We start from the raw sequence: 144,179 nt of genomic DNA, 5'->3' as shown, positions 1-144,179 counted from the left end.
CTAACACAGCAAAACTCCTCCATAAGGGGCCTACCTACCAGGACCACTTTAAGACTTAAGGGGACCTTGGGGCACCTAATGGGGTGGAGGGGAAGAATCTATACCTGTCTTTGGAGTGTGTGTGTGTGTGTGGGGGGGGGTTAGAATTGGATCCAAAATGAAAGTACGCCAATCTGGGTCAGTGGAAAATGGACCTCACAGTTACATAACTTTATTAAACGTGTGGAGATGTTGTACCCTGAGCAAAAGGGGCAATGCAGCCAGCATGTGGCTTTCCTGGCAATGCCCACAAATGACACCAGGAAGGACTCCACCAGCTTTACTCACCCTTTACTGATATTTGCGCAGAAGCCCCAGCTGTCCACTGACCTCAGCTTCGGGGTAGGGGGCAGGGTGAAGAAGGAAACAGGTTTAACAGATATGCGATTGAGCCAAAGGATAAGGTGGCCCAGAATAACCTAGCAAGACAAATAAAGCACTTGATATACAGGTGCGGTGCCAGGAGTCAAGGACCGGAGATTGGGTCCAGTTGCGGAAACTGGGCATCCTGAGTCTGTCTAAGATAGCGAGGCGTTGGAAGGGCACACAGTATGTGGTAGGGAACAACAAGAATGACTGCCAACATATAAAGTCCAGCCTGGGGGAAGCCAGGAATGGGGGGAAGCAGCTGTCAAGGTGATATACTGTAACTATCACCTGCCCATTAGGCAGCTAGAAGGGAAAGGTCAGGTGAATGCGCTATGAGGCCACAATTATTGGCTCACAAGAAATAAGTTATGTTAAGAAATATGAATCTTTCTAACAAACCCCATTGGAGGAGAGGGAGTTGAAAAGAAAATTAATCCTTGTAGAATCTACAGTCTAAAGTGAAAGGCTGGGGCGCCTGGGTGGCTCAGTCGGTGAAGTGTCTGGTTCCTGATTTTGGCTCAGGTCATGATCTCAGGGTCCTGAGATCGAGCCCCTTGTCAGGCTCCGCGCGCAGCAGAGAGTCTGCTGGAGATTCCTTTTCTCCTTCTCCTTTTGCCCCTCCCCTCCCTCTCTCATTGTCTCTCTCTCTCCCCAAAATAAATGAATAAATATTAAAAAACAAAATAAAGTGGAAGGCTTCCCCCACACACATCAGAGTTCATTCAACCCCATCACTCACAGGATCAAAAGACAATAAATTGACATATTGTTTGGAGGGGCAAATTGCAGAGTAATACATTGGTTATAATATCATTTAAATATTTTATCTACCATGGGGAAAACAGATACATGCCCACATACACACTTGTAAGAATGTAGAGAAAGATGTGAAATGATACACACCAAGCTGTTAGCACTGGTTACTTTAAGGGGTGTGATTAGTAATGGGGGTGGACAAAGAAGTCAGTATTTTTCTTCATATACTTTTATGCCACTTCACTTGTTGAACTAGCATGTGAACATTTTTAAAAAATGAAATCTGATAGAAAGACTTGAGCTCACCCTTCCCCTCTGCCGATGCAGCAGACATTGGGCAGGGGGAGGAAAGTCATTGACATTCAGCAAAAACTGGAGGCAACAAAAGACATGGAACATGATCACTTCTGTAGGGAGGGGAGGGACATGTTCTCAGAAAAGGAGAAGCAGGGACATGGGGGAAGAAAAGGGGAAAGGGGAGAGGACTTGAGAAAGGGATAAAGAAGGGGGCAAATCAGAGAAGGACAGTCATTGTCAAAAGACCTGGGGAGGTTCTACATGCGATGCCCCCAAGGACCAAAGCAGTAAGGGCTTGTGCCTTTTTACGTGAATGAGGCAACTAGGCCAAGGGCACAATGCATACCCTTACCCTCAACTTGATGTGGCTTTGGATCAGTCACCTGAACTCTGAGAACTGCTTAAACCTTCTTTAGGGTCCAAGGTATATGGTAAACTTTAGAGAAAGGCAAATGTGGCAGCAGAACAGGGAACCAAAAAGGGAAATATCCCTCCATGTATATGAACAGCACCCTCTTGTGGACTATGGGGTAGCAAGGAATGCCTACCTGCAAACTACTGTGGGCGACAGGGCTTCAAGGATTAACCACCTGTGGATGGCGATCCAGCCGGAGAGACAGTAAGGTCCGATTCCCCTATTCCCCTCCCCCCCATCACTGGTAGCTAGAGACTCACTCTGAGGGTCAGACAATAGAAGGGACCATCACCCCCATGCAGCTGCATCTGCATGCATGCTAGACCCCTAAGTGCCCTCTGCATCATCAAAGAAAAAGATCATCTGTTTTGGTACAGTTCTGATGATTTTTTAAATTTAATTTTTGAAAATTATTGATGTGATGTATCAGCTCAGTCATTCTCCCTGAGTACAGGGTGTTCAGAATTATCTGAGGGTGGGAGGAGTGCTTTTTAAAACCAGATATCTTGGTCCCCAACCGTTGAGAATCCCTGCCTTTGGGAGCCGTTGCTATGAGCAAAAGTGTGTCATAGCACTCAGATGTGCTGGGACAGAAATGAACAAACAAAAAGGCAAGAACCACTCTTTCAGCCCAGTAATTCTCAAAGTATGGTTCCCATGCCAGCAGCATCAGCACCACCTGGAAACTGGGTAAAATGCATATTATTTTCACCCTACCCCAGACCTTACTGAATCAGAAACTCTGGGTTGAGACCCAGCAAACCCTCCAGGGGATTCTGATGAAAGCTCGAGTTTGAGAATCGTTGCTCTAGCCAAATCCCAAGCCTTAAAAAGTTATCAACTTCTTGGCAGACCATCCACCTCCACACACCCCTGTAATAATTGAGCACATTAGCCCACCTCCTTTTGCTTTAATACCTTATCCTTGAGTTTCTGCAGTTCCTCCTATCTTTTGTTGCTCCTTTGATGTCTCTTTTTCCTCTTCCCTTTCCCAAAATGCGAATGTATGCCCAATGCTCAGCCATCTACCCCTACATTCCTTCTTCTCCATTCTTCTCCCTTCACCCATCATCCAATGATCATTTCTATGTTGATGTAGCTTGACCTCTAAGCCCTCCACGACCAAATACCTACAAACTAACATCAAACAGTGTTTCCTACCAAGTGAGTATCTAGTCATTGTTTCAAATTCAACATCGCCAACCTTCCCCATTCTCCACTGTAGCCTCTCCAAACTAAAAAAGCTCATGTTTGCCTTTGATAGCTCCTTCTCCCTTCTCATCCAATCTATCCAAACATCCTACTGAATGTTTCTTCACAATGTCTTCTGGATATGTCACTCTCTATTCCTTGGCACCACCCAAGTCTAAATTCTCACCAGCTCCCATGTGAACCTCCTAAATGATCTTTGAGATCGTTCCCTGTCTCTGCTCCTTCAAACCCTTCCAAAACATCAGACATCTTGTTCACAATAACACTGTTAGCAGCGTATTAACTCCCTGCTTAAAAGTCTACTGATAACTTCTTATTCACTGCTTCAAATCTAAATTGCTTAGCCTGGTTTTTGAGACCAAGCAGAGTCTGGCCTTTTTCTTCCCACCCACCCATCCCTCATCCAGTGAGCATGCCCCTGTTGTAGGTGCCATATTGTAGCAGGTGCCTAAATGTTAGCCATGAGTATGGCAAGCAATCTCCCTAGATTATTCCCCATTTCTCTTAATCAGCTGCTTTGTATCTCCCTGGATCTCCAATCCCTGACTCTTGATCTCAATATCTTTTTTTAGCCCCTTAGTTCATCCTCTACCTCCCACTCCTTCTCCATCAGAGGAACTTTTTGGACATTGCCTCTACATTAAACCTGCCATTCCAGTAAACCTGGCTACTCACTGATAGCACCCCATACACATACACGCACTTCTCTCATCCTCATGGTGAGCTCTTCGCTCTTTCTGCTCCTCTCATATCCTATCTGTCTTTATTTTTTAAAGATTTTATTTATTCTTTGAGAGAGAAAGAGAATACGAGAGGGAGTGGGGAGGAGGGGCAGAGGGCAAAGGAGAAGCATGCTCCCCGCTGAGCGGGGATCCCAACGAGGGGTTCAATCCCAGGACCCTGGGATCAGGACCTGAGCCGAAGGCAGCTGCTTAACCAACTGAGCCACCCAGGCGTCCCTCCTATCTGTCTTTAGAGACCCATCGTGCACAGCCTGTCTGAATTCCCCGCACTCATAGGGTAGACTGGCTCAGATACTAGCTAGCAGATCAGAGTCTGAGGTTGGGTTCCAAGGGCCACAAAGGCAGGTACACTTTTCCAGGCTGCCCAAATCAGGAAGTGAAGGAGAGTAGCAGGTCCAGTCCAAGCCCAAGTCTTGAAAGGGAAAAAAAGATCAAGAACTAGTGAGAAAAGATGCAAACATTCAGTTCCAAGGACAAGAGTAGGGTTATAAATAAGATGTTGATTTTTTTATGTTTTATTTTTTTTATTTTATTATGTTATGTTAATCACCATACATTACATCATTAGTTTTTGATGTAGTGTTCCATGATTCATTGTTTGTGTATAACACCCAGTGCTCCATTCAATACGTGCCCTCCTTAATACCCATCACCAGGCTAACCCATCCCCCCACCTGCTCCCCTCTAGAACCCTCAGTTTGTTTCTCAGAGTCCATAGTCTCTCATGGTTCGTCTCCCCCACCGATTCCCCCCCTTCATTTCTCCCTTCCTACTATCTTCTTCTTCTTCTTTTTTTTTTTTTTTTTAACATATAATGTATTATTTGTTTCAGGGGTACAGGTCTGTGATTCAACAGTCTTACACAATTCACAGCGCTCACCATAGGACGTACCCCCCCCAATGTCTATCACCCAGCCACCTCATCCCTCCCACCCCCTACCACTCCAACAACCCTCAGTTTGTTTCCTGAGATTAAGATTCCTCATATCAGTGAGATCATATGATATATGTCTTTCTCTGATTGACTTATTTCACTCAGCATAATACCCTCCAGCTCCATCCACGTCATTGCAAATGGGAAGATTTCATTCCTTTTGATGGCTGCATAATATTCCATTGTATATATATACTACATCTTCTTTATCCATTCTCTGTCGATGGACATCTTGGCTCTTTCCATAGTTTGGCTATTGTGGACATTGTTACATTAATAAAAGAAAGAAGAAGAACCATATTATCCTCTCAATAGATGCAGAAAAAGCATTTGACAAAGTACAGCATCCTTTCTTGATCAAAACTCTTCAGAGTATAGGGATAGAGGGTACATACCTCAATATCATAAAAGCCATCTATGAAAAACCCACAGCAAATATCATTCTCAATGGGGAAAAACTGAGAGCTTTCCCCCTAAGGTCAGGAACACGGCAGGGATGTCCATTATCTCCACTGCTATTCAACATAGTATTAGAAGTCCTAGCCACTGCAATCAGACAACAAAAAGAAATAAAAGGCATCCGAATCGTTAAAGTAGAAGTCAAACTCTCACTCTTTGCAGATGATATGATACTTTATGTGGAAAACCCAAAAGACTCCACCCCAAAACTGCAAGAACTCATACAGGAATTCAGTAAAGTGGCAGGATATAAAATCAAAGCACAGAAATCAGTGGCATTCCTATACACCAACAACAAGACAGAAGAAAGAGAAATTAAGGAGTTAATCCCATTTACAATTGCACCCAAAACCATAAGATACCTAGGAAAAAATCTAACCAAAGAGGCAAAGGATCTGTACTCAGAAAACCATAAAATACTCATGAAAGAAATTGAGGAAGACACAAAGAAATGGAAAAACGTTCCCTGATCATGGATTGGAAGAACAAATATTGTGAAGATGTCAATGCTACCTAGAGCGATCTACACATTTAATGCAATCCCTATCAAAATACCATCAACCTTTTTCAAAGAAATGGAACAAATAATCCTAAAATTTGTATGGAACCAGAAAAGACCCCGAATAGCCAGAGGAATGTTGAAAAAGAAAAGCAAAGCTGGTGGCATCACAATTCCGGACTTCAAGCTCTATTACAAAGCTGTCATCATCAAGACGATATGGTGCTGGCACAAAAACAGACACATAGATCAATGGAACAGAATAGAGAGCCCAGAAATGGACCTTCAACTCTATGGTCAACTAATCTTCGACAAAGCAGGAAAGAATGTCCAATGGCAAGAAGACAATCTCTTCAACAAATGGTGTTGGGAAAATTGGACAGCCACATGCAGAAGAATGAAACTGGACCATTTTCTTACACCACACACAAAAATAGACTCAAAATGGTTGAAAAACCTAAATGTGAGACAGGAGTCCATCAAAATCCTAAAGGAGAACACAGGCAGCAACCTCTTTGACCTCAGCCGTAGCAACGTCTTCCTAGAAACATCACCAAAGGTAAGGGAAGCAAAGGCAAAAATGAACTATTGGGACCTCATCAAGATAAAAAGCTTTTGCACAGCAAAAGAAACAGTCAACAAAACCAAAAGACAACCGACGGAATGGGAGAAGATATTTGCAAATGACATATCAGATAAAGGGCTAGTATCCAAAATCTATAAAGAACTTATCAAACTCAACACCCAAAGAACAAATGATCCAATCAAGAAATGGGTAGAAGACATGAACAGACATTTTTCCAAAGAAAACATCCAAATGGCCAACAGACACATGAAAAAGTGCTCAACATCGCTCGGCATCAAGATGTTGATTTTTTAATTGGGTTGTTACATGTTGGAAGTAATCACAGGTCAGAAAAAAATGAAGGAATATCCTGGAGCAGGCAGAGCATTGGAATATCTGCTGGGAACAATGGTGATCATTCATGGCTCACTTTACAGGACGGCAGAAGCATGCGGGTGACAATATTGATTTAAAGGTTCAAGGTTGAAACAGATATCAGTTCCACCTCCTTCTTGACTTCCAGATTATGGCATAGAACTTCTTTTTTCCTGCTCACAATGCATTCTCCCTCTGTATGTTCTTTTGTACCTACAATTTGTGTTTAATAATCATTACCTTTTTCAATTCTGTTCCTCTCTCTAAATATCACTCCATTTTTTTTCAGTCTTCATAACTTAGTGGGAGTGTATTACAAATTTAATGATAAATACAATTCACATATATTCGATTTAATTAGAAGACATAAGAGTTACTGGAGCTCAAAATAAAATGATTGCCAAATTCAAAACTTCAGTAGAGACATGGTCACTGCTGAAAACAAAATTAGTTTTCCAGGGGATGAACTAGAGAAATAACCCACAATATTAGAGCAAAAGCACAGGGAAATTGAAATTATGACTGAAAAGATAAGAGATAAAGATCTAACCTGGCAACCTGACATACAAATAAAATAAGAGTTCAGAAAGGAGAAAAAATGAACAGGTGTAAGCCTGACAATTAGGGAAATGATTGAAGAAAATTTCCCTGCATTTATAAATTCCAGAGATAAAGGAAAAAAATCATACAAACCTTCAGACAAAAAAGAGAGTTTTTTTTTTCATTTGATTTTGCATTTTATTTTGTGTTTACTAAGGAAAGAAGCAGACCAGAATCAGCGTTCCCATCTTCCTCAGTAAGAGGAGGAAAATGATGGAATAATACCTATATACAACTGACAGAACTATCATTCAAAAAATTGATTCTTTTAAAGATTTATTTATTCATTTGAGAGAGAAAGAGAGAGAGAGCCGGTGGGGGGTGTGCAGAGGGAGACAGAAACTCAAGCAGGCTCCACACTGAGCCCACACCAAGAGTCCAATGCTTAACAGGCTGCACCACCCAGGCGCCCCTCATTCAATAATTTTATATTCATCCAAGATATCATTAGTCTGCCTGGACAAAAGACATTTTCAGACACTCACGGACTCAAAAAATTATGGAAGAAACAACTCTAATCAAATTAAAATGAAATCAAAACAAAGATTTCAAGATACATAAAGATCTAGGGCCCAAGAAACAGTGGTTATAATATTTACAGCTAAATCTAAAAAGATGATAATAATGTGACAGTTGACCATATAGTGTGTGTTAGGAGTACAAACAAAAGATAGATGACAGATAGATGGTAGATAGATAGATAGATAGATAGATAGATAGATAGATAGATAAACTCAAAGGGAAATCTTCTTATCTGAACTAGAGTAATTACTGTGTAATTGGTCTCTCCCCCTTCTGTTGAGTCCTCTCTAATCAATTCACCTTGCAATAGCCATTGATCTTTGTAAAATGTGTGGCAGAATGAAGAAACATGCTCATATTTAATGTTGACATATCTAAGAGAAACATAACCTAAATATGATTGTTAAAAATAGTAATGTAACCACTAGCAAAAATAGAGCTATATTTATAAAACTTCTAAATTCCTCGGGGAGAGGAAGAGGGCAAATAAAAAAATGTTTTACAGCTTGATACATCTAGTAAAAGTAAGGAAACAAGTAAAAGAGAAACAAGTATGACGAACAAAACATGAGGGAAGTAACAAGATCAAATACATTTGTTATCAAAGTAAGTGAGGATGGGTTGAATTATGCTTTCCTCCAAATAAAGAAATAAATAAAAAGGACTCTTTCAGTTTGGGTTTTAGAAAAAAAACAACTATATGGTATTTCTAATGAATACTCTTGAAAAAAATAAAGATTGACAATAAAGCTACAGAAAGACTGTCTCAGACAAGTGCAGGCAATAAAACAATATTAAAGTGAAATTCAAGGCCAAGAGAATTAAACAGAACAAGGATAAGTTCTTGTAATGGTAAAAGGCACATTCGCAGAGAATTTATAAGTCATAAATCATATGCAGTAAACAATACAGCAGTGAATACATAAGGAAAAAACTAAAAACACAAACACAAGGATAACTTAATAAAAAACTATAATTTTAATGGGAGAAGTTATTTATCTCTAAATATTTAACAAATAAAACACAAAAATTAACCAAGGATATAAAGAATCTAAATAATGTAATTGACAAGTTCAATTTAATATAAAATTGACCTTTAACAGAGAATACACATTCCTAACATATATCCATATACCATTTCTAAAAATCAGTCATGCACTTGGTCACAAAGAAAGTCCAATAAATTCCAAAAGGGAAAACTTTATAGGCCACATTTTCTAGCCTATAAAACAAAATAAAACACAAAATTAACAAAAAAGATAACTCCCCAAAATTTAATATTTGGAAAGGAAGAAAGACTCTTCTGAACAGTTACTAGATCAAACAGGAGATCAACACTGAAGTTACAAATTATCTGGAAATTAATCAAAGAAGAACATTTCATAAAAGAAAATCTATAAGATGTAGCGAGAGAAACTGTAAGCAAAATGTATGGCCTCAAAGAGTTTTATTGTTAAAGGAAGAGTGAAGAGGCACCTGGGTGGCGTCTGACCCTTGGTTTCGGCTCAGGTCATGATCTCATGGGTTGTGGGATGGAGCCCCACGTCAGGCTCCACACTCAGCCAGGAGTCTGTCTGAAGATTCTCTCTCTCCTTCTCCCTTTGCTCCTCCCCCACCCCTGCTCCTGTGCTCTCTCTCTAAAAAAAAAAAATAGAGAAAAAACATGAACTTAAAGTAGAGAGAATTAATAATGATAGAAGCCAAAATTAAAGAAATAGAAACTACCACCACCAAAGAACGCCCTCCTCTGCACCCCCTCACAAACACAGACACTGAATGGATAAATAAGACCAAAATCAACAGATTTATAAAATAAACCGCTTCCTTCAGCAGCCTATTGTTTTTAAAAAAGATTAAAATGTATACTATCAGGAATGAAAACTGAGGTATAACTACCACTTAAGTAAAACACTGAAGTAACTATAAGACAAAATTATAAGCAACGTTGTCAACAATGTTGAAAATGTAAAGAAAACGAACACATTTCTAGCGGGACATAGAATATCATAGTGAACACAAGTCGTGGTAGGAAACATGAACAGACCAGTAACCACAGGAAAAAAAAAACATAGGAAATTGCTGAGTTTATTTATCCTTCAAAAAAAAAAACACAAAACAGAAGAATTTGTGTCACTCAAACTGTCCTAGACTTCTATAAAGCAACCCGAATATATTCTACACATAAGCTTTTACAAATGTGATGAAAGAATGCAACAAAGAAAAAAAACTATAGACCGCTTTTACTTATGAATATAGATGCAAAAATGTTTTCATAAAATATCAGCAAATAGCTTCCAGCATAGTATTAAAAACATAATTCTGATGAAGCAGGGTATATTCGCGGAATGCAAACACGGTTAAATTAAGCCATCTATCCACATAATTCATTGCATCCACAAATTAAAGGAGATGAATGTTATCTAACTATCAAACGGGAACTAAGAAGTATGTGATACAACCCTGCGGGCATGGATAATAATAAAACCTTTGAAAAAGAAACTTAGAAACAAACCACCTCGATCTGACAGACTGTTTAGCAAAATCCAATGCATACTATGAGGAATACTGTTAAGCGAAGTACATCAGGTCTATGATGCTCCAGCCGCCTCCCGTCTCTCCCAGGGCTGAAACAAAAGAGTGAAGATAAATGAGAAATGTTGTGTCTGTTGTGGTCCTTGTGTGGAACTCCCCCTGCGTGGGGCTGTCCCTGAGTTGCCTCAGGCCTGCAAGGCTAGAACTCCGTATAAGATAAAGCAGACGTTGTTTTTCACGGAGAAAGAATGTCCTTTTGGCTAGATAACTGGGAACAAATTGTTAGACCATTACCTTGTTGCCACACATACCATAAATTCCAGATGGATTAAAGATTTACATTTTCATACGGAAAAAAAAAAAAAACCTTAGAAAACAAAGAAAACGAATTATTTCTAGAACCAGAGTGGGAGAGGCCTTTGTCAGCAAGCTAAGAAACTCAGAAGCCATAAAATGACAAATCATAATTTGAAACTTAACAAGGCTGACATAAAGGACAAGGCAATTTAAAACTTTCTGTGGAGCAAAAGACTCCGTAAAGATCCCACTGAGAGAAAATAGTTACAATTAAGTAAAACCCATGAGTAGCCCCATACTGGAGAGAATTCATAAAATTTTCTATGAAAAAGACACCAACCCAAAGACTATGGCAAAAGTCGCGATGAGGCAAATCATAGAAGAGTGAAAATACAGATAATAAGCATCTGAGACATTTCCATCCTCATAGGTTGTCAAGGATATATAAAATATTCGAAGTGATGGGACAGGACCTTTTTTTTTTACCCTTCAGACTGGCACCATTTAACATATATTGATAATATTCAGTCCTGGCAAGAATCTGGGGAAACAGCAGTTCTTTTACACCCACCTCTAAGTAGAAGACTGAGTGGCTACAACCATTTTGGAAGGTCGTCTGGTAGTAACTACCAAAAATATAAGTACAAACCTTTGATCTGGCAAGTTCTCTTCTAGAAATGTATCCTAAGATGTTATTTTTACTAGTGAGCAGAGACTTCTGCCAGGGGATGTTCACTACTGTTGGCAGTGGCGAAATAAATAGAGGAAAACAATCTAAAGGTCCATCAGAAGGGTAAAAGTTGAGTAAGTTACGGGACGGCCAAGGCTGGAATACTGAGATTCTGGAATAAAGCATAAATTATAGCTCTGGATCTGTTGGCCAGGGAAGTTGTTCATGATGTACTGTGTTTTTTTACGAGGTAGATTACTGTGCATAGTATGATGGTATTTTTATTCTAAATTAGGTGGGGGAGGGGGCCATATACCATATGCATATATACCTGTATTGGGTAGAACTCAGGGAGGATCCGTCCACACTCATTACAGATACTAGTCCCAAATCTTCCTCTGAATTCTACTCAATGCAGTTCATGAAATGTGTTTGCATAACAAGCTATAATGGAATATTTATACAGCAAATATGTGCCTTTGTGTCTCAAACCAAAATGCTTCACGTCTGTCACAAGATTGCGATACCGTGGCTATCCTGATATATTTATGAAAGGGATATGTGGCAAGCCAGAAGTTTGCAAATAACCAAGAACAATCTGCAGTTTAGGTGACGTCCTCAAATCTGAAGAAAGCCCGCATCAAAACTTAGACTAAGGGGTGCCTGGGTGGCTGAGTCGTTGAGTGTCTGCCTTCGGCTCAGGTCATGATCCCAGGGTCCTGGGATTGAGCCCTGCTTCGGGCTCCCTGCTCCGTGGGAAGCCTGCTTCTCCCTCTCCCACTCCCCCTGCTCGTGTTCCCTCTCTCGCTGTCTCTCTCTGCCAAATAAAATCTTTAAAAAAAAAAAAAACTTTAAATTTGTGTGTGTGTGAGAGAGAGAGAGAGCACACATGTTAGTATACTCATGGAGAAAAGTGTGAATGGACAACAAACTATTAACACTGGTTGTACTCCAAAAATTACACAGGAAGGAGAAGCTTTTTTCCAAATAGATCTTTGAATTGATTGATAAGAAGCATGTGATCTAAAAAAAAAAAAGCACAGAGCAAAAAGCAATTGAGGAAGGTGAAAAAGGAAGAGAAAGCAGGACAGAAGCCAGCCAGAAAGAAAGAAGGGTTGGGACGAAAGAAAGGGAAGGGAAGGGAAAAGAAAAGGGGAAAGGGGAAAGGGAAAGGAAGGGAAAGGGAAGGGGGAAAGGGAAGGGGGAAGGGAAGGGGGAAGGGAAGGGAAGGGAAGGGAAGGGAAGGGAAGGGAAGGGAAGGGAAGAGAAGAGAAGAGAAGAGAAGAGAAGAGAAGAGAAGAGAAGAGAAGAGAAGAGAAGGCAAGCACTGTGTGGGAGAGGAAAGGAGAGGAGAGGAGGGAAGGGAAGGGAAGGGAAGAGAAGAGAAGAGAAGAGAAGAGAAGAGAAAGAAGAGAAGAGAAGAGAAGAGAAGAGAAGAGAAGAGAAGAGAAGAGAATGGAAGAGAAGAGAAGAGAAGAGAAAGAAGGCAAGCACTGCGTGGGAGGGGAGAGAAGAGAAGAGAAGGGAAGAAGAGAGGAGAGGAGAAAGAAGAGAAGAGAAGAGAAAGAAGAGAAGAGGAGAGGAGAGGAGAGGAGGAGAAGGCAAGCACTGCGTGGGAGAGGGGAGGGGAGGGGAGAGGAGAGAAGAGGAGAGAAGAGAAGAGAAGAGAAGAGAAGAGAAGAGAAGAGAAGAGAAGAGAAGAGAAGAAGAGAAGAGAAGAGAAGAGAGAAGAGAAGAGAAGGGAAGGGAAGAGAAGAGAGGAGAAGGCAAGCACTGCGTGGGAGAGGAGGATGCGGCTGCGCGGCGCGGAGAGCGGCCGCTGGAGCTCAGCGCAGCCGGGGAGCTGCTAATCCCTGCGCCTGCGGCCAGCTGCCTGCCGCGGCCTCGAGTGACGGGGGCTCAGCTAACGTGGGAAGAAACAGGAGCTCGCGGAGAAATTTTCAGAAGCCATACCTAAGGCGAGGAGAGCAAGCCTCTGAATACATGCAGATGGGAGCAGGGGCTGCAGAAAGCAAAGCAAACAAGGCAGGCGGGGGGATGCCGCCGGTGCAGGAGCCGGCTTGCCGGGAGACACCCCGGCGGAGGCTCGGTCTGCACCCCATCCTGCTTCTGCCTAGGCAAGGGCCCCCCACCCCCTGAGCCATTAAGCTCAGACGCAGCAAGTACCTCTTGTCACAAGAGGGTGAGAATCTGGAGAAGGAGGTGAGGAAGCGTGGTGGATCACAGAGAACAGGACGCGAGCGGGACCCGATAAGCCGGCGCGTCCCATTCCGGCGCCCGCTGCGCCCCGCCCTTTTTTAAATTGAATTACAATTGACACACACTATTATGTTAGTTTCAGGAGCACAACGTAGCGATCCGATATTTTTATATATTTCCAAATGATCACCAAGACCATCGTCACTATACAAAGTTATTGCAATTATCTTCCCTATATTCTCTATGCTTAACAGTAAAGCCCTGTGGCTTATTTTATAACTGGGAGTTTGTGCCTCTTAATCCCCTTCGTCTATTTCACCCATCCGCCGCCCCCACCGCCCTGTCCTCTGGCAACCACCAGCTTGTGGTCTGCGTCTATGCCTTTGAAGGGGAGTCGGTGGAAGGCTCCTCTCACCACACCCTGTGGATGGACAGGCCAGGGGGCTAGAGACCCGAGGACTACTCCCGGGGAGGGCTGGAGGCCCGACTCTGGGAAGGAAAAGCGTGCAGCTGGAGACATCAGCTAGGAACTGAGCCCCCTTATCCAGGCCACCCTGCCCATCCAGGTCGAGGCGTTTGGCCCAAGGGAAGAAGTTGAGCAGGCAGGCCCCGCATTCTGATCCCAACCCTGCCACTTGCTAATTGTGACCTTGGGCAAGCTACTTGACCACTCTGGGGTTCAGTGTCTTATTATTTGTAAACCGGGGACAAGATTATTACCCCTTCCCCAGGGTACTGAAGAAGCAGAGAAAGAAAGAGAAAAAAGAGAGACTTAAGATGATGGTGTATACGAAGTGTATAGGGCCTGGGAAAATTTAAGTTCTCAATACATCTTAGTTATTATTAGAACATTAATTAATGTGTCAGTTGTGTGCAGAGCCTTAGACCAGGTGCTGAGCCTTAACAGCCGCAGAGGCTCCTAGATTCCATCTCCTTCCACCATCTCCAACCCGCCCCCCCCCCATCTCGCCTTCCTGCCCCCACCAGTGCCGGAACTAAAATTCTATCTTGCCTTGGAGTGTCTCCAGCTGTTTGCTCATTTTCCACCAGCCTGCTGTGGGCACCCCACACACATTCCCGTGGGGCACACCTTCACTTGGGAGAGTGAAACACGCACCCCTGACCCACCCAAGCCCCCCATCTTCCAAGTCACTTGGCAGATCAGAGGGAAGTGGAGGGGTTTTAGAGGGGGGGAGTCTTAAGTCGCAGACAGATACCCAGAGAGAAACGAGAAAGGACACCGAGCCCTGCTTGCGAGGCCTTTCGGGGTGCTGGAGGCAGCCCGCAAATAGCAAATGTTTAAGGTTGTGTTGTTGTTGTTGTTGTTGTTGTTTCATCCAGCATCTGCAGTTGCTGGGTGTAACCCTAGCCTCCTTCCTCTGTGAAATGTGTGAATGTGCTATCCTCAAGCATTCCACATATTGATTCTCTCACATTTCACTGACTTGATCCCTCTCTGCCCCCATTAACCCCGCATAATGGGCACTTGCTCTTTCAAATCCAGGTCGACCCCCCACGGATGGCCAAGTGTTATAATGGTTAACCAGCCAGCCCGCGCACTCTCTGTCTCTGCTCAGAACGTACTATTCTGGAGACGAAAATGTGGGGCGTAAGGAGGAAGCCAAGGATTATTTCTTTGAACCTTCGCGTGTTTTGCCAGAGTCTAAATATGATGCTGCAGAATATGTCCAAATGTTCCTAAAATAGACCCAGCATTCCCAGAACTGGTTTCACTAGCCAGCTTGAAGTCACTCTCTGCCCAGAAGGTGGTGAGGAATTCTCACTTGATGGGGTGCTGAATAGTCAATCCTTCAAGATTAGGAAAGCTTCTTGATTTAGGCGACATTTGTTATGGAAAGATCTTGGCCCCCTTTGGGGAATCTCTCCCCTCACATGTCCTCCGCCGCTTCTCAGGCAGGTTACGGACGGGCCCACCCATGGTCAGCCTGGACCACTCTGTGCAACCATAGCTCTCCACATTCTCATTTTCTTTTCTCCAAGTTGCTCAAAGTGCTTCTTTTTAATAACTTACCATCAGCCACCTCTCTCCTCCTCATCAGCACCCACCACTCTGCCTTGAAATCTGTATCGTTAAGTACAACTACGAAAGTTAAGCACGATTATTATTATTTTTTTAAAGATTTTATTTATTTGACAGAGAGAGACACAGCGAGAGAGGGAACACAAGCAAGGGGAGTGGGAGAGGGAGAAGCAGGCTTCCCACTGAGCAGGGAGCCCGATGAGGGGCTCAATCCCAGGACCCTGGGATCATGACCTGAGCTGAAGGCAGACACTTAATGACTGAGCCACCCAGGCGCCCCAAACACGATTATTATAAATATGGAAAAGTTACAGGACCACAGTCTAACCATGAGAAACACACCAGTCACACCTAAATTGAAGGACATTGTATAAAATACCTGACGGGTACTCCTCAAAACTGTCAAAGCCATCAAAAACCGGGAAAACGTGAGAAACTATCACAGCCCGGAGGAGCCAAAAGAGATATGATAACTAAGTATAATGCGGTTTCCTGGATGACATCTTGGAACAGAAAAACTAGTGGAAGAACTAGTGAAATCTGAATACAATGTGGACCCCAGTTAATAATAACGTGTCAATGTCGATTCATTAGTTGGGACAAATATACCATCGTGATATAGGAAGTTATCAGCAGGGGAAACTAGGTGTGCAGGTACACAAAAACCCTGTACTATCTTTGCAATTTTTCTGGAAATTTTAAAATATTCTAAAAGTCAAAGTTTATTTATATATTTTCAAAGCGACAAAAGGGGGGTGGGATGGTGATTGACTGGAATAGGCATAAGGGAACTTTCTAGGGTGATGATAACGTTCAGTGTCTCGCTAGACACTCGGGTGACACAGGTGTATCCATTTGTCATAACCTGTTGAATCGTGCACTTAAGATTTGTGCAATTCATTGCGTATACATTTTATCACAGAAAGGAAAAAACACTGTAAAGAAATATTGAAATCTGGTAAATAATATGCATACTGAAGTGTTTTGGGAAGAGTACAAATGTCAAACTTTCTTTGAAGTTAAAGTTAATATAAAATCCTTTTTTTTAGAGAGAGAGAGTGCATGTGCACGTGCGTGCGAGAGCAGGGAGGTGGGGGGAGGGGCAGAGGGAGAGAGAGAATCCCTAGCAGACTCCACACCCAGCACGGGGCCCAACGTGGGGCTCAATCCTAGGACCCCCAGATCATGACCTGAGCCGAAATCAAGAGTCAGACGCTTAACCGACAGAACCACCCAGGCGCCCTTCCATCATATGTTTATATAATAATTAATTTTCTTTTGAAGGACATTTGAGTTGTGCACAGGGTTTTGGTGACTTGCTTTTTGACGCGGTGGCTATTGTTACGCATATATCCGTGCACCTGTATGAGTACACCTGTCGCATCATTTGCTAGAAATGGAATTCCTTGGTTAAAAATATTGTGCCAGTTTGCACTCCCACCAACAGTGTATGAGAATGTGTGCGTCCCCACACCTTGACCGACACTCATTATCACTTAATTGTTTTAATTGTCATAAATCTGAGAGGTGAAAAAAATACGCAATTATTGTTTGTTTCCATTTGAATTTCTGTATTAGCGAGGCTGAACATCTTTTCTGTGTTTATGGCTCTTTGCAGTTCCGTTCATTGCTTACTCATTCTTCTTGCCCATTTTTTCTACTTTTTTTTTTTTTTTGATCCGCGAGTGCTCTTTGTAATACGTCTTGCAAATGTTTTCTCTTAATTTTAGCTCTCCCACAAGGTAGCTTTCAAAGCGTTTACGGTGGAAGTGTTTTCCATTTTCTTGGGTTTTGCCATTTTCCTGCTCTGTGTGTGGCTTTTGTCGCATTCCCCATGGTCTTTCTTTCACCTCACAGCCCTTTGAGGTAGATCAGACGGGAGATGTAAAAAGGGCACATTGATGGTCTCACGGTCACACAGATAATGACGAAACACTGGATTTGAACCCGGGTCTCCTCAGTCCTAGCCCAGGGCCTTTTCCATTACCGAGAAAGGGCAGGACTAGTTATTTCCACTTAAGAGAAGGGAGAACTTCTTTCTCCATGCCTGTTGCCAAGCCCTGCTGGAGACATGCACAGCTCGGCAGGTGGTTCCATACTCCACAGTCATGACTACCGATCTCAACTGCGCCTTACTGCTGCCCCATGATCCTTTTGGTTTCCTAATTAGTCCGTTCAAACCTCCCCCACAACAACAATTTCAGACATTCTTCACTTTTATCAAACCTCTGGTCGCCATCCCTCGCCTTCCCACTCTCTCATTTCACAGACAGAACAGAAATTATCAGGTGGGAATGCTCAACTTCCTGCCCCGCCCCTCCCAAATCCCCTAACTAGGTGGGTCCCCATCTAGTGCTCCCTCTCTCCTCCTGTCCCCAAGGGAAGGGAAGGGGGTCCCAACCTTTGCCGTTCATGCCCGGACCTGGCTCCAGCTGTTATCCCCTTCACTCTCCTGCATCTTCACCTGCTCCCTGTCTATGGACTCGAGCCTCTCCCTTCTTAAGAAATAGAAGCAAACACAAACGCCTGTCTCAGACTCCAGGTCCTCCTCCAAGTTGCTTCTTCGAATTATGCAGCTGTAAAAGCAAAGACTCTGCCTTAGAGTGGAAATGTCTGAGATGCCTGTATACGGTGCCAAGCTGCTAATAACCTGCCCTGAAGGTAAGAGGAAAAAAAGATTGCTTGCAGTAGAGGAGATAAGGCTGTTTGCGGGGGGCGGGGGGGGGCAAATGGGGTTTTAGCTGAGCAGAGAAGAGACCGACTTGGGAGACTGGCCCGGCTCCTGGTCCCCTTCTGGCCCACTGGGCTGGGTTGAAGCCCCTCTGGTGGAAAAAAGCAGACAGAAAGCCACAGACGTTGTAAGCTACTTGATGAGCGCTGAGGTTCAGGGGCTGATGGATCAATTTGCTGGTGACTTTATGAGAGTCGAGGCATAAGCGGGCCTAGCTTTGGGCCCCAACTAAACCCAGCGTGGAAGAGAATGAAAGGATGGTTTGTCCAGCCTCGGCCCATAGCTCCACTCTCCAGTGGCTCTCAGACGAACACAGGTCCCTAGGACATCAGCATGGTCCCGATGGCCACCCTCAGCAGCAATAGCACAAGTGGACAATGGGATCTGGAGTAGAAAGGAGAGAGCAGAGCAGTGAGTAGAGCTGGCAGAGTGGTTTACAGGGGCATGGAAGGCATCACTTTGGGGGATTCTCAGAAACAAGTGGGGGCTCTCGGAGGGGGGCCAAATTCCTACCTGGAGCCGCTAAGGGATGGGGACGTGTACAAACCTTGTGCATAACTCTAAGTGTGACCCAGAGTCACAGGCTGAAGGGGCCGGGAGGCCTTTGGGTCACAGGACCATGCCCAATCGCTCAGAGAGGCGCCAAAGGCAGAACTCACATTCCGTTCAGAGACTGGGGCTCTACCTCTCTGAAACATCTTTCTTCTCTCCCAAAGGAGGACCAGTGCATATGGAAGACAGGGCTCCAGCAGCCAGCAGAGGGGCCTTTCTGCTCCCTGAAGGAGTGAACATGATGAGAAATAGGCTCTGTCAGTGTATTTGCATTGGGTCTGGGTTTGGAGGAGAAATGCTGCTTTTCTATAGATGGATAAGAGCGGGCTTGTTTCACCGAAGCCAGGGGTCCCTTCTGATCAGCTGATAGGGCTCAGTGCCAGGCTTCCCTGAATCTCCTACAGAAAACACTTGCCGCCTCCCCCCCCCGCCGCCATCTCCCCTTCCAGGCATTTTGCTCAGATTCCAGTTCTCTGCTGAAACCAGTCTCCCACTTTGGAAAGCTCTAGTCAGTGTCACCGGATGTGCACAGGCAGCAACTTCAGCCACGGGAGAAAGGCTTTCCAACTGGCAATGAGTTCCGACACTGACCTAGATGAGAGAGCAGGAAAGGTTGTAACCGTGGGTGGTCACTCCAACGACTCAAGGGAATGGAGCAGAAGAACAAACACAAGGGAGATAAAAAAAAAAATGGGGGTTGGGTAGAGAGGGAAATGCAGAGGAGAAGTGTAACATCCCCTTTACATGTCGGTTGCTTTTTTGGAGAAACTCCTAGAAGCCTACATGTTGCTCAGACAGCACATGTTCTCAGTGGCTCTGTAAGGTGGGCACAGAAGTTACGTGCGAGCCCCAGCAGCTGGGCTTCATGAATGCCACTGTATGCCTTGAGTGCTGGCAGAATTTTCCCTGGGGAAGGCCTGTCTCTGATGGACTCCTGTTGATCCTCATCTAGGAGATCTCCGATAAGCACGATGGACTCCTGTTGATCCTCATCTAGGAGATCTCCGATAAGCACGATGGACTCCTGTTGATCCTCATCTAGGAGATCTCCGATAAGCACGATGGACTCCGGTTGATCCTCATCTAGGAGATCTCCGATAAGCACGATGGACTCCTGTTGATCCTCATCTAGGAGATCTCCGATAAGCACAAGTCTGTCTTTGGGTCACGAGGCATCAAAGTTTGAGGAGAGGAAGATGGCAGGAGAGAAAGTTTTTTACATGAAAGCAACCTTCAAGGAATGACGTGAAGTCAATGCAGATTTCAGATTTTTTTTTTTCTACAGCTCTTAGAGATAACAACCCGAACAACAGATGCTTCTGACCTCTGGGTTCTTGCAAGATCCTTAAACACACTCAGAATACTGAAAGAAAAAAAATCAGTAACATTGAGGATTTGGGCATTGCATGCATTGCATCGTATTCTCACTTTTAAGAAGACATAATATTTGTGTGGAGTTTATGGAAGCTTGAAAGAGAGAGGGAGGGAGGGAGAGAGAGAGAATTCCCCATCTTGCAAGTGGGCAAATCTCCCTAAACACCTAATGCCAAGATGCTTTCAGCTTTATTTGCTCCGTTAGGTGCTTAGAAAAACCAGGCCAGAGAATGGTCTGTGATAAGTCATTCCCCCTTCAAAGTTCTGGCTCTCTACCTAGTCACTCACAGAGTGAACACAAGCTATACCCATTTCACTGTATGGGAGGTAATGGGTTGAAGAGTCATCTAGCTTAAGCTGTTGCGATTTGAGTTTAACCCCCACGACTTGACTCCGGTCTGAGGTGACTCCCAAAAGGGTCTTCCTACTGACAGCAGTTGGCAATTCTTGTCTGGTCATCACTGATCTCAAAGACCCTGAAGAGGCTGGCTTCCAGAATTTCCTGGATACTCAAAATCGCTGAACTAGAATCATTGGCATTTATTGAGCAACTAATAACAAGAGCTCATCAATGAACATTGTACATGCATCTTCTCACTTGCTAACCTGGTTATAACAGGTAGGCCCTATTATTGCCATGAGCAAACTGAGGCTCCCAGAAGCTAAATCACTTACCCAAGGTCACTCAGCACGTAAGTGGCAGGACAGGAGTCTGATCTGTCTGTATGATCCAAGGGGCTGCGCTGACTCCTTCCAAAACTTTATCAATTATCTTTCCCCTTCAATTCGTTTCCAAGACTCTCAGGAACAGCCCACACTAGCTGCCTTCCGTTCCTACCACCAAATCACTCCCTAACCCTTTCCTATTCCCCACTAACCAGCCATCTGGAAGGTGACCAGTGACAATCACCAGCAAATCCAGTGGCCTCTTCTCAACCCTTCAGTTATAACACATTTGCAGTATCTGGCACTCCATCCTTCTTGAAACTCTCCTCTCCTCTGGCCTCTGCAATTTCCCCGTTTTCCTGGTTCCTCCTGATCTCTTCTCCTCTGTCTTATCCAGTGGACTCCTCTTATGCCCTTCCCCTCCCCCATAGATGTAGATTTTCCTTAAGACTCTGTCCTGGGCCTTGCCCCTACCCTCCTGGATTCAAGTATTATCCCTCTGCCGATGAAATGGCCTCTGGGAGGGGCAGCACAGCATAATGGCGATGAGCACTGACCTTAAAGTTGGTCTGCCTGAGTTCTAATCTCCTCTCTGTCACATGCTAGTAACTTTGGCGAGTTACACTGTACCTCTGTTTGCTCATCTGTAACATGAGGACTCCTGGGGATCATGTACATAGTGCACTAGTCCGGTGTCTGACAAGCAGTGAGCCTCATGCAAATGTTTGCTGTTACGTTGTCCACCCCCCCGCCCCGGCCCTAACTTCCACCTGCACGTCAGATCCACTCCAACTGGTTGCATCATATTTCTGCCCTGAAGGTCACTAAGAAACTCACCATGTCCATAATTGCCTTCATGTCTCCTTCATTTCTACCCATGCAAGATCCCACTTGTTATTTACTCATCTCTGTTGGAGATCGCCACTACCCCGATCAGTATCAGTATGCCATCCAAACCCTCCCTTTCACTCACCATGGATACCCCATTGGTTACACAGCAACCCCCATCCTACCTTTTCAGATTCTATAATCTGGGCTATGTAAATGTTCTGAAATGGATCGTGGTTGAGCAGCATGTGAATAGAGTAAATGCCATTGAACCGCACACTTTATTTTATTTATTTATTTATTTATTTATTTATTTATTTATTTAGAGCACAAGCACGCACTGGGGGGAGGGGCAGAGGGAGAAGGAGAGAGAGAGAGAGAGAATCCCAAGCAGGCTCCATGCTCAGCTCAGAGCCCGGCTGGGGCTTGATCCCATGACCCTGAGATCATGACCTGAGCTGAAATCAAGAGTCGGATGCTTAACCGACTGAGCCACACAGGCGCCGCTGAATGGCGCACTTTAAAACAGTTGAAATGGTAGATTTTATTTTATGTGTATTTTACCACAATAATAATAATAAAAACTATCTGTGTCTCTCCACTTCCATAGCTTACCACCATAGTCCGGGCCACTGGAATACCATCAGAGACTCCTAAGTGATCTTTGATGTTTCCACTTTTGCATACCCCCAAAGGCACTGATCCAGTAGGTCTGAGGGTGGGACCTAGGGACATACTCTACTAACAAGCACCCCACAGAGTGCTTACTTAAAGTTTAGGGATCCCCGCCCACAGAATGAAGTTCAAACTCCTTAGTCTGGCAAGACCCTTCATGTCTTTTCCTAGTGTGCCTCTCTTCCCCTTTACTTCACTTTTTCTTATAGTTGCTTTATATTGTGGTCAAGGGTGTGAATAGGCCATGGACTAAGGAGTAAGATTAAGAGAACCCTCTGAACCTCAAGGAAAAAGAAAGCAAGAGGGAGAGCAAGAGGGAGAGGGGGAAGAAAGAAGGCAAGAAAGAGTTCTGAATTTAGATCTTAGTTCAAGTCCTAGCTCCCCCACTTACTAGCTATATGACCCAAAGGAAGGTAGTTAACTTGTCTGATCACCAATCTCCTTCTCTGTTTTTCTTTTTTGTTGTTTTTTTTTAATAGTACTATGCTACAATCTGGCTGTGAGGATTGGATTAGGTAACATATGCCAAGTGCTTAGTGTTTGCAATACTTTTGTAAAAAAGAATTAATGGGTTTTTAAGCTTAGGGGAAAAAATGGTACATGTTAAAGACATAGTTTTTCAATAAATATTAGAGTTGTTTTCTTAGTGCTTAGCCCAGTGTGTGGTCCATATCGAGAGCTAAACACATTTTCTTTGGCTGTTGTTATTATTAAGATCATTATAATTGGGGCTAGGATCAAGCACACCAGCAGAAAGCTTAACCTTGGCAAGGTGAAGGAGCACGTCTTCCTGAGCGTCGGAAGAGTTTGAGATGGCTGTGTGCAGATGGGTCGGATGGAAGCTGAAGAAGCTTCTGTCATTTGGCCTCAATCTTTTCAGTAATGAAGGAGGTGAAGTCATCTCCTGAGAATGAGGGGGAGGGATAGGGCTGGGGGCTTGAGGAGAGGGCAGGAAGTTTGGAGCAGCTGCTGTAGGGAATGTGATAGGGAGTCAGCAAGCAAGGAATGAATGGATTGTTGAACAGCCAGAGGGGCCAGCTTAGGGTAGAGAGCATGCATTGGCAGTGAACCCAATGAGTAGGGTTTCTCCAAAAGCCAACCGTGGAAACAGTCACCTTCAAGGGGTCACCCAGGGCTGCAGATTGGAAAGGCAGGAATAGGACAAAAGTTCAGGAGGTGAAGGATTCTTGGGTGGGCGCAGGCATAGTGGAAATGCCCACGGACCTGAGCTAAAAAGGAAGGCTCACTTACTCATTCAAAAGATATTTAACTACCACATACTGTATAAATATTAAGCAAGTGCCTGGCATGGGAGATGCTGTAAAGGGCCAGACCCACAAAATCCCTGCATTCAATATATATCCACACAAAGACTTGCCCACAAATGTTCATAGAAGCTTAGTTCATCATTGCAAAAAAACTGGAAACAACCCAATATCCTTCAGCAGGTGAATAGATAAGAAAATTTTGATACATCCCACAATTACTGAGTAATAAGAAGAAACAAACTATTAATACATGCAACAACATGAGTGTCAAAATCAGTATGCTTAGTAAAGGAAGTGCATACTGCATGATTACATTTATATAAAATTCTAGAAAATGCAAATTAAGCAATAGTGACAAAAAGCAAATCACTGGTTGTCTGGACCAGCAGGAAGAAGGCACAAAGGATCAAGGGAAAATTTTTGGTGGTGATGGAAATATCCTGTTCATTAACTTGATTTTGGTGATGATTTCACAGGTGTATACATATGTCAAAATCAATCACATTATATATTTTAAACATTTTTTTTTGGAGAGAGCGTACATGAGGAGGGAAGGGGGTCAGAGGGAGAGGGAGAGAGAGAATACCAAGCAGGCTCCACGCCCAGTGCAGAGCCCGATGCAGGGCTTGATCTCACGACCCCAAAATCATAACCTGAGCCAAAATCAAAAGTCAGATGCTCAACCGACTGAGGCACCCAGGCGCCCCTCACATTGTATATTTTAAATGTGTGCACTTTTTAACATTCATTATTCTCCTCCAAAATTATCAAAATACATTTAAAATTTTTTAATTGGCCTGAAGAAAATTCCTGCCTTCATGGAACTTACAGCCTAAATGGGAGAGACTGGTAATAAACCAGTAAGTAAACAAACATGGTACAGTGCTTCATACTGTGAAATTAAAATAAACAAGGTAATGGGATAGAGAATAGGGTGGGAGCTGGGAGAAAGGAGCAACTGTAGATAGGATGGTCAAGGAGGGCCTCTGGGGAAGTGGCATTTAAGCTGAGACTTGAATGATGAGAAGGAAAACAGCCATGAGAAGATATAGAGGAAGAATACTCCAGGCAGAGAAACAGCACATGCAAAGGCTCTGAGGCAGGAGTGAGCTTGATGTGTTCAAGGAACAGCAAAAAGATTAGCATAACTTGAGTTTAGTGAGCAAGAGGGAAGGGTATCCAGGAGATGAGGTTTAGAGAGGTCTTGTTGACCATGGGGAGGAGTTGGGATTGTATTCTAATTGTGTGGGTAATTCAATGGAGGGCCTTAGGTAGAGATGAGACAAGATCTGCTTTATACTTTAACACTGCTCTGGCTATTGTGTGAAGAACTAACTGCAAGAGGTGAAGGGCAAAGGCAAGAAGAACAGTTAGAAAGTGTTATATTAAATCAGGTAAGAAATGATGGAGGTAATAGACTAGGGTGGTAGAAGTGGAGATCATGAGAAACGGTTATATGCAGAATTCCTTTTGGAAGTACAGTTGAAAGGACTTGGCTCCTAAATTGAATGTGGAAGGGTAAGGGGAAATGGAGAATCAGTGTGACTCCTGCTTTGGCCTAAGCAGCTGGATAAATAATGGTAGTACCATTTACAAGAAGGAGAAGGAGAAGAAGAAGTAGGGAAGATTAATATGGCAATGCCCTCCTACCAAAGACCACCAGGAACAAACCTGTGGTTGAACAAATTGGGTTTAAGACTCATGGCAACAAGGGAGAATTCATACCACGGGGAACCATGGGTGTCTCAATAAGAGGTGTTAGAAAGCATTTATTAATGGATTAGGGCTTCTCTTAGGTGATTTGGGGGAGAGGCCAAGGAAGTGATCATTTGCTCTGGATTGGATGCTATTAGGAGGGGAGGCTAATTCCATGATTGGGTATCTTACCAACTCTTATCTAAAATGAAGGAAGACTAAAGCTATAAGGAGGGAGAGAAGTAGCAGTTAGCTGGGAAAGGAGAATGGTATTTGTGAGTTTCACAATGACCTTGTTTTTGTCTGTACTTAGATAACGTTACATAGTGGTCTTGTTTTGTCTCACTTCGTCATGATCATAGAGACACGTCTTGTCATTAAACTAATCCGATGTTGGTGTTCTGTGAGATGGATTACGTGCAACACGAGAGTAACGTGACCAACCTGTGAACACCAGGCCAGCTTCTAACCGACAATAATGCCTAGATGTAATTGTCAGACTGGTTCCCTGATGGCAAGGGCTGCTTTTTCTTTCTCAAGTAGAAGAGCAAATTTAGGGGGAAAAGACTCAAAAGTTCTGCTTTGGACATGTTAACTTTCAGACAGGTTTCGATACCCAAGTAGAGATGTTAAGTAGGCAGTCAGATATGCAGGAGGCAGGTCTGGAGCTCAGAGTAGGGGTTTTGGGGATTTATAAAATATAAATTTGGGGATCACTGTTAAGATGGTATTTATGTATAGAGAAGATATTTTGCATGTTGGGACTAGTCAACATCACAAAGGGAGAGAGAATAGATGGAGGAGAGAAGATGTGCCACGATGGAGCCCTGGGCAATTCAACAGCAGGAGGAACCAGCAAAGGAGACTAAGAAGAGAAAGGACTGGCAAAGGAGACAAAACCAGGAGATTGAGGCGTTGTGGAAGTCAAAAGAAAGTTTCAAGAAAGGAACGTTAAATGTGGCTGAGCAGTCATAGAGATGAGGACTGAGAATTGAGCATTAGATTGGCAACACGCAGGTCATTTGTGACCATGACAAAGCCGTCTCATTGCTCCCGGGCTGCTCCCGGCTCCCGGCTGCTCCCGGCTGCAGTGGATTGGGGAAAGATTGGAAACGACCATTACTGAACCTTGACCATGAGCCAGGCACTATGCTAAGTTGCTCAGTCTTCACCACAACGCTGGGAGGTAGGTGCAATTTCTTACATCCATTTTACAGATAGGGAAAGGGGGCTTGGAGAAGGTTAAGCAATGGTCCTCGAATTACCCAGGCAGTCTGGCTTTAGAGCCCATGCCACATGCACTAGGTTGTTCTGCTTTAGCTGATGATGGAGACCATGAAGAGGTGGGGCTCTTGAACTGACCTGTCCTTGGACTTGCTAGAGGGAAAGCCCGAACCTCTGAGGGATGGTGCCAGTTACTTGGGACATGATAGGAATTCCATCCTTCCAGGTCCTTGTGGACTCCGTCCTAGTATTTCTTCCCTCACTCACCTCAAACATTCCTCTCCAGCGTCCTGTTTGCTAAGTTAACCTTCCAACAGACAGAGTCCTTGGCTTCTCTCCCCTTATGCTTGTCCCAGTTACTCCCATCCCCACCCCCATTCCACCCTCCACCCAGGAGACTCACATGGAAATGCAGGTGCCCTCCTAGATGGCTGAGGGTTGAATCTTCTGAACACCCCTAGAAGTAGTGGGGACAAATAAAAAAAAGCCCAAGTGCTGTTCTTGAGCTTACCACAATGGTTGGTACCACCAGAGCAGCCTTACCCATCTCAGGTTTGGGAGCCTAGGACAAGCCCCCCTTCACACCTCCCACCCTCACAGGTGTCTGAAAGCCACTATTAAAGATGCATTGCTCTCTTTTGTTGTGGCAACTTGGAGGCGGTCGGCTGTCTCAAGATGAAACTGAACATCCCTTTCCTAGCCACCGGCTGCCGAAAACTCATTCAGCGGACGATGAACGCACACTTCATAACTTTGATGAGAAGTGCATGGCCGCAGAAGTTGCTGCTGACGCTCTAGGTGGAGAATGGGAGGGTTATAGAGTCCTAATCAGCAGTGGCAATGACAAACAAGGCTTCCCCATGAAGCAGGAGGTCTTAGCCCCTGGCCGTGTCCACCTGCTCCTGGGTAAGGGGCATTCCCGTCACAAACCAAGGAGGACTGGAGGAAGAAGGCACAAATCCGTGTGGGGTTGCATTGTGGGTGCCAATCTCAGTGCTCTCAACTTGGTTATTATAAAAATAAAAGGAGGAGGAGAAGGATATTCCTGGACTCACTGATACTACTGTGCCTCGTTGCCAGGGGGCCCCCAAATCTCGCAGAACCCACAAACTCTTCAATATAAAGAAGATGATGTCCACCAGTATGTTGTGAGAAAGCGCCTGAACGAAGAAGGTAAGCAACCTGGGACCAAAGTGCCCAAGACTCAGCACTTTGGTCTTCCACATGTCCTATAACACAAACGTCAGTTTACTCGGAAGAAACAGCATGCCAAGCAAAATAAGGAAGAGGCCACAGACTATACTAAGCTTTTGGCCAAGAGAATGAAAGAAGCCAAAGAAAAACACCAGGAACAGATTGCCAAGAGATGGAGGCTGTCCTCTCTGAGAGCTTCTCCCTCGGTGCCTGAGTCCAGTCAAAATGGAGAGTTTTCCAAGAGTAACAACTCAATAAGATCAGACATCAAAAAAGATGATTCCTTGGGTCATCACGGGGATGAACAGCAGATGAGACGTAAATGAGTAAGGCTATTAGCCCCTGGCAGCAGGGAAGGAATCGTTCTGGAAGACTGGGACTGGGAGTGATGGTGAAGCTTGGAACAGAAAGAGAACACATGAGATCAATACCAATCCCATAGTTCCGCCAAGGGCTGGTCCTGACCGCCGTGCCCCCAGAGGAGTGGTCCCGTGAGAAGAGGAATGAAATTAATGTGCCCCCTTGTCTCCACTCTTTCTCTTCCAGGCCTGCTGGAGATGCAACCCCTGCTAGGTCATCCTGAGATCCTCAAAGAGCCAAGGGGAGGCCCCTGTTTCTTCAGGGACCTGACGCGTTTTCAGGACTGGACATCTTGGGGGTCAGGTATGTGGGAATTCAGTGAATTCATACTGCAAGCCAGTCATTCGCGACCACCCGAGTCCTCCGCAGGGTTCGGAGGACAAAACTTTCGAGATATCACTCTTTCCAGATTTCACCGAAATCCACAAGTAGAGATTCTGTCCTTGGGTTTCACCTTTACATTGTCCTGAGTGATCTATTATAAACCGTGAACAGCCCCACAGGGCGTGTCACAGGGAACAAGGAGTACGCCCTACCCCTTCTATGTAAAGTCATTTAGGTGCGTGCCTTTTTCTCTGACTTAAAAAAGCACCATTGCCCAAGAACACGAATATACTTAATGCTACTGAACTGTACGCTTTGGGAAATGGCTGAGGGAAATTTTACCTTCTGTATGTTTTACCACAATTAAAAAAAAAAATGTATCTGAGGTATCCCCCTGTTTGCGCTGAGTGCACTCTCTTCAGAGGAAGAGGCCCAGGCCGCAGCTTTTCCCAAGACCCTGCCCTCGCTCAGAACACAGCTAATGAGGGACCGGTGGGGTCGAGTAGGACCAAAGTGTGCAAAATTCAGTGTCTTGGTACCCCCGTGCGTCCTGCAACACAAACATGGGTGTATTACTGTGAAGAAACAGTGTACTAAGACAAATAAGGAAGAGGCTGCAGAATATGCCGAGCTTCCGGCCAAGAGAAAGGGGCCAAAGACAAAGGCCAGGAACAGATTGCCAAAAGACAGAGGCTGTCCTCTCTGAGAGCTCAGTACTCCACATGTCCTATGCCCTGAGATCCAGCACAGAACGAAGAGTTGCTTTAATCACATCATTGGTCTTCCTGGACCAACTGTAGGTTGTGTTAAGTGAAAAAAAGGGACTTCTCATCCGGCTTCTCCTCCCGGAAGCCTTTTTTTTTTTTTTTTTTTTAAGATTTTTTTTTATTTATTTGCTAGAGGGAGAGAGAGAGAGAGTGAGAGTACAAGCAGCGGGAGTGGCAGGCAGAGGGAGAAGCAGGCTCCCCGCCAAGCAAGGAGCCCGATGTGGGTGGGACTCGATCCCAGGACCCTGGGATCATGACCTGAGCCGAAGGCAGACGTTTAACCGACTGAGCCACCCAGGCGTCCCTCCTGGAAGCCATTTTGATAGGTGATTCAAATTCACCTGGGGTTGGCCATCGACCCACGTGATCCATTCACCCTCGGTGGTCCTCAGTCAAGCTCCCTTACCTTCACAGAACATTCTAGATTGTTCTTCCTCCTACCTCCCTCATGAAGCCTGTGATTCCTCCCCTTCATTCTCTTCTCTTCTGCCCCCCCTCAATCCCTGACCTGTGTCTTCAAAGTCTAGACTCCAGTCCTGATGGAACCCTGAAAATATGGTATTATTGTCGTATTTTTTTAAACAGGTTACTGTGGGGCTATGGGTAGAGGGGATGAGTAGGATGGTGAGACAGTTACGCACAGACTCCTAGTCATCCAAGATTCTGAGAATGGGGGAGATGGGCTCAGAAATCTGGGAGCTAGTGGCCAAGTCCCTACAATCCTCTTCTCTGAGCAGTAAGAGCAGACTTTACTGCGTGGAGAATTTTCTCTCTCCCCGCCCGCCTTCCACCACACAGCACTCCAAAGGCACTCCCCCAAGAAGGGAAAAAGGGAAATATAAACTTAACACCTTATGCTTCTTATAGCTGCTGTACCTCGAGCTTTTTCCCATGCATTATCTTACTTGATCCTCAAATCCCCACAGCTGTGGAGACAGGCCCCGGGGAGGTTAGACAGCTCGTTCTGAGAAACAAAGCCGGCTAATTGGCAAAGCCAGGGCTGGACCCCAGCTCTCCCGATTCTGGTCCTGTGCTCTCCATCGCATTTGCTTTAGCCGTCGGGCAAGATCCTTTGGAAAGCAGCCCAGTCCCTTTTCTCTTTGTTGATACAAATCATGTGCAGATCTTTGGTTTCTAAAAGAGATGGCAAATTGAAAAGGAGAAGGTGGTAACTATAAACAAATGAAAGACCCCATTTATAGCCCTCTAGAAAAGTGAATCGACAACACAGAATTATGTCTGTAGTGGAAGAAAAGTTTCCGTTTATTTTTGCGCTGTCGATGAGCGCTTCCAGACATTGGAGCTCCAAGTATCTCCTAGTTGCGCTCTGTTGAAAGCCTCGAGTTACAGTTAAGGAAGCATGGGTCTCTTTCTTCATTATTATTATTATTATGGAGCGAAGATCTGACCTGACCTAAAACAGGATCTGCTTACACAGAAGGGAGAAATAGACTGCCGGATGGGTTGGGAAAAAAAAAAAAAAAAGAAATCACTCCAATTTATTAGAATCACGTTCAGGAGAAGGCTAACGGTTCCCCAATTTGGACAGTCAGCCCGTGCTATTCAGGAATACATTATCAAAACTGCCAAGCCCCCGGTTTTCCTTTCTTCTGTCTTTTGCTGATCACAATATGACCACTTCAATGGTGTTGACACCCCCACTGGCTGGGAAAGATTCGAGTGTCCCGGCTTCTGGGAAACTTCATTATCTGGGACAGAGTTGCAACCTGAATGTATTTGGGAAAAGCGACTGGATAGTAAAGCAAATCGCTCTCCCCCGGCCAGGTCACTTTTCTCACTGGTAGACTTCTGTGGCCCCTCTTGCTACATGTTCTTCATAGGTACCCTAATCATCATTAAAAAGTTAAAATGTTTTTGAAAGCAGAAGTAGTTTTGTGGTGGGATTGGTTTTCCCTCAGCTGGCACATTAATGTTAATTAGGGGCATTGACTGGGAGCAGCTCTATATCTATATCTATCTATCTATATCTATATCTATATCTATATATGTATCTATATATATATTTTGGCAGTATGCTCTTTTAAAGTCTATGAAAAAATGGTACCAATTTGTCAACACCTAACCAGTGATTATGTTCATTATCAGAACAACGTTGTGTTCCCATTCATGCCAGATAAATGGGGGACATTGTTGTACTTGACATACAGGGCTGGGGACTGTTCCCGCCCACATGCCCCTGGCATGGCTGGGTATCTGTGCCCTCCCCCCACATCCCATTCAGGCCTCCCCACCTGGCCCTGAGGTGGCTCTCACAGCACCCCCTCTCTTCCTGTCATTGTCTTGGACTGCTGCCCAATCCCTGACCCCCACCTGCACGGCCTTAAGGCTGAAACTAAGACTGGAGATCAGCCAATGGGGCAAGGCCAGTCGAACTTCAAGGAGTGGATCCTGGGAATGAAAGTAAGTTCATTTAACTTATTAACAGCTCCAGTAAAATAACAGATGGGCTACAAGGTCAAAATGAACACCTTGAATGAGGTTTACGTGTTATCAGCTCATGGAAGTGCCCCATAATGTTTGCCTTGCTGTCACAGAAATCAGCTGTATTTAAGCAAGTTGGCTTAATGCTAAGAGGTGGTTTTTCTGTGTGTTTGATGAAGCCCAAACAGCCCCCATCAGATCTAAGCTTTTAAGCCCGAAGCAAGCAAGTTCTGATGACCTTCTTGAGACAAGGGAGAATAAATGAAAAAACATGCACCTGTAGCTTTACCCATCATTGGTTAAGATTGCTCAGTTGAAGCATCGTCCCTCCAGCTTGTGATTTACGCTATTTGATGGCTTTTCTCTTTTAGTAAGCCACACGTTTGAGACTTACAAAGGTGGCTTCTAAAAATTAACTTTGATAATAGCTGACAGTGATGGGTATGAGAGGTTTTTGTTTTGTTTTGTTTTGTTTTGTTTTTTTACTATATAAATGCTGGCTGGCATTTATTCTTTTTTTATTATTATTATGTTATGTTAATCACCATACATCACATCATTAGTTTTTGATGTAGTGTTCCATGATTCATTGTTTGCATATAACACCCAGTGCTCCATGCAGAACGTGCCCTCTTTAATACCCATCACCAGGCTAGCCCATCCTCCCACCCCCCTCCATGAGGTATGAGAGGTTTTTTTAAGGTGTATCCCGAAAAACTGCTTCAGTGGGAAATCCTCACTCAGCATTGTGATATTTCAAGGTGCTTCAGAATTAAAGGGGGAAAAAAAAGTAATAAAGTAGTTCCAACTTTTGAAACCCTTGGGAAAACGACCCATTTAGCCATATCAACCTTTTCTTCCCCCACAATCACCTCTACTGTGTTGGAATTGAACATACCGATATAAATACCGCAACAACCCAACCCTCAAATCTAAACATCATTTCCCAAAGCAACAAGGATTCCTTTTCTACATAGTACTGGGTCTCAAGGCTGGCATCTCTGAGAGAAGAGTCTTAGGCTATTGCTTAAACAACCTTTATTACCTGCCTCTGACATTCCCCCAGGTTACAGAGGAGGGGAACATCTGAGCCTCGTGTTCCCTACACCGTACATGAAGCAGACAGCGCTGTAACAACTGAATCCACACGCAGGGAGGGGCGACATTTGGAGGTACTGAGATGATACACCCAGCAATGGTTACCCACACCAGAAGACGGCAAAGCTGCTAAAAATCGGGCAAGTTACCTTTGGGATGACAACTGGATGCAAGAAAGCCATACAGTTGGGGTCATAGGTCTTCCCCCTGCCCTTGGAGCTTCCCTCCCCCTTCGGTCCCCGGTTCAGTCGTTCTAGCCCACAGACGGGTCCTAGTGTCCCGCTAGCTCCTTGCTGCAAGAGGGAGGGAGGGAGGGGAAAGGTGTCTGAGGTCTCTTGATTTTCTTTGTCTCGGCCCCTAAGGCAACAGGAAGCTGGAGCTGCTGCGGCCGCCTGGCAGTGACAGCAAGCCCGCGGGCTCCGCAGAGCGAGCAGTCCCTGGCTGCCCTTGGAGCAGCTGCCCGTTAGACGGCCCAGAGTTCTGATAGACTTCGCTGCTTCACTTCAATGCCGAGTGTTGGACGTGGTGGATTCAGTTCCCGGGGGGGCTGGAGGGTGGTGTCAGGGCTGTTTGAAGACAAGAGAGCAGAGGCAGTTTAGTGCAGTTGGGTGTGCGGGGTGGGGGATGGAGGCACGGGGTGGGGGTCGGGGGGAGCGGAGAGGAGTGGAGAGGAGGGAGAAGCCGGCCAGGGGTGGGTAGGGTGGTGCTTCTTCCAGGGCCTGCCAGACAAGGTCGGCGGGCCTCTCCTTGTCTGGGCCTCAGGTGAGGCGGCGCCTGGAAGGGAAAGAAAGGAGCAGGCGGGCGCCGCGCCCAGGGACGCGGGAGCCGTGGAGGGCGCGCACGGGCGCGCGCGGGGGCCAGCGGGGCGGCGGTTCTAGACCCCCTCGGTGCCCTGGGCAGGGGCGGGCGGCGCCCCGGGGGCGAGCTGGCGGCGGCCCTGGGCCGGCGAGCCGGCGGCAGTCTCGGCGTCGGCGGCGGCCCACTCGTGCGCCGCGCAGGCCTGGGCCGGCTCGTCCTTGGCCTCGACGAGCTTGCGGGAGCGGGTGTAGGCCAGGATGAGGCCTCCGGCCAGGCAGGCGTAGAAGATCATGATGAGCAGGATGTAGAGATAGGCGTCGTCGCCCTTGGCGCTGGTCGCCTCGCGGCCCACGAACGGGTCGGGCACGACCCCCATGCCCATGCTCGGGCCGGGGCCGGCGCCCAGGCCGCTGGCGTTGCCCCGGTGGTGCAGCTCGAGCAGCAGGCGGCTGAGGAGGGTGCGCAGCCGCTGGCTCTCGCTGCAGTTCATGGCTGTCGGGGAGTGGCACGGCGGCTCCAGGACGCTGCTGACCTTTCCCCCGGGGCGAGGGGAAGCGGGCGAGCGGCGGCGGCGGCGGCGGCGGCGGCGGCACCCGGCTCCCGGGGCGGGCAGTGGCTGGGGGCGCGGGCCGCGCGGGCCTCCTTATCCCCTCACCCCCGCCCTCCTCCCCTTCCCCACCACGCCCCCTCGGGCCCGAGGCCGCCTCTTGCCAGGCTCGGGCGGCTGTCTCGGCGCTCTGGGGAAAGGGGACAGCTGGTGGGGGGAGGAGAAGGGGACAAGGGAGGGGGGCGAGGCCCGCGGAGGGGCGGGGGCGCGGAATGCGCGAGGCCCCAGGCAGCGGAGGCTGGCAGGGCAGCTCGCTGGGGCCAAGCCTGGACCCTGGGCTGCGGAAGAGAATTCCTTCCAAGTTCTGGCCACCTGCCCTGCAGGCCCGGCTTTGGCCCAGACACAGCATCTGGGCCCCCAAGGCAAGCCCTGCCCCCCGGGATTCCGTCAGCGCTGCCTGACCATAACGGGGGCAGCCGAGGCCGCTCGTCCACGTCCGATGGCAACTGCTCCCATAGCCAAGGACCCCCGCCTATCTTTGCAGCCCTTTTTCCTTCCCCCGCGCCGAGGAGGAGAGCATCTCATTCAGAAGATGCTCAGGACAAATTGGGTGACTGAAGCAGAGTACGACTCCCTGGTCTCCCAGAAGGGTGGCTGACAATACCCCGGCCTCCTTGGAAGTACCCCTGCCCTGTCCTCCTATCCCATTTTTTAGAGAGGCCTACACATCTTAGCACGTGACTATACCTTCCACGATGTGACCCTGTTTCCCGCCGGCAAGCCATCTTCCCAGAAATGAAGCCAAGCTCTTCCATTAAAAGGAACACGGACATTAAAAAGGCCCTTGGACGACAGTCTCTAGATGTCTCAGGATCTGAAAAGTGCGTCTTCTAGAGAATACGCGCACCTGCCACCTCCACATCCGGTTAGGCCCTCCGGCACAGAGCCCCGAGCCCCTCCAGGGCTTGGTAACAGGTCTAGGCCCTGCCGGCTTGTTGGGGGGCAGCCATTTTTTTCCCCACAGGGTATCTTCTTTTAAGGGAAAACAAGGCACTGAGACAAAGATCAGACCACAGTATGTTAAACTACAAACAGCCTGGGCCTCACCAAGGAAACGCGCTCAAAGGATTGATTTGTAGACGGTGAGTAGAAAAAAAACAGGAGGTCGTGCTGATCAGGTCTGGTTGCCGAGTGAGAATAGAAGGAATGAAAAAAAGGCTATGCCTTTATGCCCGCTTTGAGAATCAAGCTGCCTGTTCGAGACCCTTTGGTCCAGAGGCCATTCAGGCTGCAGGTGCCATGGGTTAATAAAGGAGGGGTTTTGGGTACCTCTGCCCCAGGCGCCCTTCAGGGAATGCAGCCTTCTGCGTGTTGGGGTGAGGTTGGCACCCCGGAGCTCTATATCCAGGGTCTCAAAGAGAGCCTTAACAGCTTCTACACAGATCTCAGAGGCATTCCACCTGGCCCTGACCACTGACTCCTCCCCAACCACCTTTCCTCAACGTCCTCACCTCAGAGGGGCTCAGAAAGAACTGTTAAAGTGACTTGGCATGAATGCCAGGGGACACAGCTAGAAAATTCTCAAAACAGTATCAACCTAGGGACAGGACTGAAAGGCTAAAACACTTCTGTTATCTGTTGTATCATGCCCAGAAATCTCTAGGGTTTGGGGGTGTGGGGGCGAGGAAGAAGCCCCTTCGCTGTCGCATAAAAGTCATCATTTAAACTTCTGTTGTGCTTTCAACAGCTTTATGAACTAAAAGGATTATTCCCATTTTCAGAAGAGGAAACAAGTTCAAGTAGTTAAGTAGCGGGACTAGAATGATAAAGTTTGAGCGTGTTCTTCTCAGTCCTAACACATTACTCTTGTCACATGGACGGTATCCACGAGCTGCCTCCATTTCTCCACCTCTCCCTTCCCTGGAGCCTTCTAGAATCCAGCACATTTTGCCAAACTGCTAAGTTCACCAGCGACCTCCCGACCAAATTCAAGGGTCTCTGCTCAGTTTGCATCTCTGACTTCGAGGATGAATTTGATATCATCAACCACCCACTCCTTCCTGTAACTGTCCTACCCTTGGCCCTCATGGCATTGCATTCTCAAGTTTCTCTTCTTATCTCTCTGACCCATCATCCTCTGTCTCCTTTGCTGGCTCCTCTTCTTTCCTCCTCCCGTTAACTGTTGGAATCCCTGAAGACTCAGTCCTCAGCTTTTGTCTCTTAACGTCCATTTCCTTGGAAAGTGTCTCCTTACATGGTTTCATGGACCACCTGGTGTATATTTAGCCAAATTTGATTCTCTAGCTCTGGTTCTTTCTCAGATCCACCCGCTCCTTCCTTTCTGGTTTTGCTGCCACAAGCTTAATCCAAGCTCTCATTACCTCAGGTCAAATATGCAAACTGCAGAGTCTCCTGGCAGATCTCCCTGCCTATAACCCAATCCACTCTGCTCTGGCTAGAATACAGATCTTCCTTGACTTAACAATGGGGTTATGTCCCGATAAACCCATCGTAAGTTGAAAATATATTAAATCGAAAATGGACTTACTACACCTAACCTGCAACCCAGCTTAGCCTAGCCTCTTTTAGACGTGCTCAAAACTCCTCCGTTAGCCTCCAGTTGGGCAGAATCATCTAAGACAAAGCCTATTTGATAATGAAGTGTCGAATGTCCCATGTAACTTATTGAATACTGTACTGAAAACCGAATGGCTGTGAGTGTACTGGTTATTTATGAGAGCAAATCAGAGCACATACAGTCAGCCCGGGAAAAGATCCAAATTCAAAACAATTTGAAGTACAGTTTCTAAGAATGTGCATCGCTTTTGCACTATCACCATGTCAAAGAATTGCTAGTCAAGCCACCCTAAGTCGGAGACCGTCTGTCACTCTCTTCCAACACCACTTCCGCCAATTCACCCCTGTTCAGAAACCCAGAGTCACTGCCTGTTGCCTCTTTAATGAAGACCAGTTTTCTTGGGTGGACCCGAGGTCCTCACCATCAGTGACACCATCTCCTCCCCTTGAATTTGAAAAACAGCTTTTTCCTGGAGTTCTTCTCCAATATACTGTGCCTTTCACCTTCCTCAAAATGCGCTGATTGGAGGAAGCCTTGCTTGATAGCCCTGTTTGTGCTCTCAGAGTCTTTACAATGCAACCCTCCTGGTGGTGCCTTACCTCTCACTCCAGCATTCAATACAGAAAATTGGGAAAATGGGGAAATGCCAAGAAAAAACATTGCCAATAGCATGCACACCCGCTGCATGCAGGCGCACGTACTCACCCCCTCCCCCCACATCATTGTTTTGCAACCTATCTCTTCACTTGACATCTTGTGAATTTTTCCTATGTCAATTACATTTTAATAACATCATTTTATGGGGTGCCTGGGTGGCTCAGTGGGTTAAGCATCTGCCTTCGGCTCAGGTCATGATCCCAGGGTGTGAGATCGAGCCCCACGACGGGTCTTGGTCAAATAAATAAATAAAATCTTCAAAAAAAATTTAAAAATCATTTTATTGTCTGCACAGTATTTTAGACTATAGATCTACCATTATATATTTAAGTTAGCTCTTGTAAGATTTCTGGTTATTTGCAGGGTTTTGCTATTCAAAATAATATTTCAATGAATACATACAAAGCTAATTCTAATTCCATTAAATGAAATAATTGCCAGAGAGAGAGCGCATCACTCCTTTACAGAAGACCGGCATGGGGGGCGGGAGATGTGGAGAAGGGGGTGGAATCAGGAATGGAGACTAGTCATAAAATTTAAAAAGGCCCAACCCTCAGCAAAAAACAACAGGTGTGTGTGGGGGGATTCTGGCTTTCTTTTCACTCAAGGGGCTGCTGGGCATCCCTTCAAATCCCAGTCCCAGGCCAGCCCTGAATGGCTGAGATGCCAACCCCGTTTCCCCACCACACTTAATGAAACTGCAAATCCATCAGACAAGGATCGGGTCTCATTCCTCCCTACCCTTCCACCACCCCTCCAAACCTGTCCCCATACCTGCCAAATAATCATCTGTTTATCCATCGTCATCTAGAACTCACTTATTTCCTGGATGGTAATCAAGTGTGTCAACAAAGGGAAGTAATTTATAAGCATGTATTTGGACTTTCAAAAAGTCTTGGAAAAGGTTCTGTTCCATGCCAAGTTTGTTTTAAAAGTACAATTGAGGCGCCATGGGCTCTAGGAAATGGAAGTTGGTTGAATTGAACCGGAGTTGGTTTTGGCTCATGGCCAAAGGACGGGCACAGATGGTAAGCACTGTTGGAGTCCAGAAGGCTGGCAGACCCACAATGGGCTCCGAGGAAGGGGAAGAAAGAAGGCTTCGTGAAACACCAAGTACAGACTGAGAAAGAATCATTCGTTCAGCCATTCGACAAATATTTATCGCATGTTCCGCTGGGCAGGGCGCTGTGCTAGGTCCTACAGACACGTGGGTGAACGAGTCACATTAGTGAACTGTCTGTGGCTTCATGACTCTCACAGCCACTTGGGGAGCTGCAAAAAAGCAGGGAGCGGAAGGATCTGGAGTGAAATGCGTAGTGGGCGTGAAGTCTTGCCAGAGCTCTGTTTTGGAGAGAATGCGGACCCTGGACCCACGCTTTAAAGCACTAGAGTCCAAAACCTTGTTTGAAGAAGGAAGATCGCCGGCGGTCTGAACTCACTCTTGTGGCAACCTGCCTTACCCCTACCTGCTCCCCCACGGCAGGTCCATTCTCAAAAGGGGGAAGAGAACAGATGAGAAATTTCCTGGGTCCAACTGGGGCTTCTCAGTTGTTCCATAGGAATATGTGTGGTCTTTGGTGGTGGTGGTTGTGGGCGGGGGGTTGATAAAGGTCACAGTATTTGTGGGTTGGAATGGGGCCTACTTTAGAGACTTTGGGGCATCTTGGTGGGCTTGTGCTGAGGTCACTCTCTATCCAAGCCCCAAACCGGAGCATCAGATGCGGTTCTCTGAGCCTCATGGATTGAATGCTTAACATGTGCTGGGCGGATTCCATACATTATATTCATTAACCTTACAGCAACCCTCTGAGGCCGGTAGGGGTGATGTCACAAATATTTAACAGCAATAGGGTTTAGACACTGACCACTCAGAATAGACTACCAATCAGAACAGACCAGTTTAGCCTCACAGAGCCACAATCTCATGGAACAAAGAAGTAAGAGAAGGGCACAGACTAAGCAGCTTCCTCTTTCCCAGAAGATGGGAAGGAGGAGGATCTCATCGCCTCGCGCCCTGGGTCATTCTGCCCTTCCCTCCTCCCCATGGGCGCTTCCATCTGTTCTCTCTGCTCATTACAGGTACATGAAAAGCTCCTTTGCCTGCCAACCCCTCTAAAGCAATGATATCTGTTGCAGCTGCCCCCTTTCTCCCAGCGATTTTCCAAGGATGTCATTCATTGGCTTAAAATTCTTGAATGGGCCCCCATTGGATCGCCAAATTATCACCTTCGAGACTCTCTGCTCTGGTTTGAAAATGCCTTCCAATCATATTTGCAGCAGTAAGTACGCACATGTCTTCAATACCAGGCACTTTTCCTTTTGTAATTATTATTTTTTATTGCCACACAATTGACTTACAACATTATGTCAGCTTCAGGTATACAATGCGTGGGTTTGATACATTTATATGTAGCAATTGATTCCTGCTTTAGCGTGAGCTAGCACCTCAACCACATGACATACTTACCACTTCTTTCTTGTGGTGAGAACAATTAAGACATTTCCCCACCAGATGAAATTTCACTCTCCTTAGCATCCCCACAGGGTAGGATAACAGGGACATGTGGGCTTGTCAGATGGTCCCTGCAGTCCTTTCGAAGGCAGGCGCTACGTTCTTCCTCCTTGTATCCCTCGACTAGCGTGGCACAATGCCTGGCATATCGTAGGTGCTCAGGAAATATTTACCTAGGTTTGAGGTCTGCCTTCCTCCAGTGAAGCCTTTTTACGTTCGGAAAAAAAAAAAAAAAAGTCGGGTGCCTGGGTGGCTCAGTCGGTTAAGCGTCTGTCTTCAGCTCGGGTCATGATCCTGGGGTCCTGGGATCAAGCCCCGCATCGGGCTCCCGCTCAGCGGGGAGCCTGCTTCTCCCTCTCCCTCTGCCTGCCGCTTCCCCTGCCTGTGCTCTCTCATTCTCTCTCGGTCAGGTAAATAAATGTTCACTCCATGCAGGATGCCAAACTTGGTGGTTATGTTTTTGTCCACCAAGAAAAACTTCACCGTGCAAAATTTCAGACGCACAACAAAGCTGGAAGAATTTTACAGTGGGAACCTTGTAACTTCCTAGCTAGATTCCACCACTAATGTTTTCCCACATGAGCTTTATCCGTCACCTAGCCAGCTCTCCTTCTGTCTGTTTAGCCATTGTCTTTTTTCTTTTTGAAGTTGCATTCATCAGCGCACTTCACTCCTAAGCCCTTTCCACATGCCTAGCCTTATCTTGGATTCAGTATTTGCTTATGACTGTTTTCTTTTTGAGGTAAAATATGCATAAGATGACCTGCACAAACAATAACTGGACATTTGCTGAGTTTTGACAAATGTAACCATGTAACTTAACCACCCGCTAAGATATAGAACCTTCTCACCACTCAAGAAAGCTTCCTCTTGTCCCTTCCCAGACGTTCCCTTCCCTTCACCCCCAGAGGCAGCCACTCTTCTGATTTTTCCCCCCATCATTGGTTAGTTTTGCCTGTTACAGAACTTCATATAAATGCAAACATATACATGAATTCTTTTGAATAAGACTTCTTCTACTCAGCCTGATGTTTTTGAGAATCATCCATGTCATTGCGTACATCGGTGGTTTGCTCCTTCTGATTGCTGAGGAGTACTCCATTGTATGTGATCATAGTGCAGTTTGATTATCCATTCAGTCAGTAGAGCATGAGACTCTTGATCTTGGGGTTGTGAGTTTGAGCACCCATGCTGGGTGTGGAGATTGCTTAGGAATGAAATCTTAAAAAAAATAAAATAAAAGGACAGCTGCTATGAATGTTTTCATACAAATCCTTTCGTGGACATATGCTTTCCTTTTTCTTGGGTAAATACCTAGGTAAATACTGCTGGGTCACAGGGAAGATAGTTTTAGAAGACACAGCCCAACTGTTTCCCAAAGTGGTTGTATCTTTTCATACTCCCACCAACCATGTATGAGGATTCCAATGGTTTGTGGTTACTTTTAGCCTTGCCTTGTACCCGTGAAATGCATTTACCCTTATACTTCTGAAAGGGTCTGGCCTATTTGTGGCTTATTACTTAAAGCCTTCCCACTGTTTTGCTGAGTACTAAATGTACAGCCAAGCTGTAGATAAAGTTGCTAAAATGTGAGACTCAGTTGTGCGTGAGGACAGCTTTCGCTGAAAGCTTATGTGTAGCAAGCACCGGGATAAGAACTTTATAGGCATTATCTCACTCAGGCCTTACAAGAACCCTGTGAGGTAGGTACAGTTCCATTCCCGTTCGACAGACGAGGAAACTGAGGCCCAGAGAGGTTACGTAACTTGCCCAAAGCCACATAGCATGCAGGTGGCCAGGCTGAAATTTGCACCCGGGTGGGTAATCTTCATTACGGTCATGCTCTAATGTGGCTGTATAACGTCCTTCGTACAGAGACTAAAGGGGAAAAACACCTTCTGTGTTGGAAGACTCATCCCACCCCCTTATTTTGCAGCGGAGGACACGGAGGTCCAGGCAGAGGGGACTTGCCTGAAGTCCCCCACCGGTTCATACAGAGCCATTGGAATCCAGCCCAGAGTCCTTTCCACTCCACTGCACAGCCCCCTTCAATGCTTTGCGCAAGTCAGATTTTATTTCTAGCTTTTTAATGGCGACAAGAGTCTGCAAACCACTTTGAGGCCTTTCAAAGCAGTGCATGAATCTAAAAGGGTGGCGGAAGAGCAACCCCCCTTTGGGGGCCAAAACACAAGGTCATAAAGTCAATTGTCAAATTTGTGTCAATACATGCCTCGACATTATCTCAAAAATGTTTCTCCCACCCACTCAGTTTTCTCTGGAAAGGGAAAGAAAACAACGTGGATACTTGGGGTATTCTGCGGGAAAGGAAGTCTCCCGGGGGCACTTTTCTCTTGGACTCCCACAGCGCCATCTGGTGGAAGCCTGGGGTTTTCGTTGCGCTTGGTTTCAGAATGTTTTTCACCCGGAGCGTTTGATGCCGGTTTCTGGGCCTGGTGCTGCGTTAGGAGGTTAGGCGCGGGGGATCCAGAGGAGACCCTCCTTCTACGCCAGAGCTCACTTTCCAGGGGTCAAGGGCTACCTAGACCATTGCAACGCGGTGTGGTAAAGACCTTATAAAAGGTAAAGAATAGAGTGTGGTAGTCGAGAGCAGCCGCTCCAACCTCAGACAAATCTGCATTTTAATTCTGGCTTGGCCACCTACTGGCTGTGTTACCAGGAACCATCACTCAACCTCTCTGTGCTCGTTCGTTGCCTCTGCTGTAAAATGGAAATACTAATAAAAGTGCTCCCGGCAAACGTCCCTGAGGATATGACACTTGGGATGTTTTGAGTAGGAAATAGCCACTCGGACCCTTTCTACGTGTGCAAAGCCATGCCCGCAACATACGGGTAAGTGAAGCAACAGGGTTCACCTCCCCTCACCCCTGCATCGTGAGGGATGGCAGAACAACCTTTGCTTCGGGGCTGGAGGCGGGGGGGGGGGGGGGGCGGGTGGTGTGTGCCAGGGATTTCAGGGAGGGCCTCGGAGCTGGAAGATGATCTGGGAACATTTAGTTTAGGAATCACTGGAATCGAGACCCAGACCAAATGAGAAATTGGTTCCCACAGTGAGTAGGCATAGCTTGACATAAAATTAGATGCTAATAGAAAAATCAAGACCAGTTGTGTCAACTACCATGTGTTTATTTTAAATTTTGGCTTTGTTTTGGGGCAATAATGCTCCAGTGGCTCTTTATTCATCCAGCATTATGCTGAATAGCCGTGATGGGCTTGCTAATTTCCCACTGCTTCCTAACACCAACAGTCGCGACCCCTCAGCTGATTTTTCCAAATTGTGCCTGGCACACATCGTGACCGTATATGACTCTATTTGCGTTATTCTTCCCTGCAAACTTTTAACCCTTCCGTGTTATCCAAATGTTACTCATCCTCCAAGGTCTAGACTCTCTCGTTCATTTATCTATTCATGAAATCTTTTTTTTTTAATTGAGACATAATTGACATATTAGTTTCAGGTATACAACGTAATGATTCAGTATTTGTATATATTGTGAAATGATCACACTAGGTCTAGTGAACATACATCACCATACGCAGTTACAGATTTTTTTTTTCTCGGGACGAGAACTTTTGAGATCTATACCCTTAGCAACTTTCGAATATGCATTGCAGTACTATTAACTATAGCCACCATGCTGGACGTGACATCCCCATGACTTATTTAGTTTATAGCTGGAAGTTTGTATGCTTCGACCCCCTTTACCCATTTCAACCACCACCCAGCCCTCTCCAGCAACTGCCAATCTGTTCTTTGAATCTATGAGTTTTTTTTTTTTTTTTTTTTAGCTTCTACATTTAGGTGAGATCATATGATATTTGTCTTTCTCTCTCTGGACATTTCCCTTAACACAATGCCCTCAAGATTCATCCATATTTTCACAGATGGCAACATTTCCTTCTTTTTATAGCTGAATAATATTCCTCTGTGTGTGTGTGTGTGTGTGTGTGTGTGTACTTCCTGTATTTTCTTTATTCATTCATCCATTGATGGATGCTTAGGTTGTTTCTATATCTTGGCTATCGTAAATAATGCCGCAATGAACACGGGGGTGCAGATCTCTTTTTGAGTTAGTGTCTTATTTCCTTCAGATAAATACCCAGAAGGGGAATTGCTGGATCGTATGGTAGCTCTATTTTTTACCTTTTTGAGGAAACTCCATACTGTTTGCCACGGTGGCTGTACCCATTTATAGCGGTGTACAAGAGTCCCCTTTTCTCCACATCCTCGCCAACACTTTTTGATACTAGCCATTCAGACAGGTGTGATGGCGATATCTCATCGTGGATCTGACTTGCTTGAAATATTTTTTTCTGAGAACACACTGCATGCCAGGACAGAGACAGGCCCTGGGGATAGAGCAGTGAATGAGACAGACACTGTCTACCTTCCCAGACCCGACAGTCTGCCTGGGACTACAAGCTCAGTGAAGACAAAGCATCGTGGCCACGTGTTACCAATGCTTTCCAAGACGGGGGATATGTCTAGAAGCGTATTTCCAATAGTTTTCACCACATCACACACACAGATAACATCTGTGATGCCCTGGGATGAATGAGTAAGAAAGCAACCTGCCAGGGAGCCCTGGCCTCCCCAAGGGCAGAGGGTATTAATATCTCAGCACACGTGGAATCTTGGGGTGATCTCTGGTCTAGGATCTCAAGGTATGAGATCGCTGTCGCTCTCACCCCACTTTGTCCTCGCAGGCCGATGGGCACAGAAGGGATTCTGCTACAGATGAATGCACACTCTTCGTTATTAACTAGAAGCTGGTAGGAGTCACTCGTGCCTCTTCAGCATTAGGCTCAGACTGGGGGCTCCGAGGAAGACTTCCCAGACGACTGAAGCCTAAAGGGATCTCTGCCTTCTCCAAATTCCTACGTACTTAGAGTCTTCAGCTCACAGTTCAGCTTCTAATGCAGCCCTATAGTCTGATATTGAGTGCTGACAACGTAAGACCTTTTGTTTCCCCTAGAGCACCTAGCCATACAAACAGGAGAGAGCTCAGGAGTACTTCCCAGATTTTTTTTTAAGATTTTATTTATTTATTTGAGAGAGAACGAGAGAGTGAGAGAGAGAAAACACGAACGCGGTGAGGGGCAGAGGGAGAAGCAGACTCCCCGCTGAGCAGGGAGCCCGATGTGGGGCTCGATCCCAGGACCCCGGGATCATGACCTGAGCCGAAGGCAGATGCTTAATGCCTGAGCCACCCAGGCGCCCCTCTGGAGTCCTTCTTAAGTGTCATGTTTTAAGACAAATTTCACTGGCACTGAAGAGGGCCTGAAAACAGAAATGGCTTTACTCTCTAAGAGTCCAGCGCCCAACCCACCTTTAAAAACTTTACAGAGACAAAGTTACAAAGTTGTAAGAGGATAAAGTCCTATAGCCTTCCTCCTGGAGACAGGATGCTGAATCCCCACAGCTCCGGGCCAGTTTGGAGTTTTTCTTCTCTGAGCAAAACCAAAGGCCAACCAAGATATCCCACAACCCTGGGAGATAGGGTCGAGAGAGCTCTTGTTTATATCATAAGCACAGGGGAAGAATTCACAAGCAAAGAGAGCCCAAGGGACCTCTTGCAGAGAAAGCAAAGGCTCTTGCTGAAATGAAACAGGAGACCCCATGTCCTTTCTCCTTCACTCGGACCCCCTGAGGGAGGTTAATGCTCTCGCCATCAGGATTCCTGATGGCTAATGAAATGCAGATCTGGATTAGAAACAATGTGACCCGAGGAAGGCTGAGGATCAAACTGAACAGAGCTTTGACTCATCTCAAGTCGTTCACGCTTCCAACAGTCACTGGGCAGAAAGACTTCCCTGGACCTCCTTCTCTGGCCCTGTCCCTCACCCACTCTTGGGGAGCTAAGTTACTACTCGTTACTACTCGTTACTACTCTCCTGTGAGGATATGTGCAGTTCACCATCCCAAATTGAATGTGGGCGTTGGAGTGCCCTAAGGAATGTGGAAGTTACAGCTAAGGTAGGGCTGTTGGCCATGAAGAAGAAAATATATTTGGACATGTCCATAATAGGAATGTGTGTATATGTACATGTATATGTATATGTGTATATATCTGATCCTGAGCTTCCTATAACTCCTGGGCTGGCCAAGAGCCAGGCACAAGAACAAATACCTGACTTCGAAAGACTTGTTTTCAGATTTCTGCTGCAAAAGTCACTCTGGGGAGATACAAGATATGGGAGTCTCTTGACCTTTTTTGTTTGACTGATTTCTTACAACCCCAAGGCAAAAATATAAATTAGGTAAAGTTGATGTTTAGCACTTCCAAGTGGCCCCACCACTAGAGCCTATTTCTGATTCTTGATACCCTTAGGAATGCCTCCCGAGAAACATCCTGGTTTTAGATATCATTCTCTCAGAACCTCTCAGGCTTTCAAGCGTCAAAGGAAATAGTCGGCCAAAGCAAAAGAAAAATCAGCCTCGTACAAATAAGAGAGGGTTATGGGAGCCAATAGGTAACCAGGAGTCTCCTTCCTTGGTAACCTAGGAAGACCATCCTCTCCTCTGTGAATTACTTTGAGGTTTAGTCCTAAAAAGAGGTGCTTTTGTAGGGCCTGGGTGGCTCGGTCAGTTAAGCATCTGCCTTCCGCTCAGGTCATGATCCCGTAGTCCCAGGATCGAACCTCACATCGGCTCCTTGCTGGACAGGGAGCCTGCTTCTCCCTCTGCCCCTCACCCTGCTCATGCTCACTTTCAATCTCTCTCTCCCTCAAATAAATAAATAAAATCTTTTTAAAAATTAAAAATAAAAATAAATAAAAAGAGGTGCTTTTTGTTTGTTTGGGTTTTTGTTGTCATTAGTGTTCATCTTCCCACGTGATTCTTGAAGTGCAGCCAGGGTGAAGAGCCACTTGAAGGGATGAGCTTGCCATACTAGGGAACACGGAAGTGAAAGGGAAGGGGAGAGTCCTGCTGGAGAAATAAGGTAAGACAGGTAAAGAGAGATCTTTTGGATCCAGGGACTTGAATACCAAGCTGACATTTGTGATTTGAGTAAGAATAGCATCAGCAAGGTGGTATTTTAGCAAGGTAAGTTTGGCGGGTTTTTTTTTTTTTTTAGATTTTTATTTATTTATCAGGGAGAGAGCACAAGCAGGGAGAACAGCAGAGGAAGAGGGAGAAGCAGAGACCCCACTGAGCAGGGAGCCCGATGCGGAGCTCGATCCCAGGACCCTGAGATCATGACCTGAGCCAAAGGTAGACGCTTAACCGACTGAGCCACCCAGGCATCCCAGTTTGGCAGGTTTATATATGAGAAGGAGTAGACCGGCAGTGATGGAAGGAGTAGGCTTGCCAAGAAACTGGTTAGGAGGTTGCGGTGTGTAGTTCTAGGGGAAAAGGACTGAGGGTCTGATCTAGGGTGGTAATAGCGGGAAGCGAATAAGAGATGAACTGTAGGTATGTGAAGATGCCATGTCTCTCACAAACTAAGCCCAGCTGAAACAAGGGGGGGCCAACATTGAAATATACTCATCTGCGTTTGAGTGTTTTAAGTTCACTGGAGTGGTCTTGTCCCCTTGCTTCACAGCCACCCAGGCCTGCTCGTTTCCAGTCGGGCCCACAAAGATGCTCCCCATTACCTGAGTCTCGGGCTCTCCTGCACCCTTACCTAAACATACTTGTTCCAAAGACTGATCCTTCTGAGGATTATAGCACATTCTGGACAGAATATGATGAACCTAATTGGTTCATCTTTTTCACCCACAACGTACCCAAATATATCCATCCTTCAACCTCTTCACTATACTACCCATCTTACCTGCCCATGCCAGGCATGCTTGACCCTACTCAGGATGCTCCTAAGAAAAAGATATAGGACAGGGGCACCTGGGTGGCTCGGTCGGTTCAGCGTCTGACTCTTGGTTTCGGCTCAGGTTGTGATCTCAGGGTCCTGAGATCAAGCCCTGCATCTAGTCCCCCATTGGGCTCTGCACTCAGTGTGGAGTCTGCTTAAGACTCTCTCTCCCTTGGGGCGCCTGAGTGGCTCAGTTGGTTAAGCGTCTGCCTTCGGCTCAGGTCATGATCCCAGAGTCCTGGGATCAAGTCCTGCATTGGGCTCTCTTAGTGGAGAGTCTGCTTCTCCCTCTGCCTCTGCCTCTTCCCCCACTTGTTCTCTCTCTCTCTCTCTCTGTCAAATAAATAAAATCTTTAAAAAAAAAAAACAAACTTCTCTCTCCCCCTGCCCCTCCCCCACCTAAAATAAATAAATCTTTTAATAAAAAGGGGAGGTAAAGAGGCTGGAGCCCAAATCAGGACTGGTTGAAAGCTGTTGTTACGGACTAACCGTCTGTGTCCTCCTTGTGAATTTTTTTTTAAAGATTGTATTCATTTATTTATATGAGAGAGAGAGTGAGAGAGAACATGAGCCGGGGTGGGGGGGAGGGGCAGAAGGAGAGGGAGAAGCCGACTCTCCCCGCTGAGCAGGGAGCCTGATGCGGGGCTCGATCCCAGGACCCTGGGATCATGACCTGAGCCGAAGGCAGACGCTTCACTGACTGAGCCTCCCAGGCGCCCCTGAAGCAGCTGTTTTTAGGAACCCCCCCCCACCACCACCACTATGGATCCATTAACCACTTGGCTCACCCATACCTGCTGGAGTGATGACTGCCCCTCATGTCACCACAGCAAGACACTGAAGCAGAAAGAACATGGGACACTGGGCACAGCACAGGGGTACTGTGTAGAAAACAGGGTAATGAAGCAACTGTATGCGTGATGAATGTAGAAACGACCACCCCCACCCCCACCTTCTTGTTCGTGTTCCCCCAGAACACTCCATACAAGAAATTGGCAGAGACTTCTCGGAGTAAGACTGGCCCTAGAAGGAAACTCCACAGACACGGCTGTGGGGTTTGCCAAATGGCCCAGCCAAAATCACCTTATTGCAAAACTCTTTAAGTAAGCTCCGACCACACTCTTGGACCTTCCAGTCAGCTTTCTAGTACTTTCTTCTTAAATGAGCAGGCAAGGATTACCAAACCTTTAAAGAATGGAGACAAAAGCAAGCAGAAAAAAAAAAAAAAAGCAAATTGAGGAAATTGGCTTTGCAGAGGAAAGAAAGCTTAAAAAGAAAAACAAACTACCGCTCAACAACAGAAAGCTTAAAAAAGGAACATATAGAAAACAAACAAACAAACAAACAAAAAAACCCAGCTCTTCGAAATTGTAAACATGATGGCAGAAATAAAAAATTCAGGAGTTGAAATAGCCAGTAGAGGAAATCTCCCAGAAGATAGAATTTTTTAAAAGATGAAAAATGGGAACAAAAAGAATATTAAAGGATCGGCCCAAGTGATTCATCATTTGGATAATGGAAGTGAGAGAGAGAGAGAACAAAGAAGACAGAAAGAAATCAAATAATTCAAGAAAATTTCCCAGAACAGATGAACATGGGTTTCTGGGTTGAAATGGCCTAGCACAATGGATGAAAACATACCCACCCCAAAGCACATCGTCGTGAGATTTCAGAGAACAGAGAGATCTTTATGAGCTTCGGAGAGGAAAATCAAGTCTTATAGAAGGGATGGGAGAAATCAGAATGGCTTTGAACTGCCCAAACTAACACTGGAAGCTTAATCATGTCAGTGGAATAATGCTTTCAGCATGGAGGGGAAATTTTCCATCTAGAATTCTACACCCGAGCAAATGATCAATTAAAGGTCTCACACGTGCCTCCCATATATCCCTTCTCAGTAAGCTGTGGTACGATGCGTTCCATCAGTGAGGGAATGATCCAAGTAGGAAAGAGACATGGGATACAGGAAACAGGAAGTGCAACACAGGATAAAGGGGAAAGGGATTCTCAGGATGAGAGTGAAGTTAGAGTCTAACATAATGGAGGGATAATCCTACGGTTAAGGAAGGTGAATGATCTAGCTTGAGATTGATCAGAAGGCTCTAGGAGATATTTCTTGCAGAGATGAAGAATTGTTTGAATTCTTACTATCTGCAAATCTTGAAAGGAGGTATGGACTACTGGTGGAGGGTCTGGGGTTAAATACATACATAGAAAACTAAGCGGGGCACCTGGGTGGCTCAGTTGGTTAAGCATCTGCCTTCGGCTCAGGTCATGATCTCAGGGTCCTGGGATCGAGCCCCTCGTCGGGCTCTCTACTTAGTGGGCAGTCTGCTTCTCCTTCTCCCTCTGCCCCTCTCCCGCTCGTGCTCTCTCTCAGATAAATGAATAAACTCTTTAAAAGAACAACCTGTTTTTTTCCAAACTGTGGCTTGCAAATTCCCTGGAGGTGTGCTAACAGGAGGATGAAATTAAAGATTCAGTTCTTCAGTCACACTAACCATCCTTCAAATTCTCAACAGCCACATGTTGGCTAGTGACTACTGGGAGGGTAAGGAGACATCCAGGACATTTCCAAATTCACAGAAAGCTCTACTGGATGGCACTCATTTGCGGGGCCGTGAAATCAATTGGGAGGGTCACAACCAGCATTTCAATAAATGAACTAGATATAGAAAGCCGGTGAGCATCTCATAGTGGGTTTTTTTTCACATAAACAGGGTCACAGAATACTGTGTTCCATCCACGTCAGTGTGTGGGCACAGCATCGTGAGTCACAGTAAAAAAAAAAAAAATTTGAAAGCACTTCTTTAAATTATGTGGGCAAAACCCTGATTTTTTTTTAAAGAGAGAGAACAAGAGAGTGGCAGACTCCTTATAGCCAGGAGAATCGTCACTTCTTGTGATGGCATCATCCACAGCCTCATATCCTTCTAGGAAACTTCGGGACCTAGGGCAGCATTAACAAACCACCTTGGGACGGTGCAGTCACAATGGAAAGCTAGACGTGCTCAACCCTGTAAGCAACATTACAGTGCACTCCCTATTCTGTCGTTCGCCTTTCCCTTTTTGCAAAGGGTATCTTCTTTGAAGTTCGGTCTTTTTATTTCTTTCTTTAATATAGGAAGAAGAAACTGAGGCTAGGAGGGTATCATGAGATTTGTCCAGGGTTACAAAGCTAGTGATAGAATGAGCCAGGCCTCCTCACCTCTATACCCAGAACCCTCCACAGTCTTCAGGGATCAGCAAGCCTTAAAGCCTCAAAGCCCTCAGTATGCTAAGCAATACTTGAAACCACTTCGCTGATGACGATCATCTGGCTCCACTAATGACGTCGTCGGCTAACATAGGCTTACCCTGACCCAAACACTTTACATGGACTAATGCGTTTTAATCCTCGTGACCACCCGGTGGGGTCGATCCTAAGATCAATCAACCCCATTCGTTCAGATGGAAAAATGCAGTGGACGGGTGTTCATGAACTTGCTCACAGTCATACAGCGAGTGAGGGGCAGAGCCAGGAAATAGACTGAGGCAGTCCGGTTCCTGGGCTCTAACACTATTTAATATACACCCATATAGAACTCAGATAAATGGACTTCTCCCTAAATTTTCGGTAGCCTAAAGGTGACAGTTTCCATTTAGTAGCACCTCCTAATGATCCACACAACAGGACTGTGTTTTATTCCACAGTATCAGTGTCGCAAAGGAGTTCTATCAACGTAACAGCTTCGGGCTCAAATGCTCCAAACTAATGGATGGGATGTATACAGGCCAGGTTAACTGCTTAGTGCAATTCCATTAAACCTACAGATGAGTACTTTTAAAATATGTGTTTAAAAGTCTGGCTAAGGGGCGCCTGGGTGGCTCAGTCAAACATCTGCCTTTGGACTCAGGTCATGAGCTCAGGGTCCTGGGATTGAGCCCAGCATCCCTGCTCAGCGGGGAGTCTGCTTCTCCCTCTTCCTCTCCTGCTCCCCCTGGCTCGTGCTCTCACACGCGCTCTCTCAAATAAAATCTTCAAAAATAAATAAATAAAATTCTGGCTAAGTAGGGGTGACTGGCTGGCTCCATTGGAGGAGCGTGCGACTCTTGATCAGAGGTTGTGAGTTTGAGCCCATTTGTTGGGTGTAGCGCTTACTTAAATAACTAAACTTTAAAAATCACCTATTTTAAAATGAATAAAGAAATAAAGTCTGGCTAGTAGTCTTCAAACCTGCAGGTTTTATGTTGGTGCATCAATTAGGCAAAAATTCAGCTTGATAACATGGGTGGATTTATTTCTTAAGATTCGAGTGCAAACTTAAAAACAAGAACAAACCAAGCTTTTCATTAGGAATAAACACAAAAATTGAAGTAACAATCCCACGATCATGCATTTTAACAGATAGTACAAAATATGAATACATTCTAATTTGTAACTACATTTGAAAATTAAAAGATTCCTCTGGAGTTCCAAATACCACACAATCATTAACCTGTTCTTGTCTTGTCACTTCAGAGACATTTGTCATGTGCTATCAGGAAAACATAGGCAAGGATCATTATTAATCAGTCTTTATGCCCGAAAGAAACATTACGCTGCGTAACTTCTGACTCTTTGAATCATTCCCCTGTATCTCAGTTCTGGAAAGCTATACAATTACACCTCTGCTCTGGGGGAAAAAAAAAGAAGAAGCAATGCAAGTATCAAGGAGGCAAGATACTTTCATGTCAGTAAAGCAAAAGTCACAAGTGTTTGACTTAGAAATGTATAGAATTGTAGTAAATTTTTTAAGTACAACTTCATTTGATGGCTGACATGTCATAACAACAGTGAACAATTTAAACAGGTATAAAAATGTAGGATTAAAATCTTTAGGCTCAAACACTTAAAAAGTCACTATGAATATGGAAAGATCGGTTTACATAACCATGTACTTTTTTTTTTTCCAATGAAAAATCAGGGGGTAGTGGCATCTCCCTGGTCCCTTAACAATATTTGGATTTTCGCAAAGAATTAGCAGCACCCAACTTTGTTAATTCCATGTTTCTAAAGGACTTATACAACAGATTAGTTGGCAGTGTTCTAGCTTTCAGGAGATGGGAACGGGCGGGCATGCAAACATTGGAGTATGCATGCATTCACATATTTAAAATCACCATTCCAAATGGGAAAACAATTCACATATTGAAAGAAATCTAAGGAAATCGTCCTTGAAGGATCAAGTGGGCCAGAACAGTAGAAGCTGAATAGTAGTCTACTTGATGACAGTGGTTTTTCACTCTTCAAAGGCAAGTTGGGAAGAATGAGAATACTCACATACACATAACTTCAGAGAGAACCTGCCTCGAATTTGACATTGCAGAACACTGAACAGAAATCTTTACAAAAACCTTCATTCTTGCTTATAACAACACCGGATTATTTTTTTCCTTTTCATCACCATATACATAACATTTAAATATTTTCATTATAAATATCTTAGAGCAAAAAGAATGTATTTTGTTGCAGTGGTGGCCCACATCTGTACAAAGCAATGTAAGCAACATATATATATGTGTATATATATATATATATAAAATGATTAAGAAAAAAGTGCAAAGAATAACAGTATTAAGAATTTTTGCTTTTTACAGTAACTATGGTTCAAGTGTGAAAACCTGTCAGATATAGAATCCCAGATTTTAATGAAAGATTCAAAAAGAAGCCCACATGCCAAATTACTGCACAAGTATTATCAGTCCCTTACTGTCTTCCCTTCGCCCAAATCGAGCATTTCCAGTTTCTAAACTCTTCCCACAATTAGGAAAATAGTGTTAACAGTGTGTTCTTTCCCCTTCAATTCCCCAAACTCATCCAAGTTTGGTCATCACTCAGAGATTCAAACAAGATATTGGGGAAGTCAGTCATAACCCGCTTTGCTCAAATTAAAGCTAAATGAAAGGCTTTCCGAAATAAACTACAGATCAAGAATCAAATCAGCAACAGCAAACAGACCTTCAGTTCCAAGTGTAATTTAATACGAGGACATTTTAAAATCAATCCCTGTTATCAAAGGTAAATTCAGAATTGAAATCCTTTCCCAGGCTCGGTGCTATGCAAGGGTCAGAATTCTAAACACTTAGGATGCGGTCACCTTTTCGAACAGAGAAAATGCTTCCTGTTAAAATTGGATTCACTTTCTATCGTCTTACTCTTGGTCTCAGCCTTTTCTTTTGAACAGACAGACAATTTTTGGCAGTCTTTAAAATGTACTTTACCCTTAATCATTCAAATAATTAGTTACTGATTTTAAGACCTCCAAGTTTCGGTGCTTGCAGTTCAATTTCCCTTTAAAAATATATTACTATATATTTTTGGTGTGTTTAATGTTGTTGTATTCAGACTTCGGGCACTGTAATTATTCACAGTATTACAGTGATTCTATGTCTATCCTATGCCGACAATTATGAATCCTAAAATGGTTTCCAAGGTACTACTATTTGGCTCTATTACATTACGATTGAATTTTGCCTTCCAGATAAATGGTTGGAAGAGAATTTTAAAGCCCTGCAGAACTTCTGCTTTGAGTAGTGTTAATACATATCTTTTTTGTCATGCTTGATATTTTAAGCTTCTTCTGAACTAGGAAGACAATAGACATTAGAAGATGCAAACTGTCGCAAACTACATTCTACTCCAACTCCAATTTATTTTCTTCCACATTAAATATTTTCCTTTAAGAAAACAAGCGTATCCTAGGCTACTTTTTAAAAATGGAATTTTTGCTCTAAAATGAATAACACAGCTAAAGGGAAACAACTTTTCAATTTCAGCGGCACGAGAACTAGGCAAAACTAAGTTAAAGTAGACATGACGACGATTTTAATCACTTTTGGTTTTTTGTTTTTTTTTAATTACCGTGTCTTTAGAATGATAGACCCCTTACATTCTAACAGCTCAACAAGGCTTAAAACTCTAGAACTGAAAACCCCCCAGGCCACCTCCTACATCCTATTTGCCCCCGTACATTCGCTCAATGTCTTTGAGGTAATGGTTCTTCAGCTCCTTCCTCTTCAGTTTGAAAGCATCAGTGACCAAACCGGTTTCAGGCGTCCATGGCTCTGGACTTAGGCGAACCTTGATTGGAATTTCAAATCGCTCCAATTTCACTGAAATGAGAAGGGGGGCAGGGAGGAGAGAGGGAGGGACAGGGGAGAGGGGAGGGGCTGGTTAATTAAGGGTACCAGAACCTTACAATTTCAATTTCGTTGTAGCGTTCTTGAAGTGTACATAAATCGTTTCAGCTGCATGTAACTTTAGCCCACACAGTTTTTTGTTTTTGTTTTTGTTTTTGTTTTATCCTACCGTATGTGCAGACACCCTCCTCTTTCGAGTCCTCCTATTGGTCGTTTCTTCTGTCTGGGCTGGTCTTCCCTGTGGTAGCCTCATGGCTCATGTCCTTAGTCCATCCAGGTGTCTGCTCAAATGCCTCTCCTCGGAGAAGGCCTTCCAGACCCTTCGGAACAGGAGTCCCTGTGTCCTCTTTGCCTCTCTATCCTCTGGCATCACACTTTCTTCAAAATGCTTCTCACCACCCAGCAGGTCACATATCCCTCCATGCAAGCAGGGGTCTTTTGTTCTCTGCCATCAAGAGCCCTCAATAAATGTGTACATATATATTCATTCATTCCGCAGAAAACTACATCTCTAGACAACTATTCTTCAGGAGCTTTATTCGACACTCAAAGAAGAATCAAAAGGGGGATGGTGAATTTCACACCTCAACGGGATAAGGATCAGAGACAGTACGTACTGCATCTGAGTTTAACAACTCAGCATGTGCAGAGAGGTAAGAAAATAAGGCCACGGAATCAATCAATAGAGCACTCCGTAATTTTAAATTCAATTATATTCCCTCAAGCTACTTACTATTAATACAAGCTCATCCTTAAAATCCTGAAGGACCCTTAACAGCAATGTCAGTCTACAGATGAGCTTTATTTTACATGCAATGAGGTGAAGGAGCACGCACCTGCGTGTGTGCAATCTACCGCTGAGCAGCCCAGGTGACTTTACAAACAACTGGGTTTCCGGGACAGGCGCCAAAACCTCAAATTCATGGAAGTTTCTGACCTAATACTGGTCTAGAGGTTTAGGAAAGCTTGCTTCGATTACTGAATTTCTCATTAAAATGAGAGAAAAATAGAAAGCTAAGTGTGGAAAAATAATCTCTCAAATTATGTAGAATCAAATTCCTAAAAGTAGTCCCTGACCAGGCAGTAAAAAAACATGAAACTTGCTCAAATTCACCACGTCTACTCTGTTGACACATCACAGCTCAGTTATGGGGTCCGAGGGGTCCGAAATAAGGCCATCTGCTCCCCAAGGTCACATTTGGTTCTCAAGGAAACACTTACATTCTCAAGTATAGATTTGGCTCCAGAACCTTTTATTTCATATTACTTTCCTTATTTACATAGGCCCTATTCATAAAAGTCACTATATTTCATTTTTATTAACTAAATTCCTATTCAAAGGGGGGGAAAAGGCTACATGAGAGATTTCATTTTGGGAACTCCTAAATATTATCGAGTACCAGAAGCTTGAGAGAACAATGGGCGATCGCCCAGTTTCTTATAAACAGCATACACTGCCAGCAAGTGAGAAGGAGTGGGGGCGGGGGGGGGGGGAGGGAGAAATAACAGTGTTTCACACACAGCATTTTATTGGAATTACGTACATTATGAAATATAGCCTGCAGGTGGCAGCAAATGTCGACATTTCAAGCCATTGGTACTTACCAAATCACCACAAAACTACTAATTTGTATTCTTCTCTTTTAAATGAGACTTTATTATTGTTTGAGAGAGAAAGAGAGAGACAGCGTGCAACGAGTGGGCAGGGGGAAGGGAGGGCCAGAGAGAGAGATTGAAAGAGGGAGGGAGAGGGAGAGAGAGAATCTCAAGCAGGCTCCAGGCCTAGCATAGAGCCCAACCTGGGGCTGGATCCCACGACCCTGAGATCATGACCTGAGCCAAATTAAGAGTGCGACGCTTACCTGACTGAGCTACCCAGGCGCCCCTATTACTTTGTATTCTTATGATAGACACTACCTATACCTGAAACCATGCCCATAAGGGTTAATGAGGTTGAAACTAACAGGAAATTTCAAGCTTGTTTTTCAGAGACATGTTTCTCCCTAATCAGCTACTATTTCTTTCCAGACCCCACTAACGAATGCACTAGCCAACTCTGCAGAGGCATAAACTGAAGGTCACGGGTATGGTTCCAGCCTATGAGCAAGCAAGGCTCTGCATTCCTTCCCTGAGATGAGCCCAAGACCCCATCCAGTTTATACTGGTTCACGGAGCTTGCACCCAGCCCCTCACCTTGTCCTAAGATGACCTCCTGAAGGCAGGAGCCAAATTTGTCTCATTTTAATGTTAAGTCTCTACCCCAACAACACAGGATGCAGGTTACAAATGTTTGCTCAAAGTGTATGTTCGATTTAACAATCGTTAAGTTTCCAGTGCCTGGGTGGCATAGTCCGTTAAGCTTCGGGCTCTTGGTTTCTTTTCAGGTCATGATCTCAGGGTTGTGAGATCCAGCCCCACCTCCGGCTCCCTGCTCAGCATGGAGTCTGCTTAAGACTCCTCTCCCTCTATCCCTCCCGCCCACACACTTGCTCTCAAATAAATAATTTTAAAAAAAGAGAGAGAGAGTCATAAGTTTCCCTGCCCTTTTCATCAATATGTATGTAATCCCAACCCCTATAAATGTAAAAAACAAAACAAAACAAAAAAACAAAAACAAAACAAAAAAACCTTGTCCTCTCCTGAACGAGTAGTAAAGGAACATGAAACTTGCTCAAATTAACCACTTCTACCTGCTGAAACATTACAGCTCCGTTATGGGGAGGCTTCTGGAACTATGAAATCACTATATTGTACCCTAGAAACTAACATAACGCTGTATGTTAACTACACTGGCATTAAAATAAAATTGAAAAAATAAAAATAAAAAAAACCGTTGTGAATGTTAGATGCTACTTCTAATTAACTGGTTTGTTTGTTTGTTTGTTTTTGAGTGTTTGTTGTTTGCCTATAAAACTCGGCTGGGCACTGAATTCTCCTGCTCTCCCTGGGTATCTGGCTATGAATCTTCGAACCAAGGCTTCCAACTTTCTCCCAGTCCCTGGACTTGAAATCATTTAAAATGAAAACCGCCCTTTCCCTAAAGCCCTACAAACTGACGCCAGGCTACTTGAAGTGAACTTCAGCAAAACTGCCACAGCAGCTCACCTTTAGACACTCTTCTTGCCTGTTGCTGTGTGGGCCGCTCAGATAGATCCCCAGAGAGATCGGAACCACAAGCCAGGAAAATCTGTCTGGGGACCACCACCTGCCCTCCCTCCAGCTAGAGGTGCTTCACGCCTGACATCTAGAATCTCACTGGCAGCACTCAAGACTTTGGGTTTATAATTTGCCCCAATGGAGGTTTTTCTTTTGTTTCCATAGAAATGTCACTCGTTAATTCCTTGATTGCTTGCACAATATAGGCCTAAGCCTGACAGCCCCCTGCGCCACCGCCTCCGGAAACGGGACAGCGGTTTAACTGAACTGACTTTCTCTCAAGACTAAGACTGGCGCCTGAGACACACAGCACACTTCTTCCCTAAGGTCCAGAACAGAACAGCTGAACTCCAGCTACAAGGGAACAGTGCTGACCTGGGGGATGTTTTTCTAAGAAAAATCTTGGTCAAAAGAGAGATCTTCCCACTACTTCTAACCAGCCCTGGGAGAGCCATGTCTTGGCAGTTGGAAGATAAATCTACTGATTTAAAAATTTGGTCCCCCTTTCTCTAGTCACAATCCCAAGGAATCCAGTCATTGCACTAACCCCCTTAAACCTTTTTATCAAACAAAAAGGGAATCAACACCAGATGGGAGTTAACGTGCCTGGTTAGCAGGAGGATAGAATTTGATGTTTGTTGAGGAGCACATTTTTACCCTGGTGGGGAATGGGGGCTCATGAACACACGATGAAGAATCTATCACCTTACGGGTGTTCGCCAACAAAGTTGCCCAACAAAAAGAAAATAGATTCATTAGCCACAGTAGCATTTGATCATCACATTGCTCTGGACTATAATATCCTTGTAAAATAGGCTAGGATAGGTGCCATTTCTAACCAACTTGCAGTGTTGATATAATCCTTCTAAGTAAAACTCATTTAGATAAAATCAGAGAGCATGCCACTTGGCTGCAGTGAATTTCCCCAGAGGTGTGTGGACAAATTGACTGGTTTATTGGACACTTCCTGGATCCCTGAAGGTATGAGGTCAATGTTACAGGGACTACTAAGATTTGGGTTATCTCTACATTATTTAGATATGTAATAATCAAATAGGCTTTCCAATACTGTTCTGAAACAATCAAAAAAGGAGCTAATATTTTGGTCATGCCAAATGCCCATTAAGCCAAGTAGCAGGGAATTTTCTAACAAAATATGAATTTGCTTCATTCCTCAAATCCAGACAGGGTGCCCTTTTCCAGCAGGAAGTAGCCAGAGTGGTCACTGTCCCAATTCCTTCAAGATCGAGGAATGACTATAAAGCAAGGGAAAGTGAAACCATGCCCATAAGGTCAATGAGGTTGAAACTAACAGGAAATTTCAAGCTTGTTTTTCAGAGACCTATTTCTCCTGAATCAGCTACTGTTTCTTTCCAGACCCCACTAAGGAATCCACTAAGCCCCCTCTGCAGAGGCATAAACTGAAGGTCACAGGTATGGTTCCAGCCTATGAACAAGCAAGGCTCTACACTCCTTCCCTGAGATAAGGAGCCCAAGACCCCATCCAGTTTATACTGGTTCACGGAGCTGGCTCCTAGCCCTTCACCTTGTCCTAAGATGACCTCCTGAAGGCAGGAGCCAAATTAGTCTCATTTTAATGTTAAGTCTCTACCCCCAAGTGAAATGGGATTTGCTCAATGTGCAAGCTCCATCTGTCCTCATTAAGAGTCATAAATTTCCCCGCCCTTTTCCTCAATATGTATGTATTCCTAACCACTATGATTATTTGAGAAAACAAAAAACAAAGAAAAAACCCCATCCTCTTCCCCCTTTGGGGAGGTGGATTTGAGGCTTGCCCTCCTGTCTCCTTGTTTGGCTGCCTCCAAAATAAACCCTCTCTTTGTTGCATACTCCAGGTCTCAGGGATTGACTTTGTTGTGTGATAGCACCCAAAGTTGGGTCTGGTTACGTACCTCACACTTCTGTTTAAAATATGAAGAGGCCATCTATAAAAGATGCATGATTTCAGGAAGATTTAGCTGAACACAATCAAGACTATTTTATACTTTTTGCATTCAGTCTCTGAAATTGTCATTAGAAGCAAAAGTTTGGCCAGATAAATATTTTGTGGCACAGGAAAACTAGGATTTATACACTGAAGCTCATGATTATTGTATATTATCGAAATCATTAATTGTTTGATTTCATGCCTCAGTCTCAGAAAGTTATGAGGACCCAGCAGGTCCTAGAATTTTATTCCATTTTTCACCTGATTGTGATCTAGGTTGACTTTCCACATTATTGCTTTTACATAGTGAAATGTACGATGACAAATTATTTAAGTTGCATTTTCCCCATTAGTACATTCAGAGAGTGATGAAGAATAACAGCCTATTAGCTAAAATACTTTTTGAAATACTACATTAAAAAATTAGGATCTGTATCAAAGAAAATTCTGGTAGCCCGATGACAGTAATATAGAAAGTATGGTATATCAATAATACTATAACTGACAAAGCCATCTTAAAGAAAAAAACATTAAGCCCCTATTTTTATGGTAACAAAGTAACTTAATTTTGAATCTGATTATGTTAATAGGCCATCTGTTATTTAAAACTTTATAGTGTCCAGAGTTAACTCTAAGAATGTTCTTCTTGGGGGCACCTGGGTGGCTCGGTTGGTTAAGCATCTGCCTTCAGCTCAGGTCATGATCTCAGGTTCCTGGTATGGAGCCCGGCATCAGGCTCCCTGCTCAGCAGGGAATCTGCTTCTCCTTCTCCCTCTGCCCCTCCCCCTGCTTGTGCATGCTCTCTCTCTCTCTTCCTCTCTCTCTCTTTCTCTCAAATAAATAACTAAAATCTTAAAAAAAGAACGTTCTTCTTGGGGAAAAATAGTTTTGTAACTTCAACCTGGTAGCTAATATTACAAACTAATAAGTGGAACCTAAATAGTTAATTTAAAAGAATAAATTATAGTAGCCTAGTTAGGGAAACAGGGGTGCTTGTATATCTCTGATAAAAGCATAAACTAGTCTACAGTTTTTCTGGGGGACAAGGAAGTTATATGGCAACAGAGCGGAAAAAAGCCTTTAAAATATACATTTTCTTTGACTCGGAAATTCAATTTCCAGGGATTCATACTAAAAAAATAATTAAGTAAATAACTGAGTATACATGATATGTGTTATATTTGTTTACAGTGTGTGTGTGGGGGAGAGGAACTCACCTTAAAAGTCCAACAAAGACTTAAGTGGATACTCATATACTAGAATACTATTTACTGATTAAAAATGACAATGCAATTCTGTATCTACTGATTTAGATACATGTCACCGAGACGCTGACAGGTTAGGTATGTATACCAGAAACAATGGAACATCACCACCCAAAGATAACTACGAGAAAGCAATTTTTTTTACTTCCTCCTTTATCATTTTCTGCACTAATATTTTACAATAAATATACATAACCTGATCAGGAAAATGATACTTTCATTTTTTAGGAGGGGAAGCAACAAGGTTAAAACTGGGTAAATAGCTTCCTATTAAACAGGAAGAGTTCACAGTTTCTCTCTGTTCCCTTGGAAAATAATTTAAACAGTTTTAAATAATTTTTAAAATTAAAAACCACAAGGAAACAGCTGAAATGAGAGAAAGAGGACACTGGGTGAGAGTTCAACAAAATTTTGGAAGACCCAAAGCAAACAGACTAGTGGTAACTGATGGAGAGTTGAGGGAGCTAAAAGCTAACTGCCAAAAAAATATAAAAATAAAAAAATAATTTAAAAAATAAAGACATAAAAGCTAACTGCCAACAGAGGACACCAGTGAGAGACAAATGGACCTCCTGAGCCAATGCCTCTGAAGACAGAGATGAGGGATACACTGAAAAAAGAGTGCTGGCCCTCAGTCTGTTTTCAGAGGACAGTTCTTCTCCCTCATCTTGCCTTCCCCAAGCAGGCCCGCAACAGGTTTGCTTTTTGGAAAGGCTGAACTAGAGAGACTCTGGACTCCAAGGACACTAGATACGACAGAAGGAGGGAGTAGAGCTGAAAACAAAAGGATGCTGTGAGGGTAAGAGCCACCCACCCCACCCCCAACCCCTTTCCAATTTCCTCTTTTTGGGTCCCCGAATAGGCAGTCAGGCTACTATCCTCCAGGCAAGAGACTCAAGAAGTCTTTTTCGCAGAAATGGGTTGATTTAAGATACTAACTTTGAATAACCAGTCAGTGAAGCCCAGTAAGCTTTCCAAACAGTATTTTAGTGCCTCGTTCTCAAATATGAATGGACAGACAGGGATCCACAGGTACAGGAGAGGATATGACCAAAGCAAGCAGGAAGGGGAACTTGGAGGAAATGAACAATAACACGAGAAGAATACGTCAGAAAAGGAATCCCTTGAACATCCTCGGGGAGTAAGTGACAACACACTGAGTGCATTCATGAAAGAGCAACAGGATGTTATTAAAAGAGCATGGAGAAAAGAGGAAAGAGCTCTTGAAAATTAAAATTCTGATATTGGAAGTTGGAAATTCAATAGACAGAGAGATGATAAAGTGGAGGGACCCCACCAGAATGTAAAACAAAAAGGATGAGATAGAAAACAGAAGGGAAAAAAAAGATACTAAAACTAGAGGATGAAAGCAGGAGGTCCAACAGCCATATAAAAGTCGTCCCAGATAAAGACACAAACACAGAACTTGGGGGAGAAAAACTATAAAAAGAGCGAGCAAGCAAACAAAAAAAGATAAATGGATATTTCCCATAAGTAAAGGGCAGAGATCTATAGATTGAAAGGGCCCACACCAAGTTACTATATGCAATGAAAAACGATAAGAGATGCACACCAGGGCACCTCATCATGAACTATCAGAACAAAGATGGACCATTCCAAACAGAGGCTGACCAGTTAGCTGGGATGTTGTAACATGCAATAAAGAACTAGGTAAGTTATTCTACTATATGACATTTAAGGATCTTTCCAACATACAAATACGTATGTATATATTAAAATATATAATGTGTATATATAACATGCATAACTTATATATATATATATATAATTTTTTTCAAGATGTAGGTTTTAAAAACCCTGTATTTTATTATGAAAACAAAATAATTAGATAGACATCTCAAAGAGCCTAATGCACAAGACATCATTAAATGACTTCTAGGGACTTCAACAGACAAGTAATTTCTTACTTACTGGCATTGGCAGCTTCTCTAATTTCTTTCAGTATTTCAGCTTCCATGGCAGGGTTATTGCAGATATCAACCCAAGATCCTTCCACTCCTTTCTGTTGTGCCAAAAGTGTCAACCTTTTCTGATTAGGAACCACAAAACTAATCACATAGGACTGATCACTAGAAAATTAGAAAATAACACAAAATGGAAATTAAAACATTGAGAACAATTGTAAGTTATTGACTGGAACAGTACACATAATTCCAAATACATATTTCTCTTAAGTGTTACAGTTTCATTAAGACGTAATAAAACCCAGGGCTCCTAGGTCAGTTAAGCAGTTAAGCATCTGCCTTCAGCTCAGGTCATGATCCCAGGGTCCTAGGATCTGAGCCCCACGTTGGGCTCTCTGCTCAGCAAGAGCCTGCTTCTCCCTCTCCCTGCCGCTCCCCCTGCTTATACTCTCTCTCTGTCAAATAAATAAAATCTTTTATAAAAAGAAGTAATAAAACCCATAGTACTGGCATAAAGACAGACATTTAACCAATGGATTAGAACAGAAAGCCCAGAAATAAACCCCTGCACATATGGTCAATTGATCTTCAATAAGGGTGCCATCATCCCTCAATGGGGAAAGGACAGTCTCTTCAACAAATGGGTGTTCAGAGAATTGGATATCCATTTGCAAAGGAATGAAGTTGGACCCTTAGCCCATACTACACACAAAAAGTAACTCAAAATAGATCAAGGACCTAAACATGTAAGAGGTAAAATATGTCTACAAGAAAATACAGGGGAAAGGATTCATGACACTGGATTTGACAATGCTTTCTCAGATATGACACCAAAAGCAGAGGCAACAAAAGAAAAAACTGATAAATGGGAGTACAACAAAAATTTAAAATTTCAGCATACCAAAGGACATAGTCAACAGTGTGAAAAGTCAATCTATGGAGCTGTAGAAAATATTGGTTAGATATCTGATAAGAAGTTAATATCCAGAATATATAAAGAACTCCTATAACTCAATAGCAAAAAATAAAACCCAATTAAAAAATGGCCAAAGACCTAAAACTTGTAAAACTCCTAAAAGAGTATGGGGTAAGCTCCTTGACATCAGTCTTGAAAATGTGTATTGTTGGATTTTGTACCAAAAACAAAGGCAACGAAAGCAAAAATAAATAAGTGGCACTATACCAAACTAAAAAGCTCTGCACAACAAAGGAAACCATTAACAAAATGAAAAGGCAACCTACAGGGGTGACTGGGTGGCTCAGTCAGTTGAGCATCTGACTCCTGATTTTGGCTCAGGTCATGATCTCAGGGTCACGGGATCGAGCCCCACATCGAGCCCCACATTGGGTTCCATGCTCAGTGGGGAGTCTGCTTGAGATTCTCTCTTTCCCTCCCCCCTCCCAAATAAATCAATCAATCTTAGAAAAAAAAAAAGGAAAGGCAACCTACAGAATAGGAGAAAATATTTGAAAATCATTTATCTGGTAAGGGATTAATATTAAAAACTCATAAAGAAGTCCTACAACTCAAGAGACAAAAAATCCAATTAAAAAATGGGCAGAGAAAGAGAAAAAACATTTTTCCAAAGAAGACATACAAATGGCCAGCAGGCACATGAAAAGGTGCTCAACATCACTCATCATCAGAGAAATAAATGCAAATCAAAACCACAATAAGATATCATCTCACACCTGTTAGAATGGCTATCATCAAACAGACAAGAGATGACAAGTGCTGGCGAGGATGTGGAGAGAAGGAACATGGCACACTGTTGGCAGGAATGTAAATTGGTGCAGCTGCTATAGAAAACAGTGTGGCTGTTCCTCAAAAAATTAAAAACAGAATTACTGTATGATCTAGCAATTCAATTGCTTGGACAAAGAAATATAAATCCAAAGGATATGAAAAGATATTAAAGGGATATCTGCCTTCCCATGTTCATTGCAGCATTAGTCACAAAAGCCAAGATAAAGAAACAACCTGTGCTCATCAATGGATGAATAAAGAACACGTGGTATGGAAATATCATTCAGCTATGAGAAAGAAACTTCTGCCATTTGTGACAACATGGATGAACCCTGAGGGCATTATACTAAGTGAAATAAACCAGACAGAGGAAGACAAATACTGCATGGTATCACTTACATGTGGAATCTTAAAAAAAAAAGAAAAGTCAAACTCATAGAAACAGAATAGAAAAGTGGTTGCCAGGGGCTGGGGGAAACAGGAACAGGTTGGTAAAAGGGTACAAACTTTCAGCTAGAAGATAAATAGGGTTTGAGGGTCTAATGTAAAACATGGTGACTACAGTGGATAACACTATATTGTAAAACTGAAAAGAGGAGAGAACAAATTTTTAATGAGCAAAGGACTTGACATTTCTCTAGCAGTCATACACAAATAGCCAACAAGCATATGAAAAAATGCTCCATATCACTAATCATTAGTGGGGAGATATCCCTTCATACCCATTATGATGACTCCTATCAAAAAAATAGAAACAAATGTTGGTGAGGATGTGGAGAAATGTGAACGCTTGTGCAGCGTTGGTAGGAATGTAAAAATGGTGGTGTTGCTGCCCTGGTAAACAGTACGGCAGTTCCTCAAAATATAAATATAGAACTACCATAAGACCTGGCAATCCCACGTCTGGATATATATCCAAAAGAACTGAGAGTAGGATCTTGAAGAGATATTTGTATAACCATGTTCATAGCAGTAGTATTCACAGTAGTCAAGACGTAGAAGCCACCAAAGTTGTCCATTGATGGATGAATAGATACACAAAATATGGTCTATATACCCAATGGAACATTTTTTTAAAGACTTTATTCATTTGAGAAAGATGAAAGGGGGAGAGAGAGAGAGAGAGAGAGAGAGAGAGACCGAGACCATGAGCCGAGGGAGGGGCAGAGGAAGAGGGAGAAGCAGACTCCCTCCTGAGCAGGGAGCCCAACATGGGGCTCAATCCCAGGACCCTGAGATCATGACCTGAGCCAAAGGCAGACTCGTAACCGACTGAGCCACCCAGATGCCCCCATCCAGTGGAACATTACTCCGCCTGAAAAAGGAAGGGAAATTCTGACACCTGCTACAATATAGATGAACCCTGAGGACATTATGCTGAGTGAAGGAAGCCAGTCACAAAAAGACAAATACTGTATGATTCTACTTATATGAGGTATCTAGACTAGTCAAATTCACAGAAGCAGGAAGGAGAATGGTGGGGGCCAGGGACTGGGGCCAGGGAAAATGGGGAGTTGTTTAATAGCTAGAGAGTTTCGATTTTGCAAGAGAAAAAGTTCCGGAGACTGACTGCACAATGATGTGAATATACATAACACTAGTCAACTATACACTTAGAAATGGTTAAGATGGTAACTTTTATGTTCTGTGGGGTTTTTTTTTATAATTACATTTTTAAAGGGTGTGATAAAGCCCCTAAAAATAAACCCTATTAACACATAAAGGAAATGGTCCAATCTCTAAGGTTTTTGATTTAGAAAACTTGTACTAGCTGTGTGAACTTCTTAGGAAAATTAACAACTTAGTGGTTAAGGATGTTAAATGAAGTAAGTTTTGTGGCACAGCTAAGTATTAAGCAAGGCGTAGTAGGTGTCGAAGAATTACTTAAAATGTCTCAATCATCTCGAATGATCTTCAAGCTGGTTAACTTTCAGAAACGTGTAACACTCCCCAGTGCTGATGAAATGTTGGTGTTTCCCTTATGATTATAGATGATCAAAATGATTTCCAGTTGTCCTTTTACTGTAAGTACAAGGAAGCACAAATGCAACTTTTAAAATTACCTTTTGGCAAACGCACAGATGTTGTCTATAAGTGGACAGTTCTTGAGTGCTGCTTCTACTTTCCCCAGAGATACATATTCTCCTGCTTGTAATTTCACCAGATCTTTCTTACGATCTGTAAGATGAAGAATGAGGAATGTTAAGTCACCCACAGTCCACTTTCTTAGGGTATGCACAATTCTGATTTTCTTTCACTCTCACTGCCTTCATCTTGATTGACCAAGAGACTTCTTTGAAAATCTTCTTATATATAATGCTTGCCCATACACGTCAGTTAAAAAGAAGACACCATGGGGCGCCTGGGTGGCTCAGTTGGTTAAGCGACTGCCTTCGGCTCAGGTCATGATCCTGGAGTCCCTGGATCGAGTCCCGCATCAGGCTCCCTGCTCGGCAGGGAGCCTGCTTCTCCCTCGGACCCTCCCCCCTCTCATGTGCTCTCTCTCTCTCTCTCATTCTGTCTCAAATAAATAAATAAAATCTTTAAAAAAAAAAAAAAAAAAAGAAGACACCATGCTGAAGAGGTACTGGCTAAAATGCTAGACCCCATACAGAATGCTTCGGTATCTTATTATAATCTTAACCACCATAATAAAGTGAATAGAAGGAACAGGATCTCAGAGCATTCGATTTGAATGGCAGCTCTGCCCATTACAAGCCACGTGAGCCTGGGCATGTCGGCTGACCTCTCCAACCCTCAGTTTTATCAGAGATACTGATACAAGCATGTAGCACAACGTCTGGCATAGGGAACGTGGTTAATAAATGTGAATTCCCCATTTTCCATATTTGACTTCATCTTGTTAAAATGACAGTGCTCCTGGCACTGGACGGCCTGGCTTGAGTAATCACCGGTTGCCTTACAACATTCGTACGCATGCCGGCTTGCCTGCCTCTAGCCTGGGAACCCACTCTACATGCCCACAGAAACCACCTTTGATTCCAGTGCAAATAAGGATCAAGAAAAAAAGGCAGAGGAGGGAGGGGGTTGGTTCTAGATTGAGCCATGCTCACTGGGGCTTTCCCCAGCAGAGCTAACTTCTAGATGAAGAACCACTTTTCCCAGGAAATCTCTAACTATATGCAGGGACAGATTTAATGGACCACAAGAGATATGACTGAGGAAATTTTACGGCTTGAAAAGAACCTGACTAGGACCCTACAGACTGGTCCTTCCCAACTAGTTAGGCAAATTTTCATTTTAGGTTCTGCCTGCCTCAAGTGAATAGCATAAGGGCTCTCTTGGAGCTAAAAGTCTCTTGCAGGAGGCTCACTGAGGGCAGTGTCAAACCAACTGACATTCGCAGAAGAATGCATTGCTGTTGAGGATTTATAATTTTCTACGGTTCGAGGATAGCTGGAGCTATAGAAATAGCCACTAGGGAAAGTAAGGTGTCCACACTGCTTCCTGAGTGGGGAGGTCAATGGTGAGGGATTCTATCCTGTGGTGTCCTATGATACTCTAGGTAGGGTATGTTACAGTAGATGGCCATACAGTACCATGTGTAGTTGACCAAAAAAATACCTCTTTGAGCAAGCTTTGTTTTCTCCCAAAAAGAGAATACACTGACCTATAATCTGTAAACATCCATCAGGATGAAATTCTCCAATGTCACCAGTGCAAAACCACCTTTGGCCATTTTCATCCACAGAATAATCCTCTGCCGTTTTCTCTTCATTTTTAAAATACCCCATGGAGATATTCTGTCCACCAATTACAATTTCGCCTCTGGGGTTTGGCTTGTCATGAATTGTATAACCACCTGGAAGTCATTAAATGAAATTAGTTACTGTTCTAACACAGAATGTACTTGTATTCATTCTTAAAACTCCTATACTAATATGTTTCTGTGGATCAAATGTTATGTCACTTTATGGGAGAATATTAGTTTATATTTATTCACATTGATGTGAGGATCATGAGTCACTGTAATTTCAGAAGTACCAAGGAAGGCTCAATGATAATCACCAACCACCAACTATGCCAAACTTTCCCAATGACCAAAAAATTTCACACTTAGAAATGGGCTTCATAGAGCTCTGTTAAGACTAAAGTACCCGCAAGAAGGGTAACATTTGAAGGTGTTATAAGTAAATTACCAATATGATGATATCCATGCATTTCAGATTTTTTTCTAAAGAGGTTTTATTTTTTATTTATTTTAAAATTTTATTTAAATTTTTTATTATTATGTTAATCACCATACATTACATCATTAGTATTTGAAGTAGTGTTCCATGATTCATTGTTTGCGTACAACACCCAGTGCTCCATGCAGAATGTGCCCTCTTTAATACCCATCACCAGGCTAACCCAACCTCCTACCCCCCTCCCCTCTAGAACCTTCAGTTTGTTTTTCAGAATCCATCGTCTCTCAATTTTTGTTAGTAACATACAGTGCAGTATTGGTTTCAGGAGAATTTTGTGATTCATCACTTACATACAACACCCAGTGCTCATCACAACAAGTGCCCTCTTTAATACCCATCACCCAACTAGCCCATCCCCCACCCACTTCCCTCTATCAACCCTGTTTGTTCTCTATCGTTAAGAGTCTCTTTTGGTTTGTTTCTCTCTCTCCTTTTTTTTAAAGATTTTATTTCTTTATTTTAGACGAAGAGAGAGCGAGAGAGAGAGAGAGAGAAAGAGAGCACGAGTGTGGTGGGGGAGGAGGGAGAAGCAGGCTCCCCACTGAGCAGGGAGCCCTGCATGGGGCTTGATCCCAGGACCCTGGGGTCATGACCTGAGCTGGAGGCAGACGCTTAACTGACTGAGCCACCCAGGCACCTCTCTCTCTCTCTTAAGGTTTTAATACAAGAGAGCGGGTAGGAAGTGCCTACCAAAGGCAACACCACTAAGTGAGAGGGAAAGGGAGGTTAGGAGAAACAGGAAGGAAACTTTATTTTCTTAACTTGGCCTATGACCAGTCATGACTTCAAAAGTTAGAACACGAAATAACTGACAATAACTCTGAAATATCTTACCACTACTCATTATCTATTCATTGTTGAAAAAATCTTACTTTAAGGGAAATAGACAAAAATCTGAATTCATAACCTGAGATGTTGATTGGATTTTATGTCCTAAAAGAATTAAAGCTGCTCTTAAAATTTTTAACCTAGTCAGTATTTGAATTGGACGAAACCCACTGTACGTAAAACATTAAGATCATTCCTATTTCAGAAAGCAAAGGTTCCTTCATAGCAAGGAAAGCTCCAAATACATTTGCAAAAATGGACCTACTCCCCCAAATGGACATTAAGGCACAAGACCAGAAAATCAGAGAAAAAAAATTACAGGCAAAATTCGCCTTACCAAGTTGTAGTGATACACCTTGTTTCTCTGATTTCATTGCCTCATAAATAACCCATCTAATAAAAAAATAGTGATGCTGAGACTCAATACAGCCAGACCCATATTCCCTATATTCTCTTCAGATTTCCATCCTAGAATTGGAACGGCATGACCATGGGAGGACTTATTCCCAAGATGCAAAACTCTTGGGAATGCAACTGGATTTTAAATGTGGTTTTTAAAAAGAAGTGGCCATTTGCTCACGGAGCACCGACAATAATGCACATCATAAGAAAGTCACAGGAGAGAAACAATTTTAGGGACTTCAAGTTTATGTGAGATAAAGCCCATTCATTTTCTTGGGTTTGAACAACCTAGGGGAATTGTCCTAGAAGGTAACTAACTGGTCCTTTAAATTTCCAGTCTATGGCTCCATCCCAAGGTGAATACTCCCTTTTAAAATTGTAAGCCTTTTAATTACTTTTGCTCTATCTGGCAAGGCCAAGCTGTTAATTATTTTGCAGTTAATGCACATATTTAGTATTTTTCACAATTTCATCAGGAAGACTGGTTTACTTTTGCCTTCAGCTGATTTATAAAAAGGATTATCGCCAATATCTGTAAAGTGCAAGCTTCCTTTTGTAGTCACATATAAAAATAAAATTACACAAATAGCTGGAGAATTGAGTCTCAACTGTGAAAACGTTTGCTGGGGTCAAGAGCTAAGGGATTGGTGTGTGTGTGTGTGTGTGTGTGTGTGTGTGTGTGTGTGTGATGAATCACTCTATCCCCTAAAAATCTGGGGTTTCATTTTCCAGCCCCAACCCTCCTCACTAGCAAAGTGGAGCTTCAAAAGATAGGATATGGCTCCTTCTCCAAACCCAGGGAATGGCCCACTAAGAATGTTTTTCCTCTTCACCATCAAGTATTCTCAAGTTCAGAATCACCATGCCTTGATTCTAGAGATTTTCTTTTCCTCTTCGGAACCTAAAGATGTTACTGAGGAGAAAGCAAGCACAGGGAACGAGCAACAGCAAAGATTCACTCGCTACCACAGACAACCTAACCCTTCAAAGACTGGGTATCTTGAGGCTCAAGGTGGTTTTCAGCACATCTAGAACCAGTAGAGCTTGTCATCAAATTCTTACCTTCCTGCCAGTCTTTTAGCTTAATTTCACAGCAAATGAGAGGGGCACCCACTCTGCCAGTAGTATAGTCAGTAACTACGAGGGAAAAAGCAACAAAGATATTAGCATACCACATTTCAGACCCGCGTGAGACCAGGAATACTGGAGTCCGAGCCGGAGTCTCACAGATGACAAGAGAGAGGCCATGATGAGTGCAGTGCAAAGCGTGGTCAGGGTTTCAATATTTCAACTTCATTTCGACAGTGCAATCAATTCCAGTGTTGTCACATCATTTTTGCTTCTCACAGGCTATGTTTCAGATAATTAAGTACAAACACCTCTGGTAAAAGAGGAGAGCTGGCTCCGCCATTATCTACCTCAGATTCCAGTAAGACAGATTTGGAGCGGAATTCCTTCTCTACCACTCACTGTGGCTGTGTGACTCGGACAAATTACTTAGCCCCGTGAAGCCTCCATTTCCTCACCTATTACATGGGGATAGTAAGAAAACCTCCTTCTTAACCGGAATATGTTGTCAGGATTAAATGAGATGATGCGTGGAAGGGGCTTAACACTTCCGGGCACAAACTAAGCTTTTGATAAACATTAGCTGCCGTTACCAACCATGATGAGGATGATGACGATGATGATATTCTCCTTTTGTAATAGGGAAGTACTGCTCTCCATAGCAGTACTTCCCCGTGATCAAGTATTTACAGATAGCCAATAATGTACCTAGCATTATATTAAACACTGAAAAGAGAAAACACATAAAGGATAAGGAGACTGTGCCCTCAGTGAGCTTACTAACAAATTACCTGGGCCAAACTGCATATGAAACAATTTAGAGCACATTTAAATACTCAACTGCACGGTACCAGAAGTGAGCACAACGGTACCTCAGAGACTAGAAAGATCAATGTAAAATTGGGAAAGCCTTAATTGAAGAGTTGGGCATGAAAAGGCAGCTGTGACCAGTTAGCCAAAAGGGCATTCCAAGAGAAGGGAACAGAAAATACAGAGAGGTGAGAGCAAGAAAGGCCATATGAGAAAGAGTGAGAAGACGGGCTTGTCTGGAGAGCAGAGCCAGGTACGTGGAGATGTGGGAAATCATGGAAAACAACGATGGGTACAATGGCACGAGATCGAAGATGTCTGGGGAGTTTGGTTCGCTGAGAATGAGGCGGTGTTTGAGGCAGAGGTGTCTACCACAAGTGCACAGGATCAACCCGAAGTGCTATCCTAGAGGCAGGCACAGCGGTGGAAAGGCTGTTTGCCTCGGAGCAGTGCGAAGGAATAAAAGGCTGGATGTCAAAGGTGGCATGCAGGGGAGGGAGCAATCCAACGAGGAAGTGGGAAGACCCGATCAAAGTTCAAGATATTTACTTAGATGACTTCAAAGCAAATGCCCCGAATGACTTTAAGGATGGTAACACCACTGTCGCAAACAATTTGTGAGGTGCAGAGATGGTCTGGAGTGCTGGCACCGATTTTGGACACAGTAAGTTGAAGTGAAAGTGGGATGATCCAAAAAAATCTTACTATACCCAGCGTTTCCCACCCCAGGATGATTCTGCCCCTCGGGGGATATCTGGTAATGTTTCCAGTCGTTCCACTGCCACAACTGGGAGGAGTGAATTCCTCCTGGCATCCATCCATCCGGCTGCTAAACACCTTATAATGCACAGGAGAGCTGAGCAATAAAGAACTATCTGGTTCAAACTTTCAGTGGTGCCAAAGTTGATAAACACTGCCCTAGGATGATGAAAATTAACAGAAGGAGAACAAACAAGAAGTCAGAGCAGGAAGATACATTCAAGAGGGAGCATAAAAATGATACTTTATTCCAAGAGGGCAGTTCTCCGAGGAAGTAATCATTTAGGGAGAGGAGATTAAAGGCCCACGGTGACAGAATCCTGAGGACTGACAAAATGGCATAAATATTTACAAGGCTTAAAAATAAAGAGCACACAAGATAGTTCAATTAGAAGTTACTGAAACTATTCAGGTTTGCCCTGAATCTGATATTACTCACGAGGTATAAAAATACCGTGGTTCCTAAAGCTAATGCAAATGCAAACTAACGTTGAATTATTTGCCACGTTACCAACACTTACCTTCCGTAACTGTCCCAGCACCGCACGATTCTGTGAGTCCATAACCCTGACCCACTGGGCAGCAGAAGCAGACATTCATGAATCGGTGTGTCTGCGGGGACAGTGGTGCTCCACCAGACAGCATCATGCGGACACTGCCTCCCAGCAAAGCCTTCACCTTCTTAAACAATAACCTTGAAAAAATGGAAAAGGGGGGGATCATTTTAATACATGCATACATTATTCTTGGTGACATCCTAATTTATAAGCTCTGAGCAAGATTGCTCAACTTTGGCTGGACACCTAAGTTTGAGAACCATGGTGGTAATTAATGAGAGGTTAACAAAGTGACGACTAATAGTGCTTTGACAAAAACGCCAGATGGTAGCTACACTTGTGGTGAGCGCAGCATAACGTACAGAGGGGTCGAATCACTATGTGATACGCCTGAAACTAAGGGAACGTTATGTGTCCACTGTACTTTAATTTTCAAAAATGCCAGAAAAACTCTTAAAAATGCAAAAAGAAGAGTACAGTGTCTGGAAATTGCTTTGACATACAGTAAATGAAAGAAAATGATGTCGTCAAAGGAAAATAAATTACAGCTCTCTTTAGAACATTTAGTTATTGACTTATCTCTCTCTTAATGAAAAATGCTTTCCCATCTCCACCTCCCCCAGCACCACATTTTAAATAGCTGTTATATTCATATGCTTATTATACTGTTTTATGAAGACAATAAATTAGAAACCTTCATGCAGAATAAAATCTTGAGTATCACTTTCAGTTGGACATGGCCCTTTTTAGACTCAAATGTCTTGATTTGAAAGTCTAGTTTTTCTTCACAAGACCAAATTTTATAATTGAATCTTAAATATTTACTCGACTATTAAAATTTGTTAAATTGCCACGATCGGAGCTCGGGGTCCTCTGTGTTGGCTGTGTAAGCAATGAGGGTTAGAAGTGAGTAAAAGAGAAACGCAACCTTATGATGATGGCAGCGATGCTCACACTAAATTAACTTGCCAGTTACTTATTCAGCTTCAGATGTAAACACACAAGATCTAAAGGCTCACACTATAGAGTCTATGACATGTACTTACAGATTGCAAAGTGGTGCATCATATCCCTTTTTGATCTGTTCCAATTTGTAATCATACCCTATCTTGAACAGCGTTTTCTGAATATAATTCATCTCTTGGACTTTGCTCATAACATTCTTATAAATTCTATCCATGATTTCCTAAAAGGTAAGCAAAATAGTCAATAATCTGAAAAGAATTACACCAACACTGAGACAGTCTTTAGTTGAAGATACCTTGTTTACAACATCTTAGGTAAAAGTCTTCAGTATAATGGATATTTTTATTATATAATTAATTTCACTGAATTTACTTGTTCGCGATTTCAAAAAGACTAGGGACAAGTATAGGGGTTTTTCAGTTCTATACACTAAGTTTACTTAAAATTTTTTTAAAAATGCTAACTAGAGTGTAAATAATTCATTCACCTCCCACATAAAAACCTTTTTTAATTCTTTTCTTTCAAATATATTCACTTATTTTCAAATAGCACCAGAACACCCAACTATGTTGAATCTAATCCTGGTGTTTTTGTCACTACTACCTTGTGACTCTTAGAGCATGGCAGAGAGATTTACAGAGCTTATTAAAAGAGTTTACTTACACAGTTTTCTAGAGTTTTATGTCCCTATAATTTAGGTATTTTGATTCCCTGTCAATAGAACCTAAGATAACAAAAAAGAATAGGATTCTTGCTCACAGCTCCTTGGAAAATTAAAAGTAGGACTAGGTTTGGGATACAGTGACTCCCAAGATAACATATAAAAAACAAAACAGGGGCGCCTGGGTGGCTCAGTCGTTAAGCGTCTGCCTTCGGCTCAGGTCACGATCCCAGGGTCCTGGGATCGAGCCCCGCATCGGGCTCCCTGCTCGGCGGGAAGCCTGCTTCTCCCTCTCCCACTCCCCCTGCTTGTGTTCCCTCTCTCGCTGTGTCTCTCTCTCTCAAATAAATAAAATCTTAAAAAAAAAAAAAAAAAAAAAACCAGAGAAGCAAAAAAGCCCAGACTATCACTAAATGTTTTCTTGAAATGACTTAGCACAAATTAATAAGAATTGTTGCACAAAGCACACCTATTTATAAATACCTGGTTTTAAATATTTAAAGTAGCAATTAGTATAAATTCAGTTGTGCTACAATGAATGACTTTAGGAATGGCTCTTTTGATATCAGAATAGAGCCATTCACAAATGAAGACAACAAAACCATCTCTTGCATTATGCTACATGAAATAAGGCAGACGGAAAAAGACAAATACCATATGATCTCACTTATATGTGGAATCTAAAAGAGCCAAACTCAGCAACAGAGAGTAGACTGGTGGTTGCCAGAAGCTAGGGGTGGGGGAAATAGAGAGATGTTGGTCCAAGGGTACAACATTATAGGAAGAAGATGAGTTAAGTCTTGGGGATGTAATGTACGGCACAGCATGGTGACTATAGCTAAAAAGACTGTACTGTATATTCGAAAGTTGTTAAAAGAGTAGGTCTTCAATGTTCTCATCACACACACACACATATACACACACGGTAACTATGTGAGGTGATGGGTGTGTTAAGTAACATTATTACAGTAATCATTTCACAATATATACGTATATCAAATCATCACATTATACACCCTGAACTGACACAATGTTCCGTCAATTGTATCTCAACAAAGCTGGGGGGGGGGTGCAGAGCACAGCACAGTATTCAAGCATGGTATAGCATTGTTCTGTCCATTTCCCCAGATGGAATCATTATTATAGAACTGAAATATTTGTCTAGATCTGTGACTGAGAAATTCCAAAAGTTCCCTTAAAGGACTTTAACATCCTGTAACCATCCCTCTTAAAAAAAGTGAATGGGATGTTGGGTGGGAAAAAAAACATATGGGAGTGAGACAGATGTGTGAGAACTGCCTCCACTGCTCCTTCCAGGAGATACGAGTCATAGGCACAGAAAGACCTCAATGAGGAAGGAACACAAACAATACAGTTGCAACAAGTTGGCAGGATTTACTATTAGCACATTAAGCCACCCTTTAGTTCAACCTAATAATTACATGATGTTCAACTGAGTCACTGCTTACAAGAAGAATTTATTCTAAATTCTCTCTGTGAATATATGATTTTTTTTTTTAAGATTTTATTTATTTATTTGACAGAGAGAGACACAGCGAGAGAGAGAACACAAGCAGGGGAAGAGGGAGAGGGAGAAGCAGGCTTCCCGTGGAGCAGGGAGCCCGATGCGGGGCTCGATCCCAGGACCCCAGGATCATGACTTGAGCCGAAGGCAGACGCCCAATGACTGAGCCACCCAGGCGCCCCTGAATATACGACTCTAAATGGATCTTTTATTCTGACCCAGGAAAGAAACTAACTCAGATAACAGAATCTACCAATTCTCAGTAAAAAAGATTTTTCTTTTGCTATTTTTTCTCATTTAATAAGCACTTAAGTAAAAATCTAAAAATGTATTTAAAACACATAAAACAAAATCATATCCAATTATTAAGGACAGCTGCTATTTTCATCTGCTTGTAGTTTTCAACCCTGATAAAAATAATCTGTTTTAGCCATTATATCTGATGTACTAAAGTCTGATTAATACGGGATAATTGAGTAGGTTGTTAATTATAGAATCTAACTGAATCAGAATCCATTATAAACTATAATATCTATTATTAAATGATAATTAGTGCTACAAATATTAACATTGGCATAATAAATATAATTTGAGAAAATGTTAAGGAATTTTTAATTTTGAAATGTATTACTTTGCATCTTCTCTTATTGGATCTTCTAATAATAGATGAAATGAATTTTTAAAAGGAACTGATAGGGTTAAACAGAGAAAAACTGTAACTACATAGGGAAAATATATGTCATATCATGAAACTAACATTTATTTTACATCAATAATTTTTACTGAGTACCTACTATATATAAGTAATGTATTATCTGAACAAGAAATTTAACATCTATTGTATATATGTATTATATAATTTAATAACTAATAGTAATGTTTAAAAATACACATGTACTATAATAATAGCATGTAATAATATACAAATGCCAAATATAAATATATAATATATGTATGTTTTCATAGGTGCATATATTTTTTTTAACTTTAAGGCCTATTTATAGAGGAGTAGGAAGAGCTAAGGGAACCAACAAAGTTGGGTGAAGCATCAAGGGACCAGCAACATGGGAGATTGTTTATTATCCCTAGACCTGAAGAAGTCACTGGAGAGAAGTAGGACTGGAACCCGGTAAGGACTATAGCCATGGGCAAGACCTGGTTACAGCCAGTGGGAAAGAAGAGACTGTCCAATGGGCGCCTGACAACTTCCCTAAACTACAGCCCAGCAGGGAAGGAGCAAAGTACGCAGACACCCTTCCCCATCCCCCCCATCCCCCCCACCCCTGCCTCCCTGCCCCGTGATCTCTCCTGAGTGCCAATAATTGGCTGAACCCAACCACAAATCGGAAGGCGAGCAAGCCCTGGTAATTCATCCACAGAAGCTAGCCTTCCAAGACACAAAGTAAAGAAGAATGGACAATGGCCTTTAGGCCTAAATTCAGACATTACTTCCTAGAGTCCTTGGCCCTTTTCCTTCCCTATGTTCTCTGATATGGTTTACTGGGGATTCCTGTACTTTGGGTAATAAAGCCAAAATACTGTTTCCCAAAACGAAACAATCTTAATTAGATAAGCATAGGAGTTAAGACTGACTCAGTTCACACTTAAACTTTAGCAAGTATGGGCTCTGTGACCTCAGGCAAGTTTTTTCCTTTATAAAACCAGAAAAACAGGACCCACCTAGCAGAGTCTTAGGGACGATTAAGTGAGATAATCCATTTAAAGCACTTAGCACAGTGCCTGGAACCTATCATTAGCATCACTTTCTTACGTTTTAATGAGAAGCTTCTTTCTGTTTGTAAACGTGCTGAATTCTACAGCACCTCTAAATAAAAAGGCAAAGTCCACTCTGACCTACCCTAATTCTTTAGTTATTTGGTAATTTTGTAATTAGAAGCTTAAAAAACAAAGTAACTTCCATCTGTAATTCTTAGAAAACTTGGGCTGAACACTTCACGATCTAATCTCTGACTTTCCATGTGCGAAAATAGTTCTGAGAAAGATATTGGGATAAGACTTAAAATCTGATCATAATACAAGCAAGTCATGATACACAGTCCCACTGGAGTTTCCGACCCTAAAAGTGCTAGAATATATTTGATTATGCAAGTTTGAAACATTGTGTTAAATATTTCAGGATTTATTATTAAAAGGCCAAAAAATGGGGCACTTGGGTGGCTCAGTCGGTTAAGCATTTGCCTTCGGCTCAGGTCATGATCCCAGGGTCCCGCATCAGGCTCCCTGCTCAGCAGGGGGTCTGCTTCTCCCTCTCCCTCTGCTCTCCCCCCCTACCCCCCCCGTGCTTGTGCTCTCTCTGTCCTAATAAATAAAATCTTTAAAAACAAAAAAAAGGCCAAAAAACTGTAACGTCTTCCTTTTCGTAAAAGGCACTATTTTACATAAGGATTTTAAATACCTAAAAGTCATCTTTTCTCTTTGGAAGCTCTCTCCAGTGCCAGTTTTCCTGGTCACCCACCATAAGGGTCGGGAGGCTCGGATTCGAGACTCAGTTCCATACCTTGGATATGCTGCTTCAGCTCTCTGGGATGGCCTACGTTCACTCAGTTTTTGTTTTTGTTTTTTTTTTAATTTGTGATTAAACAAAAACGATCTGTAGGATAACCTTCTACCTTTGAAACATTATGACCGATTCTCACACAAGGTGATCTGAACTCAGGTCATTTTCAGCCCCTCATTTTCAAGTATCGGCAACACTAGCAGGCATACATTGCAGAAGCTTGCCATCCCATCCTTCCCAATACTTATCGAAACTTCTAATGAACACATCTGCCATAATTTCAACACAGTAAAATTAAAATTTAAAACAGTACACAAATCCCTAAGGGTATTACCGTTTAAAAAGTCCAAGTGTGAGGGTGCCTGGGTGGCTCAGTTGGTTAGGCGTCTGCCTTCGGCTCAGGTCATGATCCTGGAGTCCCAGGATCGAGTCCCGCATCGGGCTCCCTACTCAGCGGGGAGCCTGCTTCTCCCTCTGACCCTCCCCCGCTCATGCTCTATCTCATTCTCTCTCTCAAATAAATAAATAAAATCTTTAAAAAATAAAAATAAAAATAAAAAGTCCAAGTGCGAGCAGCAAAGGACATTTACATTCTGTACTCACCGGAACAGCCGCCATGAGTGTAGGCTTCAGTACAGTGCAGTCTCCTTTGCTTCCTTTTTTAATTTTGCTGGACTACAGCAAAGACAAAGTGAATAGGATCAGGAAAACCAACCTTTGCAAAAAATGCTGTAATTCGAATATCAAGGATGACAGTGACAGAAATTTACACATGGAATCTGATCTTCTACTGCTCTGGGAGTTATCGGTTAGAACCATCATAACCTACAAAAGTCTAAGGCGTAAATGTTTTAGTGCTTTAGTCCACAGATTAGTTCTTCAAGCACATTTCAGCCTTCTTTAGAGGAGAAATGCTGATTCAGAATGAAGGATAATGGGATATTTTGGTAAATGGAGCACTTACTTATGACATAATCGACCACAGCACGAACCATCCATTAGGGAAAAAAAAGGAAAAACAGAAGCCCTCAACTAAGGTAGATGGAGCACTAAAACAAAGTTGAAGATACTTTTAACTTTCTTTGATGAGCCAAATGGTAAAGCCACCTCTCAAAGTCACTGCTGTCAATTAACATCATACAAAAATATTCATTTGATAACATTTTCGTTGACAGGATACTGAAGACACTACCACTGACTATGTGGGGATATGCACATACATATGTCAATGTGTACGTGCTACTTTCTTTCGTTTTCTTTTCTTTTACTTCTCACACACATAAATAACTGTTTGGGATTTCAAATGTCAAATCAGCATGCAGAAACAATGATAAAGGAGCCCACTGAAAAAGGGAAATGAAAATAAGAATCTGCTGGGGTGCCTGAGTGGCTCCGTTGGTTAAGCGTCCGACTCTTGATTTCAGCTCAGGTCATGATCTTAGGGTTGTGAGATCGAGCCCCACGTCAGGCTCATGTGCTGGGTGTGGAGACTGCTTAAGATTCTGTCTTCTTCCCCCTCTGCTCCCCCCCTCTAAAAAAAATAAAACAAATTTAAAAATAAAAAGTGAAAATAAGAATCTGCTATAATGCAGTTCATTAGTCTGTAAGTTTAGACGTAGGCTGTGTTAGTTGTGCTGACACAGGTGGGAAGAAAACCAGCTCTTAAGAAAGAGTGTGATCTGCCAGGTAGCACAGCCTCGTCATACAGAAGGTTCTGCTGGTATAACTCAATTGCTTTTATCCTCCTTTTCTTTAAGATGGATAAAGGACATACAATAACTACTTGTTTTATGTACGTGCAAGTGTGTGCACATTTGCAAGTGGAAACCTACCCCCGCACATGCACACCACACACGGGAGGGCTGCTCTGTAGAGAGAAAGATGGGCTCTTACGTCCTTCGAGAAAGAGCTGCCCTCCATGTGGTACTGACCACTTGTTCTAGAGAGCTGTTCCAGGGTAGCAGTAGCCACAAGGAGCCCTTCCTCACTTTCTTTATTACTCTCAGTAATGGTATCATTTCTCTTGTCTTATTACAATTACAAGAACCCTTGTTAGGACAACATCACAATTATCTGCTGGCTTCACATGCGGTGCCTCTAATCGTCCCCCTTTTTCGGATTTCCAATGTGAGGGAGATTCCTGGGTTTTAGATTCCTGGTAAGATTTAGGCTCTTTCTTATAAAGTTCATTAAAAAGGTAGGTGGGGCATTCACTCCATCTGCCCCCTTCCCTACACAGAGGCGACTGTTTTCAGAAAGGCAGTGAAAACAAGGGTTCCTAGTCCTTGACTTCTGAACTTCTCAGGGGGGAATTACACTCAAAGCCTATTGAAATGTTTTTCACATTTTGAAAATATTTCTGAACATAAGAAAAACCCACTACAGTGCACTGAAATGTAATCATCACAGATTTTCCTTTTTTTCTTTTCTTTTTTTTTTTTTTAACCATTACAAAGTTTTCTAAAAATTTTGTTTTACAATCCAAGCCCCAGTCTTATTCACAGGTCTGTTTTAACTTGACTAGATCAAGTCTCATTTATTAGTAGGTATTGGATGTGTAATTTCAAATGGGCTTTAAGTACATGAGTTAGCTCTAACCACTGTTGGCCTTCCTACAGCAGGGAGAAGGGAGAACCCGGACTCAGGGCACAAAGCTGAGGCCTGCCTTTGGATAGGCAATAGAACTTGCCATGATGATGGAAATGTTTGGTACCTGTGCTGTCCAACGGGGTAGCCACCAGTGACATGCAGCTACTGAGACCTTGAAATGTGGCTACATCAACTGAGAAATGAAATTTTTCTCATCTAATTTTAATTATCTCTACTTCAGTATGTGGCTAGGGACTACTGCAGTCGACAGCACAGTGCTAGAGAAAACTCAGTGTAAAACCGGGCTCCAATCCTACCACCACATCTCCTCCCCCAAACCTACCGCTGTTGATGGATAATGTGTCCAAAAGGCTCAGAGCCTTTATATTCTCTATCCTAGCTATCCAGAATCAAAATCGAATAAAGACAAGATGAACTGTTAGTTTTGAAATTGTTTTAAAAGATGTAGATAAAGCAATGCTAAAAAATCCACAAGATTCTTTTCCACAACTACATATTTGCTCATGGAAACTCTTTTTGAAGTCAAGGAGAAAGCTTTCACAGAATTAAAATATCTCAAGTTTCAGCAAAATGTTGTCAGCCAAACAATGCAACTTAATATGATCACGCCAATATAGTGAAAAGCTTGTCACCTGGTCAGAGAGTGTCAGTGGAGAAGAATATCCAATCCTACAGCCATAGGTAAAGCAAGATATCTCTGCTGTCAATTCTAGTACGTGAGCCAAAGGCAAGTAGCCAATGTATGTGTCCTTTGGTCTAAAACAAAATGAGAGAAACACTTTAGCCATTCTTAAAAAGGTGCGGTAATTAGGAACATCAATAGCCTTGTCATTTTAATATAGATTGAGTTTAGAGAAGGCCAAACATGGGCTCTGATTTCTAAGGAGAAAGTGGAATAACTCTCTCTTACCCCAGTCCAGGAATTCTCTCACACTGGCCTGCCATCCCGGCTATCAAATTGCTATGGTGCATCATCACTCCCTTGGGTCGGCCAGTAGAACCACTGGTATACATGACAATAGCCATGTCCGAAGGGGTCGGTCTATTTGGAGGGATGCTCACTAAATGAACGAAAAAAGCACGGCGTTTTCTTCAGTTTAAAAGTTAAATTGCTAAACAAAGATGAAGATTTTTAGATTTTTGCATCATGATAAACTGCGTAAAACAAATACTCTCTACTGATAATCAACACAAAAATGGCGATCAAATTCTGGTTACCTGCAGTGAGAATTTCAAACTCGATTTGGCCCATTTTCTGGATGCTCACCCTAATCCCTGTCTACGCCTGCCTTTCCAGTGTTGCAGAAAGCTATCCAGGACTGTGGAGAATCGAAAGGATAGAGTATTGGATGCAAACTCCTCAGGCCTCAGTCTTCTCATCTTTTTAAAATGAGACGGTTGGACCTGATTGTGGTTCTTAACAGCTGGTGGGCATGAGAATCACCTGTGGAACTTAAACAAAATACCATCTCTATCTCTGGTCCCTAGCTCGGAACATTCTGTGCCTGGGATGGAGCAAAGGCTCCACAGGTGTGTATGAACGTGATTGGAAACCGCTGGACTTGATCTCTTTTTTTTAACTTTTTATAAAAATAATTTTATTTTACCATAACTGAACCATGGAAACTGAATTAGATAACCATTATACATTTAACAGGCTATTTTAAGATTAGATTCCAAGCAGCAAGTAAAATCCAAAGAACACCACCAAAATTACCCTTTCCACTGTTTTTATCGTTGCTTCTTGAAATCTGTACAGGAAATCATTTTTTTCAAAGTACTGAATGTGCAGTTAGATAAAAATAATGGCGTAAGAGGTCCCTTCTCTCTGACTCACTTGCTCACTCACTCCTGTAGTCAGAACACTTGTCATGTGTCTGGCTTCGGGACCCTTTTGGGTCTTCCAGATTTAGTGCTTATTGCCCTATCTGGATTGGATCATACTTTGATTCTGTGGAATCAAAATTAGACAGGAATTTCCAGATACTGAGAGAGAGACACCATGTGGAGGGGTTTATAAGCTCTCCATTCCCTATCAAAGGTAATATCTAGATAGTATCTAAACTTCACTTCTTCTAACCCTCTGTCTGAAGGGGGTTAGGGTGTTTAATCATCTTAAAGTTCCTGAGCTCCAGAGCTATCTTTGCTTACTGAATGACTGGGAGCGGAAAATAGAGAGGTCTTCCCGACAGATTAGATTCAGCCATCTTGAGCAGGGGTCAGCAGACTCTTTTTGCAAAGGTTCAGACAGTAAATATTTTAGGCTTTGAGGGCCATACAGTCACTGCCAAAACTACACAGCCAAAGGCGTTTGTTAAACAATTGTGATGGTGTTCCAGTCCAACTGTATTTACAGAAACAGAGAGCAGGCTGTAATTTACCAACCTCTGCGCTAGAGTCATGCTTTTCAAACTATGTGTGGTGAGGACATTTTTTCCCCACCTAATAATTTATGGATGGACACTTTTGGAAAATACAATAAAAATGCATTCATGGAAAAATGAAATAAAAAAGACATAACACACGAGCTTAAAAAGTTTAGATTAAATAGACAACACATTACATTTCAATAAATACAATTAGAACAGTGGCACTCAAACTCATGACCCTGAGATCAAGAGTCACATGCTCTTCCAACTGAGCCAGCCAGGCACCCCGACAGTAGATATCTTTAAGGAGCATTAGCATGACCCAATTTAAGTATAACTTTATCTTTGGTTATTTCAGTGGTAAATCACACTGCTTAAATTTTTTATTTTAACTGGTATGTTACAGGTTAAAGGAAGCAAATTAGAAAAACTGTAAATATTGTTACTTGGAAAGTATCTTCTAGCCTACCAATAAAGAGAATTGCTACTAACAACATTACTTTTTTGTCACTCCACAATACTAACAAACAGTTGAGTGAAATCGAAACTCCCCATTTATTAAGTGCCTAGATGCACACTCTAAGCAAACGCTGTGTATATCAGTATTTTAAAACTTTAATGTGACATAAATTTGTTTCTTTCTGTTAATTTATCTACTCTGGACTAACAAGTGTTACATAGAAGAGATAATGTTTATCTAAACTGTTCCTATTTTTTTTAAAAAAATAAAAAGAAATAAAATAAAATAGCTTTACCGAGGTATAATTGATACACAAAGAACTACACATATTTAATATATACAATTTGGTGATTTGAACATATGCATACACCTGTGATGCCATCGCCACGATCAGGATAACAGACCTCTCTCCATCATCTCCCTCAGTTTCCTTGTGTTCCGTTGCTGTTGTTGTTGTTGTTGACCTGATCTGTCAGTGACTTCTTCAACTCTACAATTCTAACACGCTAATTTTAAACAGCATACTGAGGCTTCTACTTTCAAGGTGGGGTACTGTGGTGACCTAGTAACCTCCTTTCTGTTCCAGAATACACAGATATATTAACAGAATAAATGTTTCATAAGATGGGTGGATTATTAAAAATCAGTTTATATCCTTTATGGTACTATAATGGTGCCACTATGATGGGGAGACTATAGTGGAGGTACTATAATAGTGATATGACGATTATACATGTGTCCAAACCCACAGAATGTACACCACCAAGAGTCAACTCTAATGGAAACTATGGGCTTTGGGTGATAATGAGATGTCAGAGTAGATCCATCAATTGAAACAAATGTACCACTCTGGTGGGGGATGTTGGTAAATGCAGAAGCCTATGGATTGTAGAGGCAGGGAGTGTATGGGAAACCTCTGTACCTTCCCCCCAATTTTGCTATGAACCTAAAACTGCTCTACAAAATAAACTTTATTTTTTAAAAATCAGTTTACAAAAATGAATTGTATTTTTACATACCAGTTAAAATAAAAAATTTAAGCAGTGTGATTTGCCACTGAAATAACCAAAGATAAAGTTATACTCAAATTGGGTCATGCTAATGCTCCTTAAAGATATCTACTGTCGGGGTGCCTGGCTGGCTCAGTTGGAAGAGCATGTGACTCTTGATCTCAGGGTCATGAGTTCGAGTCCCACACTGGGGGTAGAAGTGACCTAAATAAATACAACTTAAAAAAAGATATCTACTGCCAGTTTATAGAATGAAGCAAGTAAGAACTGCATTCTTTCTCTGATGATTAATGGAAGCAGCCAGCAGTAGATACGTTAAGCTCTTCTCAGTCCAAGGACAAAATGGGACGCTTCACTTCTTGTTATCGTAACTATCAACTAAGGTAAAGTATCACCAAAAAATACATGTATCTCATTACTGTAAAGATAAATGGAACTAGGCGGGCTATGTGGTCTATCCGGTTATTGCTTACACAACATTATGAGGACTAATACCCCCATAGTTTTATACCAAAATCCTTTGGTGAATCAACAGAATTGGCAACAGATCACTACTGATAAGGACCTCCCAGGTGACCTCAATCTTGCAGTGTCTGTCTGGTGTTGAGAGACAATTCTCCATGGGTCTCTTGAGTTTCTTTCTGCACATCTTGTGAACAGAGGCAGTGACCGGGTTCTAAACCATTTTTTCAAGGGTGTCTGCACAATAAACAACCTTGGAAGGTGGAGATAGCATCTACCTCCAGAGCAAAAGAGTAGATGTGCTTCCTGTCCAGTACAATAAAAATAATCTCTCTCTCTCTCTCCAGGGCAAAGGGCAGTCATACTACCCTCTCTACGAGCTTTGGGCTCCTTCATCTCACAGCCGCTCTCCTGTAACACGACTCGCTGCAGGTACAGGTTATCATCCCAACCCTCTTCCCACTGCCCTGTGGAAACCGGAGTGTGGGGAAGCAACACAGATGCGGACAGTCTGGCTACTGCTTTCGCCATGAATAAAAAAAAAAAAAACTGTCCTTCACCTCTGACCCAGGAGTCTCAGACCTCCAAGAAGTTGCGGCTGGCTCACTTGTTACATAGAAGCGATAATGTTTATCTAAACTGTTCCTATGTTTTTCTGCAAGTGGCATGAAAGCTCAGCCTCTGTGCCATTCTCCACACTGGGTAAAGCGCTGTACAGTCAATCTCGCTCATTGCAAATGTGTTCAGTCCCTAATGTGCAAATACTCAGAAGCTGAACAGGGGTTCAAGCAACGTTTTCTCCTACCAAAATGAATCCTTTCCTCATCTAGTAGACTATCGTGATCTTCACATTAGACAGGAAGAAAGAAACTATTGAAACGGAGTCTTTAATTTCCTCAACCCTCTGTCCTGATGACCAACTGACATTTTGCCACAAGGCGCATCTACTGGTTTCAAATGAAATACCAAATACCACCTCAGTGGTAGAATAAATCCGAGCATGAGCTTGGCCAACAGCTTTTTGCATCCTCTGAGACATCATTAAAATCACTAGCATTAAGCTTTAAAAAAAAAAAAAAAAAAAGGTTACTGAATGGAAGGCCTGGAGATCTTCTCTTCACCTGAGGTCCAGGGAGGAAAGTTAGAACGGGTTACTTGAAAAAAAGTTCAGACTGCCGTAAGTCTGAACCATTGAATACATTAACTATTTAGTAAATTTTAAAACACTGGTTACCTTTGAGGAGAAAAGGAGAGAAAACTTCAATCATATATGGTCTTGATAGTTTAAACATTAAAAAAATTTTTTTTACATCAAAGAATTTTACGGTTTTCATTTGCATTACTTCTTTTCCTAACCTACTGAAATAAACCTTAAATATATGAATAAATTTTGTTTCCACTGCTTTACTTACTGTTTTCTGGCTTGGATCCCAATTCTTCTACTGATTGCATGCTGTGAATCTCAAATCCTTCAGGGTATTCTGCTTTATTGACAGTCTTATTGTCCACATAAATGATATGTTTAACACAATTGATATCTGACAATGCAGTCTGTTGAGCAGAAAAAAGATCCAGCTCTTACATGTGGGCCTGTAATGAACTCTATTATTGGACATTTTCCTGTCAGAGAACACTACCATGAATTCAAAGAAAAATTCTTATTTACCTTAAGTTTACTTTCCAGAAGTTCAACACTAGTAATCAGGTAGGTAGCCTCAGATTCATTTAACCCATGAACTACAGCTTCTTTGCCAAGTGTGGCATATAAAGTCACAACTACATAATAAAAAATAAACACATATGTTAAATGATAAACATTTATGAGATATATTATTTAAGTCAGCCTTTTGTGATGGGTACACTCATGGATGCAAAGGCATTTTATAATGTCGTTTGATTTCATAGTCTCTGCTATTACCTTTAAATGTTGCCTGAAACTTCCCAGTAGCCCCAGACGTTCCTTACAAAGTCTCAGGATTCTAACATCCTATACCTGAAGAAACCCAGGAATACTGGAAGTGCACAACTGTTCAAAAATTGGTCAATCGAGATTCTCAAGGCCAATAAGCTTCTGGCTGAACTCCTAATTTAAGTCAGAGCTAGCCCACCTAGAACTACCCTGTGATACGCTCTTTCATTGGTCATAGCACCAAGAATGAATAAGTCCTTGAGAATCTTCAGATTGAGGATCTCAAGATGGAATCATGTCCTCACTCCTTCTAGGGAGTTTTTGAGTGGGTCCAATGTCCAAGCTGATTGGTGACCTCCAAGCCTTAAATGGGTGGGCCAAGGAGATCTACTCTTTAGGAGCTACCAGACAAAGGAAACATAAGCTGAAACCAAGATCAGTTAGAATCAAGGGGCATTTGCTAAACTTCAATCAGATTGGAAATTCAGCTCTAGGTTGGTAACCAAAGCAGCAACATGGTTAAGAAGAGCGACTTTTCACAAGCTGTTGATTGTTGAAGCTGGGTGATGGGTACACAGGGGATCATTTCATATTCATTTTGTTTGTTTGAGATACAAATTCTTGATTACTATACTACACTTATAGTGTTCTTAATTCAGTAAATAATTGAGTGCCTAGTATGTGGTAGGCATTGTTCTGGACTTTAAATTTTTAAAAACAATTTCATGCACAACGGCAAAAACAAATGCTTATGAATCAGGAATATACCCTATACCTTACTTTCTGGCCAACATATCTAATGTCAGTTCAAGTTGTTATGTGCTCATTTCACATGTAAAATGGAAGAGGTCAAAGAAAAGGCCTCGAAGTGAGGCAATGAACTAGAATGATCCTAAGCAATGATCGTTTTTTTTGTTTGTTTGTTTTAATCATTATTTTGTATGTCATGCCCTAAAAAACACCCCCAAGCCCCAAACCTTTCATGTATAATTCACTTCCAACTGAAAAGTAAAACTCTAAATTCTATCCATTAAGCTGCCAATTCCCATACTGGCGCTTAGAAATTACTTTCTTTAACAGGAATAATCAGAGATCTTTTAACTACAGTATGTACTGTTTTACGGATAGAACTCATGCAGAAAAATGGCTAAGGAACACCTACCATGAAAGCAACAGCATCACAGGACAATTTCACATGTTACTAAAATCCCTTCTCTCCCCCTCCAGAAACGCAAGGCACTTACGAGGGAAATTGTACTTAAAGCAGGTCTGGGCCGCAATCATCCATTCGGCCCTGGTCTCGCAGAAAATGGCAACAGTGCTCTTTGGTTTCAGTCCCAGTGCGGTGAGTCCACTACCAAAATTATTCACTCTGTGGTTCACTTCGAGATAGCTCATCCATTTATAATTCCCAAGAATTAACTGTTAAAGGGAGACATTCTCTAATATTAGTATCTTTATTCAAATAAGCAGTTAAAATACTATTCCAAGTATAGAACTCTAAAACTGCCTTTAAGTGAATATACAGAAGCTGTGAGCACCTTCTGAGAATTGGTTACACAGAATATTTAAGTGGAATGGCAGCATATTTAAAACGCATTTGATCTATGATCAAGTGATGCGTACCTTCCCCTTAAAAGAAAAATTAAAAGGTGCGAGAATGCTGTACCTTCTTAAAAACCTTTCCATTTGGCTGCATTTCATTTTCTTCACTTAGGATTTCTCTGGTCCCAAGGCTGTCTTTCTTCCCAAACTTGGACACGGCATGATCAAATAACTTATCCAGAGTGTTGGCTCCGGGGATGTCTATGACAGCTAGCGAGTCGAAGTGCGTGACAGAGCGATATGGACTTCCAGGTTTGTCTGAAGTGGGCTTAGCTTTTATTCTCTTTGCCATGGCGTTTTTCTTCTTGGCGTTGGTAAGAAAATACCATGGAATAAATATAAGGGCACTGTATACTGTTATTAACAAGTGGACAGGCAGCAAAATAATGGTGAGCACGTTTAGCCTAAGTTTCATAGTGGCAAGGCTCCTACAGTGGTGTGTATTTCTTGTTATTCTTTGGCTGCAGAAAGCCTTGTTTTGCTGAAGAAGGCAACAATGGAAGCAGCGGTTAAGAGTAGCAGTATAGCCAAGGCAGTTCAATTTTAATGATACAGATAGAAGTTAGTAATCTTTGGAAGCCGACAATAAAGTACACCTGGAGGTGAAGACAATGAGCCAGGCAGAGAGCAGGAAAAAAAAACAAAAAACAAAAACAAAAACAAGAGTATTAACAAGTTGATAGCAACACTGATTTAAATACTCAGGTCTTCAGTAGTTTATATAATTGATCTGATACAGAAAGTTGAAATAACTGGTCTGAAAGACTGGCATTTTCCATTTTTAAGCATTGCCATAAACTTCTGAATTTAATTTTGTCTAGGTGTTTAGGTATACTCTCCTCTGAACATCACTCCGCAAGTCAGTTGAATGACACTACTTTAATGCTTACACGGATGTACGGATGTGACATTGAAGTTTGGTTGAACTTTGGGAATGCCAATAGTGAGGTTTCTCCTAAATATGTACATGTAAAACAGGTAGTTTTAAATAGGATTAGGTTTTATATCCAAAATGGAAGAAATCCACAAATGTAGGTTTATTTCTCAATGATCAACCCAGAAATACTATTTCTGAGGTAACACTGTTCACGATCTCCCATCCCGAAAACTGTTGAGCAATACAATTGTAAAGTCATTTCCTAAGTGTTCATTTTGTGCTCAAAATTGCACCCGGTGCCTGGGAATAGTAGTAGCAGGTCTCAACTAGTGTCAGTCCAGTCCTGGCCCTTGCCCATTACCAGTTAACACTTATGAGGCAGTCAGCACATGAGTCAGATCCACTGTCTTTCAAACTTTTTTTGGGGGGGGGCAGAGGGGCAGCTAAACCGCTTCTTCAAATAAAAACTCATGCAGACTTCCCACATATGCAACTGAAGTGGAACTGCTCTGGCTGAATCAGGGAGACTGGGGGTATCCAGAGCACCCCCCAGACTTCCCGGAACCCCATTCCCAAAGTGCCCACCACCGAAGCGTTTCCAGGGAAAAGCCTCGTGGAAAGAGCCAAGAGCTGTGGCGTGCAGTACAAGAAATAAATGCAACAGGCGTCCAGAGGGAATGTGAAATGGCCACCAGTAGGTAAGGGAGGCTCTGTGGACATGAGACTTAAACTGGACCCCGCAAAGGAGGAAAAGAATGGAGAGCATTCCGGGCAGAGAAGCCACATGGAGAGACACAGAGATAGGGGTGAAAGGGCTTTGGGGGAGTAGGGAGTGCCCATAATAAGGACACTAGCCTGACTGGGGCACAGTGATTGCATGCTGGCTAAAGAGGCTACGGGAGTACAGGGTCTGACAGATCAAAGTGATTTTAAATTGATTAGGCACAAAACTGGGGGCCGTGGCAGGTCAGGAAAATAGTGCTAATTGGAGAGGAACTGCAGCTACAGCCTCAGGGATAACACTAACTCAGGGAGCTGGCCTTCCCTCAGCTGATAAAGCTATTTTGGAGAGTGGCCACGTATTTCAACTATAAAAATTAAAATAATAGTGCACTTTGAGGAGACAGATTGAAGCCCATCCCTCTGCAACTTTTGTAGAAATAGACTATCGAACAGAGGACCATTGTCTGTTTTTACACCAATTACCATAAGGTGGTACCTTAATCTAGCCTTGGTTTTTGTTCATGTCCTTCAACTGAGTGGCATAAAGTGAGCAAGAAACTACAAGTGGAAAGACCTGGGTTTCAGTCCCCATCTCCGTCACTAACTGGCTGGGTAAGCTTGAGCCAGACAACCGATGTGAGCTTAAGATCAGACTAGATCAGTAGCCCTTAACTTCTTAGAGGTGGTGAACCCCATTTAGAGGTTCCAAGGAGAACTATAAATCCAAGCTACACAAAATGGTATCTACAATTTTAGGGGGTTTGTGGGTTCCTGGAAATCCATCCACGAACCTCTAAGGGTGACACCAACCCTGAAGTAAGAACTGCTGGCCTAGATGATTTCCTGACATCCTTCCAACTTTAAATTTTGTGATTTACCCTACCGAGAAATTGCTTCCTCGGTCTCTCTGACAAGTCTGGACATTCATTTCTTCAAGATAAGGTATGTCAAGTGTCTATCATGGTGTCTGGTCCTCAGTATGCAAGAACCCCTCTAACAATCCTCTCTCCCATCATCCATTTCATGACAACCCAAATCCACAATAATCCTTCCTTTTTCTAACCTCCTACATCACTTGAAATGTCTACCACTCATTTTATCCTTGATTAAATTAACCAATATTAGCAAACATCTAAGCACCTAAGTATATAGCAGAGACCAGTAGTTCTCAACCCTATCAAACCCAACACCTCTTTCTTAGAACAAATATCCTGTAATATTCTTTTATCAATCTCAAAGGGTAGTCACAGATGATAACCTACTTATGTGTATAATTAAAAAAAAATAGTAATTCCCTACTGGTAATAGAAAGGAATACCAAAAGGAAATTAACTCAAGACAAAATTATATTTATTTCAATATATAAATTCTCAGAGACAATACCAGAAGGTCAAAAAAAAGTCTTGGCTTCAATTGAGAAATTGTCAGACTTGGGGCTGAAGATATATAAAGAAGACAGCTTTGGAAGGGTTTATAATCTAATTGGATTAACTGTACTATACATTTTTAGTCATTCATGTTATATACACTTAATCTTTTACACATATTTGCCTTAAGCCTTGGAGGTAGGGAAATGTCTTCTACTTAATCCTCATAATATAGACACACACACACACACACACACACACACACACACACACCCCACACACACAGTAGGCAAGCCTAGAAGAACATTCAGGTGAGGAGAGATCAGAGACATCATTTACTCCAGGCATTTTGAAATTCTTTCTGGTGGTGGCGAGGGGGGCATGGGACAACCATTTGAATAAAATCTTACACGAACATGGAAAACACAAATATATATATAGATAAAAGCCAAAAGCAGAGCTGCTTTGGTGGGAGAGGCTTGACAGCCCCTGACCAGACTTCTTGGAACCCCCAGTTCAGCTGAATGTTTGATCCACTGATGTCGGTGAATGAGTAGCCAAGTGCACCTTATAACCGACACCCATCCCCAAGTCCGGTGCTCTTTCAAGCCCACTGGCCAGCTTCTGCCCAGGTTTGCCTGACATCTTAAAATCTTTCCTTGCCAAAGGTTTTCCAGGGTTACACTCACACCTATTGATAAATTTATTTCAAAAAAAGATGAGAACACCTACCACGTGTAAGTTTTGAGCACTTGATACAAAGAGGAGTCAAGCATGCCCTCAGTCTTTTAAATGCATGTACATATGTGTTCATATGTAAGGCAGAGGGCAGGGAGATCAGTTCACAAATATGTAGAATAGATCCCATAAGAGGGGTGCCTGCTTGGCTCAGTTGGAAGAGCATGTGACTCTTGGTCTCGGGGTCCTGAGTTCGAGCCCCATGTTGGGTGTAGAGATTACTAAAAAATAAATATATCCCATAAGAACAAAATGCTAAACATATTCAAAGGAGGGGGAAATTTGCATCCAGTTTGGGGGGAAAAAAAGAGATGGAGGAAGGAGGACGTAGAACCATCCAGAAAGGTTTCACAAAAAACACAGCAGTTGAGGTAGGCATGAAGGATGGTATGTTTTCAAAAGACAAATAAAACAACTGGAAAATGAGGACAGTGCTAACAGAGAGAACAAATGGATGAGCGAACAGATGGAGGCAGAACAGGGCAGGATGGATGTGAGAAACAGCAAGTAGTGTAGCAGATGCTTTAATGTTTTCCATGTGAAGTGCTGCTCCACTTTGGGGATCTAAGTCAATGGGAAAATTCAATTTTTTCAGAGCCAAATTTCCGAGCATGCAGCTCTAATCTACTCTAAGAGACACATGTGTACAATGATTAAGCAACTCAAGATTCAACACCTGCCTGTTGTGTTAAGGGGGAAATGAACTGTTCTCTACGGAAGAGAAAGTCTGATTTCCTGGGTGGTAAATGGGTTAAACTACGGTAGGAGATCCGGGTCTAACCTCACATGTGCTGTTAAGCAGGACTCTGACCAAGTCCAGTGACCTCCCACTTAAGAGCTCTGGGTCAGTGGCATCGTGTACAGAACAGGAATGCTGCTTGCATTATCTACTTCGTGGCACTGTTGGCAGAATCCTTCCTCACAGCCAGCTTGCAATCCACGGACAATAATCATCAGTCCCTGGAATAAACTGTCTCGCCCCGTTTCACTTTGTTGTACTTATTCGGCGAAACTACAACCTGGTTAAATCCAATTCTCCACTGAAGTGGGCACCTGTACCCACGCAGCTGAACTTGGCTGGAGAAAAGCTGGACTGTGCTGAACCCCCCCTCCCCCCGATACCCACGCCGGCTCGCTCCAGCAGGCCCTCAATGCTGTGCAGAAACCACACTGCGCCGGACGGCTCCGCTCACTGGCTTGCCCTCCTGGGTTTCCTGCCTGCTCCTCGCTCTTCCGGCCAGCCCCCCGACGCCTGCCCCTCCTCCGTCCTCATTCTCGGCTGCTGGGCTGGCTTACCGTTCCGCTGAGACAACTGTGACAGTCTGGAGAGAACTGGCGCACACTCCCACCACTGCACCTACCCGCCTTCGTGCGTCTGCGGCCACGTGCTCTTTTCTCTCCCGTGACTCTGCCCTCGGACCAGTGCCGCGCGCGGCCAGGGCTCAGCCCTGCACCAGGGCTCCAAGGCCCTGTCTCCGCCTGGGCCCGGTCTCTCCCTGGCGGGGCCGCTCTACTGACTCTTCCCCCTCACGCCCCATTAACGTGCCCTGCTCCACTGAATCGTGCCCATTAGCATCATAACAGGCTAGTCTTTCTCTCACCTTAAAAACCATTGCCTCTCGAATGTTCTCTGACCACAGCCCCATTTCTTGGCATCGGGACTTGAGAGTCGCCTATGCACTTCCTCTCCCAGTTCTCTCCCCCTATTTTCCTCTTGAACCTACTACTCAGGCTTTTACCCCCTACAACTCCACAAATTGCTCTGGTCGAGGGCCCCAACGACCTCCATGACTTCACATCCCCAGGTCAGTTAATGCTCCCTCATCTCCCTTGACTCATCAGCAGCCTTTGACCTGGATGACCCCTCTGTTCCTGATTGAAACTTCTTCACTTGGCTTCCAGGAGACCACATTTCTTCTGGTTTTCTTTGGACTTCCCTAGCTGTTCCTTCTCAGTCTTCTTTGCTGCTTCTTCTTTATCTCCCTGACCTCTAACTGCGACAGTCCTCAGTCACCGAACCTCCTCTGGGCTTTCTCTACACTCACTCCCATGGTGACCTCATTTAGTCCCACAGCTTTAGATGGCATATATACGCTGATGACTCCCAGATTTCTACCCCCTGCCTGGAGGTCCTCCTTAAACACCGGATTTGTAGACCCAACTTTTTCCTCAACAGGTCCATTTCGGTCAAGTACCTCAGACTTAATATGGTCAAAGCTGAGCCACTGATCATCCTCCCACAGACCTATCCCACCCAGTCTTGCCTGGCTCGGTAATTCCAGCTGCTCTGACCAAAAACCTTAGAGATTCCCTCTTTCACTCCTCTCTCTCTCTCTCTCTCTCTCTCTCTCTCTCTCCCACACACACACACACACACACGCACACTCCACACCCAACTCAGCAGCAGCAAATCCTACCGGCTCTACTTAAAAAACACATACCAAATTCAACTACTGCCTACCACCTCCACTGCTACCATCCTGGTTTCAGCCACTATCATCTCTCACCGAAATAAATGCAATTGCCAGTCTGATCTCCCTGCTCCCACTTTTATAACAAAGTCTAAACTCGGCAGCCGGAGCGCTCCAGCTAAAATGTAAGGTAGATTAGGTCAGTCGTCTACCCAAAACCGTTCAAAGAATCCCCATACGGCCCACTCAGAAGTTAGCCCTCACTCTGCCCTATGAGACTACGAGGATCTCTCCCCTCTCTCTTGAATTTCTGACTTCATCTCCCATGCTTTCCTCTGGCTCATTCTGCTTTACTTCAACCTGTTCCTTGTGGTCTCTGGAACACACCAGGCATGATCCTACTTCAGGCCCTTTGTACATGTTTTCCTCTCTGCCTGGAATATTCTTCTAAGACCCCTGCAGAGCTTATTCTCCCAGATCCTTTTTGTCTTTACTCAAGTATCACTTTCTCCAGCCATCCTAAAAAGGCCCCCCCACACCACCAGTCCCTTTTCTCGCTGTTTTTCTCCTTAGCACCTATCACCAATACGACACATGCTTTCCTTTTCATATTTGTTATCAATGTCCCCATTAGAATATAAGCTCCATGAGGCAGTTTACAGTCTGCTGCTGAACACTCAGTGACCACAACAGTCCCTCTGTGCATTAGCAGTGTCGTAAATCTGGTGACTGAAATAAGAACGGATGTAGCACTGCTCTGGAATAAAGTAAAAATATACGCCAAGTACAACAGCCTGAAACCCACCAACCTTAGTCATCTTAAAAAAAAAAAAAAATCACTCATCGTGTTGACATTCTAGGACAGGGTATCCTCTTAAAATCCCTACAATAAACTTGAACCTCTTTTTAGCTGCTTAATAGAAAATATGAAACTGGAAAAACTGCCCGTGCACAGAAGTAAAAGACTGCTCTTGTGAAAGCGTGAAGGCTACACAGTTGGGACTATGTGCTTATTCACCCGTGCCGCTCACAAAGGTATGCTGTCTGTCCGTGTATGAAGAGTGAGACCTGCTGCCCTACCCATTAGGAGGACATGAACTCGAAGCTGTGCTTCCTTGAAATCAAGAAATTCATTTGTATGGCCTCCAGGAAAGGGCAGGCCATCACCTTCGGTCATGAAACAGTTCACTGTTCCTGTTGATGGTTACTGTTTCATATAGAGATCAGATGAATAACCACTCATTGAGCATTGACTCTGGGCTAGGCACTGTGCCCAGTCCTCTAGATACATTATCTCATTGAATCCTTCAGGAAACCCTTTGAGGTGGTACCCTCATTTTACTGATGATAGAACCAGTCTCTGAGAGATCATTTGCCCAAGGTGACACAGCGAAGTAGGGATTTTGATCCAGGTCTAATAGATTTCAAATAGATTTTAGATTTAAATAGATTTTAAAGCTATGCTTTCAGCTCTATTGTCTGTGATCCTGATCATACTGCTATAATCTAAGTAGGTGACAGTGATAAACTTTGTGTATGTAGAAAGCCTGGCAGCAATTTTGAGCACTGATCCATCCTATATCCCGAGACATTTTTATAGGTGGAAAAATGTCCTTTAGGTATCGAGTGAGTCCTAGAAGTCTTAGGGGAAAATGAGATAAAATTTTACTTTTTGTCTTGAGGTCAAGTTTAATGTTAAATATTTCATTCCAGTTACTTCAAACGTTCTGAGATAGTTAGCTTAAACACAAAAAAGCATTAGTGATACATTTAAGCTCTAGTACACAAAGTAAACAAACACTACATATTGATTAAAGTCTGAATTTAAAAGAAATCATCTCCCCCAGAAGCCCATGACACAACATCAATTTAAAAATGAAAAAGAAAAACTAATAAGCTGAAGTCCATTAATACTGAGACTTTTTTTTTTCCCAAAAGTTTGAGAAAACGTACTATACCAAGCAAGGATCCATGCATTTGCCAAGTTGAAACACACAATAAAGACAGATTAATGTCATCTGTCCTTCACAAACAACCTTATGAAAATATAAAAGGCATCAATTTGAAAATCAATGATTAACTATGTAAGTGCTACTTTAAGAAATTGCATCTTCAAGTCACACAGCATTAAAAGGGGTAATTTAAATACCAAATAAAGAGACAATTTGCCTTCTGTATCCACTCAAGATTAAATCAGAAAACAATTATAAAAGTTCCAAGTGGGGCCCTGGGTGGCTCACTCGGTTGAGTGGCTGCCTTCCGCTCAGGTCATGATCTCAGGGTCCTGGGTTCCAGCCCCGTGTGGAGCTCTCTGCTCAGCAGGGAGTCTGCTTCTCCCTCTCCCTCTCACTCTGTGCTCTCTGTCTCTCTCAAATAAATAAATACAATCTTTAAAAAATAATAAAATAAAAATAAATAAAATAAATAAAAGTTCCAAGAGATTAAACAGATAACATATCTGTGGCACTTTAAAAGATCATATTTCTACGTAGATATTGCGTCAAGACTTTTATAAAGGGGTGGAATGCTTTTTTTAAAAATATCTTTTCTCTCACATACTATTAAAAAGTTCCAAATGATTTTCAAACATAGAGGAGAAAGCTCAAATATGATGTTAAAAGAATGGCTGCATTAGGTTAATGAAATCAAACTTCACAGGAGCTATATTACAATATAATAAACTTCACATTTTAATATGAAAACTTTAAAAATGTTACTATTTTAAGAATATAAAAGGCATTAAGGTTAGCTAGTAGGATCTTTTGCTGTTAGTTTGCAAGACTGAATAACTATGTGAAATATATATTCATCCGCCCTTTGTCTCATCAGATTCAAATTGATAGACCAACCTAATCAATATGGTAGAGTCTGTACAATCAAACTTTAGATCTGATACACAGTAATTATAATAAATACATCTGAAAACTGAAAAAGCAAAACAAAAGCAAAAACCTAGGGCGAACATATACACACCCTGTCCCGACACACTGCACTTGTGCCTAGCTAGCTATTTGGACTACAAACATCTCACCACTACGGCTGATCTTTGGGTGCGTCTCTAACAAGATTAACAGAGCCCGTCTACTTCATCACCTGGAAAGTTCTTAACCCCTGAAGTCGCCATCCTGCCAGTCTCTTCCCAGCTTTTCCCAGCAAAGGAAACACCTCAGCTACCATGTTGAAGATGCTCTTTCACACTGTAGCAAAAGTCCCCTCCCATAATGTTTTAAGAACATCCCTGGCATGCATCAGATTATGTTTTTTCTAGGTCATAGGTTCTTATAATTGGGATCCTATTTATATGTGTTGAAATGAGGAGATCTAGGAGCCAATGTTGCTGCCTACACACTCCACATACACTGTGTATGATTATGCACCTATTCCTAATTTTAAGTGATCACAATATGCTTCATTTTTAAATATGAAGCTTTCAAAAGTCAGGAGCTGGCTATACAGATTGAACCCAAAGTTTACATTTAAGGACTTCTGAGGACAGACCAAGCTAGAAGTGGCAGCTACTGACAAAGCATGATGTTAGGATCCAACTTGATTAGACATCAGGAGAAAGGGAGGAAAACTAAGTTCTGGGAGGTATGTATTTGGAGAGAAATAAAGAGGGTTCAGTGCCAATTGCAATGTCCTAGGCTACTGCTTAAGATGAACTGTTACAGACCCCTGTGGACAGAACCTTGCTGCTAAATTAGAGGGCACATCGCGCCATGGGGTAGACTTGAATTTTGTCTGCAAAGACTATTTCCCAGGTATTTTTTCTCTAGGGGAACACAGTCATGGTTTTAATATAAGCTAATCAAAAATAATTCAAAATAACTTTAAAATTAACTCACAGTTATAATAAATGTATTGTGTCCAAGTGAGAGATGGTCTCTCTCCTGTCATGTTATATATTTATTAATAATAAAGTAATACAAACTGCAGGCTGCCAACCATGATTATAAAAAAAAAAAAAAATCTGTGACCAGCATAATACTTCACCTAGTAACAACTTTGTGTAACAGGGAGAATTTTGCAACCATACCTTTTTTTTTTTTTGCCACATGACCCACCCTCCACATTTGCTAGAGGAGGAGCCAGTCCAACAGGTTAGTTCTTTGCTAATGTGGTTTCCCAGTATTTTATACTGTTAAAAATTATGCAACAATGTAGTCTTAAACCATTTCTTACAAAATGGCCAAATAAGTCACTACAATTCAGCCACATGGCCACCATGTGAAACTGCATTATTTTTTTTTTTAAAAGCTCACTCTGCTCTTCAGTATTAAATATACCTTTATAAGTGAGACTAATAAAAGAACTCGAAGACTGATAAATCTGTTGGAAGATTGAAATCCTATAGCCATTCAGTCAACTCTCAAATATTAGCACTAGTAAAAAGAAGAGCACAGATATTCCAAAGACTGGAGAGAATTCAAAATGTTTTGTTTTTTTTTTATTCTTAGCATTTCATTATGGCTGTACCTGACATTTTAGAAATTAAAGAATTCATCACTAAAGGAGGAAGCCATGTGACACTCAATACAAGAAGGCATGGAAAAGTTAATGTCTCCATACTAGGAATGAGGAATACATTCCATTCTGTTCTCTTCACATTCATTTGTTTCCCTGGCCCATGCATGCTTCACTAAGGTGAGTAAGGGAGGGGGATCAGGGAATTAGGTATTTCTGCTTTGAAGTGTATTTTGGGACAGCCAAGGCCCAGCTAGGCCAATCGAAGAGGAGTCTCTGAAGTGTCAAAGACACTCCAGAGAATCTTGTAAACTCGTGAACAAAACTGGACATATGTTTCCGCCAATGTGTTTGGCAACTCCTACTCTTTGCCTTGGTACTTTTCTCTTACATATCTAGAAGGGCTGTAAACCGAGTGCCATAAATGTTTATCTATATTTATAGGGTGTGTGTGTGTGTGTGTGTGTATGTGTGTGTGTATGCACGCGCAAGTGTATGCATGCGTGTGGGAGGAGGAGGGGGAAGAGAGAGAGGAAACGGACTCTCTGTGGACAAATAAATCAACTATAGAAGCGTGACTACTATGCCCTCACGATGGCAGCACAGTCTATTTCCCCAAGGAAACACTAACCTCACTGATACCTTACCTCTTTGATCAACCATGGGGGAGCGTGCTAAGTAGCTGAATTCAGAGACGGCTAATTCAGGCTTGCTGATGAAAATCTCTGGCCATGTTTAAGATTTTTCTAATGCAGGTTAATAAGTAGACTTTAGCATCAAGCTACACAAGAACATTAAGTCTTGAATTTCTTTACACTTGGAATTCAAAAATAGTTATTAGCACATAAGAACTACTAGATCTTCTGTTTCAAGTTTCTAACCTATTATAATTAAAGCGATTCTCAGAAGACCAGAAATACAAGAGAGGCAGCATTGTATCCAGGGTTTTGGTCTTGGTTCAGCAGCTTGCTGAACTGTAAGATCTGGAACAAATTAAATAACCTCTTGTCTGTTTCCTCATCTGTAAAATGAGAAAACTGGATTCTTATTTTAAGATAGCACAGGCCTGTAAAAGTTTTAAAAGCAAAAGATGGTGAGGGGAATGACACAGCTGCCTTGGGGGGTGGGGGGCAGGTATGGACATTTAAAACAAAAAACAAAAAAACAAAAAACCCTATCATTTGCTATCACCATCATTTCCTAAAATACAGAATGTAGTTAATGCCCCCAAATTAGATGGACAGATCTCATAATAACAAGCAATCATTTAAATGGGAAGAGTTTAATCTTAAAAAATGCATGGTCTGTTGTCCTTACTTTCCTCACCTCATCCTGGACGGACCACTAAAAACTCCTCACTGACCAGCATTGGTCTAAAAATCAATGTTGGGGAAACACTGGACTGGGTAATTTTCAAGGTCCAAGACTCAAACTCTAGGACTCTAATTTTAAGTGTGCTGTTGTGTTTCTTTTATTCCATGCTATGGTCTAGAGTAGATGCTTCGGTGAGAGACGGGACTAATACCTAAAATTCTGCAAATCAGAAATATATTTAAATCAGTTTTGCGAACCAGTAACTAGAACAAGCTTCAATTTATTAGGGAGAGTATCCACTACTACAGACTTCATGCCATCAAGAATAACAAACCTCCTTACAGATTAGAAATTGAGGCAAAAGGAAGCAAAATAGCTTGCCAAAGACTCGAAGCCTGTAAGCCTCAACAGTCAGAACTGGAACTCCAATCTGTGACTCCATTTTTTGGTAATTGCTTAAGGAAAAATATTTTACTTAGATTTCAACTATCACTTCCCCTTTTAGAAATGAGTGGTGATGGTTTAAATTTTAGAAGCTGTACAGGGTAAAAAGTTTTCCCATTTTACTTTTCCAAATAATGCCCTTTAACACAAACATGGAGATTGGCAGGTTTTTTCCACTACAAAAAGAGTCAAGATGCCTGTATGTTTAAAACTTAATTTCCTCCAAAAGCTGATAAAATTACAAATTTAGAATTTTCAAAGAATACTTACAGATTTCCTTTTTCTCTAAGAAGAACACGTATATCTTTTGTGATTTCAATCTGTAATAAAAGACAACATTCATGGGTACAGTAACATAAGAAAAGAACCCCTTTTAAAAACACTCAAGTGTTGTTTCACATCACCTGTGCACCTTAGTTCATGATGAGCCAGGTATCAAAGGGAAAACAAGAAATGATTAGAGATGATCGTCTGGCTAGAAGTAATGTAGGACTGCAGAAAAGTAACTGAGCCTGACTAAGAAACAGTAGTCAAAACTGTGGGAAAATGGCAAGATGAAAAAATGGGCAGAGGAACTAAATAGTCATTTCTCCAAAGAGGACATCCAGATGGCCAATAGGCACATGAAAAGGTACTGAACATCACTCATCATCAGGAAAATGCAAATCAAAACCACAATGAGATATCATCTCACACTTGTTAGGATGGCTCTCATCAAAAAGACCAGGGATAACAAGCGTAGGCGAGTTTGTGGAGAAAAAGGAAGGTCTGTGCAATGTTGGTGGGAATGTAAATTGGTGCAGCCACTCTGGAAAACAGTATGGAGGTTGGGTAAAAAATTAAAAATATAATGATCACATGATCCAGCAATCTCACTTCTGGATATACAGCCAAAGGAAATGAAAACAGGATATCAAAAAGAGATCTGCACTCCCATGTTTACTGCAGCATTATTCACAATAGCCAAGATAAGGAAACAACTTAAGTGTCCACCAATGGATGAATGGATGAAGCAAATATGGTATGTACATACAATGGAATATACTCATAGTCGTGAGAAAGAAGGAAAGCCTGCCATTTGCAACAACATGGATGGACCTTGAGGATATGCTTTGTGAGATGAGCCAGGCAGAGAAAGACAAATGTTGCATGATGTCACTCATTTGTACAATCTAAAAAAGCCACACTCACAGGAACAGAGTAGAATGGTGGTTATCAGGGCCTGGAGGGGAGACCAGGGGAGACACTGTTAAAGGGTACAAACTTACAACTAGAAGATGAGTAAGTTCTGGAGATCTGATGCACAGCACAGTGATCACAGTCAACAATGGTGTGTCATATACTTCAGAACTGCTAAGAAACTAGATCTTAAATGTTCTCACCACAAAAAAAGAAATGATAATTATGTGATGCCAACAGAGGTGTTAGCTAAAGCTAAGGTGGTAATTGTAACAATATATAAATGTATCAAATCAACATGTTGTGCACCTTGCACAATATTATACATCAATTATATCTCAATAAAAAATTTTAAAGTAAAATGAAAAGAAAATGGCAAGAAGCAAGAGTCATGCTGTTAAAAGTTTTATTTGTACCTCTTATCCTCCCCCCACCCCCAATCAGGACAGGAGTCAAGTTCAGGGATAAAGTCTGACCACAGAAAACTAGTCAATCTACCCAGATATCCCCACCACAAGTGCCTGCAGGCGCCTACCGATTTTCTCATCAAAACCCAAAATGAATAATTTCCTTTAAACAGTGCAAGATTCTTTCCAAATCAAAATACTGCACTGCTCTAGTAAAAAACCTAGAGATATTTTCATCTTCCTTCAATGAATATACAGATCAGTTTTATGATGCTCTTGAAGATATATATATGCTATGAAGGTTTACGGTCAGTTTACAGCTGAGGATTAACCTATTTTGTACAGTGCAGGAGAAAATGACTTACCATCTGAATACTCAGAATAGTAAAATAAGGCCCTTCCGTAATTTGACATCACTTACTTACATTCCAGCACTGCAGCGGTGTCCTGGGCACGATTAAGATTTTGAAGAAGAAATGAAGTCTTAGCTCCATGCAGTAGTACTCAGTACTACTTGCATGGGACTATGAGAAAAACCCTTCGAACACTTTTTAAAAAAAAATCTAGACACTCCAATGGAAGCCGCAAACATCCATATGACTAATGACCACACTAACTACTTGGTAAATGAAACAGTTCATTTTCTCTTTTGCTACCAACAGAACAATGAAGGAAAGAATGATTTATACCCAGGCCTATCACTAACAGAGCATGCCTTTTGTTTTGTTTCATGGAACTACTTCTCCACTTCAAGTGAATATCCACAATCTACTTTTGGGGAGGGTGCGCTGGGGACAGTATCAGTACATGGTGAACACATGGTTAAGACTACTTATAAACAGAAGGCATGCTACTTAACATTTTCTTATTTTTCTCCCACAGGGCTAACATTTGATATTAACATAAGGAAAGTAAATCTCTGCATATACATACTCAAATAAAGTCCAAAGAGCTCAAAAAGAGAATGTTGGGGAAGAAAAACTTCATATTTCTAAGTACAAATGGATAGATGTCCCCCAACAGATTAACTCAGGTAACTGATAAACAACAAAGACCAACTTTCTACAAAATCATTTAAAGACCTATGGGTGGCAGGGGGGGGAATACAAAACTATCCACTAGCTTGCTTAATTTGGAAAATAATTTTATCCGTAAATATTTGTAAAGGACAGTTTACACTTGGTCGTTGGTACTATAGAGAGAGAAGATGGAGAGGAGAATCAAGTGTCAGAGAATTCTCTCAGCTGAATGAGAGCCCCAGCTTCAACCTTCTACTCATTTCCAGTCTCACAGTCCACCATCAATCAGGCAAGACAAAGCAACTCTAAGAGGTTCTTAAATACAAGAGACAGACATGATTTTTTTTCAGCACCTGTACCTTTAATGGACATTTATTTCATCGTTTAAAAAACAAAACAAAACAAAAAAAGCAACTGATGCCCAGCAGATAGAAGAGAACTAAATCACATTTCCTAATCTATTTTTTTTCTACACAATGGAAAAACCGACCTTGAACTTAACTTCTCCCCTACCCTCCCCCCTAAAAAAATAGCACCCTGCTCTTAAAGTTATTCTATTAAAATAAATTGAAGAAATAATTTCATATAAAAGAACTAAGCAGATGATCACCGCACAGCTTCCATTTACAAATGACTGGGACTAGGGATGATCTGGCTGAAATCAGAATGCAAATTTGGGACACACTTTTCACTTTCACATGTATATGCAATTTTTTGTTAGCACAAGGAAGTTGGAAATCCTTCGCAAGGCAAATTTTTAACAGACTGAAGCATATAATATAGTTTGTTTCTACTTAATGATCACCTGGTGGCATGAAAAAAAGAGAATACAGCATCCAGAGTTTATCATCTTTCAATTAGGAAATGAGGCAGTCCTGAGAAAGCCTTACTCATCGAATACCATGAAGCAAAACAGTGTCCAGGCAGCTAACAGGACGGTGATTAAGGAAAAAGCAACCACAAATACGAGGCAGGGCTGTTCAACTTCAGACAACCCTCATATTTTCAGACAGACTTCAAAACAAACCACTAATGTGTTTAGTTTTTGCCCTCTTGCAAATAAGTTAGTCTGCTAACCAATATTTTGAAAACATTCTTCCAAAGTAAAGTCAATACTCAACTTGTGATAACATCTGTTGGAAATGTTTAAAGCACAATCAATCTTCCTCCTGTAATTAATGTCTCAAGGACCAAGTTTAGTACGTTTAAAAGAGAATGTTTCAAAAAGAGTGGGAAATATTCACAAAGTCCTGAGCATTTAATGTGCAAATCTAAAAGTAAATTCTGGCAAGTCCCTCATAGAACAATCTCCTCAGCAATGGGTCTTTTATAGGTCTTGCTTCAGATAGATGCATGTAGGTCACATATTCGCTAATGGATAAAAACTGCCATAACTATAACACAGTTCAAAGGTTAGAAATGTTGAAATCAAGAAACAACACAGGTGGGCGCCTGGGTGGCTCAGTCGTTAAGCGTCTGCCTTCAGCTCAGGTCATGATCCCAGGATCCTGGGATCGAGTCCCACATCAGGCTCCCTGCTCAGCGGGAAGCCTGCTTCTCCCTCCCCCACTCCCCCTGCTTGCGTTCCCTCTCTCGCTGTGTCTCTCTCTGTCAAATAAATAAATAAAATCTTAAAAAAAAAAAAAAAAAGAAACAACACAGGTACAAAACAGTATGTATGACTCCATTATATACACATATATTTGAGTGGGTACATTCATAGAAAAATTAGCAAGATATGCACCAAATATTAATGCTAGCTATTGCTGTGTGGTAGGATTACAGGTGAATTTTACGTTTTAATATTTTTGTTTTGTTTTAATGTTTTATATACTTTTGTATTCTTTCTGCTGATTTCAATAGCTTCCAAAATTTCCATAAATATTATTTAAAAATGATTTTTAAAAAGTCATAAAGAAGAAGAAAATTACATTTAAAACAGGCCTACGTGACTATCATAAGCCAATCAAACTACTAGAAGGTACTGCTCAGAATCTAAGCTTTAGTAGAATCTTTTCCCCTTAAGAATATATAAAGTAGGAGTGGTTCAAGAGTCTTAAATGTTTCATAGGCTTGTAGGTCACTTGATTCAGAAACATTAAAATGTATTAAACAAATATTATAACCTAAATAATAAAACTAACCAAAATCTATCATGTAATAGTGTGAAAAGTATGGAGATGATTTTAGGCCGTCATAGACTAGAATGTTGATTCATGGAAAAGTTAGGTAACCTAAAACAAAATGTGTTTTAAAAATATTCATGATATCTCAATAAAGTGTTTAAAAAAACACAAACATTACAAAATATAAAATACAAAGTGAAAGTATCTTTTTTATTCAATCCTCCAGAAATAACAGCTTTTAATAGTATGGTAGGTGCCCTTGGAGATGTTTTTGTAAGCAGAGTCTAATACACATGTGCACACGTGCGCACACACACACACACACAATTTTTAATAAAAACTGAATCATACTATCTATACAGGTTTGCAACTTTTTAAAAAAAATATGACTCTCTTACATGTCTTTCCATTAGAGAATACATAGATCTACCTAATACTCTTAAACAGTTAGGGGCGCCTGGGTGGCTCAGTGGATTAAGCGGTTAAGCACCTGCCTTCAGCTCAGGTCATGATCCAGGGGTCCTGGGACTGAGCCTGGCATTGGGATCTCTGCTCAGTGGGGAGTCAGTTTCTCCCTCTGCCCTTCCCCTCTGCCCCTTCTCTCTGGGGGTGCTCTCTCTCTGGCTCTCTCTCTCAAATAAATAAATAAATAAAATCTTTAAAAAAATACTCTTAAACAGTTATATGGTATTCCAGCAATGAATATCCTTAACAATATATTTATGCCAGTGTGTCTATAGGATATATTTCTAGTAGAAGTGTTGGGTCAAAAGGGTGTGTGACCATTTTAGGTTTTAGTCTATTAAAATTGCCCTCCAGGTCTAGAAGCAGAGATACTCAGTAGCAGTCAGTGATCATATCCAGCACCCAGGTCTTGGGTTTCCAATTACCATTCTCCAGTAAAAGGAGCCAGGACCCTTCAGAGAAGTAGTTGATTCCAGAGCCAGCACAGGAAAAATGCCAGCTGAGCCTGGTATCTTCTGGTGCCAGAAAGTAAGGAAGTGTTTAAAAAAAAAAAAAAAGATGGGGATATGCCAAAGGGACACAGGGGCCAACCCAAAAGAGCTCCCAATGGTTAAAGCTGGAACAATTTGAACAACAATGTAAGTGATAGTATTAGATTATATCCAAAAGAATAAAAGAAATATCCATGAGTCCATACTAATACAAATAAATGATTGACCAAGTAAATAAGTACAGGAGGGAGAAGAGACAAAAATTCCTTATACAAAACTTCTAATTAATAAATGTGGAAGGAATAAAGAAAATAGAAAATCTCCATTAGAACACTACAGTAAGGGCACCTGGGTGGCTCAGTTGGTTAAGCGTCTGCCTTCAGCTCAGGTCATGATCCCAGGGTCCTGGGACAGAGCCCCACATCAGGCTCCCTGCTCAGCGGGGAGTCTGCTTCTCCTTCTCCCTCTGCCCCTCCCCCCTGCTCATTCTGTCTCTTTCTCAAATAAATAAATAAAATCTTAAGAATAAAAAAAGAACACTACAGTAATAATTGGCTACAGGCAAAATCCACTGGTGGATGCTAACACTGGTGAGTGAAAGTTTAAAGTTGAAATTGGATATATGCATGGTCTCAAAGTATCACCTCCAAAAATGTATTAATACAATATAATAAAGTATTTTTAATACCTATTAACTCCAAGAGAAAAATGATTACTGTCGAGAAACACAGTTGAGATCACCTTCACCAATGACAGGGCACATCAACATCACATACCCCCAACAGGACACACTGAGAAGGGCACAACATAGCTTCTGTGGTGTTCTTGCCCAAATTACATCATCTCGAGCTACGAAGAAAGAACATTAGGCAAACCCAAATTAGGGGCATTCTATAAAGTACCGAGTATTCTTCAAAGTTGTTAAGGTCATGAAAGACAAAGACTGAGGAATTGTCATGGAAGAGACTAAGGAGAGGTAGAGAGTCTTGTGCTACACGAAATCAGTCAGTCAGACAAAGACGAATAGTGTATGATTTCACTTATATGTGGAATTTCAGAAACAAAACAAACAAGCAAAGGGAGAGAAACAGAGAGACCGACCAAGAAACAGACTTTTAACTCTAGAGAACAAACTGATGGTTACCAGAGGGGAAGTGGGTGGGGCGTTGGGTGAAATAGGTGATGGGGATGAAGGAGGGCACTTGTGATAAGCACCAGGTGATGAATGGAAGTGTTATATTACTATATTGTACACCTGAAACTAATATAACACTGTATGTTAACTGGAATTAAAATAAAAAATTAAAGTGTAAAAAAAAAGAGACTAAAGAGACATGATAACTAAATGTAATGTGAGAGCCTCGATTAGATCCTGGAACAGAAAAAAGATGTTAGTAGAAACACTGATTAAATTTGAATAAAGTCTGTAGTTTAGTTAATAGTATTACGCCAATATTAATTTCTTAGTTTTAATTAATTGTACTATAATTATGTAAAATGTTAACACTAGGGGGCGGTAGGTGAAGGGTCCATGGATATGATGTACTATTCTTGCAACTCTTTTGTAAAAGTCTAAAATTTATTCCCATCCTCCCCAAATTTTAATGCCCTCTAAAAGAGAATATACCATTTCACATTCCCACCAAAATTAATATGCCCATTTCAGGGTGCCTGGGTGGCTCAGTCGGTTGAGTGAGTGATTTCAGCTCAGGGCATGATCTCAGGGTCCTGGGGAGTCAGCTTGAAGATTATCTCACTTCCTCTCCCTCCTCCCTCCCCATGCACTTGTGTGTGCTCTCTCTCAAATAAACAAATCTTTAAAAAAAATATGCCCATATCTCCACATCCCCTCCAACACTGACTTGAATTCTGTTCAACAGGTACCAAAAACACTTTTTTGATAATTTTCAATGAATATATTAAAATGTTTCACTATATCTAAATTTCTTATATGAATGAAGATGAATCCAGTCCTTTGCCCATTTTTTCACTTCATTAATCATATTTTCTTGGTGATTCATAAAAGCCCTTTTTATATTAAGGAAATAAACCCTTTGTCTGACATACTACAAATATTGTTCCCAGTATAGCTCTTCTCTTGTTTTGGGTGCTTTGGACCAAATATTGGTTTTTATGTTTTAAGTAATACATTGTATCAGTAGTCTCCTTTGTGGCTTCTGGGTCATTTTCCCTCCTCAAGATTATAAAAACTTCTCCCTCATATTTCCTGGAAGTGTGATTACCAAGTCAAAGATAGACTGGGGCATGGTGGGAAGGGTGGGAAAGGAAACTCTTGATACATACCTATAAAATAACTTTCCAGAAAGGTTGGACCTATTTATACTCCCATCAGCAGCATTAAATATTTTACTATAAAATAAATTTTTAATTTAATGAGAAAAACATCTACCATACCCATATTCTACCCAAAAGAAACCATTTAACACCTTGAAAAAAAAACTATGTCACACTGACATCCTCTGAAATTATCCTGTGTCAAAGACTTCATTCATGCCCTTCTTTCTACCCAGAATTCTGCTCAAAAGCCACCTTTTCTGGGATATCTTCACTGATACCTTGAGCTAACATTTCTTGTCTTCTTTTGAACTTTTATAGCTCTTCACTAACAGCTTGAAACCTGTATTACATTACCCAAATGGGTATCATCTCTTCGCCTTCCACTCAGGTGACAAGAAGGATTTGGAAGGGAGGGCATTTCAGAAGTTAACTGTATTATTTATGAATTTATCTTAATCACTTATCTAAACAGTAAGTTCATTCAGGAAAAGGACTGCATCCTATTATCTCTGTATCCCACTTCGGCTTAGAAATAGCATCAAATATTTGTTGGAATGGATAAAAGAAATAATCTAACACTTGTCAGAGAATACAGCTGGTTGAAGTCATTATTTTTTCCTTCACAATATCAGCTTTCACTTTATCTGTGACTATTTATTTATTGATAAATAAACTGAACTATAGTTGACGAAGTGTTATATGAGTTTCAGGTGTGCAACATAGTAGTTCGACAATTCTATACTATTTTTAAGCTAGAATTTGTTTACATAATCGTCTTCAGCAGATATTTGAGGGAAATACTTATAACAAAAAATTACCATTATATTTTAGAATGATGATAATCAATGTTAGCCAAACAGAAAGTCCTTTGTTCTACTCATAACTCAAAAATTATTCTTTTTTTTAAGATTTTATTTACTTATTTGACAGAGAGAGACACAGCGAGAGAGGGAACACAAGCAGGGGGAGTGGGAGAGGGAGAAGCAGGCCTCCCACCGAGCAGGGAGTCTGACGCGGGGCTCGATCCCAGGACCCTGGGATCATGACCTGAGCCGAAGGCAGACACTTAACAACTGAGCCACCCAGGCGCCCCTCAAAAATTATTCTTGTCAGTAGTGGAAGAACATATCACTTGCATATCCATGACAACAATGGATATTTCTTCGCATAGTTAAATCTGCAGTATTCTGGGGTAGTTTCTTTGTTTTGCTTTCTCAGTTTTGAAGCAATGCTTATGTATTATATGCTACACCCATTGTCTTTACCCAAGCTCGAAGACAGAGTCTAGTTTCAATGCCAAGAGAAATACTCCCAACTCTAGAATTACGTTACCACCCATTTTGTTATATAAACTCTCCCCCTATAATTAGTATCTTTACACACACACACACACACACACACACACACATTTAGTTTTACCATTAGTATGGTAAATTACATATGTATACATATTATACACACACATATATGTAAATTGTGTATATAAAAATAACAAGTACCTAACCTACAATGTAAGTACTAGGCTTCACTTGGGACAGGAAAATAAACTAGATGTATATAAATTCCACTCCCTACTTATAAAGTTGTACACTTTCATTTTTTTTTTAAAGATTTTGTTTATTTGACAGAGAGAGACACAGCGAGAGAGGGAACACAAGCGGGGGAGTGGGAGCGGGAGAAGCAGGCTTCACGCTGAGCGAGGAGCCTGATGTGGGGCTCGATCCCAGGACCCTGAGCCGAAGGCAGACGCTTAACGACTGAGCCACCCAGGCGCCCCTGAAGTTGTACACTTACACTTTCAGAGCCAAAATAGGCTTTAGGATGGGAGTAGTGAACTAGTCTCTAAAAAGAAATTCTTCTTTCTCTCTCCCCTCCCAATGACCATAGGAGCTAAAATAGGGTCTACTTTCTAGAACACCAGGAAAACACCTGCTTCCCTATCCAGAATTAAAAAGTCTTTGTAATCAGTATTGATTAGTTTTACTCTTAAGATGAATATGAGAATATCAGAAAACAGGGGCGCCTGGCTGGCTCAGTCAGAAGAGCCTGCAACTCTTGATCTCAGGGTCGTGAGTTCAAGCTCCACACTTGGTGTAGAGATTACTAAAAAAAAATAATCTTTAAAACAAAGAATATTGGAAAACAGCAAAAAAAGTGCACTGTTCTATCCTTTCTCATACCTAGGATTAAATTAACAACAGCATCAAGAGGGAAAATTCTCTTTAAAAGTTCTTGATATGTCAATCACACTTAAATAAGAATTTTTTTAAGTCACAAACATCAATAAATCCCACTTGTAAGTCCTGCCTAAGGTATAGCTTTGCCATTATGAAACACCCACTGGGAGGAAGAAAGTTTTAATAGATGAAAATTGCTGTCACACTGGTAATTCTTGACTTGGGACCAACAATCTTACAACACCGATTCTTAAACATTTTGGCCAAATAGGTTGCATCATATCAAACACTGGACTTACCAAATGTCTTCCTTCCAAGTTTACTCAAGAAATGTATTGATACATGGATGATTCTGAATTTATAAGGCTTTCATTCAAATACCAAGGACCTGAAGAATACTTGAACAGAGTGCTTGTTACCTTAAGAAAGTACGGGGGTGCCTGGGTGGCTCAGTCGTTGAGTGTCTTCCTTTGGCTCGAGTCATGATCCTGGTGTCCTGGGATCGAGCCCCGCCATCGGGCTCCCTACTTGGCAGGAGGCCTGCTTCTCCCTCTCCCACACCCCCTGCTTGTGTTCTTGTTATCACTATCTCTCTGTGTCAAATAAATAAATAAAATCTTAAAAAAAAAAAAAAGTACACCTGTGTGACAACCAAAACTTTCCAAAATCCGCATGTTTTTTGCCAGAGGTCACATTTTGTTTTTAAAGACAACAAAAGCATAAGTCCTAATAAATGCACAGAAAAGCCTAAGTTAGAGACAATAAGCACTCATGGAGCAATAATTTTAGGAGGAAAAAACTAGCACTTACCCCTCAAGTTGAGATTGATAAACTGCTTGAGAAAGAAAAAATATATTTTTAGAAACACAGACTCTTGGAGCTAAAACATGGCCTGTTTCGATGGTTCTCGGAGTATCCAGGGCCACCAGTTCCTTGCAGTACTGCGGTTAATATTACATTCCCACCTTCATTTACCAGGAATAATTTTTATTTTACTAGAACAGCAATGCGTGGAAGTTCCATCAAAAGGAGTGCCAATTAAGAATCAAGAAATTACTCAGTGCTGCCAAATATACACAAAAAGGCACTTTATAAACTGTTGACAGAAGTGTAAATTGGTACAAGCCTCATAGGAAGCAATTTGGCGATATGCATCAAGAGTTCTTATGTCATACCTCCCCACCTAATAATTTCATTTTCTACTTCTAGGAATATCCTAAGGAACTAATCAGAGATGAACACACACACAAAAATATAGATAAGAGTCATCACTGTTATAAAAGAACAGAAAACCTAGAACAAATTTCAAATGCCCAAATGGAGACTGATGAAATAATGATACATCCATATGATCAAATGCTACACAGTCATCAAATGCAGCACTGCCAAAGAATATTCAAGGATATGAGAAAATGTTCAAGATATGCAGAGCTTAATTGGCTTGAGAGGCAACTTAAAGAACAGATATATGCAGGCTATGGGCTGAAATGTTAACCCCTAGGCTGGAGAATTATCAGTGATTTTTAGTTTTATCCCTATATTTTTCCTACACTTCCTGAAACTGCTGCAGTGACCATATTAGTTTCATCGTTTAATAAATGAGTAGGAAAAATAGCATCAGTTTTTCAGTTGATACTAGTGTGTCTGTGTTTGTGGGTGTGGATAAGTGACAATGAATATGGCCCCTAAGGTATCTGACGCTACTCAAGTGACAAAGGGACACTGTAAAAGGAGCCAAAAGTTGACTTCAACTGTACTACACAAAGATTAGACACCTCTGTTTCTAAACTAGTCTCAAAGTAAAAGAAACTTCTTTTGCTCATGCAATATAATCTAGCGGGGCGCCTGGGTGGCTTAGTCAGTGAAGCATCTGCCTTCGGCTCAGGTCATGATCCCGGGGTCCTGGGATCGAGCCCCACATCGGGCTCCCTGCTCAGCTGGGAGCCGCTTCTCCCTCTCCCTCTGCCTCTGCTGCTTCCCCTGCTTGTGCTCTCTCTTTGACAAATAAATAAAATCTTTAAAAATAATCCATGAAGCAAAATAAAACAAAGTTTCTTTTTTCTTGCTATATATACAATGTTAAAAGTTTCCTAAAGCTAACTGTCCTTGTGGTCCCCTATGCCAAAATGTGACTAAGAAAAATTGACTACTTTTGGCAAGTGAATAGAGGATATCAAAAATCCAGACAATCGTGAGGGGTTCCACACGGACTGAAATACAAATAATTTCTTTAAAGCCCAGAATTCCGCTCACTTACCCTATTACAACAAACAGGAACTCAAGTGTCAGACGATAATCTGCATAAGATTTAATAGGCACCTCAGACTCACCAACTCTTTTGCCCCACAAGGAAAAAGTTTTTCATCTGACCAGAATCAGCACCCTAGGGGGAATCAAGGCCTTCCCTCAGAGAAAGTATCACAAGCAAAAGGCACCTAATGGGTATCATTTCTTTGCCTTCCACTCAGGTGATAAGAAGGATTTTGAAGGGAGGGCATTTCAGAGGTTAATTCTCCATCAATATCCACTTGTTTACAACCTCAACTCTGGGACCAACTACTCTGAACTTCAGAGTATATCACCTTACCTAAGACTATCTTGCTTCAGACATTCCAATCAACGGTGATATCACATTACAAATGTGTACTAGCTTCAAAAAGGAGTAGGCAGGAAAGGTTAAATCATTTCTTTCCCTCAAAGTCTTCATTTCAAAATGTTTTGGATAACAGTAAAGTATCATTAAGTAATCTTACTTCCTGTAAGGCCCCAGACAGCTATGAGCGTGTCCTGTAATAACCTCGAAAGGGCCTAGCAGCACAGAGTTCACAATACTAAAAATTATCCAAAGAATACAGCTGATTGATATACAGACAATTCTTGAAAATTAATGTTTTTACTCCAAAGTCAAGGGAAATTGATCTGTGGCTGCTGGTTAATTCAACTGGGTTGAGCCAGTGCCTCTGAAGCTAAGCTCACAAATTTGTATGAACTGGTTAAAATGATGATGATCACACTTGCCAGTTTGCCAAAGTCTGTCCCCTGGTTTACCTGTTGGCCCAGTGTAATTATTGTCAGAGTCCCCACCCCCCGCTTTTTTTTTGGCAAAACATCCCTATTGATGACTCTAATGATAACCCTAACTCTGTCCCACAAAAGAAAAAGGCAAGAATGTATGTCTACATCAGCAAAGCTAACCCTCACTCCTGGAGAAAAATACTAACTCTCGACTGAATCCACTGTCATATGCAAATGGGTAAGTAAATGAAAGTACCAGCTTTGTGCTATTAAACATACAAACACACACACACACACACAATTCTTTATTCCAAGTGTTTCAACAATGCAAAATTATGACAACCTTAGTTTACGTACAACTGAATCTTTACAATCCAACTTCCAAAATCTAGACTAAAACCTTAATTGAGGGGCGTCTGGATGGCTCAGTAGTTTAAGCGTCAGACTCTTGGTTTCAGCTCAGGTCATGATCCTATGGGTCCTGACATGGAGCCCAGCAGGGAATCTGCTTAAAGATTCTTTCCTTCTACCCCTTCCCCTACTCGAACAACTCTCTCTCTAAAATAAATAAATAAAACCTTTAAAAAAAACCTTAATTGATAAATTCAAACTGAAGTCAATTCCTCAACTTACAAACACATACATGTATTTTAAGTACACAAAAGGATAAATCAGATCCACTGTAAGAAAATATCTCCATTTATAGGTCCTTAATTTATACAACTTTTAAAGACTGTCATCCTATTTAAGAAGTTGTGTTTACCCAGGGCGCCTAGGTGGCTCAGTTGGTTAAGTGACTGACTCTTGATTTCATCTCAGGTCATGATCTCAGGGTCATGAGACTGAGCCCAGCATCAGGCTCCATGCTCAGTGTGGAGTCGGCCTGAGATTCTCTTCTCCCTCTTCCTCTGCCCCTCCCCCCACTTGCATGCACATGCACTCTCTAAATAAATAAATAAATAAAATTTTTAAAGAAGTTGTATTTACCCTTTAACTAACTTAAAGTTCAGAGAGAAAGATATTGCCAAATTAACTTTAGCAATCAGGCAAAAATTCTAGCCTTGCAGGGAATACATATTACTCATTTTTTTACAAAAAAAAAAAAAAATTCCAACTAACTGTAACTTCCCATCTATGATTTTCTGGAAAATACGGGTTAGCAACCTTAGAGTTGCATATCAAATGAAGTGTTTGATTTCCAGTCAATGATAAAAGACCAAAGCAAACTGGAGAGTTTCTGGGCTACCCCAGATGCTGTAAACTTAAGGAATTTTTCACATATTTATAAGCTCTAGCTCTTGGAATAGTCTGTGTCTAATACAGCCGAACATTCAGTTTACTAAGAAAAACTGTATTTAACTTGGCCAATTCGAAGAAAAGACCACAGATTAACAGGATAAGGTCCTATGGTTCATCGAAGGCTAAAGAAATAGACAATGAAGCTCCAATATAATACAGTGCCCTGCTGAGAGGCAGTCTACCATGGTAGTTAGGAGCCAAAATGCTGGAGCCAGATGGCCTGGGTCCAGCTCTTGGCTGTGCCCCTTACTAGCGTTGGGTGACCTCAGGCAAGTTATTTAACCTCTTTACCTCATTTGCCACAACTCTAAAATGGAGGGAATACTGTATTACTCCCTGTTGAGAGGACTTTTGTGAGGCTTAAATCAAGCTGATCTCAGGGCTCTAGTCATTATAAACCTCTTTTAGTTTCTCAAAAGCACCAAGCTTAATCTCTCACCTCTGAGTCTAGCCCATGCTTTTCCTTCTGCCAAGAACATTCTCTTCTCCCTTTCCCTGGCTTCCTTTACGTCTTAGTTAAAATGGCACTTCTAAAGAGTCTTCCTTGACCTCCCCACGTTATGTCAGGTGCCTCTGCTTTTTGCTCTGTGGGCACCCATAGAGCACGGCACTTAAACTCGTTCAAGTTGCTGTTCCCTTGCTGGGCTGGTAAGCTCCTTACAGGCAGAGGCCATGTCTGTCTTGATTCCCAGTATAATCCCCAGAACAGAGCACAGTACAGGGACATTGTAGGTGCTTACCAAACAGTTTCTGAACAAACATGGAATGAATTAACCAGTCATACTAAGCATAAAGGAAACCAAAAAGTGGTTTCCAAGTTAAATCTTTCCCTCTGAGTTAGACGTGTATGCCTCTTCCGATCTGAGCTATATAAAAGTGCTTCCTTCTCCTATAACTGAGAAGCTTGAAATTAAACGTGACAAATGCCATGTTCTGACAGAATACAAGCTCGATGCCCTTTTGGGGTAGGAATCATGACTTCATAAGCAGAGCAAATAACAGTCTGTTCAGTGTGTTACTTATCATTTCATGTCTCATGTTCTAAAGCCTTTATTTAAATAAGGATTATCACAGCAAAATTACATGGCTAGTGTATCTCCCTGAATATTATCAGCTGGGCTAAATGAAAGCCATAAGTGCCCTGGCATAGGTGGAGGGAAGAAAAGGAAGGGGAGATAATGAACACGGAAGTGCATGAAAGAAAGGGGGGAAAAATGAACGTATTTGATATGCTGGAGAGTGGGAGAGCTACATCAGCCGCTCCTCTATAAGGTACCACTGGGTGGCACCAGTATCCCTGGCTATCCGATACAGGTATCCATACAGGTATGGAACCAGGAGAGCAAGCCATCGGGCTATCTTGCATACAGCCTGGGTTGAATGTTCAGAAGTCTATTTTCCTCATACAGATGGGCAGATACAATTCACTGGAGTGCAAGTTCTCTGCATATGTCACCAACACAGGCATACGTCCTAAGGATCCTGTTTATCAGCGACACCTGGAAGGGGAGTTTGTCAACATTTTTGCCTGACAAAATGTTGGTGTCAGCTCACCATTCCAAATGGAGAGATACTCAGTAGAGAGAGAGGCCAGGGATTCTCAGTGGAATAAGAATGGCGGGGTAAGAGATCAGAATAATCGAGAAAGCTTTTTCAAACTAGTAGGATGACCCATACAAAATTGCCAATATAGTCAAAAACCTGCTACATGCCAGCAAACAGCAATTGCAAATGGTTTAACCTAATACACAGGTATTTGGAATCACTGGCTTAATGATCCATCGTTACTGAGAAGAGTGTGTCATACTTCTCAGGTTTATGGCGGGGGCAGGGTGAGAACACATGCATAGTTTGGCCTTAGGTCATGAAGAATTAACTAAGCTCAGGAATGGAAACAATAAAATGTCTTAAGGGAAGGGAACAGATTAAACTATGTTAAAAACATCAGCCGAGGGAAGATGTACACACAAAAAAATGCTATATTAAGTGTAAAAAAAACAAATTACAAAACAGTATATAAAACACATTTTTGTGACCTGTCTTTTAGGAAAATCCAAATAGTTTTTTTTTTTTTTTGAGGTGGGGAACAGATTTCTATTCCCTATAGAAAAAAATATGGAAGGATGTGTACTAAAAATATCAGTAGCTGGCTCTGAGTAGGGGGGATTACCCATACTTTGTCTTTTCATCTACATGTTTTCTAAAATAAACATGTATAAAAATTTTGGATCCTGGAACAGAAAAAAAAAAAACAGTAGAAAAACTCAAGAAATCCAAATAAATTTTATTTTTAGTTAACAGTACTATGCTAATGTTACATAAACGTTAACATTAAGGGGGAGCTGGGTAAAGATGTACAGGACCTCTGAACTATCTTTACAAATTTGCTGTAAATCTAAAATTATTCCAAAATGAAGCATTTTTCAAAATAAGCCATTTACTAAGATCACATTTGAAAAATCTAGAAGAAGGAATCCATTTGGTTAAGAGATCCCTACATATAATTGAGAATACATTGAAATAAAACTTCTTTGACAGGAAGTTCCTTATGCCCTGTAGCATGACAATAGAAAGGTGTAAAGACTGTCATACAATATGGCCTCTCCTAAATATGAAAGTGGTGTCACCCTATTGGGCACTGTCTCACTGAAGCAGGAAACAAATGCTTAAGTCTCTCTTTTCTTTGGTTTTATAATCATCATTACTGAAGACTCACCACCATACTAACATTTCTATTTGAGGAAAGGAATTAAAAGTAAGTACAGCCAATAATGACCCATTTCCTTTGTAATATTGTTCAAAACCTAGTTTCCCAAATCCTGGGCAGTTACAGGTGCGTGCCCATGTGTCCATTCAAAAAAATATTCAGTGAGCACACACTATGCCCTGTCCTTGTGGAGCTTACTATTCAGTAGGTAATACTGTAAGTGGACTAAGAGAGAGAGCAGACATATAGGTAGAATAGGAAAGGAGGGTCACCCATGAGGCAACCCTTGACCCTATAATAATAGCCCAACCAGGCAAGTATATACTTTTTAAAAAGCTAATAATAATAATAGCTACCCTCTGGGATTATCCGGTTATACCTGTTACTGCTCAAGTCATAGTTGGCTTGCCCAAAATGTTCTTTTTAAAAACTTCAAATACTGGGGCAAGGAAAAGTTTGCAAAGCCAAAGAACGAAAGTGAGTTTTTCAGAAACTCAGAAAAACATAAAGGAAAGAAAGATCCAGAGCTGGAAAACACAAACCCAGAACTAAAATGTCGTGATCAATTTCACCCGCAAACCACTAGCCAGCTATTACAAACAGCACTGCCCTCGGGTTACACCACTACTCTGGCAAGCAGCATAAAATTTAGAATAGGCTAGTTCCACTGTGGAACATATACAACAGAGGTTTTATTACTTGGAGGTTTCATTACTTAAGTATTTAAAATGCCTTAATATAAGGCAATTTTGCACAGGATGAGACCCACAAAAAGAATTTCAAAAACAGATTTAAAGAGAAGCACCAAGGCACTAGAAACTCCCAAGAAGAGCAGGAATCTTTGTCCCACCTCCATGAAACACTGCTGTTTAAGGGAGGGGGAGTATGTACCATACAAACGGCAGCCAAGAAACCTGCTACAAAGTCAACAGTGTTGCTATTTCCTACTAGCAGATCTCACCCATGTATTCCTGAAGCACTGAATTTCTGCAGAGTCTGCAATGTCATTTGCCTAGAAGACACCCCTTTGCAATTATTTCTGTGAACATTTAATCTAAAATATATCGTCTTTAAACTAGGTTACAATTCAGCCCTCTTTGAAGCATCTGCAACCAATGTGAGCAGCAGTAAAAGGTAAGAAGGTGCTTTGCTTTTATAGGAATATGGGCCAATCTGCTGCTTACTCTTCCTCAAAAGCAAAACCGAGGTCAATCCAGAGGAAGGTTTGAAAGCCAAAGTTCTCTGTTACTATGTATCTTCAGGTCTGATGATTATGTGACAGTGGCTTGCCAGCCAGATTTTTAAAGAATAAGAAAAGGATTATCAAAACAGTTCCAACATCTCCATCTTAGGGTTCCCAGGGCTGCTGTGCCAGTGAGTAGAAGAGGAAGGCCCCGAGGTTCCACGCCTGGTGCAAAGCCCAGGCAACATCCTGATCTTTCAGCAGCAATGGGGCAGTGCCGGGAAAAGCCAGAGGAAAAAAAATTTTTTTAAAGGTCTAGCAATAGCAGGATGTGGCCAAAGACCTGGCCAAGTACCAAACTCAACACAAATTCCCAATGTTTAGAAGATCATCCCACAGAACAATTTTATGCAACCCAAATAACTATGCCACTTTGAAACATCACTGATTTTCTTACACAGGGGAGGTAGAGGTCAGCAGCAGAGGTAACAAATCTAAGAAGTGATTTTGCATCCTAAACAAATTCTGAGTCACTCTACCCAATGCAAAAAGCAACTTTTTCTCATGATCTCATGACAAATGCTGTAACATCTAGAGAAGGGACGAAGGAAGTTACCACAGTGCTACCTTAGCTAGGAAGGGTGCAAAATTAGAGAGATCAACTCTAGGTTGAAAAACAGTTCTTGCAACCCAAATTAGCTGCTTCAGAAAGAACTGCCTGCATATGGTGACAGATGGTAACTAGACACTGTGGTGATCATTTTTGCAATGTATCCCAATGTCGAATCACTATGTTGTACACCTGAAACTAATAGAATACTGTATGTCAACTATACTTCAGTAGAAAAATAAAAATAACAAAATAAAGGATAGATCTTTGATTACCTATTTAATAAAAATGAGTTGCTTGCATCTCACTGAGGTCATTAAAGTAACATGTGTTATCTAGCAATGATCCCACCTTTGAAAAAGATAAAGAGTTTTGATTCAATTTTGCAGATTTCCACTGGAGACTGTGGTATCATCAAATTAAACATGGCAGGGCTTCTCAATATATACACTCTTAGCTTAAGGAACCCCATAGGCTACAACTGGTTTTTGAAATATGTCTTCATAGCACAAACTGGAGTTGCGATTCCTGGTTTTTCAAACCTTAAGATACACTCTGGGTATAGATCATATATTCACTGCCACTTCCTACTCCTTTGGTAATGCCCTGGCATAGCACCCACTTCCTGTTTCCTGCCTGCTATGCCTTAAAGCAACACATCCCTTCAATCAAAGACGGGCAGGGAGATGGTCCAGCTTCCTCAGTTGAGGACGAGAAACAAGATTGTACGCAAGCCCTTTCTCCCTATGAGGTTTTAAAACAAAACAAAACAAAACAAAACCTGCCATCTTTAGGGCCAGGGGCTTTTTGAGAACAAGATCAGCTGTCTGAAAGTTGTGTTAGGGACAGCTCTCCCATTTCACCAAATGTTATCACTGCAACCATAGGCCAATCACTCCACACAATCATTTCACGTAAGCAAAGAACAAGAACATAGATGCAGGCTACCGCGGAGATGAGACAGGAATTGGGGAGCCATCTGGGCACTGACATGTCTGACACTTCTTCCTCCCAAGGGCCAGGGTGCCACCCTGTACAACACCTATGCTTACAGCAGCTCCAGGGGGGCCCCACTGAGCTAGGTGTCATTTTAAACCCACTGAATATTTTGTATGCCTGGGGTCAAGAATCATCCCTCATTCACTTCTACCCACGTAATCCCCAAAGAAATGCTGTGAAAGTTAGGTGGGGGGATTCCAATTCAAAACAAGAATAAAAAGGCAGCAGGGGGTTCATGAAGGTTTCCATTTTGCAGCTATCTCCTCTAAAACTACTTTAAGGGATACCACCTGTAAAGAATAAATTCTCTGGGGGACAGTTCCTAAAGAAAACTACCAACCTGCAAACATTTTAATACTCAACAATGTCTTGGTGGTCAAGACAATATTAAAATTAATGTAAATATGTAATAAATTAAAAATCTGCTTCCACATGAAAATCCTGGCCTTTATACTTGACACTAAAAACAAAATTTAGAAATCCAAAAATTTCTGGGGGAAAATTTGAGTTGTACAACATCCCAATGAGTTCAATCATTTTGCTTAAAAATGTGTAATGTAACTGTATTTGAATGAATATGCTAATGCTTATATTTCTTTCTATTTGGGGAAATAAACATCACATAGCTTCCCATCTGTGGGTTGCTGTAATTCACCAAAAATGAGCCTGAGCCCTGCATCTTTTCTAGTGTCCTGGTTATGGAAACTACTTACTTCACAGAAATTCTAACCTACTCCTGTAAGGAACTGCCTGGGCACCGAGGGAATCCCAAATATTTTACCAAACACTTCAAACCATCCTAGACCAACCTTGCAATTGACCAAATCCTGAAGGTTTCTGTGGTTCCAGGTAGAAGAATGCCATTTTCCCCAGCCTGCTTTTCTCTTTTCTGCTCTGTTTGCCTAAAACACATTCATCTGACAATTGTTTATAGCTAGTTCTGTCCAGTTCGACCCCTCGGTCAAGTTAGGATTTTTCAACTATTCTTTTTAAGCAACTTCTCCGTATCTGCAGTGGTCATGTGGAACATAGCATCTTTTATTTGGATTCATCCCATGAGATATTAGTGCTAACTCTCTCTTCTCTTCAGTTTTCAAAGCCACAGCTGAATTTTAAGCTCATTCACCAAGTTCCTGTTTCCTGTCGGAGGGAAATGTTGAGCTTTCAGTTCATCTGAGAAGCAGAAACGACTAACGTATTCTGAGCATAGTGAATGATCCCCATCTCAACGGTAGCAGCTCTGCTCCTTTCTCCAGATTTTCTTTGATGACTCCTCCCTTGGGTACCTCCAGGGGAGTGGTCCTTTGAAACCCTATCACTGCTTTTTTTTATCGTATTTAAATCCTTTAACTATATATTCAAGGCAGTACACAGAATACCTAAGAGAAACCAGGTATTTCCCCAGGCCTTCCACTGCATTCACCTCACAACCACTAGAATCTACCAGTAATGTTTTCAACACCTCATGCCCCTCTCATTAATCAAGTGGGAAATACAGAACCTCTATCCTGACTCCTCCATAAAATCCGCTCCCTTGACAGCACCTATGAGAGAAAAACCCTCGTATTGCGAAATCAGTTCCCAAAAAAACCGAGATGCACAGCTTTGGAGAACAGGGACACTGTTTCAATTGCCACAGCAAAAACACAAGCAGCTACCATGTGCCTTCACATTCATACCATTGTCTGCAAGGTAGACTCTTTTGGTACTCTATTGAATTCATTAAAAATAGTTAAAGTATCGGGGCGCATGGGTGGCTCGGTCGTTAAGCGTCTGCCTTCGGCTCAGGTCATGGTCCCGGGGGTCCTGGGATTGAGCCACGCATTGGGCTCTCTGCTCAGCAGGAAGCCTGCTTCTCCCTCTCCCACTCCCCCTGCTTGTGTTCCCTCTCTCGCTGTGTCTCTCTCTGTCAAACAAATAAAATCTTTAAAAAAAAAAAAAATAGTTCAAGTATCAAAAAGTATTCAGTGTAACGTAAAGTAAGGTAAAATTTTCACCTCTAAGTTCACAGCATAAACCCGGAAGAGGTTATAATGAACCTTCAGTGGATGTACTTAATAAATTCTTCTAGACAGACTTGTGGCTGGTTCAGTTGGAAGAGCCTGCGACTCTTGATCTTGGGGTTGTGGGTTCAAGCCCCACGCTGGGTGCAGAGATTATTTAAATAAACTTTTTTAAAAAATGCCTCTAGATGACATGAGAGCAGAATGCATATGTACTCGCCCAAATCAAACTTGACCCTCCAACACAGTTCTAATATTCAGTTTTATATACTACAGATGCAGATATCATAGACAAAGATTCATGTTGCTACAGAAAACCTAGATTTTCTTCACTTTTATAACTTGTAAAAGAATACAAATATGCCCACACCTTTACCAAAAATTAGAACTGTTGTTTTTTCTCTGAATCAAAGTAACTGTTCAAGTTCAGTTTTAAAGTCCTTGTCAAAATCAAACTCCTTGGGGTGCCTGGGTAGCCCAGTTGGTTAAGCATCTGACTCTTGATTTCGGCTCAGGTCATGATCTCAGGGTTGGGAGACGGAGCCCCGAGTTGGGCTCCATGCTGGGTGTGGAGCGTGCTTAAGAGTCTCTCTCTCCATCTCCCTCTGTGCCTCACCCCTCTTTCCCCCTCTAAACAAAACAAAACAAAACCTCAATCCAAAACAGATTGCTAATGACATTGTGATATATTGCACTTACCCATCATTACTAGTAACTACAATTTAAAGAACATGCTCATAGTTAAATTCAAAACAGAACTGAACTGATTCAGCATTGAGAATTTTTAAATTCCTCGGTTATTCACTTTTGGTGACCATGACTTTTTTTTTTTGCAAGATTATAGTTTGTCCTAGAAACCAGTTATTTTAACTAGAACACTGTATTTACATAGCAGTGTTTTTCCTTTCCCACCAAGAGGTTTTTTTCACTTATTCATAGTTACCAATCCTGAAAGATGCTCACAATATAATGCCAAGTTGAAGGAAGCCAAGTTACAAATCGGTATATAGAGTAAGAACCCATTTTTGTAGAAAGATACATGTTTGCACATGTGCACATGTGTGCGTATGTGTGCATGCAAGTGCCCCTACATGTGTGTACGCAGATATGTGTGCACAAACATATATACCCAAAAGTTGGCAATAGATCTCTCTGGGTATGGAATTACAGTGCCTTTATACTTCTTTATACTTACATTTTTAGTGTAGAAAATCTAAAAGATACAACTAGTACTTTAACTAAGGGAGAAATTACCAAAAAAGTACCGGAGTGCTCACTAAACACAAGGCACTGCATTTCTAGCATAGTGTCATCGTATAATGCACAATATCGGGATCGGAGTGACGTATCCTCCAGGGTGTAAATATGTCAGACTATTCATCTGTATAATCACTGTCAAAATAGTAATCACAAATTTAGAAACTCACCATGGAATTGTACAGGGTAAAAAATTAAAGTATGCCTTATACTGCCTTCCTTTAACAACACTCCCTTTTCCCCCAGAGATGGTATGTATCAATCAGACCTTTTTGTATTATCCACGCACATAGTAAGGGTCTGCTGTTGTTTTTAGGTAAGTGGAATCGTGGTATGTGGACAGAGCTGACTCCCTCCTTCCGAACCTCCCTCCTTTAACAGTGAACTTTGGAACACCTTTGTCAGTTTATATAGGTCTATCTGAGGGTTTCTTTTAATAGCCCTATGGTATTCCATAGAACAGCATATTATTATTTAAATAATTCCCCTATTGATGGACATTCAGGTTGCTCTGAAGGTTTCACTGTTATGACCAGTTTCACTATAGTGAAACCTTATATGTATCTTCATACACATGTGCAGGTATTTCCCTAGTTTCCCAACAGTATTGCTGGGTCAAAACATACATACATTTTAAAATGAGAGGATGTGGGTATTTTTTATCAAGAAGCTGTACAATCTGCACTCTCAGTAACAATGTATGATAGTACCCATTTCTTTGCTAAAAGTGGATGTTATATTTAGTTTTGCCAATGTATTTGGTGAAAAATAGTTTTCATTTCCCTAATTACTAGACGGGACTTAAGCATCTTTCTTCTTACTCATCATTTTTCTTTCTTTTTCTGGGAAATGCCAATTCATAACCCTCTGCTACTTTCTCTAATGTGTGCTTTTTCTTATTGATTTGTAGGAGCTCTTTATATATCATGGATATTATATAGTAGAAGTCTTTTTTAGTAAAAGGTGAAAGATTTATGCAATCTGAAGAGAAACCAGAGTATATAGTAGAAGCCTTTTTACCTAATGTTATTTGGAACAGTTGATAAGTTCATTGAAAAGGTCAATTAAGGTAAAAAATCATAAGAAATATGCACATGACAAACATTTCATTTTAACTTCATTTCATCAGTAGTAAATGTACACACATTCCTCAAACTTTTGATAGAGGGCCAAGAGGACAAGAAGACCTTTTTCTTTAACTCCAGGCCCACTGACTATGAAGAAATTTAAACTGAATTCTTAGAAAATGTATAACTTCAAATAACTTAAAAGACACTTACAAAGCACTGTGAGTGAAGAAAACTTCAGATTTTTCCCTTATTTTATACAAATCTAGGGGCGCCTGGGTGGCTCAGTCGTTAAGCATCTGCCTTCGGCTCAGGTCATGATCCCAGGGTCCTGGGATCAAGCCCCGCATCGGGCTCCCTGCTCTGCGGGAAGCCTGTTTCTCCCTCTCCCTCTCCCCCTGCTTGTGATCCTGCTCTCACTGTGTCTCTCTCTGTCAAATAAATAAATAAAATCTTTAAAAAAAACAAATCTTTTGTCGTCTTACCCACACCTAACTGGACAGTAGTCACTTGTTTTCATCAACTCTCCAAAACACTCGATTTGTTTTGTTATAATGACTTGACTATAACTATCACCCACCTTCAACAATTATTCACACGTGAATTTCTTTTTTTACATCTCTATGCACTCCTCACCTCCACCCCATCCCCCATAAAATTTGAAGCAAATCCCAGACATCTTATCATTTCATCTGTAAATTTTTATAGGTTAAGTAACAAAAGCATCTGTTCCAATGGTGTGTCCTCAAGCATTCTGGAGACCAGCCTACTAATAGCAAGTGTTCAGTGCGGTGCATTTTACAAAGGAAACGAAGGGCATCATGTCATGTGGTGAGTCAGTTAGGTAGAAGTCAATTAAAGCTTCTATTGCATATGTAAATGGCATTTTCCCCTAGTCCCGTCACTTGCATTTTAACTCTGTTCTGGTTGTCTTATGCTTTCCAGAAGTTTTTTTACAATATATACCTAAATTTTTTTAAATACATCCTTAATTTCCTTTTGTATATGATGGGAGGCCGGGATCCATTTCTTTCCCAATGTAGAGCCAACTGTCCTCACTCAATTTCCAATTTCAACATCACCCATAGAGCATTTAAGAAAACTAAAGTGTCAACTTCGAACTGACAAAAGAAAGCTACGCAAACAAAACAGTAAACCAACAGTCTGAGTTCAGCTTGCTAGGCCTAGACTACTATGTATTTAAAGGTTTGGGAGCAGTGCTGGGAGCAGGGGACAACAGCACTGCTGTAGCTGGCTCTGTCACTCGCGCCCTGGCTTACAATTAGGATCTCCGAAGGACATCACAAATGCATAGACCTCTTGCTGAATCTCACCAGTTGCCGTATCTGAAAATCTGCATCACGCTGAAATAGCCCACACTTCACAAGAAAAACAACAACAAAATCCACTTTCCCAACCCTCCGTCCATTCCTTACTGCTACTTCTAGACCACAGCGCCTTATAGACTTAGTAAAGAAAATGAATACACTCTTCTGAACCACAGCTTCCCATGGAAATGTAACTAAAAGGTACAATAAAATAAAATAAAATAAAATAAAAGGTACTAAAAGTCAAAGTAAAGTTTGCTAAATTTCCTTTAGAACACAGGGACTCAATAATTTATAAGGTTGCTTTATCTCTGGGTAAACTTTGTCTGGAAAGGTCCAGAGAGTAAATAGGCTTTGGGGGCCATACATTCTCTGTTTTGACTCTGATACTGTATTTTGAATGCAGCCAGACAATGTATAAATGAATGGATGTGACTGCGTTCCAAGAGAAGTTTATTTACAAAAACAGGCAGTGGGCAGGATTTGAACACCAGCAGTATTTTGCCAGCCCTTGCCTTACACCAGTGATTGATCTTTATCCAATAGGAACCCGCTACCCTAGCCGTACACTTATTTGAGCAAATATGGTGACACTGAAGGGACAAGTAATAATTTCAGTACCATCTTATAGAAATGAATACTCTCAAAATTATTCACTAACCTCTTCCTGTAAGTTCTTCTCATAAAAGAAACACATCCATTGTTCAAAATATAATTTTTAAAGAAAATGAACACTAAGTAACTCCTCTAAAAGAAAAATATACAGCCTAGACGTACAAATTCAACAGTCTTTTATTCCTTATTCTGGTAATCAACACTGAGTATAAAAAGCCTACTAAATACACCGTCAAGAGTCATGACCTCACTACTCGAAACACAGAAGGAAACTTTAAATGAGAAGACAGATTTGTTCTCTGGATCACTTACCAAAAAGCTTGATTAAAAAACAAAAAAACTATACAGTTTTGCCAAAATAGTTTTGATTTAGAAAGTGAAACCAAAAATCTCCTTGGCACATCGTATCTACTTAATTTTAAAATATTAATTTTAACACTTCACAGCCTGGTAAGGCAGAAATTATATTTGCAAGGCACAAAAGATGGCAGCCATTTTAATATAGCAAGAGCATGTGTGAGTATGTATTCACACTCTAAGCCATCAAGACCACTTGTTCACGGAACACATTTGAGCTCTAGGATCATTGAAATGAAAAAATGTTCCACTGCTTACAGAAATATTGAATGTTATACAGAACAGCAAGGAATAAAATTAAATAACAAAGGCACAGAAGACCCCTTGACACCAAAGGCACCATCCATAAAAGGAAAAATTGATAAACTGGACCTCATCAAAATTAAAGACTTTTGTTCTTTGAAACTCCCTCTGAAGAGGATGAAAAGACAAGCTACAGACTGGGAGAATATATTTGCAAACCACGTACCTAACAAAGGACTAGTATTTAGAATATATAAGGAACTCTCAGAACTCGACAGTACAAAAAAAAAAAAATCTAACAAGAAAATGGACAAAATACATGAACATACATTTCACCAAAGAGGATACAGAGATGGCAAATCAGCACATGAAAAGATGTTCAACATCATTAGTCACTGAGGAAATGCAAATTAAAACTGTGACAAGATATCACTAGACACCAATCAGAATGGCTAAAACAGAAGATAATAAGAACGGCAAATGTTGCAAAGATGAAGACCCCTCATACACTGCTGGCGAGAACGCAAAATGATACAGCCACTCTGGAAAACAGTTTGGCAGCTGCTTTTAAAATGAAACATGTAACTACCTTACCACCAGCAATGGCACTCTTGGGCCTCTACCCCAGAGAAATGGAAATTTGTGTTCACACAAAAAACAGTACACAATCCTTCATAGAAGCTTTATTTATAATTGGTTCAGAACAAAGACCAGGAAACAACCAGATGTCCTTCAATTGGTGAACGGTGACACAAACTGGGGCATAGCCACACCATGGAATACGACACAGCAAAGGGGCATGTCTACACCACCAAATATGACTCAGCAATGAAAAGGAACTAACTGGATACAAGATAGACTCCCTACAAGAATCTCCAGGGAACCACCCTAAATGGAGGAAAAAAAAAAAAAAAAAGCCCATCTCCAAAAGTTACATACTGTATGATTCCATTTATATAGCATTCTTGAAATGATGAAATTATAGGCATGGAAAACAGATTAGTGGTTGCCAGGGATCAGCGAGGGAGGGAGATAGCTGTGGCTATAAAAGGGCAACACCAGGGATCCTCGTGGTGATGCAACTGTATCTTTACCCTGGAGGTGGTTACATGCATTTACCCATGTGATAACACTGCACAGAACTAAATACACACAGGCAAATGAATGCATGGATAACTTGTGATCTCTGAATCAGGTGGATGAATTATATCTATTTCAATTTCTTTGTTGTGGTATTATACTACAGCTAGGCAGATATTACCACTGGGGAAAATTAGATAAAGGGTATTGTTTCTTAGAACTGTATGAGAATCTACAGCTACCTCAAAATGAACGGTTAATAGACAAAGAATGAAAAAGAGTATAGAACACCAGCCAGTGATAGGAGTGGAAAAATAAAGCTTTCATTTTTGCTACCGTCTCAGGAATTGAAAGTCAAGGAAGGGAGAGAAAAGGAATGCCAGGAAGAGAAGCTACAGGCTACAATCAATACAATCATTTCCTCCTCCCCTATGGAGCTGTGAGGTCCGCAGGATTTTGTTTATGTCCCTGATTTGAATGCTGCTGTTGCTGTTAATAAAAATAAACTGTATATACATCTATCTCTTCACAACCCTCCCATAACCATCCCAAACTATAAAGTCATAAAGATGGTCTTCTTAACCATCATATCCTGGTGGCCTGGCACAAAATAAGTGACAGCTGAAGGAACGAGATAAGCTCAATGAGTGATAAATGAATGAATGAGATGCCAGCATAGTCTTTAAAGTTCCTAGTCAATTACAGTTACAAGGCAGTAGGAAGTATGTACACATTCACTTTCAAACTTCTAAAAGCCACGAACATTTTTTAAAGAGTGTGGTATGCACACATTTCACTTGCAAGCAGAAGTTAACAATACCCAACTTTTGTAAAATGCTTCCCAATTTATAGACTTCCACATATAGTCTCCACTCATTTGATAAGGATGAATTAAGAATTGTGCACACATACATTGGAACAAGCATATGCAGATCTTTGAAAAAACATTCTAGACAACTGGTATAACTAAGAACCTACAGCACAGCGTTAATGCAACTTACGTCATATAATCACATATACAGATTCATTATATATATATTTTTTTTTCAGTAGAAGAACAAAGAATTCAAATTAGGGGGCTTATGGCTCACTCTGCCAATCATCACAGCACTTTTACAGATGCAAAAATGAAGAGAGGCGAAGTGAGTTGTTCAGGGTTATACAATTAGCTAGAGCTGGATCCAGAGCCTCTCCAGAGCCCCAATTCATTTCTCCTCTTATTGAATTGAGCAAGACTCTCCTTTCTCCTCCACCCATCCCACCCCTACCTGAAACACAAACAAAAATGTTCATCTGAATCACTTATTTTTTTAATAGGGTTTTCAGGGGAAAAGCTTTTAATTGTTGCATTACACCTTCCCACAGATTTTTTTAAGTGTCAAATTACTTCCCATATCAGAACAAAATGGTACTTTATCCTATGGTGCAAGTATACTAACGGTCTACTGTTTCATCTTCCACCTAAATGGTGGCGAGGGTGTTAATTCTAACAGGAGTCTTACATGTCTTACACTTTAGTGGCTCCAAGTGAAAAAGAGAGCTACTTTACAATTCAAGGAAGAGGCCTTATGCCATAAAAAGCTTGACTGATATGCTCGTTGACGGTACTGTAATTGAATCGCCACTTGCACACAGCCTTATGTATCAAGAACAGTTACAACTATTACAGGCAAAATCCAAGAAAAACTGAAGTGACAAGCAACTACCGGGAAATGGGGCTTTAATTAGGTTAAATCTCCATCACGCAGCAATATGGAACTAAGCATGATTTTAGAAGTTCTAGAATCAAAACACTAGAGGAACCTTATTTGTGCTCTAGTCCAACATCCTCATTTTTGTACATGAACTGAGGCGTCAATTTAGCCATTAACCAATAAAGCAGACTGCTTATTACTCTGTCAAAGGGATTCATTTTTCAAATGCCATTTTGCCCTTATTCTGCATCTCACCGTCATTTCTTGGAGCAATGACTGATTATTTTGAAGGTGAGACACTAGAGCAAAATTCATTTCAAGAGGGTGGAAAAATGCCTTTGAAGGAGGAGATGCTGGAGTGCAGAGGGGAAATGACGTCCTATTTAAAATATGTAACCCCTTGATGGGGGTTAGGCAATGAATCATATTCTCCTCGATTTTTCTATGTGCTATAGACATCGGCACCAATTATTTCTGTAGGGTACTCAACTGAGAGGAAGAGGAAGTGAATAAAGCTAATGCTAAATATACAGCATTCGTGAGGACAGGGATGTAGATAGAAAGAAGAGGAAAAAATACGAGCATGCTTCTGCTAGAATTCAGTCGTTTTCTAACATACCTAAAGATACGGAAGCTAAAAGGATAGCGGAAGCCAGGGCATCCCTCAAATCCAAAGGACGGTTGCTGCCAGGGCCAGAGAGATCCCCTAGCCCTCGGAGCCAGACCGACCCGGAGGGGACAAGATGGTGTTGAGGTCTAGGGGCGCCCTAAAGGTCGTTTGGAGGTCTGGCGAGCACTTGAGGTGCTTCTTCGGAAAGGGTCACGGCAAAGCACAGGAGCCCGGTCGGGAGGATGCTTCTGGCCCTCGCGGGGTGGGGGGCGGTGGGCCGCAGGAAGAGAGGCAAGCCCGGCTTCAGCGGAGAAGATGCAGAGACCCCGGGAACCTTCCCGGCCCCCGGGGGGGGGGGGGTGCAGGCGGGCGGATAGCTGGGCCGGGCTCCAGGAGAAAGGGAGCCCATTCCGGGAACTGGGACGTCCCCTCCACCTCCGCGGGGCTCAGGTGTAGGACGGCGGGGCCACCGGAACTCGGGCGCCGACTCCGGCAGGGGTCAGCAGCTGGGGCTACTCACCGGAGACGCGGCCCACGGTGTCTTCGCAGCCTGCCGGCGCCTGGCAGTCGGGAAGCCCGCGGAAGAGCCGCGTGCCCGCTAGCACTGGGGCGAGGAGGGGCGCGCCGCGGAGGCCGGAGAAAAAGCCGCAGCGACGCGCGCGCACCCGGACGGCCGGCGGAGGCGGGACGAGGCGCGGCGCGGCGCGGCGCGGCGCGAGCCCGGAATAGACGCACCCGGAGGGGCGGGCGGAGCGGGGGCGCGCGGTGGTGTGGCTGAGCCGGCCGAATCGCGGGCGGCCGACGTCTCGGCCCACCCACGCTCACGCCTCCGCTCGCCCCGGACGTCAGCCGCGGAGGCGGGGCCCAGCGGGCTTCGCCGGGCGAAGGAGGGGCGCGGCGGGCGAGCCAAGTCGCCTAACGGCTCTTCGCGGCGTCGCCGCAACCTCTCGCTCTGGCTTCTGAGCCGCTGGGCGGGCGGGCCGGCCGGTCACCTTATCGAGTGTGTTTTCGGAAGGGCCTAGCGCCTATCTGATTTCAGAAAGGTTTGGAGCGCTCCCACGCCCGCACCTGTGCTCGCTTCCTAGGACTCAGCCCCGAGAGGAAAGTTCCCCTCGGGTCATCTTCCAGCTGCCCTTTAGAGATATTCATCTTTGGACTTCTACTCTTTCTTCAGACGGAGATCCTATTCTTTGATTAAAGGCATCCTGCTCCTCCAAGCCTGAGCTACTGCCCCCGCTTCCTCTTACCTCGCCTCTCGCTCCGTTAAGACCCCCGCTCCCTCCCGCTCGTGAAATATCACGAGGATGCAGGTGGGGGGGGCGGGGTTCACTTGATGCCTTTCCTTTCCACCGCGCGGTCGTGGCCAGAGAGCCCACAACTGATAAGGAGAAGTCCTTGCAGCATTGTGACGTTTCACTGGCAACAATCGTAGCTTAGGAGCCAGCCCTACAAAGACCATTCCCAAGAGATTCAAGAAATTGGTGTTAAAAGTAAGATTCTGGTGAACTGTCTCAGGACTGCAAAAGGGACAGACCATAATTGTAAATGAGCCACGACAAGCTGCCAAGAATGTATCACCAGAAGAAGTAAAGCACCAATATTCTTCCAAGTTCCCTGATGAGTAATGGAGGACTAGCTTCCTCTTCCTGCTAGCAGTGGACATTTCATTTCTCTTGCTGTTTTCCATCTTCCCATAGAATTACACGTGTGTGTGTCACCCCTTCAGATTACAGAGTAGAGTCGTTCTTAAGCTTTAGTATGCATCCAAATCTTCTCGGGTGCTTGTTAAAATATGACTACATCAAAAACTAATGATGTAATGAATGGTGACTAACATAATAAAATAAAATTTAAAAAAAAATATGGGTGCCTGGAGCTACAACCTCCAGATACTGTGGTTAGGATCTGAGTGGGTCTTAGAAATTTGATTTTTTAATAAGTATCCCAGGTGACACTATGCGTGGTCGGAGGCCCACAGTTGGGAGAGCATAGAGCTACAGCTCTTGCGTGTTACTTACTCGCGAGGTGGGATTACTCAGCCAATTTCCAAAAGGCCCACCCCCCTACCTATAATATGCCTACAAATATTACTATGGCAGTCAAGAACTTCCTTTTTTGAGATTGACCTAGAAAGTTCAGGACTTCAAACAATGAGTTTTTCATGTTTATTTTATGAGATCTTGTTGTAGTACCAGAAATAAGTAATCATGTGTCAGCTATATAATTCACTGGGTACCTGCAGTGTACAGAGCACTGTCATCCATAACAGGGTTAACACAAATGAAATAGAAGGAATGATCATCCCTGCCCTCAACAAATTTAGTGTCTAGTCATGGAATTAAAACACAGACACAGGACAGACCCAGTGTACCACGTAAGTCAATCCATTGGACCGGGAAGAAAAAGAACTTGTAATTAAAGAGTACTTTTGTTGGGGTGCCTGTGTGGCTCAGTCGGTTAAGCCTCTGACTCTTGATTTCCAATCAGGTCATGATCTCAGGGTCCTGATATCGAGCCCCGCGACGCCCCTGCACTGGGCATGGAATCTGCTTGAGGATTCTCTCTCGGCCCCCTCTGTCCCTCTCTTAAAAAATAAATAAAATAAAGAGTACTTTTGTCCATTCCCTTCACTATCTGTCATTTAGCCCAGACCTCTTCAACTAGGTAATCTCCTCTGAACACTGAGCCCTTAACTTACTGAAGTTGCTCCAACTTTAAAAGGTACCAAGGAAAGAGCCCGAAGCTATCAGTTTTTGTTGGTATGTATGACTTAGCACACATACACACCTATGCATGTACCTATGTGTATAATGTAGATATAGATCTATTTATCAGATCCAGAAACTTTCAGTTTTTCAGGATCTTTATCGCTTAAGTTATTAACGCAGACAGTTCTGGCTACCTTTTATCACAGACCATATCTCCCCTTTGCTCTACAGTGAACTATACCCAGGACGAAGACGGAAGAAATGCTACATCTTCAAAAAGGAAACCAAGTGGCTCCATACAATTTCTAGCTTTCCTTTCTCACTTTTTCAAGGTCAAAACAAACCTTGTTTAACTTCTTGTCATCAGAAACCCTCCAGCACTCCTCCTACCCAGGAACAAAACATTTCCCCAGCCAGCTGCCTGACATTTTAGAGAACATTTGCACAATTGTTTACCAGTTAGGAAGACAGGGGATTATTATCACTATTTTACAGGTGGAGAAATAGATCCAGGTTAAAGGACTTGTCCAGTCCCCCAACTAACTAGTAACAGAGCCTGGATTTCCTACCACGGTTCTCGTGACTCCTGGATGACGGCGTTGGCGAGGACATCAGGCTTCCTCCGAATGAAGTCCTACCCAGGGCTGCCAACCCAGTTAGAAACCGAAGAGATAAACATGGAAATGGAAATCAGGAAAACACACGGTGCGGTCGACAGATTCAAACTACAACATAAAAAGCAAGAAAAGCCTGAAAAATGAAGGTGTTTGAAACCGAGTGGAATTAAACGCGACAACTCCATTAGCCGGTACTGATACTCAGGCCTTGCTCACTTTACTCTCCTGCCCCAAGAAGCTGAAACTGATAGCCAGGCTGTTCCTGGGCATTAGTAATTCATGGGAGGGCAGAAAACTACTGTTCTTCACTGACCATGTAACAAGCCTTTGCGTGTTAAACATACTTCACAGGTTTGTAAAATAATAACTTTCTCCTGTGGTCCAACTACAAGCAGCAGGACTTTACAATAATGTTTGCATAGACAAGTTATGTTATGTTTTGTCATTAGCAAGGTCTTCTTTATTTCAGGCCCAATCACCGGGCCAAAGACTGTCTTCGATGGCATGTGTGAAACAACTAGTGAAATCAGAAACCTAGACAGGAGATGATCTTACTGTGAACATAAATAATAACCCAAGCTCCTCTATTCAAAACTGGTCAGAGGTGTAGTAGTTAGATCTAGATGTTGTTGTTTGAGAAATGATCCTTTTATCTTTCCAAAGAACTATTTCTTTTCATTCCTGCACATTTGGCAGGTTTTTATATTCATGGAAAGACCAAAGCAAAGGGAAAGACACCCCATGCATCTGAATGGAAAGGGATAGGATTATACTCAATTCTTCCCAAATTAATCGATAAAGTCAGTGCAGTCCAAATCAAAATCCCAGCAGGGTTTTAATGGAACTTGACTTCAGTGTCTCTTACTAATTTCTTCTTCGTCCTTTTAAAAGTGAACTCCTATCCCCTCTAAATAAAATCCTCCACAGTGTCCTTGTAAACTGCTTTAGTAACCTTCCCAAAAGAGACAGAAAGAACAAAATATTCAGATTATCCCTAAGGCAGGAGGCAAATGAAATGGGCGGTGGGTGTCATCGGAACGGCATGGAAATTACCTCCAGTATATTTTTGTCCACTTTCTGTAGTCATTCTAGCCCAATAATGTTAGGGGAAAAGAAATGTCATTGGTATCATAACTCATATTCAATCTCTCTTCCTTTTCCTTTCCCTTTCACATACAAGAACGTTCGATTTCATCTTCCATTCTTTAAAAGACCAGGCAAATAATGACCATTTTCAAATGTCCCTTACTCGGAATCATTGACTACTAGAGCTGGGAGGCCACTCAGAGGCAGACTAGCAGCATGGAAACCATGTGGGCTTTGGATGTGGACCACCCTGGACCCAGTTACATAATGTCTTCAGAGCCTCAGCCTCCTCGTCTCTAAACTGGGGCTAATAATGGTCCCTCCTTCATAGGGCTCTTCTGAGGGAGGATTAAATGAAACCATGCTCATAAAAAGCCTGGTTTATGACAAGTGTGGAGAAAACAGTGGCTATTAATTACCAAGTTTGACCTCCTCATTCTACAGATGAGAAAAAAAGGAAGCTGGTACCAAAAATCCCATCCTTCCGTTTACACCACACCAGCCTTTCTCCAGATTCTCCTGTTTATTAAATGACTTTCTTTAAAGACAAGGGCTAAATTCCTCAAGTGGTTTACAACCACCACCTTCACTTTCATTTACTAAATCACTCTGTAACCTGCACGCTAACCTCCATTCCCTTCAATCCTCTAAATATGCCCTTTGCTAATGCCTTCTGTGAAATGGACAAACCCCTTCATTATACCTACATATTCATTCTGCTTAAGCCTTGAACATTTATTCAAAGCAATCCTTCTCCAAACTAAAATGCTATAATAAAACTGTCTCCTTCACTTGGATCCTATGTGGCACCCGGTCCAGGCTAAGTTATTGTTATTCAAATGGAACATCTTTAGCAACATGTTTAAATAACAATGGCCACCAGGTATTAAATACTTGCCAGACACTGCCCCAAAGATTTTACATGCATTATTTCATTTACCCGCACAGTAAGCTTACAAGATAGATACTATTATTATTTCAGAGGAAAATGTGCATATGGCTGGATAAGTAATATTTCACATACCCATCTCATTATCACATAAACCCATCTAAAAGAGAAGGAAATTCTCATTTTGAAACATCCTACTTCTATATCAGACAAAGGGGGAAGCCCTCCTACAAAAGGACATTGAAAGCAAATATGCAGAATGTAAACTCATAGATTTGGGGTCACTTTTAGCTAGGTTATGTATCTAATCCACACCATCTAAACAGGAAGCTTTAAGATTGAGGGTCTAACCTCAACTTTCGACGAGCTCATTTCAACAGTATTTAGGAAAGAGTTCAACAAATCTGATTTTGTTGCCACTGGGCAATCCAAATCAGCTTATGAATCAGATTTCTCTCTTAATTGAGCCATGATGCAAATGAGTCCTTATGTAAAATTGTCCAAACTCTTTGTAGCTACGCATCACTGTCCACGGACGAATACGTTCCTGGAAGACTACTTTTAAGCAAATTTTCATACTGTAAGCCCCACTTTTCTACTGCTTGTCTCTATTATTCTTTTTCTTATAAAAGGAGTGCATGTTCACTTCTTTCGTTCAAATAGAAGTATATAAAGTAAAAGGGGTCTGTAGTCCTGCTCTATAGAGATGATGACAGCTGTGAACAAGCTGATACACATCTTCCCAAATGTTTGCCGTGCACATACACGGTAACACATACTTATTTTTCAAAATGAGAACATATTATACATATTGCTCTACAAATTAATCTTATCCATTTAATAATGTATCACAAACATCATTCCATGGTATTATGTTTGTATGTAGATATCTAAGTAAGCCTTTTTTTTTTTTTTTTTTTTTTTTTACTGCTACCCAGTATTCCGTAGTATGGATGTACCATGATGTATTCATCATATCCCTATTAACGAACATTCAGGATTTTCCCCTAATTCTTCACAATACTCCAATTAATATCCCTGTGCAAGTATCTCTGCATATCTGTTCAAGCATCTCTATATAGGTTAGCCCTGTAAGTGGAAATGGTGTTGGGTCAAAGGCTATGTACATTTGAAATTTTAAAGGAAGCTGTCAAGTTGTCTTTTAAAAGGACCAAACCAACTTACACTCCTACTTAGAGTATGCAAGAGTGCCATTTTCCTCATATCCTTGAAAACATCAAATATTATCAATCTTTAAAAATCTTGCCGTTCGGGGGCGCCTGGGTGGCTCAGTTGGTTAAGCGACTGCCTTCGGCTCAGGTCGTGATCCTGGAGTCCCGGGATCGAGTCCCACATCAGGCTCCCTGCTCAGCAGGGAGTCTGCTTCTCCCTCTGACCCTCCTCCCTCTCATGCTCTCTGTCTCTCATTGTCTCTCTCGCAAATAAATAAAATCTTAAAAAAAAAAATTTAAAAAAAAATCTTGCTGTTCGGGACTCCTGGGTGGCTCAGGCAGTTAAGCGTCTGCCTTCGGCTCAAGTCATGATCCCGGGGTCCTGGGATCAAGTCCTGCATTGGGCTCCTTGATTGGCGGGGAGCCTGCTTCTCCCTATGCCTGGTGCTCTCTCTCCCTCTCTTTCTCTCTCTCTGACAAATAAATAAATAAATAAATAAAATCTTTAAAATAAAATCTTGCCAATCCAATAGGGAAACAATGCTATCTCATTATTGTTTAATTTCCTTTCATTAAAATGTTTGAAAATTTTATATATTTTTCTAAAAGTAATAACTATTCATTATAGAAAACAGAAAGCACCAAAAATACATAACGAATGCTCTCTACTTTTTTTTTTAATTTTAAGTAGGCTCCATACCCCATATGAGGCTTGAACTCATGACTCAGAGATTAAGAGTCACATGTTCCACCAACTGATCCAGCCAGACACCCCTAAAGATTTGCTCTTTAAATCCACAATTTTCCTGCCTTGAGTGAGCCACTATGAATATTCTGGTGTATTTTTTAACCAGTTTCTTCTTATGTACATTTTTTTCCAAAATTGGAACCATTTCATATGTCTAGTTGACCCTTGAACAGTGTGGGGGCTAGGAGTGCTGATCCCCCATGCAGTTGAAAATCCACATATAACTTTTGACTCCCCAGAAACTTAACTACTAATAGCCTGCTGCTGACCAGAAGCCTGACAGATAACACAAACAGTCGATTAGCACATATTTTTTATGTTACATATATTATATACTGTATTCTTACAATAAAGTAAGCCAAAGAAAAGAAAGTGCTATTAAGAAAATCATAAGGAAAAGAAAATACATTTATAGTACTCTACTGTATTTATCGAAAAAATTCCACATATAAGTGGATCCATAGAGTTCAAGCCCATGTTGTTCAAGTGTCAACAGTATAGTATTGTGTGCTTTTCTTCACTTGACACTTAAAGTGAGCTCTCCCCTATGTTATTAAAAATTATTTTAAAACCAGGTTTAGGGCTGCATAATATTCCAGCATATGGCTGTTACATAATTTATTTAACCAGTCCCCTATTGTGTGGGGGGCATGTAGGTTTCTAAATTTTTCTAGTACTATAAGTGATGCTGTTATGAACATCCTTGGATATCAGTTTGCATGTCTCTCTAATTAGTGTCTTTAAATAACTCTTAGATGTCGACTTGCTGAATCAAATGATACATTTCAAGGTAATTGACTCATATCACCAAAACATCTTTCCTCTGATTTTCAATAGAAATTGAAAATAGTAATTTGTAATGATAGTCCCATTGATGAATAGACCCCAGTAAGAAAGCAAATGCATGCACTGATCTGCTGTAAAATCATAAAGGTAATTTTAAATCAAATTAAATATAATGATTCTTGAAATAGGTCACCAACACAAAATAGCACTTGATTCAGGGTGGAGAGGTTATTTCTTTTGTTTAGGATTTGAGTTTGGGGAATTTTTTTTTTTTTTTTTTTTTTTTTTTTTTTTTATTTTTTCATTTGCGAGAGAGACGGAGAGAGAACAAGCAGAGGGAGAGGCAGAGGGAGAGGGAGAAGCAGGCTCCCTGCTGAGCAAGGAGCCCGATGCGGGACTCGATCCCAGGACCCTGGGATCATGACCTGAGCCGAAGGCAGACGCTTAACCATCTGAGCCACCCAGGCGCCCAAGTTTGGGGAATTTTTTTGGCAGAAGTACAATATTTTACCATTCTCCCAGAGAAAAAAGTCAGGGAGAGATAGTTTCATTGAACAGATCCCACTAACCTTAAGAGTCCCTTCAGCTTCAATTACACCTCCCTCCCCCAGACCTCATACTCTATCCTGTTGCTAGCTTTTTGCAGAAGCAGCTGTCTTTTTGGGAAATAAACAAGCTGATCTCGGGCTGAAAGAAAGACACTAAATACAGAAGAAACCCAGGGAAAGAACAAAAGCAAAGTATGCCTGCAAATTAACAGAAAAGAAATAACCAAGAGGTAATACAAATACCAAAAGCAGGGCTTCAGATAATGCAGATCAGATCAGTTCCCTGATCAAGTTCTGTGATCATAAGTTTTGATAGAACGTTTATCTTACCTACTGCTGTTTTTAACCTGAGAAAACCTCTACAGTTGGAAAGAAATACTAATGCAAAGATCATACCTTCATCGCTTCCACTGGCTCTGTATTTTATTTATTCTTTTATTTTTTTATTTTATTTTTTTTACTAAAAAAAAAAGGTTTTTTATTTAAATTCCAGTTAACAGACGGTGTAATCTTAGTTTCAGGTGTACAATATGGCGATTCAACACTTCCATACATCCCCCAGCGCTCATCACAGCAAGCGCCCCGCCACAGCCCGGGCTGCTATGTCGGACCCACGTGTAACCTAACCCTTCCCAGATAGATCTTAAATCCTTGACCCCTCATCAGGGACTGAAGCCGCTAATTGTTCTTTCCTGACAACAAGATGACCCAGAGCTCCCTGGAACCTGTGTCAGACGGTCTGGAGAGAGGCCCCTATGGTGGCAGGGCAGAATCACCTTACCATTTATTACAACTTTTCCTACACGTGAAGAGGGGCAAAAGTTTCAAAACCCAGTATCCTCCTGCAGAAAATAAAATGCATCATCGGATTAAGTGAAAGTCAAGGTACCCTCATTTGAAGTCACAGAAGTTAGAGAACAAAAGACTAGAAAAGTTCAGATGAGAAATTCTTGAGTCACTGACTAGGAAATAGTGCAATGTCCTGTCTGAGTCAGTTACACTGATAAACAAACATCTATGAAACACATTGCAAAACAGAGAGAGATTAAGAAACCTCAGGGCAGAGGGCAGATTATCACACATATATGTGTACTGAGGCACTCAGCCAATACACAAAGAGGAGCCTGGTTTCAGAACTTAGAAGTCTGGGTCCCTGAGCCCCTTTTTTTTTTCTTTGTTCCTTTTTAAACTTATTCTGTTGATACAGGTTTGAACTGAGGTAACAGTTTTAATTTCTCTATGCGCAAACAAAGGAAGAGTATGCATCTACCTTTGAAATTTAAAGCACATAACACATGAACTTCTCAAATAGAAGTTCAGAGCTGTAAAGGACTTTAAAGATAATCAAGAGTCCAATCATTCATTTATTTACAAATGAGGACACGGGGGTTCCAAAAGGTTAAGTAATTTGTTCAAGGTTACAAAACTAGTCATTTCAGAACTGAGGGTTGGGACACAGACCTCCTATCAGCTCAGAGCTCATCCTACTTTGCCACATTGTCTACCTCATATTGATTTCCCAGAGGTTTGACAATCTAACCTTAAGCACAGTTACCAAAACCATACCTATTAAAGTGCTCCGAATTGCTTGGATTAAAAAAAAATCAGGAATATCTAAGGAAAACAGAAAAATATGATCTGTTTAATTTATGTGGAACATATCTGAGAAAGCAAACAGAAGTTTTGATGGGAAAGATTTTTTTTTTCTCCTTTACCTATTTTGTTAAGGAAAAAAAAAAAGCCCCACAAACTTTTCCAATGCACTTGTTAATTATCTGCGTGTGTGCAGTCTACTCTACAAAGGTCCCTTCTGGGTTGCAATGTCCTCCTTACCCATTGGACATAAGAACTTGATAGTCAACTTGTCCTGTCTACCATTGCTTTCCTTATTTCCTGTCAGCCACTTTTATGACATTCCTGCTATTTCATTTAACTGTATCAGCAAATATTCAAGGTCTGTAAGACTTGCTATCAGAAAGGAACTTTCCATTGTTGTGGAAAATGTGACATTCTCAGGGGTGGGGGCCAGGAAGGCATTTGGGGCATCTGCCAAATAGACTCTTGTGACGCTAGCCCTCTCATTCCTGTCTGCTTCTGATCTTTCTATCTTCCGCACTATCTAAATGAAACTATAAAAGTTCAGAAATTGTCCAACGTCAGAAATAGTCTACACTGAACATGACCAATAAATACATGAAAAGACGTTCAGCGTCATTAGTCTTTACGGTAACATAAATCCAAACCACAATGGAGTACAACTTCCCATCCACTAGAAAGGCTATTTAAAAAAAAAGGAAAATCTCAAGTATTGCACGAGGATATGGGAGAAAATGAAAACGTCCCATCTTGCTAGGAGGGATGCAAAATGGTACAGGTACTGTGGAAAAGAGATCAGCCGTTCCTCAAAAAGTGAACCATGGAGTTACCGTATAATCCAGCAATTCCACTCCTAAGGTGTATATCTAAAGTAACTGACGGTAGGTACTCAAACAAACATATGTACACCCACGTTGATAGGAACACTATTTATAATAGCTAAAAAAATGACTATGAACTTTCTGTTTTCAAAAGTTCACGAAATGAAGCATCAGAGAAGACACTGCTGATGGTAATATCTCAGAAAATAAAACTGAGTAGACAAAGTTCCCTGGAGGTAAAATGTATGTTTGGTGAGTGGCGGGGTGTTATTCTTGCTCACTTCTCTTGGCTCCTTTCCTAAGACAATGTTTTCTATATCTGCATGAAACCCTAAGTCCTAAAACCTAATGGCTTCAGCAGTGGTGTTTTCCTCTGTCCTCATTGGTTTTTCTGCTTCTCTTATATGGGAAAAAAATCTAGGAAGAAAATTTTAATTAGGTTTTAATGCAATACCAAATTCAGAATTACTTGAATAACGTCTTCGTTGACATACGGTATAACAAGTTGTAACCATTTTGTGATTTAATGAAATTAATAAACTATGTAGTGTGTTCCTAATTGAGGAGGCATTCAAACTACAAATGGTTCTTTTATTTTTTTCATTTTTTTAAATTTAAATTCAATTAATTAATATATAATGTGTTATTGGTTTCAGGGGTAGAGTTCAGCGACTCATCATTTTACATAATACCCAGTGCTCATTACATCACATGCCTTCTTTAATGCCCATCACCCAGTTACCCCATTCCCCCACCCACTTCCCCTCGAGCTACCCTTAGTTTGTTTCCTATGATTAAGAGTCTCTTATGGTTTGTCTCCCTCTCTGATTTTGTTTTGTTTTATTATTCCTCTCTTCCCCTATGATCAAATAGTTCTTTTAAAACATTCTGTATTTTGAGATTTTACTCCCCAATTTCCATTTTTTTCTTAAGAGATTAATGAAGCACAAAACATTCCCTATGAATTCAGAATTTCAAGAAATTTTAAGTATTTACTCCCAACCCCTGCCTTTGTCCATTCAGTCATTCAACAAATATTTATTTAACTTGGACTCTGTGCCAG

At 42.0% G+C, this 144,179-nt stretch overlaps 2 protein-coding genes and 1 pseudogene across 4 annotated transcripts; 1 reads left to right on the top strand and 2 right to left on the bottom strand.

Moving 5' to 3' along the window:
• The first annotated feature begins 27,212 nt into the window (after positions 1-27,212).
• On the top strand, positions 27,213-33,206 carry LOC144380368 (small ribosomal subunit protein eS6 pseudogene; annotated as a pseudogene).
• Positions 33,207-33,561: 355 nt separating this feature from the next.
• Positions 33,562-34,010, bottom strand: KCNE5 (potassium voltage-gated channel subfamily E regulatory subunit 5). Its single transcript, XM_078064212.1, has one exon. It carries the CDS (start codon positions 34,008-34,010, stop codon positions 33,597-33,599), a length of 414 nt encoding a protein of 137 aa, XP_077920338.1. The 3' UTR covers positions 33,562-33,596.
• A 17,889-nt stretch (positions 34,011-51,899) lies between these two features.
• ACSL4 (acyl-CoA synthetase long chain family member 4) lies at positions 51,900-132,830 on the bottom strand. 3 transcript variants are annotated; one of them, XM_078063986.1, is made up of 16 exons: positions 132,666-132,830; positions 102,187-102,236; positions 89,643-90,174; positions 89,218-89,395; positions 87,731-87,840; positions 87,477-87,615; positions 82,674-82,824; positions 82,396-82,519; positions 79,757-79,828; positions 74,530-74,669; positions 73,448-73,620; positions 71,352-71,426; positions 68,480-68,671; positions 66,912-67,026; positions 63,109-63,266; positions 51,900-54,780 (listed from the first exon to the last, which is right to left on the bottom strand). In XM_078063986.1, exons 3-16 carry the CDS (start codon positions 89,991-89,993, stop codon positions 54,623-54,625), a joined length of 2,136 nt encoding a protein of 711 aa, XP_077920112.1. In that variant the 5' UTR covers positions 89,994-90,174; positions 102,187-102,236; positions 132,666-132,830; the 3' UTR covers positions 51,900-54,622. The 3 variants fall into 3 exon arrangements, with proteins under 3 accessions (XP_077920112.1, XP_077920113.1, XP_077920114.1); XM_078063987.1 differs by having other exon boundaries at positions 89,643-89,882; XM_078063988.1 differs by having other exon boundaries at positions 89,643-89,879.
• Positions 132,831-144,179: the final 11,349 nt, after the last annotated feature.

This window comes from Halichoerus grypus, chromosome X, assembly GCF_964656455.1.
Source record: "Halichoerus grypus chromosome X, mHalGry1.hap1.1, whole genome shotgun sequence".
NCBI classification, from domain to species: domain Eukaryota; kingdom Metazoa; phylum Chordata; class Mammalia; order Carnivora; family Phocidae; genus Halichoerus; species Halichoerus grypus.
The sequence above is the reverse complement of the archived record's forward strand: the minus strand, read 5'-3'. Positions and strand labels throughout refer to the sequence as shown.

What these genes read in the sequence shown, in the direction of transcription:
- KCNE5 (XM_078064212.1), bottom strand. Translation starts at nt 34,010, where the DNA reads ATGAACTGCAGCGAGAGCCAGCGGCTGCGCACCCTCCTCAGCCGCCTG.
- ACSL4 (XM_078063986.1), bottom strand. Translation starts at nt 89,993, where the DNA reads ATGAAACTTAGGCTAAACGTGCTCACCATTATTTTGCTGCCTGTCCAC. An exon ending in GGGATCCAAGCCAGAAAACA is followed by an intron (nt 82,825 to 87,476) that starts GTAAGTAAAGCA and finishes TCGTTCATTTAG; the next exon opens with TGAGCATCCCTCCAAATAGA. An exon ending in GATGCACCACTTTGCAATCT is followed by an intron (nt 73,621 to 74,529) that starts GTAAGTACATGT and finishes CATTTTTTCAAG; the next exon opens with GTTATTGTTTAAGAAGGTGA.